The 142,377-nt window shown below is 41.7% G+C and overlaps 5 protein-coding genes and 1 pseudogene across 12 annotated transcripts in view; 3 read left to right on the forward strand and 3 right to left on the reverse strand.

Moving 5' to 3' along the window:
* The first annotated feature begins 14,375 nt into the window (after positions 1–14,375).
* On the forward strand, positions 14,376–102,891 carry AFF4 (ALF transcription elongation factor 4). 3 transcript variants are annotated; one of them, XM_078067520.1, is made up of 22 exons: positions 14,376–14,770; positions 39,493–39,584; positions 40,063–40,189; positions 42,588–43,382; positions 44,905–44,949; positions 48,634–48,720; positions 72,717–72,753; positions 74,351–74,399; positions 76,552–76,606; positions 77,051–77,088; positions 77,516–77,678; positions 78,347–79,264; positions 82,929–83,017; positions 83,626–83,866; positions 88,251–88,345; positions 89,001–89,064; positions 89,181–89,317; positions 89,570–89,641; positions 91,015–91,108; positions 92,116–92,159; positions 93,600–93,820; positions 97,030–102,891. In XM_078067520.1, exons 3-22 carry the CDS (start codon positions 40,067–40,069, stop codon positions 97,155–97,157), a joined length of 3,495 nt encoding a protein of 1,164 aa, XP_077923646.1. In that variant the 5' UTR covers positions 14,376–14,770; positions 39,493–39,584; positions 40,063–40,066; the 3' UTR covers positions 97,158–102,891. The 3 variants fall into 3 exon arrangements, with proteins under 3 accessions (XP_077923646.1, XP_077923645.1, XP_077923647.1); XM_078067519.1 differs by lacking the exon at positions 39,493–39,584; XM_078067521.1 differs by lacking the exons at positions 39,493–39,584; positions 48,634–48,720.
* LOC118544574 (proteasome maturation protein pseudogene) lies at positions 67,474–68,145 on the reverse strand (annotated as a pseudogene).
* A 589-nt stretch (positions 102,892–103,480) lies between the features above and the next one.
* LEAP2 (liver enriched antimicrobial peptide 2) lies at positions 103,481–104,492 on the reverse strand. Its single transcript, XM_036106404.2, has 3 exons — positions 104,374–104,492; positions 104,049–104,188; positions 103,481–103,753 (listed from the first exon to the last, which is right to left on the reverse strand). Exons 1-3 carry the CDS (start codon positions 104,428–104,430, stop codon positions 103,717–103,719), a joined length of 234 nt encoding a protein of 77 aa, XP_035962297.1. The 5' UTR covers positions 104,431–104,492; the 3' UTR covers positions 103,481–103,716.
* Positions 104,493–109,787: 5,295 nt separating this feature from the next.
* UQCRQ (ubiquinol-cytochrome c reductase complex III subunit VII) lies at positions 109,788–111,112 on the reverse strand. Of its 2 annotated transcripts, none has more exons than XM_036106402.2 (3): positions 110,989–111,112; positions 110,646–110,813; positions 109,788–109,995 (listed from the first exon to the last, which is right to left on the reverse strand). In XM_036106402.2, exons 2-3 carry the CDS (start codon positions 110,797–110,799, stop codon positions 109,901–109,903), a joined length of 249 nt encoding a protein of 82 aa, XP_035962295.1. In that variant the 5' UTR covers positions 110,800–110,813; positions 110,989–111,112; the 3' UTR covers positions 109,788–109,900. The 2 variants fall into 2 exon arrangements, with proteins under 2 accessions (XP_035962295.1, XP_035962296.1); XM_036106403.2 differs by having other exon boundaries at positions 110,967–111,065.
* A 71-nt stretch (positions 111,113–111,183) lies between these two features.
* GDF9 (growth differentiation factor 9) lies at positions 111,184–116,077 on the forward strand. 4 transcript variants are annotated; one of them, XM_036106398.2, is made up of 3 exons: positions 111,184–111,940; positions 113,383–113,578; positions 114,727–116,077. In XM_036106398.2, exons 2-3 carry the CDS (start codon positions 113,446–113,448, stop codon positions 115,689–115,691), a joined length of 1,098 nt encoding a protein of 365 aa, XP_035962291.1. In that variant the 5' UTR covers positions 111,184–111,940; positions 113,383–113,445; the 3' UTR covers positions 115,692–116,077. The 4 variants fall into 4 exon arrangements, with proteins under 4 accessions (XP_035962291.1, XP_035962292.1, XP_035962293.1 ...); XM_036106399.2 differs by having other exon boundaries at positions 111,184–111,656; XM_036106400.2 differs by having other exon boundaries at positions 111,184–111,402.
* A 16,777-nt stretch (positions 116,078–132,854) lies between these two features.
* Positions 132,855–142,377, forward strand: part of SHROOM1 (shroom family member 1) — a 12,425-nt gene continuing 2,902 nt past the window's right edge. For both annotated transcript variants that reach the window (XM_036106406.2, XM_078067523.1), the window contains exons 1-9: positions 132,855–133,208; positions 133,612–133,765; positions 137,217–138,187; positions 138,280–138,335; positions 138,572–138,781; positions 138,973–139,545; positions 139,634–139,775; positions 139,884–140,156; positions 140,280–142,377. The exon at positions 140,280–142,377 is cut by the window's right edge and continues 1,314 nt beyond it. In XM_036106406.2, the coding sequence (XP_035962299.2) occupies positions 137,255–138,187; positions 138,280–138,335; positions 138,572–138,781; positions 138,973–139,545; positions 139,634–139,775; positions 139,884–140,156; positions 140,280–140,672 (2,580 nt within the window). In that variant the 5' untranslated portion in view covers positions 132,855–133,208; positions 133,612–133,765; positions 137,217–137,254 and the 3' untranslated portion in view covers positions 140,673–142,377. The remainder of the gene's footprint in view (positions 133,209–133,611; positions 133,766–137,216; positions 138,188–138,279; positions 138,336–138,571; positions 138,782–138,972; positions 139,546–139,633; positions 139,776–139,883; positions 140,157–140,279) is intronic.

Consider the following 142,377-nt stretch of genomic DNA (forward strand, 5'->3'; position numbering starts at 1 on the left):
CAGAGGGGGAATGTGAGGGAGGAGGGGAAAGAAACTCAAGCAGACTCTGGGCTGAGCATGGAACCTGACGCAGGGCTGATCCCACGACCCTGAGATCATGAGTCAGATGCTTAACTGAATGAACCACCCAGGCACCTGTGGCTTGAATCCTTGTACACTTACTGAGACTTGTTTTATGATGTGGAGTATGGACTACCTTGGTAAATATACCTTTGTAGTGCACTTTGAAAAGAATGTATATTCTACCATTGTTGGGTGGAGTATTCTATAAATGTGAATTTACACAGGTTATGCATGTGAATAAAGACTGAAAATGAAATTGAACCAATATAAAAAATTAGATTTTGGTGTTCATTAATGGGTTTTTCACCCATGCAAATTGCTTAAAATCATTACAAACATATGAGAGAAAATTATGGTTTGGATTGGTATAACAAGCCTCTAAGATGGTTCCCAATGATCCACCTTTCCTGTTATTTGTGCCCTGTAGAGTCTCTCCCCACAGTGAATCAGGGCTAATCTAAGTGACCAGTGGAATAATACAAAAGTGACTGTGTGTGACTTCAGAGGCTAGGTCATAAAAGGCATTACAGCTTCTGCCTTGTCTCTTGAAACACTCACTCGGTGGCATGAGGATACACAAGCAGCCTTGTAGAGAGACCCCAGTGGAGAGGAACACAGTCTTCTAATAGACAACCAGCAGCAACCTACTGTCACGTCTGATGCTCCATCCCCAGTTAAGTCTTCAAGTGACTACCACCTCTTCAGAGACCCCTAAGCCAGAGCCGCCTACCAAAGCCACACCTGCATTCCTGACCCACAGAAATTGTGAGAGATAATAAATGGTTACTATTGTTTTAAGCCACTAAGTTTTGAGCCATTTGTTATGCAATAATAGTAATTTAAAAGCCCTAATGCTCATATGTTTTAAAGTAAACATTTATTAAAAGACCACGTTTAAGTTTTTGCTCAATGTTCATCTCCTTCGAGAGTTTTTTCCTGGCCAACCTAGCTAAAATAGTACCTGCACTCATTCTATCCCTTTTCCTTTTTTCCTCTTTGTATTTATACCTGAGAGTTGATCATATATGTGTGTGAATTTGTGTGTCTGTGTCTTCATTAAAATAGAAACTCCATGAGGAGGACTGTTTTGTTCACCTACTGCCTCTATGTCTAGAATGCTTATAATGCTATCTGGTAAATGATAGGCACTCAATAGATGATTGTTAAGAAGATGAATAAATAAATGATAAATAAGATCATTAATATTCTCATTTGCCTTAATCGTTTACTTGGACTTCATTGCTGGGGTGGGGTGGGGGTGATGGGCATATGGAGACTATGAGCCATGAGCAAATTTGTGTTAACTACTCACTATTTGCATTAGAATCATTACAACAAAACATGTTTTATGAAATGAAAAATAATGTTTATACCTGTGTTTTTTGTTGATTCACTTCAAAAGGCATTGTGGTAGGCAGCCTCTAAAATGGCCTCCAATGACTCCTCACTTTTGGTATTCATGTCCTTGTACATCCCTTCCCAGATGGAATAGCGCTGACTTATCCAACTAGTAGAATACTCCAGCCATTGATGTGACTTCTGAGGCTAGAACATAAACGATATTGAAAATTTTAAATGGGCTATCTCATGACAGCTGAATTTCTTCACAAAAAATAAAAAAAGAAAAGGAGACTATAACCAAAGTAAGTTCCTAAGTGAGTCATTTGTCATCCAAGCAAGGAAAGCCATTTACTGATGGCAGGCTCATTAAATCACGTGTGATTGCAGCAGTCAAAGAAATATAGCCAGAGAAAATAAACTTATTTAAGATTATTAGCCTTTCCATTAGAACAGTTGCTCAGAGTAGAAGATATTAAGACCGACATCAATAGTCAATTAAGAAACAAGGTAAGTGATGTCAACTGGTTTTCCTGGACTCTCTTTTTTTTTTTTATAATAGTTCTTGAGATGTAATCATCACACCAAACAATTTACCCATTTAAAGTGTAATTCAGAGTTTTGCAACCATCACCAGAATAAATTTTAGAATATTTTTATCACTCCAAAAAGAAACCCTGTACCTATTAGCAGTTTTTACTCATCTCTCTCCTAACCGCCCAGTCATTGGTAACTGCCAGTCTCTTTCTGTCTTTAGATTTGCCTGTTGTGGACATTTCATATAAATGGAATTATATAATATGTTGTCATTTGTGGTTAAATTCGTTCAATTAGCATAATATTTTCAAAGTTCATTTATCTATAGAATAGCATGCATCAGTATTTCATTTTTTTGTTGCCAAATGATACATATCCTATTGTATAGACATACCACATTGTTTATCCATTCATCCAGTTGGACATTTGTGTTGTTCTCCATCTTTTGGCTATTATGAATAATGTTGCTATGAACATTGTATACAGGTTTCTGTGTAGACATATGTTTTGAATTCTCTTGTGTACATACCAAGGAATGGAATTTCTGGGACATATGGTAACTTTATGTTTAAACTTTTGAGGAAGTGTCAGTTTTCCAAAGCAGCTGTAGCATTTTACAATCCCAACGGCAATTTGCGAGTGTTCCAATATCTCCACATTTTACCAACACTTGTAATTATCTGTCATTTTTATTTTATTTTATTTTTTTTTTTTAATTTATTTATTTGACAGAGAGAGAGAGAGCGAGAGAGGGAACACAAGCCGGGGGAGTGGGAGAGGGAGAAGCAGGCTTCCCGCGGAGCAGGGAGCCCGATGCGGGGCTCGATCCCAGGACCCCGGGATCATGACCTGAGCCGAAGGCAGACGCTTAACGACTGAGCCACCCAGGCGCCCTGTCATTTTTATTATAACCATCCTCATGAGTATGAAGCAGTATCGTGTTGTGGGTTTTTTTTTTTTTAATGTTTAAATTTTTAAATTTTATTTGTTATTTTTAAAATTTTATTTAAATGCAATTTAGTCACATTGTGGTTTTGATTTGCATTTCCCTAATGGCTAATGATGTTGAGCATCTTCTCATGTGCTTATTGTCCATTTACATATCTTCTTTAAAGAAATGTTCATTTAGATCTTCTGCCTACTTTGGAAAAACTGGGTATTTGTCTTTTCACTTTCTTGATGCTGTTCTTTGATGGACAAACGTTTTTAATTTTTATGAAGTCATTTATCTTTTTCCTTTCATTGCTTGTCTTTTTGGTGTCATATTCTTTTAAGTTTCCTAGACCTAATTCCAACAAGGAAGGGGTTCCCCCACACCCAACACCAAACAATTCTTGGACACCTGGTGGATGTCCAAGAATTCAACTCAACTCTGACATTATCTACCCCGAGATAGCATCAGATTCCACACATTAAGGGCTCAGTCCTACAAGATGCCTTCTATCCCCCATTCCGGATGCCAGACACAAGCCCCAGGCTATTACTTGTGCTTCTGACCGACCAGCTACAGATTGTGGAGGTTCTAAATAACCTCCTCCTTCAGTTCTTTTAATAAGCTAGAGCAGCTCATGGAACTCAGGGAAATAGTTATGTTTACCAGTTTATTAAAGGATATGATAAAGGATATGAATCAACATGCAGATGAAGAGATACACAGGTCGAGGTATGGGGTAAGCAAGCAGAGCTGCCACGCCCTCTCCAGGTATGCCATTCTCCCCCAGAAGCTCTCAGAACCAGTACTTTTGGGTTTTTATGGAGGTTTCATTGCATAGTGATGATTGATTAAGTCATTGGCCATTGGCTGATTCATCCTTTCTCCCTTCTGGGAGGTTGGGGAGTAAGGGGTTGGGGGTGGTACTGACAGTTTTACCTTCCAATCACATACTTGGTCCTCCTGGTAATCAGCCTCCATCCTTAGGTGAATCCCAAAAGTCACCTCATTAATAAACAAAAGGCACCTTATCACTCTCAGCACTTAGCGAATCCCAAGGGTTTTGGAAGCTGTGAGCCAGAAACTGCACACACAAGCACCAAATATATAAGAAATACAGCTGGCCATTCATATATAAATATACATTTAAATTATAAGTCACAATATCACACTATCTAATAAACCACTGCCTAATCCAAGTCTTAAAAACTTATGTCCATGTTTTCTTTTAAGAGTTTTACAGTTTTAGCTCTTGCAATTAGATCTTTGATTCATTTTGAGCTAATTTTTGTATATGGTATGAGGTAGGGGTCCAAATTCATTCTTTTGTATGTGGATATACAGTTGTCCCAGGACTCTTTGTTGAAAAGACCATTGTTTGCCTATTGAATTACTTTGGAACCCTTGTTGAAAACCAACTGACGATAAATATTAGGAATTATTTATAATTTCTCAATTCTATTAATCCATGTTGTCTTGACTCTTGATAAGCCCAGGGATGTTACGCCATACTGTCAGTTGTTTCTTCAAGGAATCAGTGTTGAGTTTGAAGTGACTGAAGAATTAGCCTCTAAGAGTAGTCTGAGAATATTTTCTTTTTTTTTTTTCAAGATTTTATTTATTTATTTGTCAGAGAGAGAGAGAGAGAGAGCATAAGCAGGGGGAGCAGCAGAAGGAGAGGGAGAAGCAGGCTCCCTGCTGAGCAAGGGCCCCGATGCGGGGCTCGATCCCAGGACCCTGGGATCAGGACCTGAGCCGAAGGCAGACACTTAACCGACTGAGCCACCCAGGCGCCCTGTGAGAATATTTTCTACATGAGAGAATATTTTCAAAGAAGGTGAGAAAACACTAATTCAGTATAACCTGAAGTTGATTGGATAAGATGTGTTACAATTGATGGTACTAATATGTGAGGAGCAGGATGAACAGATTTACACAGTTTTTGAAAATGTAAGGTGTCTGAAGCCTTGTGGCCAACATTTGAATTTATCATGTGTTATTGAATGAACAGTGTCAACAATGAACTTCATTTGTTCCTCTGGACTTAACCATCATGAGTTCCAGGAATTTCTTTCAGAAATAAACCTGGATATCCTGACTCTGCCACACAGTAGTTTCATGGTTTAGTAGTGATCAAAGTATTGTGATTGTTGGAGCTCAGGACACAGATGGAAATTTTTTTTTAAATGATGGTAAAATAATAAAACGTAAAATTTAACATCCTAACCATTTTCATGCGTCCGTTTCAATGGTGTTATGTGCCCATTGTTGTGCAACCATCACCACCATTGCCAGTATCCATCTGCAAAACTCGTCTCATCTTGCGAAACTGAAACTCTATACCCATTTAAAAAAAAAGTCCCCATTCTCCCCCTCCCCAAACCCCTGGCAATCACCATTCTACTTTCTGTCTTTATGAATTTGACTAGTCTTGGTACTCATAGAAGTGGAGTATTACAGTATTTGGTCTGTGACTGGCTTATTTCACTTAGCATAACGTCCTCAAGTTTCATCCAGGTTACAGCATATGTCAGAGTTTCCTTCCTTTTGAGGTTGAATAATAACCTCTTGTATGAATACACCACATTTTGCTTATCCATTCATTCATCAATGGACGCTTGGGTTGCTTCCACCTTTTGGCGATTGCGAATAATGTGAGATGCAAGTTTTTATGAATGAGAACTGTCCTCCTCCACTGTTGAACACGAAATGGTTTGGAAATTAGCTTTTACTGAAGACTCAAAAATGCTTCTTAATGAGTACAACCTAGAATTAGAAGGCAAACTGTTCATATGTGAAGACTTTTACCGCAGCAAATTATTTAAGCAACAGTAACTTTTTTTGAAGACAAGTGATGTCAAATTGCTTCACATACTTCCTGTGCTGTCAAAAGTTACAAAGAGAGGGGCGCCTGGGTGGCTCAGTCCGTTAAGCGGCTGCCTTCAGCTCAGGTCATGATCCCAGTGTCCTGGGATTGAGTCCCACGTCGGGCTCCCTGCTCAGCATGGAGTCTGCTTCTCCCTCTGCCCCTCACCCCGCTCGTGCTCACTCGCTCTCACTTTCTCTCTCTCTCAAATAAATAAAATCTTTAAAAAAAAAAAGCTTAAAAAAAAGTTACAAAGAGAGGTAAAATGTGCATTACCACCCGTGTTTGCTGCATATATCTTTTCTGAGTTCAGTGCCTACAGAGTTTTCTGGACTTCACTTCAGATGTAAAGGAAATTTTCATATTTCAAAATCCACTTATCTGTACAATTAAGGACCTCCCTTTCAATCTTCAGTTAGAGGTGATTGCCCTTCAAGATAATGATTTGCTCTAAGGCATACATCAAGAGAAGAACTTAGTGAAGTTCTATACATTTTTTCCCTAGAAATGAATATTCCTTTTTTTTTTTAAGATTTTATTTATTAGAAAGAGAGAGTGAGTGTGCACTCTGGAATCAGGACCTGAGCCAAAGGTAGACGCTTAACAGACTGAGCCACCCAGGCGCCCCAAGACATGAATATTCTTAATTAATATCACATGCCAACAGATCTATATCAGTATTTGGTAGTACCTATCTGTGTGAAAAGATGTTTTCCAAAGTGAAATAGAATTTCATTGCAGATCAGCATTAACAGATGAGTATTTGAAAGCACCTTTTTTTTAAATTGTAAGCTCTACACACCCAATGTGGGGCTTGAACTCAAGACCCCAAGATCAAGATTCACATGCTCTCCCCGCTAAGCCAGCCAGGCGCCCCTGAATGCACTTCTGGTGATACGAAACACTAATTTTGAATGTTATCTTCACTCCCTGCCAAAAAAGAAAAATTGTTATCCTCGTTAGTAGACTTGAATTACAAAGCTTACTAAATCACTATATTTTGAATTTTATCAAAAGAATTTATGGAAAATATTAAATCTATTGTTTTATACCTACATAAAATCCCCGATTTTGCCACTTGGCCTGCAAAGCCTAAACCATTTACTATCTTGCCTTTATAGAAAAGGTTTGCCAACTCTGGAGAGAAAGTGAAAGAGCTCAAGACCAAATCTGTATTCAGAAGTCGAGAAAAGGTAAAGGATCTCCTGCAAATGAGCCTGAAAAACAACATCCAGGGGGTTAAGAGGGAAACTCGAGGGTGGGGCATCTCTAAAAAATAGCAGAAGTGTTTCAAACCAGAGAGAATGGTCAGCGTTATTAAATGCCACTAAGGTAAAGACAAAGATTCAACTTTTGAATTTGGCAGCGTGGTCATTGTTGGCGTTCTTGGTGAGTGGTTTCAGTGGCATTGTGGTAGTGGACAAGACAGAGAGGAAAAGGTCGAGAAGATGAAATAATACATAAAAGTATTCAGCACTGGGGAGCCTGGATAGCTCAGTCAGTTGAGCGATTGACTCTTGGTTTCGGCTCAAGTCGTGATCTCATGGGTTGGGAGATGGAGTCCCCCATCAGGCTCTGCACTCAGTGGGGAGTCTCCTTGAAGATTCTCTCCCTCTGCCCTTCCCCCGCACGTGCACGAGCGCACGCACGCACATGCACTCTCTTTCTCTCAAAAAAAGTATTTAGCATCATGCCTACCATAGAGCATATACAGTAACTATCATCGAAGCAGACATTGTTGGTGCCCCATCCGTCTTCCCTTGCCTCTATCATTTCAAAACTGTTCAGATGTTCCTGATTTTGTTTGCTTGAAGACTCTCGTGCTGCTGGAGTCGGCTCTGCTCACATGCAACAGGCTGGAGCTGCTGGTGAATGAACATCCCCAGGAGCGGCCTTCACCAGTGACCTACAGGAGTCGTATAAATACTCCAGCTCTCTCATCCCCCAGAGGGGGAACTCTGAGGGATGTGTTCTCCAGTTTTCTCCCCAGTTCCCTAGTAGTATTAAAAGTGGGAAATCCTGGCACTTACGCAATTTGAAACAACTGCCCCCAGAAATTTGATTTGTCGTTTTGACACTTGAAATAACAGTGAAGATTTGGATTGATCATGGCCCCAGATGTTAATGGTCTCCAGCTCAGGTTGAAGAATAACTATGAAGTGGGACACTGAGAACTGAAACCATCTACATCCACAAGAGTACTGTCAGCGTTAACATAATGTAATTATTTTATTGTCATCTTCAACATAGCTACAATTCCAGGAACATTTTAACCAGGAAGAGAAAAATTGCAAGGAGCTTTCTTGTTCATTTCAGGAACTTCTTAAAATCCCATTTATTTATTTATTTATTTATTTTTAAAATATTTTATTTATTTATTTGACAGACATAGCGAGAGAGGGAACATAAGCAGGGGGAGTGGGAGAGGGAGAAGCAGGCTTCCCGCTGAGCAGGGAGCCCGATGCGGGGCTCGATCCCAGGACCCTGGGATCATGACCTGAGCCGAAGGCAGACGCTTAACGACCAAGCCACACAGGCACCCCTTAAAATCCCATTTAAATGAACATCAGACTGCTCCGCTTTTCAGTAGATGACTTTATTTTTTAACTTTTTTTTTCTCACAGTGCTGAATCTTTTCTATTTTTGCAGTAGATGACTTTAAATGACTGCGTACACTGTGATAAGCAAAATAGCGGCCCCCCAAAGATGTCCATGCACTAATCCCTGGAAACTTCGAACATGCTATGTTACATGACAAAGGGAAATAGGGTGGCAGATAGAATTAAGCTGCTAATTCAGTTGACCTTGAAATAGAGAGATCTTTCTGGGTTATCTGAGTTGGCCCACAGTAATCACCAGGGTTCTCAAAAGCAGAAGAGGGAGGCAGAAGAGAAAGAGTGATGTGATTTAAGAATGTACTCACCCAGCAATTGCTGACTTTGAAGATGAAAGAGGGTACAAGCCGAAGGAGGTGGATAGCCTCTAGAAGCTGGAAAAGGCAAAGAAAGGGACTGTCTCCTAGAGTGTCCGGGAAGAAACAGCCTTGCCAACAACCTGGTCTTAACCCAGCAAGATCTGTGTCAGAGTTCTGACTTATAAAATTGTAAGATGATAAATTCGTGCAATTTTATTTTCATTTATTTATTTATTTATTTATTTTTAAAGATTTTATTTATTTATTTGACAGAGAGAGACACAGCGAGAGAAGGCACACAAGCAGGGGAAGTGGGAGAGGGAGAAGCAGGCTCCCAGCTGAGCAGGGAGCCCGATGCCTATGTGGGACTCAATCCCAGGACCCTGGGATCATGACCTGAGCCAAAGGCAGACGCTTAACGGCTGAGCCACCCAGGTGCCCCAATTCGTGCAATTTTAAGCCCCTAAGTTTGTGGTAGTTTGTTAGAGCAGCGATAATAACGAATACACTCTCCAAGATTCTTAAAAACACTTACTTTGCTGTGTCCACTAATCCTAACCTATTATGTCATGATTGTCACCAAATCCTAATCAAGCCTCCTGATTGAAGAGCCCCCTTAAACCAGACCCCAAAATCTTCCCCCTTGGAAATGTTACTGAGACTGTCAAAATACTGATCTCTGTTACCCGTAAATAGTAAACTCAGTTTTGCCTATCACCATATTGTTTGGGTGGTATTTTTTGGGAGGGGAATTTGACAATTGTTTTATCCATGTGCCTAGAATAGTACCTGCTATATATAGGTGTTTAATAAATGTTTGATATATAATGAATGAGTTATGAGTTTCTAAAATAATATATAATGATATTTATGTAGATGAAGTTGTGACTTGGTATTTCCTAAACCTAGATGTGACTCTCAGAAAATAATTTTAGGGGCAGCTGGCTGGCTTGATCTTGGGGTTGTGAGTTCAAGCCCCACGTTGGGTACAGAGATTACTCAAAAATTAAATCTTTTTTTAAAATTAATTTTAAAAAATCATAAATTTAAAGCCTGAATGAAACTTTGCAATATCAGCTTTATTCATAATCATTAAAAACTGGAAACTCAAATGTCTTTCAACTAATGAATGGATAAACAAGCTATGTTATATCTATATAATAGATTACTGTTCAGCAATAAAAGGGAATAAATTACCGATACATGCAACAACAGTGGATGAATCTCAAAGTCATTGTGCTAAGTGAAATAAGCGAGATTTAAAAGGCTACAAATTGTATGATTCCATTTATGTTATAGTCCGGAAATGGTAAAAATATAGGGAAAGAAAGTATATCAGTGGTTGCCAGGAACCGGGGTTGAGGTGAGGGGTTCACTACAAAGGAGAATGAGGGAATGTTTTGGTGTAATGGAAATGTATGTCCTGATTATGGTGATAGTTACACAACTGTACACATCTGTCAGAACTCATTAAGAAGGATGCATTTTATTGTATGAGAATTGTACCTCAAAAAGTGACTTTAAAAAAACCAGAACTCAGGGTGTCTGGGCGGCTCAGTTGATTAAGTGTCTGACTCTTGATTTTAGCTAAGGTTGTGATCTCAGGGTCGTGAGATGGAGCCCTAAGACGGGCTCCGTGCTGGGAATTGAGCCTGCTTAAGATTTTCTCTCTTCCTCTCCCTCTGCCCCTTCCCCTTCCCTCTGCCCCTCCCCCTTCCCTCTGCCCCCTGCCCCTCCCCCTTCCCTCTCCCTCTGCCCCTCCCCCTCTGAAAAAAATTTTAAAAATAAAAAACTTAAAAACCAGAACTCTACTCAGAATTGCTACTGAACAATACATATTGAATACTTTGTTAAAATCTTTCATGTAAATAAAACAATCATATATTTCTTTGAGGTTTTTTTCTCTTACAGCTATATGGTTGTTATTTTTTACTATTTCTCCATTCTGTGCAGTTGACTTACATTCTAGAATATAAAAATAGAGACAGAAAATTCACTGTTAAATGGATGCATCTGATTAAATAAAATGATAAGAGTTTTAAAATGTTACCTATTGAGAAATAATTCTAGGATTTTTTTCTCTCATTGCTGATAGGGAAGAAAATTCTTATTTGCAGAATAATGCCATAGAAAAGTCTCCATTTTTTAAAAAAGATTTTACTTATTTATTTGAGAGAGAGACTGAGAGAACGAGTGGGAGGAGTGGCAGAGGGAGAAGCAGACTCCCCACTGAGCAGGCAGTCCAATGTGGGACTCCATCCCAGGACCCTGGGATCATGACCTGAGACAAAGGCAGATGCTTAACAGACTGAGCCACCCAGGCGCGGAAGTCTTCATTTTCTACCCTCAATCCCCCTTTTTTGTTTTTTAGGTAAGGTCCTCACTTTATACTGAAAGGTTATCAGGTGCCTGGGTGGCTCAGTCGTTTAGCGTCTGCCTTTGGCTCAGGTCATAATCCCAGGGTCCTGGGATCGAACCCCACATCGGGCTCCTTGCTCAGCAGGGAAGCCTGCTTCTCCCTCTCCCACTCCCCCTGCTTGTGTTCCCTCTCTCGCTGTCTCTCTCTGTCAAAAATAAAGAAAAATCTGGGCGCCTGGGTGGCTCAGTTGGTTGAGCGACTGCCTTCGGCTCAGATCATGATCCTGGAGTCCCGGGATCGAGTCCCACATCAGGCTCCCTGCTCATCAGGGAGTCTGCTTCTCCCTCTGACCCTCACCCCTCTCATGTGCTCTCTCTCTCTCTCATTCTCTCTCTCAAATAAATAAATAAAATCTTTAAAAAAAAAATAAAGAAAAATCTTAAAAAAAAAAAAAGGTTATCATGATCCTTTACAGAACAAAAAGCATATCATCATTTGGTTAGCATTTGTTCCGAGTAACATTTATTCCAATATAAGTAAAGGAACTTTCTTGTAAAGTTTATTTAATATCAATTTGCATCTTAAAACTTCTTTAATTATTGTATAAAATGATAAATAATCTTCCTTTTACCCCTTTTCATCCCCACTCCCTCCCAATATAGCCTTGTAAATCTTCCTAGGCCAAATTTGAAAGAAAGCAAATAAAATTGGCACAACTTCTATGGAGGACAATTTGGCAATATCTATCAAAATTAAAAATACCTTTTGATCTAAAGGTTCCAGTCGAAGGATTTATTGGTATCGTTGCCCTTTGCATGGTGTAATTAGTTATCAGTTGCTGCTTAGTTTGTGATAATATTGGCTTGGCAACAATCTAAATGTCCAGCCATGGGGATTGACTAAATATGATATTTGCATACAATGGAAAATTATACTGCCACTAGGAAGAATGAAGCAGTTCTTTATGTAGTGATATGTGATGATGTGTAGAAGCAGAAAAATGTTCACCTTTAGCCCAGAGAGGTGACCTATAGCCCGCATAGTTTAGATAAGGATCAAACAGGGGCTGACTGCTCCATTTTTAAAGGGTCTCATGACTGCCTGTAAATCTCACTGATAGTTAATATCCAGCCAAATGATAAGCACCAGAGAAATCTTCCAAAACTAGTCTTACTAGCAGAAATTTGAGGAAGACGTTTATGATGTAATACTCCTTGCACGCCCTTGAGCTCTAAGCAGATCACCCCTGGCTTCATACAGCAAAAGTGCAGCTCCTTGCCCACAGCTCCTGTTCTCATGCTATAATAATAAGCACCTTTTTGCACCAAAAACGTCTCAAGAATTCTTGACCATTTGCTTGTGGCCCCACATCAATATGGAAAGATATCCAGGATATTTTAAGTGAAAAAAGGAAAGAACTTAACAGCATATATAGTATATTATCTTTCCTGTAAAAAGAAGTACAACTGTTTTTTTTTTTTAATATTTTATTTATTTATTTGAGAAAGAACATAAGCTAGGGGAGGGAGGAAGAGGCAGGGAGCCCAACGCGGGGCTCAATCCCAGGACCCTGGGATCATGACCTGAGCCGAGGGCAGACTGCCAACCGACTGAGCCACCCAGGCGCCCCTGTATAACTGTATTTTCATGTTTATTGATAACATCTCTTGGGAAGGATACATTAGAACATGCATAAATATATGCTAAATGATTGCCTCCAGAACTATGGTAGCTGAAGGGCAGGGATGGGAGCAGGAATTCTTTTTCACTCTATTTCGTCATAGTGCTTTTTGAATTTTGCATTAGTATACTTCCTCATTTTATAGACATATAAAGATAAAATCTATACAGATATAAACAGTGAAGCTTAAAAAATAATAGGTGGTCAATTCAGAATTTTAAAAAGAAAAAAATTATATTTCTATTGATGTTGGTGAATTACCATTTGTTAGGGCTGATGAAAGCATTTTCTTTTTTTATTTTTATTATTTTTTTTTTTTTTAAAGATTTTATTTATTTATTTGACAGAGAGACACAGCGCGAGAGAGAACACAAGCAGGGGCAGAGGGAGAGGGAGAAGCAGGCTTCCCGCAGAGCAGGGAGCCCGATGTGGGGCTCGATCCCAGGACCCCGGGATCATGACCTGAGCCGAAGGCAGACGCTTAACGACTGAGCCACCCAGGCGCCCCAACATTTTCTTTTTTTAAAAAAAGATTTTATTTATTTGAGAGAGAGCAAGGATGAGAGAGAGAGAGAGAGCGCAGGTGCACAAGCGTGGGGGAGGGGTAGAAGGAGAAGCAGACTCCCTGCTGACCAGGGAGCCAGATGAGGGACTTGATCCCAGGACCCTGGGATCATGACCTGAGCAGAAAGCCGATGCTTGACAGACTGAGCCACCCAGGCACCTGATAAAAACATTTTCATACGCACATTCCTCATAATAGTTTATCACAAAGCTCCTCAAGACCCTTGAACCTTATCAAAAGCAATCTTCAAAATGCTTTTTTCAAAATTAGCATAAAGTAGCAAAACAAAATAAGACAACACAGCTTCCTGAAGCTTCCTCACAGAAAGAAAACAGGTGAGAGGCAGGAGATTATAAAGTGTTTTTCAAATGATGAGCCAGAGGCAGTTTCTCTGAACAATTACCAAACTGGGTTCTATGAGACCCTTTGAAAATCCTGTCTGGTCTGTAACTATTATTTTACTCTCAATTAAATTACAGCTTGCCCTGACGGGCAGGATGTTAAGAGATGAAGGAAAGTGTTGAAAATGATATCCTGAAGAACAGTCTTAGTGGCAGAAAATGTTTCGATGACGAACAAAAAGGGCTGGCGAGGCTTCACGGGAGAAGCTCAAGGGAGGTTCCAAGCATCCTCCTGCAGTGAGTCCCCGGAGACTTCCTTTCTCTGCCGACCTGTTGAGGGCCGCTGGCCTCGGGGCACCGACGTCAGCACCGGGAAGCCGGTCTAGGGGGCTTCGGCTTCGGCCAGACCCCCGCCAGCGGCGGACGGCCTGACCCCCGTCACCTGAGCCCCAGAACCGGTCCATCCGGCTCGGCCCGTCCCCGCCCTTCCGAACCTCGGTAGCGGCTACGTGCACAGGAGGGTGTGATCTGCAGGCCCGGTCCTGCCCGACCGCCCTGCCCTGCGCGGCCGCGGGACGCAGGAGCTCGGGCCTAGGCCACCGGGGCCGGTGCTCCGCCTGTCCGGGGTCGTCCGACCCGACAGCCGCGCACGTCACCGCCCCCGTGTCGCCTCCCGTCACCGCAGGCCCCGCGGCCCCGCAGCCCCCCAGCTTTTCTGGCGGGGCGGGGCGCGGCGTCGCCACGTGACGCCTCGCCCCCGCCCGGCCCTGGTCACATGGGTGGCACGGCCGCTGCGTCAGTCACAGTCCTGGCTGAGGGAGCCGAGTCGCCGTCGCCGCCGCCGCCTCCAGCGGACGGGGCGGGGATCCCGGTGCCAGGTCCTCGTCGGCCCGCCCCTGCCGCCTCAGTCGGCCGTCCCGGGCTGGGCCCGACCGTCATGGAGCGGGGCGGGACCTCCGCCTGTTCCGTGTGAGGCGCGTCGCCGCCGCCCCCGCCTGCGCCTTTCCAGCCCTCCCGAACCCCCGCCGCCGCCCGGAGCCCCTCGCCCTTGGCAGCCTGTCGCCGCCCGCCTCCCCGCGGGCGGGCTCGTATGCGCGTCCGGTGAAGGTGCAGGCCCGGCGCCGCCGCTGCCGCAGCTGGGAGATGGTTCGGGCCTAGCGGAGCAGGGATTGGAGGTGAGACGGGCCGACGGAACTGACTGAGGGCCGGGCCGGGCCTGGCCGCCGGGTGGGGGTGGGGGAGACGGAGCACAGGGTCCGCCTGGGGGCTCGGGGAGACCTTCCAGGCCAGGGCTGTTCGATCCGGCTTCGCCCCTCTTCTCCCCGTTTCACCCCCCGCCCTCGGAAAAAATAAATAAATAAATGAGGCTAACCCATCCTAACAAATATTCCCAGAAATCCATCTTTTCGCCGTTTCTCCTTTCCGCTTTCGTTTCTTAATCCGTTCCTGCCCTCAGAAAATTCCGTCGACTGATTTGTTACTTTTTAATACCCTCTTCAATTGGAAGTTATTTCTAGTTAAAGAGAAAATGGGCCTAGATTCTGGCTATCATTACTCAACTAGTTCTCGCTTTCCCTCTCGCGATCCTGCGCACGTCTCCCCCCCCCACCCCCACCTTCTCTGCAAAAAAAAAAAAAAAAAAAAAAGGAAAAAATTTTCCACCTTCGTCTAGCGAAGGGGATTAACTAAAAATGAGAAGGTGGGGGGTGTAATACTTGAATACCCCCCATAACTTCGCAATCGTTCTGTTATCCCGATAGCTCGTATTTGGATATTGATGTTTAGGCCTTTCCTCCAGCTTGCCTGTGCCCGGGGTTAATCTCGTAATTGACGTCAGTGCTTTGTTCCTTCCACTTTGCTGTTCCTTCCACTCTTTGAGGATGGATCATGGGGTATAGGACTTTGAGGAGTATCCTTATTGCTTTTTCTCTCACAATAGATACCATTTATAGGAAGTTGAAAGTACAGATCTGAAAGGCTCGTGTGTGGAGTTCAAGTAAGACGAAGAGTTCGATTTAGGGTTCTCGTAGTCAGTTGCAATTCAGAATTGTACGATCTCTTTCCTGATGGCCTTATGGAAATTTTAACCTAAGGCCAATCCCTTTTCCAGTGACCGGTATTTGTCTTGACGGAATCTAAGCTGTAGGTGTCTGTGAATAAGATGTTTGTAAATGTGACGTTTTAAAATATGTGTTGATTTTTAGGACTCAGGTGTTAAAAGCTCAAAGCTTTGTTTCCATATTGATTCTGCAAAGCTTTGTAAAGTGCTATTTTAAATTTAACTGTACTTGGACTTATCAAAGTTGAAATATTTATGAGAATTTGCTTAATTTGGCATTTGATAAGGAGCCTTTGTGGCCTGCGAATCTGCTTGGAATCATCTTCGGTCATATGTGCATAAAGAAGTGTTGGCAAGTGGCCACTTGGTTTTTAACAAAGCTGGCTTCTTTAAATTTCTCAGGTTTATTTTCCTTATTCATCACTGCATCTTTCATTCTCCAAACATTTAAAAAAAACCCTCAAGAAGTTATTTTTAATTATCTTTTAGAGTCACTACCTGGACGCAGTATATGTATTTTTTTAATATCACCAGTTTCATTCAGTTTGTGGTGGCTTGCGTGCTGATGACTTCGGTTTTGTTAGCTCTGCAGGAACAGCAGGCAAATTCTACTTTAAATAAAATATTGCGTCAAGTGGGGACAAGATAGCATGTCTGTGAATGACCCAACCTTTACTGTCTGGTAAAAAAAAAAAAAAAATCTTAGCTGTGTTAATTGGAAAGTGCTCTACAGTTTTGGGGTGTAAAGATGATTGTACAGTGCTTTGGTGAAGCTCTGTAATTAAGAATTCCTAAAGATATAATATTTTCATTCAGATTCACTTTCTACTTGTCAGATGACATATATTCTCTGTGTTCTTGAGTTATTGTATGCTGTTTGTAACAGTTGATACATTCTCCTTTTGTATTGTAATTTTCTTATAGGTCTCTTGTAGTGTGTTTAGAACACTAACTATGTATCTCTCCATATCCTCCCCAGTATTTTACACAACTATTAGGTTGAATTTGAATATGATATCCAACCTAAATTTCACAAAAGGGTAATCTAAAGAAAACTATGAGCAAGTGATCAGTATTTGAAGGGGAAAAAGTGACTATCAGCTGCAGAAGATGACAGAAGATGAAGCCTTCTAAAAGTTATTTATTTTACCTGTTTTGAAGAGTTAAGGTAAATGCCATGGCTTTATGTGTACCTGAGAGGAACAAAGAAAACCGGTATTTCTTCTTTTGTGGCCATCTACTGGTTTAGAATGGAGTCCAAAATGTATGAGGCCTTCTCTTCATAGTATTTTTCATAAAGTCTGAGAGGTGTTCTTATAAGTATTGAAGACATACCTGGACAATGATCCAGAAGTGCAGTGTGTACTATAAAAGTTGATGACTTAGGTTTTATTTTTTTATTTTATCTCTATTCTCCGGGTAGCTTACTATTAAAACTTTCCTTGTGTCAACTATACTCAAAAAAATTTTTTTTAACTTTCCTATATAAGGTACAGGGTTCCCAGCTTTTGAACTCCCAATCCTCATTATATTTTACTCATTTCCTTTTTCATTTCCTCTGATAAGTTGGAATGATTATGTTTGATTTCTGGGACGGTGTGTGCCAGTCTTAGTTATTGTGAAATAAGGTGTAGTCAGTGATTAAAGACTGCTTAAAGCTAACCTCACTCTGCTGCTTTTTCCTTTGCTTTAAGAAAAGCACCCCTACTTGAAGTAAGTTTTTATACTCATCTAGGTTGTTTGAAGTGATAACTCTAGTACATGGAAGAGGATGTAATAAACATGACAGTTACTGAGTTTTGGCTGGTCATCTGCATTCCTGTTTGTCTTGATGTTCATTTTCACTAGCATCATATCCTAAGAATTTTAATGGTATTGGCATACAGAAAATATTAGAACCACTGAATTCATTTCCAAAATATTCCCGAAGCATTTTAACATTGGGACTACTTATTAATTCTGTTTTTGAAGGAAAAAATATTAAACTCTACCTTCTTCAAACGGCTAAAATTCAAAACTCAAGAAACAAGTGTTGGTGAGGATGTAGAGAAGGAGGGACCCTTGTGTGCTGTTGGTGGGAATGCAAACTGGTGTGGCCACTGTGGAAGACAGTATTTCCTCAAAAAATTAAAGATAGAACTATCCTACAATCCAGGGATCGCACTACTGGGTATTTACCCAAAGAATTTGAAAACACTAATTCAGAGGGATATATATACCCCTATGTTTATTGCAGATTATTTGCAGTAGCCAAACTATGGAAGCAGCCCACGTATCCATTGATATACATATATATGTATGTGTGTGTATATATATATGCATATGTATATATATCCATTCATATATATGTAGACGCACACATACACAATGGAATATTACTCGGTCATAAAAAGGAATAAAATGTTGCCATTTGCTATTTGCAACAACATGGATGGAGCTAGAGGGGATAATGCTAAGCGAAATAAGTCAGTCAGAGAAAGACAAATACCATCTGATTTCACTTAAGTGGAAATTAAGAAGCAAAACAAATGAACAAAGGAAAGAAAAAAAAAACAAACCAAAAAACAGACTCTTAACTCTAGAGAATAAGCAGATGGTTACCAGAGGGGAGGTGGGTGGCAGGAATGGGTGAAATAGGTGAAGGGGATTAGGAATGCGCTTGTCTTTTTAAAACATTTTTATTTTAATTCCAGTATAGTTAACATATAGTGCACTGTGCAAGAGGAGTGCACTTGTCTTGATGAGCACCTGAGTAATGTATGGAACTGTTGGATCACCATATTGTATACCTGAAACTAATACAGCATTGTGTGTTAACTACAGTAGAATTAAAAAAAAAAAAAAGAATTGGTAGATACAACTAAAAAATAATATCTACCTGCTTCATCAGCTATACTTTATTTAAAAATTTGTAACCTGAGGCATGTTCTGAGGGAAGGCATTTCATGTAACTTTACCTCGGTTGGAGTGCCAAATAAACCATGGTGGTGGCTTTTAGGTGGGTAGACAAAGCTTATTATTGGGTACCATTTTAAACTGATTTTTTTCGATTATTTCCTAGGATGGGTAAAAGAACCTTGTGCATTGTGTTTCTGAAGTTATGTGTGTGTGGTAGGGGAAATCAGGGAATGACATGGATAGATTGCCCTAGAAAGCCAGTTTGGTTTTGCTACCAGTTACTGTCATGACCTATCCTGGGACTGGTTGCCCGGAGCTTAAGGGCTGAATGGCTGTCATGATTTTGTTAAGTTAGAGATGCCTAGTGGGTTATGATTTTTCACTTTGACTTTGCTTTTCTTCTCATCATTATGGTAACACCAGTTTTATGGAGAGGTGAGTATAAGCCAGTGCTCTGCATTGATAGGCCTTCCCACCTCTTTGCAGTTGCTTCCATTTCTTCCATCTGGAATATCACTTTTCCTTTCTTGTTCTCTACCTGTTAAAATTTCACTGTCTTTTAAGGCCCGGTGCAAATACTGTTGCCTTCCTAAAGTTTTGCTTGACTCCCCTCCCTACTCCTTTGGCACCTAGCTCCTTTGAATCCCTGCATCACTCTGTTATCTCTCTTATTTGTTTTGTTAACTATGGGACCATAGCCTGCTGCTGGGTGACATCCAGCACAGTGTATCAGGGAAGACATCTTAGTAAAATAAAGACTGTTTAATACTGTTTCAATATGTATTTCTTAATAAGGATTAAAATAATAATCCAACCTTTCACTGAGGAAATTAATACTAATTCCTTAGTATCATCATGTATCTAGTCAGTGTGCAAATTTCCCTGATTACAGTTTTTGTTTTAATGGTTTGTTTGAATTAGGATCCAAATGAGATTGTATCTTTTTGTTCTTATTCGTGTTTCTATACATTTGTTAAAGAAGCCATGTCTTTGCCCTATGAGAATTCTCACCGTCCAGATTGTGCTGATTACATCCCTGTGGTTTCATGTAATATGTTCCTCAGTCCCTTTTTTTCCTGTATATTAGTAGTTACATCTAGAAGCTTAATCTGATTGAGGCTTGAATTTTTATTTTTAAGTAAACTCTGTGCCCAACATTGAGCTTGACTTCAGGACCTTGAAATCAAGAGTCACATGCTCTACTAACTGAACCAGCCAGGCACCCTGAGGCTTGATTTTTTTCTTTTCTTTTTTTAAGATTCTACTTATTTATTTGACAGAGAGAGACACAGTGAGAGAGGGAACACAAGCAGGGGCAGTGGGAGAGGGAGAAGCAGGCTTCCCGCAGAGCAGAGAACCCGATGCGGGGCTCAATCCCAGGACCCTGGGATCATGACCTGAGCCGAAGGCAGATGCTTAACGACTGAGCCACCCATGTGCCCCTTGAATTTTTTTTTTAAATGGCAAGATTACTTCATGGGTAGTGTTGTGTACTTCCTCTACACTCTTAAACCTTCAGCCTGGCTTCTCATCTTACCAGTGAAGTTGCTATTACCAAGGCCATCTGTGACTTCTGTATTTCCAAATTGCATAGTCATTGCTTACTCCTTTACCTCTTCTCTGCTAGCTTTTGTTTTGTTTTAAAGATTTTATTTATTTATTTGAGAGAGAGAGGAGAGAGCATGATCAGGGGGAGGGGCAGAGAGAGAAGGAGACTCCCCACTGAGCTGGGAGCCCAACATGGGGCCTGATCCCAGAATCCCAGAATTATGATCTGAGCTGAAGGCAGAAGCTTAACTGACTGAGCCACCCAGGCACCCTCTGCTTGCTTTTGTTAACCGTTTTCTCCTTGATACTGTTTTCTTCCTTGACTTTTATGACTCCCTTTTCTGCCTTTCTGCCTACCAGTTGCTTTTTTGCAGACTGTTAATTCTGCTAATCCCTTGATATCGATAGTTCTGGATTTTAGCCTTGGCATTCTTGATTTCACTCTTGTGGGTGATCTCATCCATTTATATTGCTTCAGCTACCATCTTTAAGTGTTTTGTGAGAACCAGAACTCTTTCATTCAACTGAATACCTCCCTTTAGATTGCTCGTAGGGACTTTGTTTTAGTTAGGAGAGTGACATACATAACTTAAGCAAAAAAGAATTTGTTGAGAACATATCAGGTATCCAGTGAATTCTAAGAAAGGCAATCAACCCATAGGAGGACAGCTAGAACTCAGGAACAGGTGGATCCAGGGGCTGCAGATGTGGTTAGGAATATCTCTTTAGGGGCGCCTGGGTGGCTCAGTTGTTAAGCATCTGCCTTCGGCTCAGGTCATGATCCCAGGGTCCTGGGATCAAGCCCCACATTGGGCTCTCTGCTCTGCGGGAAGCCTGCTTCTCCCTCTCCCACTCCCCCTGCTTGTGTTCCCTCTCTCGCTGTGTCTCTCTGTCAAATAAATAAAATCTTTAAAAAAAAAAAGGAATATCTTTATTGCTCAATAGATGCTCTTTGTGTGTTCAGTTAGTTCTCCCTTGTTACAGACCAGCTTTAACACTTATTAATGTCTTTTGAGTTGTAAATTTTACATCTGTTACTATCAGAGACTGTCTTGACTCTCAATCCCAGTTCCAGGAAAAGGACTCATTAGGTTATATGTCCACCTCTGGACCACAGAGGGCTACACTGTAATAACATGCTCTAACTGCAGCATTCCAGAGAAGTGGAATAAAAGGCACTCTAAAACATAGTTGTCCCCCTCATTCATTCCATGGCTATTTAATACACACACAGCCCTACTTTTTCTTATATTTATATATTTAGTATTTTTTGAGCATACTCTAACTATCTGTATATACCAGCAAATACCCTCAACTCTTCAATGGAGACAACCCAAATTCTATCTGGCTAACACGTCCAGAGGTCATTGTTCTCTCAGTCCAGATTCGAAAGGTGATATCCTTCGTTAATTGGGTCTAGATATGCTTCGTCAATGTCTGAAAATTATGGGCTAAATACTAAATTTAATCATCCCTGACATAACTGATACACAGTTGTGGAAGAAAAAAACAACAAAACTAAAACTCTTAGGGAGGGGAGAGGAAGGCATCGTTGTTCCAAAACTAGTACCATATCTTGCTGGGCAGGTACAGTGTAAGGTAAATGTTAAAACCAGCCAGTTACATGGGCCTTCATTAGTTGACCTACTTCCTTGCAAATGGAGTGAGTTCTTTGGTAAGCCAAATGAAGATTTTCAGTTCTGTCAGCTAGGATTATTTTCCTTGTCTATTGTCTTAAGTTAAGGTTAACACTGAGGATATCTGGAAGGAGTTTTATGGGAAGGCAGTTATGTGTTGTGTTATGTATGTGTGTTATGTATCCTTAGCACAAGGATCAGTAAACTATGGTTAATAGGCCCAGTGCTCCCTTTTGTATGGCCTGTGAACTGAAAGTGGTTTTTACATTTTTAAATGGTGAGAAAAAATCATAGTATTTTGTGGCCTGTGAAAATTATAGGAAAGTCAAATTTCAGTGTCCATAAATAAAGTTTTAGTAGAACACAGATAACATACCCATTTGTTTCTGTATTGTTTGTAGCTCCTTTTGCTGCCACCATGACAGAGTGTGGTGACTGTAGGGCCTACAAAGCCTAAAATATTTACAATGTGGCTTTAAAAACGTTTGTCAACTCCTGTCTTAGCAGATCTGTGGTGGGTGCTTGGGTTTGAGGACTGTTTTAGGATTGAACAGTTAGTTACACAGTCCCTATTTACTGTGGTGGTAGTTAGGGTTTTTTGATTGTAGAATGTGTGTGTGTGTGTATGAATAGATATAAATAAATTAAATATATATATATAGGGGCGCCTGGGTGGCTCAGTATGTTAAACATCTAACTCTTGATTTTGGCTCAGGTCGTGATCTCAGGGTTGTGGGATCAGGCCACATCAGGCTCCGCGCTCAGTGGGATGTCTGCTTGGGATTCTCTCTCTCCCTCTCCCTATGCCCCTTCCCCCCACCCCATGCACTCTCTCTCTCTCTCAAATAAATAAATAAATCTTTTTAAAAATACGTATATATGTACGTATAAAGCAGGTGTGGTCTGGGCATTGGCTTAGCTTTAGTTAGGGATTCAGACTTCATTGAACCCTTCAACTGTAACCTGAAGGTAGCGTAAATGGGGGCAAGACTTTCCAGAAAAGCTGGGGGAGAGGTAAGGCTAGAAGCTGATCAGGTAGTTTCTATAAGTGTTCATCATGTACAAATTAACTCTACAAATTAATCCTCTAACCCCCAAGTCTTCCACTTTTCCTGCCTTGGGGAAGGTAGCACTATCATTGCTTTTTCCAGAAACCTGCAACTTGTCCTTGATTCCTCTGTTTTACTTGTCACATCTGGCTGGTTCCAAGATTCTACTTCCTTAACATCTTTGAATTAAACCCTTTCTGTACAATATCTACATTCCTAGTATTACTGCCTTAATCCAGGCTTTCATTTCTCACCAGGATTGATTATTCCAACAGCCTTCTCATTTGCTTCCTTACTTCTAGTAAAATAATCTACTCCACCCTGTATCATAGTAGTTTTTCCCTCTAAAATACAAGTCTGATTTCATCACTTATCTTCTTAAAACTCCTTAGTAGCGTTTGATTTTCTGTAGTATTCTTCTAACAGAGATTCTTCCAACATTAATGAGTTTTATGTTAACTTCTGAAGCACTGCTTTGTAGCCAGCTACTCCCTTAGGAGTTTGTTGCTGTGTTTAGATTTTGTTTATAATTGCGTTTGTGCCAAGTTATAATGCATTGTACTAATGATTTTGCAGTGGCTCAGACAAGGAGAGATGGTAAGTAAAACTGGATCATGTCATGGTAGGTTGTTAATATAGGCAGGCGAAACCCAAAAGAACCCTGGCATTGTACTTAGCCTCATGTTCTCACTGTGAAATGTATCTGCTGGATCCCCTCTATATAATTAATCGATATGAAACAGTTTGTTTGCAGTATCAGTGTTTTGTTCCAAACCTCAGCAGTGATTATATTAAACACACATTTATGTAGATTTCAGTAAGGTACTAAACCACAAATGGACAAGATTGCTGGAGTTAACAAGTGAGGCTTCTTTAAAATTGACATTTAAGGACTGCTAGCTGGTATGGTAGTATGTGGTTGTATTTCCCTAAACTAGGAAATAAACATTTGCAGTTTAAATCCATTTAGTATAACATATTTATAAGCATTTTCTTCATTAGTATTATTGAAGTCATGTTATAGAAGTGGTTTAATAATATAGAACCAGACCTGAGACTGCCTATTTCCAGGATGGAATACATCATTGGTCTAGTTTCTACAAAATAACATAATCTGTTACATTAATGTTATTTTAAATTTGTTTTGTATTTAATTTTTAAAATTTTAGTTTTACAGTTGCATAAGAGCTATAAACATAAAGAGTTCATACCTAATTTTATATTTACTATTGTTAACAGAATAAAGTCCACATTCAAGATCTAGGAGATTTTGTTTTCTTTGAATAGTTTAGATCTGAGAAACAAACCCTATAGGTCTAGTCTGATCCCATATATCTCTCCAGTCTTACCTTTTATTTTGTACTCCCCCAACCCTATTTTCCAGCTACACTTGATCTACCTCTTTTCCCTGTGTGTGCTGTGCTCTCTCTTCTGGTGGTTGCACTAGTTCTCTCTGCTTAGAACCAACCTCCCTCCCTCTCTTCCCTTCTTCCTACCTTACCTTCCTCCTTCCCTCTGGCCATTTTTCTCTAGTCAGACTAGCTGCAACCAAATCTTGGAGATGAGGGTTACTTTAATTTTTTTTTGTTTATATCCTTGGCATTAGCCCAGTGTCTGGCACAGTAAACACATTGGTTAAGTAATTGTTGAATGAACTAGAATGTTAACATGTACTTTATGTATAGTATAGGTCTATACTGAAGAGATAGGTTTTAAAATCGGAGTTGTAAAGCCTTCAGAATTCCTTCCGAATTCTGTTTAAATATGTTACAAGTCTGAATTAGAAAATATTTTGAGGGGTGCCTGGGTGTCACAGTCGGTTAAGCATCTGACTCTTTGTTTTAGTTCAGGTCGTGATCTCAGTGTCGTGAGATCTGAGCCCTGCATTGGGCTCTGTGCTCAGCATGGAGTCTGCTTGGAACTCTGTCTCCTTCCCTTCTGCCCCTCCCCAATGTGCACGTGTGCTCTCTCTCTCTCTCTCTCTCTTAAATAAATAAATCTGTATATCTACTTTTTAATCTCACTCACAATTTGATCTTTCAAAGTAAATTTTCTTTGTGCCATGATAAATAACTCATAATTTATGAGTTTCTGTTCCAATGATTAAAGAGCAATAGCCTTAAATGGCCTTAACCTTCTTAAAGCAATATTCCTGTTTACATTTTAGTAGAACCTTATTAACAGAATATAGGGTAGGGGCGCCTGGGTGGCTCAGTCGTTCAGCGTCTGCCTTCGGCTCAGGTCATTTTCCTGGGGTCCTGGGATGGAGCCCCGCATCAGGCGCCCTGCTCAGCAGGAAGCCTGCTTCTCCCTCTCCCACTCCCCCTGCTTGTGTTCCCTCTCTCGCTGTGTCTCTCTCTGTCAAATAAATAAATAAAATCTTAAAAAAAAAAAAAATTCTAACAGAACATAGGGTAGTTAGGACTGGGGCTGATTTAAATTCATAAGCTTTGAGCATAGGCTTTTATCATTCAGTACATTAGCATTTTCCCTCCCACATTTATTTTTTTATTTTTATTTTTTAAAGATTTTATTTATTTACTTGACAGAGAGAGACACAGCGAGAAAGGGAACACAAGCAGGGGGAGTAGGAGAGGGAGAAGCAGGCTTCCTGCCGAACAGGAAGCCTGATGGCGGGGCTCGATCCCGGGACCCTGGGATCGTGACCTGAGCCGAATAACGACTGAGCCGCCTAGGTGCCCCCCTTCCACATTTTTTATAGTATTCTAAGGAACTAAATATATTTCAGGAAATCCAGGTACTTTGTTACCACCTTTCACATGTGCAGATGATGAAATTATTGAGATAATTCCTTTTTAGTGTAAACTCCAAGGAACCTTTGCTGTATAGTGTTTTTAAACTTTTGTTTAATGTGCTATGTGCATTTTTAAGTAAAAAAATTGCTTTTATTTTGCAGTTTGGACTTGTATTATTTTCTTTTGGCTTCCTCAGGTACTACAAATCTAAGCAGCCTCATAGTGCTCTGTTGAACAGATAATTTCTTTCTGGATGTTGTAGACTGAAACATTCAGTTTTTACACCTCAGTTTGCCAAGTATGATTCTGAGATTTTACAGTCTAGCACTTACATTTGGTGAACATTTGAAAGTACAGGGTTTAAGTAAAAATAGAAATTGATCATTTCTGTACATGTGTTTTTTTTTTATCTTGAACATATGTTGTTTTCCTTTTAGATAAACTCTTGTAGAAAAATTCCTTTAAAAGCAACAGAATTCATTTAGTATCAATATTAATGCTTTTATTGGATTGATAATATATTGAATGCGGTAAAAGGAAGGCCTACTCTTTTCTTGGTACCAGATATAACCAAAAGTCTTAGGAAATGGGAGACTATCTGTGGGTAGAAAACGAGGGATGACATCATCTTCTGAAACCCAACTTTTAGTGGGTATTCCCACTGACTGTTTGACTCTTGGGACAGTAACGCTACAGTTGTGATCTTTATAAAATTCATCACTTGTTTTGAGTATCTGTTGTATGCCTGCCACTCTGTAAAGCACTGGAGGGGAAAGAGGGGTAAGTTCAAAGATATCTATAGTTCTTACTCTCTTAGAGGCTTATAATAAGGAGATGACTAGGGAGGGCAGATAGAATAGCAACAAATAATCCTAATGTAAGGCAAGTGTTAAGTGCCAAATGAGATACAAAGAAATGCTTTGGGAAGTAAGTAATTTTAGTGACGGAGGAACCTTGGAGGGCTTCTTGAAGGAAGTGGGGTATGTGGTAAACTTTGAAATGTATGTATTTAGAAATGGGGAGAAGGAAGGACATTCTAATTAGAAGGACTAGTTTGAGTAAAGATCTGGATCTGAACGTGTGTAGGTTATTTTCAGGCTCAGATAAACCCTGAAGGTTTTATAGAAATGGCTGAGAATTGAACTGTGGGCAGTTTTAAATCCTGGGATGAGAACTTTGGACTTAGATTTTTCATAGAGCTTGGAGTTGTTGATGACTTTTAAGCAGAAGAATGTCTTAAGTAGGTCTGTTTTATGAAGATATAAAAGTAATTATCAATGCATACATTACAGAAGTTTCCAATAAGAGACCTTTGTGGGTTTTAGATATTTGCATGCTTTTAAAGTAAGAAGCTGAGTCAAAAGGTTTTCTTCTTTTTAAAAGGAACTGTAAGCTCTCAATTTTAACTATTCTCTCCGCCCATTTATTCATCTTCCAAGATGAAAATAGACTTCTCAATTTATTTGTCCATATGCTTTGGTAGTAACAATTTTTGAGATAAGTTTAAACTAGTTAAATTTCGTTTACATGTATCTCAAATATTAGTAAAAGCACAAGAAGTATATTTGATTTGGTTTTGATTCTAAAATAGCTACGTGGCGTGTAAAACTGTGCAGGACTACTAGAAGGAGCATGTAGTATTATTATTGAGAGAAACATTATCTAAAGGGAGGCAGCTGCTTCCAAGTAATATGAATAGTCATATGCTTACCCTTAAGTGTGAGCATATTTGTATATGTAATAAACATTTCTTTTCTTGAATTGAGGTTTAAAGTTGTCTAATATTTTTATTTTATTTTATTTTAAGTAGGCGCCACACCCAACATGGGTCTTAAAGCCACAACCCTGAGATTAAGAGTCACGGTCTCTACCAGCTGAGCCAGAGAGGTGCCCCTGACCACTGTCTAGTGTTTTAAAAAGAATAGGTTTATCAGTAATCATTAGTTTGGAAAATACTGTTTCAAATTAGTTACTGCACAATTGAATGTCTGCTTGGTAACGTAACATACATTGATCGTGGTACTGTTTGGCCCCTAAGGTGAGGAAATAAAGTTTTGCTGTATCAGCAAAAGCTTCGAGAGGAAGTGAATTGAGTTATAGTTATAGAATCAGGTTGTATAGCTTGACAGGTGAGTAAAGAAATGTGTTTCAATTCTGGTGGATCTAAAATAATGCAAATGTTAAGTGTCTGCTGAATTAAAATTTGTTGCAGATGGTATCTGATTTTAGTGTAATTATGAGTATTAGTTATTCCAATTTTGAAATATTGGTATTTTGTGGTATCAGGTGAAGACTATCATGATCTTCAGGTATTATTTTGTAGTAAGTGAGATAACTGTCCCTTTCTAACCAGGCCATGAAGTTCATTAGTTTACTTACTCAAGTCATTGTCCACTAGGTTATGTTCTAGGTGTGCATTGCTGCACACAATACACATTCCCTGATCATCATCTAGTGGGAGAGGAAATATTAATGACCATCAAAAGAAGTGTATAGTTAATTGTGATAAAGTACTATGAAGGAAAAGGGAGTTGTCTACATGAATTTCCTGAAGCTGAAAAGAGCACTACAAGTTCAAATAAATAAATAAATAAATACCGACCGACCCTTGGTGGGAACTGGGAAGGGAGGGTAGTAAGATATAAAATAAATCTGATGAGATAGGTGGGAGTCACATCAAGTAGGAAGTCAGATCATTGCTTTGTAGGCCATATCAAGGACTTAAAGTTTATTCTAACGTAAATGGAAAGCTTGTTAAAAATTTTTAAGCAGGGGTTGGGTGACCCAATCTGGTTTGTGTTTTAAAAAGATCACTTTGGCTGCTGTATGAAATAACGAATTAGGTAGAGAACAGGGGAACCAAGAATCCAATTAGAAGGCTGTAGCCTTTGTTCAAGCTGTAAAGTGATGACTTGTTTTGAACAGTGGCTGTGGAGAAAGTAGTAAACAGATAAATTCAAAATATATTTAGGGAGGGGACGCCTGGGTGGCTCAGTTGGTTAATAGGCATCTGTCTTCTGCTCAGGTCATGATCCCAGGGTCCTGGGATCGAGTTCCTACAAAGGGCTCCTTTCTCGGTGGGGAACCTGCTTCTCCCTCTGCCTGCCGCTCCTCCTGCTTGTGCATGCTCTCTCTCTCTCTCTCTCTCTGACAAATAAATAAGTAAAATCTTTAAAAAAAAAAAAAAAGGGCACCTGGGTGGCTCAGTTGCTTCAGCAACTGCCTTCAGCTCAGGTCATGATCCCGGAGTCTGGGATCGAGTCCCGCATCTTCCTGCTCAGTGGGGAGTCTGCTTCTCCCTCTGACCCTCCCCTTCTCATGCTCTCTCTCTCAAATAAGTAAATAAAATCTTTAATATATATGTACTTTGTATATATATTAATATATATATATATATTCAAAGAACATGAGCAAACAGGTTCTTTATCTCAAAAGAGAAAGTGTGATAATAGTGTGTATTTGGGTATTTTTATTGTAGGAATATAGATAGTATTTTTTTTTTAAGATTTATTTATTTGACAGAGAGAGACACAGCGAGAGAGGGAACACAAGCAGGGGGAGTGGGAGAGGGAGAAGCAGGCTTCCCGTCGAGCAGGGAGCCCGATGCGGGACTCGATCCTAGGACTCCAAGATCATGACCTGAGCCAAAGGCAGACTCTCAACGACTGAGCCACCCAGGCGCCCCTATAGATAGTATTTTAAGCCATGAGATTGAAGGGAAAGAATGTAGACTGAATCAGAGTAAGATCCATAGCTGAGCACAGGGAAGTACCGATTTCTAAGAAGTTTGGTAGGTAGAATGGGAGGAGACAGGTGATGGGATAACCTGGAGGGCTGGAGTTACAGAAGCCAGGAGTATATTAAGGAGCGAGCCTGGGTGTTTACTTCCTGCCTTTGATGCTGTGTTGCGGTCCAAGTTGAGTGAGCTTTGGAGGTATCCAGAGGAATTCCAGTGTTTGCTGCAGTAACCTCATCAGCCCGCCAAGAGGGTGAACATTTGACTTCCACTTGAATTAAATCGGATTTAAAAAAAAAAAAATTATTTATTTAATTGAGAAAGAAAGAGCATGAATGGGGGAGGGGGCAGAGTGAGAAGCAGACTCCCCACTGAGCAGGGAAGTAGAGAATCACCAAGAGTCCTTTTGAGAAGCTTGGTCATGAACGAGAACAGAGAAGAGATAGAGTGATATCTGGAGGAGAGATAGAGGGTTGGGGAAGTCTTTTTATTTTTTTAAAGAAGAATATGCTTTTTTTTTTTTTTTGAGAAGAATATGTTTGAATGCTACTGGAAAGGATTCATGAGAGAGGGAGAAGTTGAAGTTGCTAGGGAGAAGTCAGTAATTGTTAAAGGTCTAGGAGAAGATAGCAAAATGGGCATACTTGTTCTTTCACAGGGGAGAGATAAGTTCTGTTTTTTAACCAGAGGAAAGAAGAGAATGGATGCAGATACTGGTAGTTCGAGGAAAGTTGATGATTGATAAGAAGATTTCTCTCTTATCTTTTTTTTTTTTTTGAGAGAGAGGGAGGGGTAAGTGGGGAGGGGCAGATGGAGAGGGAGAGAGAGAATCTCGAGCAGGCTCCACCCTCAGTGCGGAACCTGATCCTGGGCTCCATCCCACAAACCCATACAAACTCATGAGATCATGACCTGAGCCTGACATGAGTCTGACACTTAACCAACTGCGCCACCTAGGCACCCCTCTCTCTCATCTTTAGTATTCTATTTTTAGTCTTTGTCCAGTAAGACAAGGTCATTTGTGGAGTGCAAGTTAGGAGAGAGAGTCCTAGGACTCCATGAAAATATTTGTGAGGAATAGGAAAGAGCATCCATCTGCAAAAGATAGTAAAATTTTGGGAAGCTTTGAGGGCCTAGTTGAGAGTGAGTTATGAAGAATGATTATGAGAAATTCAGATAATATATAAAGATACGATGAAGAAAGCACAAGTAGTATAGAATTATCTTTACTTCCATGTGTTTCATGACAGTATTTTAAACCTAAAGGCTGTGGAAGTCTCATGACTGATGTTGGGGCGGAGGTCTTTCTCTGCAAAATAGTTTTGGGACCTGATGTTTTGTTACTAGTGGCTTTGATCTCCAGGTGTACAATCTTTGTTTCCCCACCTTTTAGGAATTAACCTCTTCAGATTCATTGTGATCTTAGCTGAAGTCTCATTTAGACTTTTGGAGTTTAAATCATTTGATAATCTGGTAGTGGAAGGGCTCTGTTTATCAGCAGTATAGTTGTTCTAAGACAATAATTGAAAAAAACCGTCATAATAGGTTCTGAACACCACTTGTAAGAAGCAAGTTAAAGGTCACATTTTACTTTTTAAACTTTTTAAAATAAAAAAATTTAAAGGGTGCCTGGGTGGCTTAGTTGGTTAAGTGTCCGACTCCTGATCTCAGCTCAGGTCTTAATCTCAGGGTCGTGAGCGTGGAGCCTATTTAAAAAAAAAAAAAATTTAAAATGCTATAAACTAATACATGTGTTTATTAAAAGATTACAGAAGATAAATTTCTGGTTCATTGGGAATGCACATTAAAACTTTACTGTGTGCTTACTGTAACTTTTATTGTAAAAGATGTAACACAAAATTTATTATTTTAATCATTTTAAGTGTATAACTCAATGGCATTAAGTACATTCACAGTGTTGTGCAACCATCAACACTGTCTATTTACAGAATTTTTTTCATCATCCCAAACAGAATCTCTAAGCCCATTAAACCTAATTCCCCATTCCTCCTTATCCCCAGCTCCTGGCAACCACAATTTTACTTTCTCTCTGAATTTGCCTTTTCTTTGAACCTCATGTAAGTGGAATCCTATAGTATTTGTCTTTTTCTGACTGGGTCATTTCACTTTGTGTAATATCCTCAAGGTTCATCCATGTTGTAGCATGTCAGAATGTCCTTTTTAAAGGCTGAATAATGTTCCATTGTATGTATGTGCCACATTTTGTTTATCCATTCATCTTTTGATGGGCACTAGAGTTACTTCTACCTAGTGATTGTTGTGGATAGTGCTGCTGTGAACATGGGTGTACAAATATCTGAGTTCCTGCTTTCAGTTCTTTTGGGTATAGACTTAGGAGTGTAATTGCTGGATCACATGAAATTCTGTGGTATACTTTTTGAGTAACCCCCAGACTCTTTTCCACTGCAGCTGCACCATTTTACATTCCCACCAGCAATGCACAGGGTTCTGATTTATCAACATTCTTACCAACAGTTGTTATTTTTTTAATTTTAATTTTTTGAAAATAGCCAAAAGGTGTGAATATGCAGTTCACAGAAGAAGAACTATAAATGGCTAAGTAACACACAAAATAGGTGCAATCTAACTATCAGGAAATTCAGTAGAATGCAGTTGACTGTGAGGGACTATCTGTGTGTGATTCTTCATTTTATCCCTAGCTCCTAGCACAGTGCCTAGCGATAGTAGATAGGCTCATATATTTGTTGAGTAAATGAAATTGGGTTTTTGCCCTCTTGGATTGGTGGCACAATTTAAAAAGACTCCAAATGCCTAGGATTGAAAATGTCATGATTAAAGTGCACAGTCTTGTATTTTGTTGGTGGGATTGTCCATTGATACAGTCTTTTTGGAAAGCAATCTAGTGATGTACATTAAAAGGGTACAGCATGTACCCTTTGACTCCGCAATTCCACATCTAGAAATTAATCTGAAACTAAAATAGTTTCATATACAAACGTTCTGTAATGTTTGTAATACTAAATTCTGGACATAACCCAGTTATCTACCAGGTGTTTTCTGGTTAAATGAATACTATACAGTCACTAAAAGAATGAAAATTCTATGTCTTAATGTGGAATTAAGTTCATTGTTTATTAAACTTATTCTTAAATAAGAATTATATGTGTAGGGCGCCTGGGTGGCTCAGATGGTTAAGTGTCTGCCTTCGGCTCAGGTCATGATCTCAGGGTCCTGGGATCGAGTCCCGCATCGGGTTCCCTGCTCAGTGCAGAGCCTGCTTCTCCCTCTCCCTCTGCCACTCCCTCTGCTTGTGCTCTTCTATCTCTCTGTCAAATAAATGAATAAAATCTTTAAAAAAAAAAAAAAAAAAGAATTATATGTGTAATAATTTTTGCATGTATATGACTATATATGACTCCTCACACTATTGTTTATTTCAAGGGAGTGAAATTATTGGTGACCTTTAATTTCTACTTTATATTAACCATATTAGAGTTTTTGAGAAAGAGTATTACTTTTATAGTTGGAAAAACAAAACCATTAATGTTTATCTCTTTTGAAAAATGCGTAGGTGGAAGAATACTCCTTATTCACATTTATAGGAACAGCCAAAACATTTACTGAGGGCCAAGAAAGAAGATACAGCTAAATAGGGAGACCTCCTATTTCTTGTGTATGAAAACTGCGTATTCACATTTCAGTTTTCTGGTGTTTAGCTTGTGAGATTGTTAGTTGTCACATTCTGATGTTAGTTGAGTTAGTTGTATCTAATTTTTATCTGTATGCTCAGCACCTAACAATTCTTTTTTTTTTTTTTTTTAAAGATTTTATTTATTTATTTGACAGAGACAGACATAGCAAGAGAGGGAACACAAGCAGGGGGAGTGCAAGAGGGAGAAGCAAGTTCCCCGCCGAGCAGGGAGCCTGATGCAGGGCTCGATCCCAGGACCGTGGGATCATGCATGACCTGAGCTGAAGGCAGACACTCAATGACTGAGCCACCCAGGCGCCCCAGCACCTAACAATTCTACTTCTGAATTTACCCTAAAGAAATAATGAAGTGATCTCAGTCATATTATATATGTTGTGTTGCATCTCCTTATTCTCATATAACAGCAGTTATGGAAATTCTTCCAAGTTCATTGGCAAAGATATACCTCATTTGTTTTAATATACTGTGGTTTGTTTAACTGTTAACTATTTTTCTCTTCTAATTATTTTCAGTTGTTTTACCACTAACAGTGCTTCAGTAAACATCTTTGTAGGTAATGGCAGTATAAGCCATAAGCTTATGAGGCTGCTGGGTTGAAGGGTTTTTATATTTTTTTTTTTTTTTAAGATTTTATTTATTTATTTATTAGAGACAGAGAGAGAGGGAACACAAGCAGGGGGAGTGGGAGAGGGAGAAGCAGGCTGCCCGCTGAGCAGGGAGCCCGATTTGGGGCTCAATCCCAGGACCCTGGGATCATGACCTGAGCTGAAGGCAGACGCCTAACGACTGAGCCACCCAGGTGCCTCCCTTTTTTTTTTTTCCTGAGTTTGAAATATCACTTCACCATTTTAATGAGTATGTCATTTTAGAGATTTTATTTATTTATTTGAGAGAGAGCACGCGAGCACACAAGCAGGGTGAGGGGCAGAGGGAGAAGCAGACTCCTTGCTGGGCATGGATCCCAATGCGGGGCTTGATCCTGGGACTCCAGGATCATGACTTGAGCTGAAGGCAGACGCTTAACCGACTGAGCCACCCAGGCGCCCCAATGACTATGTCATTTTCGAAAAATACTTGGCTCTTACTGTTGTTATTAAATAGAACATTTTATTTGTTTTCAAATTATTTTTATTTTTTTTAAGTAATCTCTGTATCCACTGTGGGGCTCCAACTCAAAACCCTGAGATCGAGAGTTGCATGCTCCACCGACTGAGCCAGCCAGGCACCCCTAGAACATTTTTTAGAAGATTTTATTTATTTATTTGAGAGAGAGAGAGAGATCACAAGCAGGGGGGAGTGGGAGAGGGAGAAGCAGACTCCCCACTGAACAGGGAGCCTGGTGCGGAACTCGATCCCAGAACCCTGGGATCGTGACCTGAGCCGAAGGCAGACACTTAACCAACTGAGCCAGCCAGGTGCCCACCCCTAGAACATTTTAAATAAGACATTCTTTTCTCATTGAATTTGATTTTTTACCTGTTAAAATCCCGTGTATCTTTGAGTTTTTTTCTGGCTTCTATTTTTCAGATCATTTTGTTGATTTCTGTGCACTATCATGCTATTTTGATAATGATGATGATTTTATAGTAAATATTAGTATCTACTAGGACAAATTCTTCTTGTTCTCTCTCCAGTGCTAAGTATATGATAGATGCTTATTGCACATTTATTAAGTTAATAAATAGACTTAATAAATATTAAATCTTGCCTTAGATAAATTTGGCAGGCCTCTTTACTTTAGGGAAACTGAAGCTTGGCATGTTGATGGTGTCCCTTGCTAGCCAAGAATAGTATTACACTTTCTCAAGTGTAATAAACAGTGACGTAGAGGAGGAGTTGAGAATTGGATGATCAGTTTGAACATGGAGATAGGAAGGGGCACATGTTAGACATGAGAGAAATACTTTAAGCCCTGAGAAGAGACAGTTTATCTGATAGTAAATCCCAAGGCTGAAAAATGCTAGAAAGTACCCATAGTGCTCTACTATATAAACTTTCTCACCCTTTCTGTCTTTTATTTAAAAAAATTTCAAACCTATAATATAGTGTATGTCTATATTCCTTTCACCTGGATATACCACTTGTCAATATTTTTATTGTAATTGTTGCTGCTGCTCCATTATTCTTGTCTGTTTGTCCTCTCCCTCCTTCCTGCCCCCCACCCTCCCTGCATGCAAGCACACACACACACTCTTCCTCTCTCTCTTTTTATCACTCACTGTCTGCACATACTAGATCTATATTCAGATGGATGCTGAACCATTTGAGAGTTGCAGATCTGATGATGACATTTCACCCATGTATGTTTTGTACATCCTGAGAACCCAGAACATTCTCTTATATAACCAGATACAATTATCATAGTTCAAAAACTAAGCATTGATATGATTATCTGAAATACCGTTCATATTCAGGTGTCCCAAAATTTCGCTATAATGCCCTTCACAAACAGTTTTTCCTCCTTAGATACAGTATGTGTATCATGCATTGCCTTTAGTTGTTGTCTCTCCTTGAATATATAAGAATATAGAAGAAATCCCTAGCCTCTTTTTTGTTTGTTTTCATGATACAGGCATTTTTGAAGAGTCCAGGCCAATTTTGCAGACTTAAGCTTTGTCTGCTTGTTCCTGATTAGATTCAGGTTAAATTTTTAGTGGAAAGAATACCTAGGTGGTGATACATCTTTAGTGTATCGCATTAGAAGGCACATGATGTCATTTTATCCCATTATTGATAATGTTAAGTCTGATTGCTTGATTAAGGGTATTGTTTACTGTACTTCTCTATTTTAAAGATTTTTTTCTAATAGTCTGTGGGATGATACTGAAGATTCCATTCCCCCCCAACTTTTTGCCCAGTGGTTTTGGCGTTTATTGCTGGTTTTTTTTTTTCCCATTGATGATTCTGGCCTCAATTATTACTTTAATGGTCACAAAAAAAGTGATTTTCTAATTCTTTTATTTCTTCTGCATTTATTAGTTGACATTCTTCTCTAAAGAAGGGCATTTACTCCCTGCTTTATTTCTCTTCATTTTATTTTTTTGCTATTATCACTCTGGACTCAGGGATTTGTGTTTTTTGGGGGGGTTTTTGTTTGTTTTTTAAGATTTTATTTATTTGAGAAGGAGAGAGAGCGTGAGAGAGAGTGCGTGTGCACAAGCCAGAGCACAAGAGCAGGGGAGGGAGAAGCAGACTCCCTGCTGAGCAGGGAGCTCCATGCTGGGCTCAATCCCAGGATGCTAGGATCTTGACCTGACCCGAAGGCAGCTGCTTAACCGACTGAACCACCCAGGCACCCCTGTTTTTTGTTTTTTAACTAGGCTTCATGCCCAGCATGGTGCTTGAAAACTCATGACCCCAATATCAAGAGTAGCACGCTCTACTGACTGAGCTAGCCACACGCCCCCCAGGGATTCTTTTTTTGCTCATTTAGTTATATTCCATTCTTGTCTTTATTTTGATGCTCATGTTTCTAAATCTGACTGGTGAGAGCACCTTCAGGCTGGTTCCCGTGCCCTTTTGATGTCTCCATCTGTTTTTGTGACTTTTCTTGCTGTTGAAACAAGATGTTTTAAGATCTCTTTGGACTTCCTCTGCTGCAGCCTTGGAATGAACTATTTTTTCCAAGAAGTCCTATTCCATTTTAGTAGGAAATGATATTAGAAATCAGAATTTGGGGGGCACCTGGGTGGCTCAGTCATTAAGCGTCTGCCTTCGGCTCAGGTCATGATCCCAGGGACCTGGGATCGAGTCCCGCATCAGGCTCCCAGATCAGTGGGAAGCCTGCTTCTCCCTCTCCCACTCCCCCTGCTTGTGTTCCCTCTCTCTCTGTCTCTCTCTGTCAAATAAATAAATAAAATCTTTTTAAAAAAAAATCAGAATTTGGGTGCTGAGCGTGCTTCTTTTTTCTGGTGTGTTCCTGCTCCTAGACTCTTTCAGTGTACAGAAATGGAGACTGTTTCTCTCGATCGGTAGATTGATAGAGATTTTTTAAAATACAAGCATGTGTTCATAGTACTATTTCTAGCTCCTAATCCCCAAAAGTTATTTTTCTCCCTATTCCTTTGTATATTTGTATCCCTCATCTCTCATAGTAACATGCTTGGATCCTCAAAAATCTCAGTATATTTACTCATTTGCTCCATTTTGTAGCAATGAAATTGCTACACCATTATGCTACACCATAGAATGTTGTTTGTAATAAATGTATCAACTTAATGTAAGTACTTGATGGGCACTTAAAACAATTTACCTTAAGTAGGTGGAGAACTCTCCTTTCTACTTGCTAATATTCTTTTAAAAATTATTTTTCTGGTAGTCCCACAGATTTTGTTTTGTTGTAGCAATTAGCTAATTTTAACCGAATTCTTCTTCAGTATAGTAGTTGCAGATGTCCTGAGGGAAATGCTATGAAATAGGTTTGCCTATACAACAAAGATATACCTCAAACTGACTCATTTAAATTTCATGTTAATTTTAGGGGAGCTCACATTGATTACTGGAATTATTGCTTTGTGGGAAACTTTATCTTAGGCAGATACTAATGTTTAAAGACATGGGAGAAAAATGTGGATCTGATAAATTAGATGTGAAAATAAGGCAGATCAGAAAAAAATTAGAGAATAAGAGCTACAACTGGGATATTGGTTCTTATAAGCAGTCATTTAATTTTGTTCTGCTTCTTGGCAGTCTTGTTAAAAGGAATATTCAGTCAGATGACTTTCATTGTTTAAGAAAAGAGAACACTTTTTTATTGGATTATAGGAGGAATTTTATTGTGGGAATCAGATCTATTTCTACAATAAATGTACAAGTGTTTCTTTTTTTTCTGTAAAGATTTTATTTATTTGACAGAGAAAGGCACAGCGAGAGAGGAAACATAATCAAGGGGAGTGGGAAAGGGAGAAGCAGGCTTCCCACTGAGAAGGGAGCCGGATGCAGGGCTCAATCCCAGGACCCTGGGATCATGATCTGAGCCGAAGGCAGACGCTTAGCGACTGAGCTACCCAGGCGCCCTGTACAAGTGTTTCTTGCATTATTTTAGCACTTTAATTAAATCATAGTTTAAGGAAGGCATTTCTTTTTTTAAGGAATTGAATTTAGGAAATGCAAGGAAATTAGTATTTAATATGCCCCTTAGACTCTTAGGATACAAATAAGTTCATATGCAGTTGCACCATAGTTGCAGAGGTCTATCTGAAACCTGATTGTTAGTGATACACACTTACTAGTTGGTTCAAGTGTACTGGAGGATAATATACGTTCTTTGGTTTCACTCTCTGAATACCAAAGTATAGATATTTTCTAGTATTTATTAAAGAAGGAATCAAAAACTTTTTTTAAAAGATTTATTTATTTATTTTAGTGAGAGAGCGAGCGAGCAAGTGGGGATGGGAATGGGAGGGAGGGGCAGAGAGAGAGTCCCAAGCACAAGTGGGGCCGGATTCATGTACCTGAGCTTGGATGCTCAACCGACTGAGCCACCCAGGCACCCCGAAAGAATCAAATACTTTTTGTGCTTCTGTATGGTGCTAAGTACCAGGGAGACCAAAGAAAGCACATACTATTTCAATACCTCAAAATAGCTTATATTCTTGTCTAAGTTTATTAGAATATTATACAAATAGAAAAAGCTGAATATTCATTTGGAACACTTAGAATATTTTTTAAATATTAATTGCTTTGATAGTACATTTTTACTTTTGAATGTTTACTTGCACTGGTCTAACCACCTAAGAATCCTCAAGAGTATATTGGTTTTGCTGTCCATTCTTTTTTTTTTTTTAAGATTTTATTTATTTAAGAAAGAGAGAGTGCACGAGCAGGGTTGGAGGGGGGAGTGAGGAGGGGCAGAAGGAGAGGGAGAAGCAGACTCCGCACTGAGCAGGGAGCCTTACACAGGCCTCAGTCCCAGGACCCTGAGATCGGGACCTGAGCCGAAGGCAGACGCCTACCTGACTGAGCCAGCCAAGCGCCCCTGCTGTCCATTGTGATTTTACAGTTAAAATTTCTTTCCAATCTTGATTTACTTTAATTTTCCGACTAGATTTGATTTATGAATCATAAGGCTAGAAATGCTCTACAAGTATAACCTGGTTTTTTCCTTCAGTCTCCAACAGGGCTCCCTGCGTCCCTGGCCCCTCTTCCCCCCAGACAAAACCAAGATAGATGGTTTACTCTAACTCCAGGGAAGAATGTTGCAGAGTCCCTGGTAATCCCTTATCCCAGGGTTCGACAACCTTTTTCATTATTATCTATTTAACCATAAGTCCCTGCCGCTATAAACAAACTATCTTCTTTAGTTTGTTCTTAGTGAAAATACCATATGCTGTAATGTTTATAGAAATGACACCCTCATTTTCTCCTCCATTCCAAAAGACTTTCTTTTTCAGTACAGTTTCAACTACTATTACTAACCCAAGTTAATTTTAGATTCTATTACTGAAAGCCTCGGTTTTGCCATTTATTGAGGTATTGATTGAAATATTACTGTATTTAGAGCAGAAATGTCGTTTTTTAGGGAATCTAGAGCAACAGCAAAGCTGAGGTCAAACTGCCATAAGGATGGACACCAAGGAAGCTGTGTTTGGGACAAAAAGAAATCAAGATAAGGTAGATGCAAAGTAGAGAAAAGCGCTGGACCCCGGGGGGAGGGAGTGGTAGGTGGGAGCGGGTTTGTGCGCCACTGAAGGCAAAGAGTAGTTAGATTTCTGAAGAGGGGGCCGCAAAAGGCTTGTAGGAATCGTAAGGATTTGTGCTGAAGTACGACCTTCCATCTGTCTGAATGTTTAAGTTTTAACTGACTTTTAGCTTGCTGAATACTTAAAAATTGATAAGGTTAAGTGTTTCAATGGGGTGGATCCTAATACTCTGGGCTAGTGTTTACTATCTCAGTAGTTGTGCCAGACACTATTGGTATTAGTTGGTAAAACCATTACCAGTACCCAGCTTCAGCACTAATGCCTGCTGCTACTTGGAAATCGAAAGGGAATCTCCGAATGAAGCATTAAACTCACAAAATGAGTACAGAGCATTTTAATTTTGATTTTCCTTTTTGTGATTGATACAAAGATCGTGTTTCTCTTCTTAGCAACATGAACCGTGAAGACCGAAATGTGCTGCGTATGAAAGAACGGGAAAGGCGGAATCAGGAAATTCAGCAGGGCGAAGACGCCTTCCCACCTAGCTCTCCTCTCTTTGCCGAGCCATACAAAGTTGTAAGTAGTCCTGTGGATGGTTTTTTTCCCCCCAACAGTGTGACGTTTTTGCTTTTCAAGTGTTTAAGCTTGAATTTTGATAGTAGAAAAGAGTTACTGTCATATATTCCATTTAACATTTTTCCTTTCCTCTAAATAAGAATGTACATTTTTGGGGTAAACTTGTCATTGGAGTATAACATACATACAGAAAGGTATACAAAACAAGTGTTTTAGCTGAAAGAATTTTCACAACATGAACAACTTTATATAATCAGTACCCAGATCAAGAAACAGTATTATTAGCATCCTAAAGTCATCCTCAAACCCAAATCTCCTCCCTTGCCCCTGTTGCTATCTCATATTCTTGAAAATGTGGTCTGGATTAGCTCAGACATTGATATCTACCATCCCAGGCTCTACCGCTAACCCTGGGCAGGCATTTCACCTTTCTGAATTAAATTAAAATTTTGTAAATGGGTATGGATCGTCTACTGTTTCTTAACGTTCTTTTGGGTATAATATAATGTCAAAGACAACTTTTTCAGAGATGCTTTTGTTTCTCCCTTGTTTCTTGCCATTTGCTTACTTAGTTTACTAAATATTTAGATTACTAAATATCAGTGACTGCTACTGTATTTGAATAAATGTGTCTTCAGTATCAGTCCGGTTCCTTTTTCTGCTTTATACTAAATTATCTGACTTTCTTTTTTATGGGCTTAATGAACAATATCCAATTTAGATTAAAAGCTTGTTCTCAGAGATGTTCAGTAAAGTGGGCCAATTGCTATTTTTGTAACTATCATTGTACTTGATTTGGGATTACATAAAACACTGAATGATGTCACTTCTGATGACTAATGTGGCTGTAGTGGCCACAAATGTCTCTAATGTTTGATTTGGCTTTGGCTCATTTGATCTACTCTTACATTTTAAAGGCTTATACTGTGTATGATGGTATTGCAGCAGTAATGGCCATTGTTGGTTTACGGTGTGAGATTGAGAGTGTGTTAGACTTTTTTCTGATGAAATATAAATATAACAACATATTCTAGGTTTACCCTGGTAACATTTGGTGTTTGTAGAAGCTATGAGATCTATAAAAGCCATTTTTTTAAAAGATTTTATTTATTTATTTGAGAGAGAGAAAGAGAGACAGCACAAGCGGGGTGGAAAGGGAGAGGGAGAAGCAGACTCCTCACCAAGCAGGGAGCCCAGCACGGGGCTCGATCCCGGGACCCAGGGTCAGGACCCGAGCTGAAGGCAGACCCTTAACTGACTGAGCTACCCAGACGCCCCATAAAAGCCACTTTTTACAAGTTCTTAAGGATTTTCATTTAAAGGCAGTTACACTGACATCATTTATATGAGTGTAACATGATAACGCGAAACCTGGGGTTTGGGATTAGGGATTAAAGGCATTTCAAAAAAACTCCAGGAGTTTGGTCCAGAATCTTCAAATCATACAACCATTTATTTTGTAATTACATTGTAATGAGTTGGATTTGATTCCTGAACTTGATGTTGTCTACAAATTGCTATATATTTCCCCCTCTTGTTTAATAGGGGTCAGACTGATTTTCAAATAATCTAAAGTCTTATCAGTTCATGCCAACCTCAGAATAAATAGTGGTTCTGTCTTGATTTCCTGTTTAATGCAATCAGTAAGCTTACACTCTTTCATGTTTGTGAACGTGAAAGAGTACTAAAGCTTGTGGATATTTTGGACTTTCTTATTATCCAAGAATGATTTTTAAAACTTACAGTCTGTACCATTGACTTCAAAACTTGGAGTGTTTCTTGCTCAGAATTAATAGAATTAATATTTGAAACTTTATCAGTAGATTTTCCATTCTTAATTTGTTGTTGACTTTTATTAACTTAATTAGTCACAGTAACAGAAGGAATTAAAATTTTTTAAAAGGTCAGTTGGGTATAACATGTTTCATTAAATTTTTATTTCTCCTTTTAACTATAACATTGAACTCCAGGAATAAAATATTTTCCTACATTGCCAAAATAATGAGTGTTGGCTAATTTGCTCACCTAGAACTTAACTATACATAAAGGCCCGTTACTTTTCCTGCTCTTCAAAAGATTTCTACTACTATTTCAGTATATATATATATTGGTGAAATTTGGATTTTTTTCCCTCCTGGAATCTTTTGTACATACTTCTCAATATCCTATAGAGTATTTGTGTTTTTGCATGAATGTTTTTCACTTTCGATGCATTTTTTCCACTGTAAAAATTATATATCTGGAGTTTGCGTTTGAGATGTTAACCTTAAGGTATGAGATACGAGGCCTCCCTTTGAAAAACCCCTTTGCATTTGAAGTTTGGAAAGTCCATTTATAGAAGCATCTTTTAGTTCCAGTTATACTAATTATATCGTTTTATTTTACAATTTTTTTGTAGACTAGCAAAGAAGATAAGCTATCAAGTCGTATTCAGAGTATGCTTGGAAACTACGATGAAATGAAGGATTTCATAGGAGACAGATCTATACCAAAGCTTGTTGCAATTCCCAAGCCTACAGTACCACCGACAGCAGATGAAAAATCTAACCCAAATTTCTTTGAACAGAGACATGGGACCTCTCATCAGAGTAGCAAATGGACTCCAGTAGGACCTGCACCCAGTACTTCGCAGTCTCAGAAACGGTCCTCAGGCTTGCAGAGTGGACACAGTAGCCAGCGGACCAGTGCAGGTGGCAGTGGGGGCACCAGTAGTAGTGGCCAGAGGCATGACCGTGACTCATACAGCAGTAGTGGAAGCAGTAATCGGAAAAAAAGCCAGCATGGGTCGGAACACTCCAAATCACGCTCTTCCAGCCCTGGAAAACCCCAGGCTGTTTCTTCATTAAGCTCCAGTCATTCCAGGTCTCATGGGAATGATCACCATAGCAAGGACCATCAGCGTTCCAAATCACCTCGGGACCCTGATGCCAACTGGGATTCTCCTTCCCGTGTACCTTTTTCAAGTGGGCAGCATTCAAATCAGTCTTTCCCACCTTCATTGATGTCAAAGTCCAGTTCAATGTTGCAGAAACCCACTGCCTATGTGCGGCCCATGGATGGACAGGAGTCCATGGAACCAAAGCTGTCCTCTGAGCACTACAGCAGCCAATCCCATGGCAACAGCATGACTGAACTGAAGCCCAGTAGCAAAGCACATCTCACCAAGCTGAAAATACCTTCCCAACCATTGGATGTAAGTTACACATTTAGAGCCTTTTTTATTTTTTAATTTATCCATTTATTTTAGACAGAGAGCAGGGGGAGGAGCAGGGGGAAGGAGAGAGAGAACCTCCTGCCACCCCAAGATCTGGACCTGAGCCAAAATCTAGAGTTGGCCACTTAACCGACTGAGCCACCCAGGAGCCCTTTAGAGCTTTTAATATTACGACTCTGTGAAGCAGTTTACTATGAAATTATAATTGAACTTAAATTTTGTCTCAGTTTTAATAAGGCATATATAAGTTTAAAAATAAGACTTGTGATTGACTCCAAAGTGATCAGTAGACCTGTTAGCTTCCCCTGTTGGGCAGTAGAGAAAATGTCATTCACTGTTTTGAAATATTCAGATGACAGTCGTGGAATAAAAGCATGATCTGTGAAATCAGTACCTTAGATTTTATGAAAGAATACGTCTTGTGTTCTTTTGTTTAAAAAAATAACTTGTATTCTCATGGTGATACTCATGAATGCAATGTGGGCTGTGGTTCATTGTAGTGAATGTTGGGATTTTGGGGGGGCGTCCGTCAAGATGGTAATGTTGTATGGTTTGGATGCCATGAGTTTTTTTTCTCTGTTTACACTTAAGGGTTTGAGACAGCTGCTCTAGATTCATAGTGGTGGTTTGAAATTTACAGTATTTATAACTGCATGCCAAAGCATCAGAATAACTAAAGAAATTGAGTATTCGCTGTGAAATAGTTTGTTTTATCTTTTAAAAGAAAAAATTTTAGAAGTAGTCTTTGTACTTTTCGTAGAAGTATGAAAATCATAGTTCATAGCTTAAAACGGTTGTGGAAGGGGTCAAGGGTAGGTGAAATGGTGTTTTAAGAACATTTAGACGTTTTTCCTGTGGCCTTAGGAAACTCATTGTTCATGGCAGTTGTCATCTAATTACTCCTCTGAAGAGAATAGTGAAGTGGTTGTTTGTTCTTTCTTCAAACAACTTGATCCTTGGAGATAGACTTGAGTGCAAACTCTAGCTCTCCAGTTCCTGAGTGTGCTTTAGAATAAACAACTTTGCCATGATTTAAGGAAACTGTGTAAAATGTCCATCATATTCCAGACAAGTATTCTTTCAATAATGCTGGTTTTATTCTGTTTGTTAGTTTATGTGAAGTAATGTATTTCAGTATCATGGTATATTTTGTATATAAATAAACTCAAATTTTTGACAAGCTGCTCCACCTGCAAAATAACATTTAAAAATTTATTTCTAATCTAAGTATAAGAAAGATAAGATTTTTTAAAACTTTTGATAAATACAAAGTTCTTCAAATTGTACAGTTGGTGATTAAAATTTTTTAGAGCTTGAAAAATTTGCATTTAAGGAAATTTGTCAAAAGATTAATTAGTGTTGTGATTTAGAATAGTGGGATCATAAATAGGTCTTTAAATTTAATTTGTTTTCTAATAGTGTTGTTGAATCTGTGCAACAAATAATAAAAATCTAATAATAAATGACCCCAAATCTAATGTGTGTCTCTTTTCCTCTTAAGGCATCTGCTTCTGGTGACGTGAGCTGTGTGGATGAAATTCTTAAAGTAAGTTATTGTTGTTGTTTTAATACTTTCTGTCTTTTTTGTTTATGATCCTCTGCTATCTTCTTGCCCTCTTCCCCCCGATATTTCACAAAGGATCTGGGGCAACAGATTGCTTACATGTGAAACCTCATCATGTCTATAAAAAATAATTGACTCTGTTATGCCTATTTTCATACTTAGTTTCTGAGTCATTTGGTTTGTTTACTACCTGCCCTCGAAGAACTGGTTTTGTTTGTTTTTCATTTTTAAGTAAAACAAATTCCCGTCATAATAGTTTGCCTTGAAAAGAGGAAGAAACCAAATGCAACAGTACTTTCTAAGGCTTATCGGTAATTACCAGTCAAACCGTTTCATTGAAGATAGCTTGCTTTCTAATTCATTTGTACCTACTGGTCAGTTCCTACAATGAAAGACCTCCTCCTAATACAGCTCACTTTGAGTGTTGGATGGAATATGTTTAAAACCGACACATGACCAAAATGTGCATTCCTCTTCTGGGAAAAGAAAAAGTTGTCAGTTGGAAAAAGAGAAGATCTAGTGGATTAATGAGTGACAGTGAGTGCTCTTGGCTTAGTAGAGAAAAACTGTCCGTCACGTCTTACTTGTACTTTCTGCATAAGCTCCTGATTTTTTTGTGTCTGTACCTGCATTTCACCATGAATCCTCCTTCTGAGAGACTACTTGCATTGCTACTCCCACTCTATTCTCTCCTCCTTTCTTCAGCCCAGCACAGTCTCTCATTTATCTCAGTCATGTTGCTGAAGCTGTTTCTCTAAGCTCATGATCTTTCCCTTCACTGGGGGCTTCATTTGAGTTCTCTGCTCTTTCTGCTGTTCTCAAGAATTTTTAGTTTTTCATTCTAGAAACCTCATTCTTCCTTCCTTGACTGTTATTATGCTTCACTGTTTTTATTTCCATCCACCTTTCTTATCTCTCCTTCTCTGCCTTTTGGGAACCTTGGTGTCTTCTCTGTTCAACATGGGTCTTTTTTCTAGCTTCTCCATTTTTTTCTGCTCCATATTGATTTTCCTCCATTGTTATGGCTTCACCTGTTAACTTTTCAGTCTTTCTCTCCTCCTTGGCCTCCTCTGAATTGTGGTTTGTTCTCTTGCTTCATAGCTATGTGTCCATTTGCGTTTCTCCCTGCTTCTTTAGACTGAACATATCTAAAGGCAGATTTATCAGACTTCCTTCTCTTAGTAGTACCACTGTTCTCCTGTGCTTCTAAGTGTAAAATCCTAATTTTCTCTCATGTTCTATTTAATCACAAAACTGCATGTACAGTTTGAATTTTCCTTGAAAATGCCACTCCTTTATTTCCATTTCTGCCACCTTGAGCTTCAAGAATTGCAATCTACCGTCCTCGCTTTGCTCATCTGTCTTCTGTATTGCTACCAGATTCTCTCTTTAATCCATTGTCTTCATAAGTTAATTTCTGTCTTAGACATTTCAGTGGCTCTGTCTCTAATCCCCATAGAAAGAATAGTGTCCAAGTTCAACGTTCTAGACCTTTTTCACAGGCCGGTTCTAACCTCTCTCGCTATTGATTCACTACTTTTGTCAAATTGGTTTCACTAAGCCATACGCTTTCTTGCTCTTTTACCTTTTTAAAGTAAACTTTCGTGAAATATGTTTCTCCTTTGTCTTTAGTCATATACAGATTGTTTTTTCTTAGAATCCCAGTGTAATCCTTCTTTCCCCTGTGTCAGACCATCAGATCACATAACTTTTGAATCTCATATAGCAAAAAAAAGACTCTCCTATAGCATGCATTTTGCAGTTGCCATGTATATGAAAAGTGTAACAGAGCATTTATCTTTTCTCATTGAATCCTCAGAGATGCATGGCATTGTAATGCCTGGTAGAATCTTAGATATTCTCACATTTAATGATCTCTTTGATGATACTGACCATTTAGTCTTCATTTTATATATATAGGGCTTGGCACATGGCCTTGGGTGTAATGGGTGCTCAGTCATTTAATGATGGAGTTAAATAGATTTTCTATAGAAAGTACTTCGGTATTTGAGGTGTAAAATGCCAGCACTGAAAACCTAGAGTGCCCGAGTTTCTGTTTCCTTTCCCTGTATGCAGTGCATAAGGAACTGCAGGTCCAAATTGCCTTCATGTTTTCTTGATCTTTGTAGTCGTACTATTTCTAGGAACTCCATCATAAACTTAAAGAAGAAAATTTTAATCTAAAAATGATAACTGTGTCTTGTAAAAACAAGCAAGATTAATTCATGGTTTACTAATGAAGCACCTGTCATGTATCAAGCTCTTTGGATAACAGTGGTGATAATGATAGTGTTGCACCCTTTGAGCTGACATTCTTGCTGGATATTGGAAATAATCAACTATTCAATATTATTTCAGAAAGTGAAATGCTATTAAAAAATAAAGCATTGTAAGAAGATAAAGAGCAATTAACAGTGCAGGGGGCTGTTTTACAAAGTTCCAGTAGTAGAGACTGTACCAAGTGCCCAGGTCTCTTTCGAAACCCTTCTGTTGTTCTGTTGCCCAAAGGTAGCCAGAGATTTTTTTTTTCATATATATTTTTTCATATACAAACATTTACTAGGACATAGACTATGATTTCTGTTTATCACTTAACAGTACGTTGTGGACAACATTTCATATCAGTAGTTAAATTCCTCATTTACTGTCTGCTTGGTGTTCCATTGTGTGGCTATCTGGTAATTTATTTAATTATTCTGTGCTGTTGGATATTTAGGTTGTTTCCATTTTTGAAGTGTAGGCCCCTTGAATATGTATCTTTACCTAACTGTGTGGGTATAGCTACAGAGTAAATTCCTAAAAGTTAAACCACCCTTACTGTATTTTCTCAGTCTACCTAATGGCTTACTTTGAACTAAATGCCAGAAATAAAACACTCCTTCCTTATTCTAAATCTGATATCTTTCTTTCCCCTGCTCCTGTAACGTACACATTGTGATCTTATCCAAATCTCCACTTGAACATAGTTGGCATGTGATTAAACAGAAGGCATTGAATGAAATCATACTTACGGCCTTGCCTGTCTGTCTTCCTTCTCGTGTGCTTTTGGTATCTCTCTTCTGGTTTCCTCCACCTGACCAAAACTTCCCATCAGCGAATGGGCTCTGCAGCCAGACTTCCTAGGATGAAATTTCGTGTCCATTTGTGTCCACAAATGTGTGGCCTTTAATAAATAACTTCTGTGCTTCAGTTTCATCCTACATAGAGTTAGGATAATAATGGTATCTACCTCCTAATATCATTGTGAGTACTAAATGAGTAACAGACCTGTAAAACAGCACAGTATCTGGCCTATTAAAGGTACACAATAAATGTTAGCTCCTTTTCTTATTATTACCTGCCCCTCCCGCTCTCACAGCATGCTCTTCTTCAGTAGCATTGTACTGTGTACCTTGTATTTGATTACAGGCTTATTTCTGTGATGATTCACAGGTTTCATCATCTTAGCTCCAAGCTCCCTGAAGCCAGGCAGTGGATATTATTTATCTATTTCCTGCCCCATAGTGCCTTGCACACAATTGTGCTTAATTAATATTTATTGATTAAATATGTATACTTTTGGAGGACCTATCATGAAACCAGCATTTATAATACAAATCTGGTTTTTAGCTATGTAATTTTTATCCTTGAACTGGTTGAAAACAAACTGTAATAATTACATTTCAGGAGATGACGCATTCATGGCCTCCCCCTCTAACGGCTATTCATACACCATGCAAAACAGAACCTTCCAAATTTCCTTTTCCAACTAAGGTAAGTAAATAACATGTGTCTTTGATACTGTTAGAAAACTCTAAATGGCTTGACTAAAATCATATGAATTCAAAATTGTCTTGCCATTCTAGTGGGAGACAGACAATAAATATATAAGTTCAAATAGTGATCATTGCTATGAAGAAAATAAAACAAGATAATAGAATCAAGAGCGACTTGGATTAAGAGGTTCTTGAAAAAGCTTTGAAGGCAATCGGGAAGAGAATTAAAAGGAATCAGTGTTTCTTGCAAACTGTTCTAGGCTGCAGGTGGTAAAGGCTTCTCATGCTCTTGCCTGAGGACCCCCCCCTTCCACTGGACATAGCAGCCATACTGATGTGCTGTGGAAAGAGGTTCCTCAGACAACAGTTCCAAGTTCAACTACAATCAGCAGATGTGCTTTTCTTTTTTTTAACATTAATTTATATTTACATGAATAATAGAAGAATATATTCTCCTTGTGGAAGTTTGACCAGGACCTCTAATAATAGCCTTTCTCAGTGTTGCCTCTTCCATCTCACCAGAGCAACTTCCATGCATACCTTTGCAAGTCTTTTCACATGCATTTGCAGACATACATATGTGATCATTATGCGTAAGCACTCTCTCTCTGAATTTATTTCTGCCCAGATTTATTGTTCTGGATTTTTAATCAGCAACAGGCCTTAGAGATCATTCTGTGTTACTAAGTGTCATAGATTACATATACAGGTATTTCATTTCTTATATTTGCATCTATAGTATAAATGTATTTTAGTTGAATTATTTCCCTTTGGTATTTAAGTTGTTGCCAAGTTTTCATTTCCATGAACATTGCTTGTGTGGTATCTTTTTCATGCCTTCTTGTGTGCATATGAGTTTCTTTTGTGTAAAGTAAGAAGTAGAATTGTTGAGTATTGAGACGGTATATTTAATACATATTCTCAAATTCCCTCTGTATCAGTTGTACCAGTCAGTACTCCCACTTATATTCCCTCTGATTCCTCACATGCATGTCACCATTTGTTATTTGAAGCACCAGTCTTTTGAGTGCAGAATGGCATTTCATTTCCTAGATTGCTAGTCAGGTTTGTCGTCTTTACACATTGTCATCCGTGTGATTTCTCTGTAGGTGAATTTACTCTGTAGGTGAATCTCTGCTCTTGGGGTTGCATCTTTCACCTAATGAGTTTCAGGAGGATTTCTTTTTGTGTTGTTTTGTTTGAATTCTGGATTCTAATAATTTCTTCTGTGTGCTACAAATACATTGCCCAGTGAGAGTCCTTTTAAGTATTACGGTCTGGAAGATTTTAATTTTGATGAATAAGTAGATCATTCTCTTCTATGAAGCTTTTACTTTTCAATGTCTTGTTAAAGAAGCATTTTCCTTCCCCAGGATCATAAGCATACCCTCTTATTTTTTACCTTAATGTAATTGCAATTTTGTTTTCTATGCTTATCTTTAGCCCAGTTTATTTTTGTGAATAATGTGAGTTAGGCATGTAACTTTCTGCCTGTATGTGTGCCATCACCCTCTTTTCCTTCAGCCTTAATACACACCTAGTAAATGTACAGTGGAGTTTGGTAGGTGTATGCACCTGTGTAGCCACCAGCCCAGTCAAGAATTAGAATATTTCCGACACCGCCACAGGTCCCCTCATGTTTCTTTGCAGTCTGCCTCACCCCCACCACTGGCCCCTCATAATCACTGATCTGTTTTATGTCACTATAAATAAGTTGTGCTTTTTCTAGAATTTCATGTGAATGGAATCCATACAGTGTATACTCCTTTTGTATATATGTTTACCTTCTTTAGCTCAGCATCTACTTTTGGAATTCTTCCATGTTCATGAATGTATTGGTAATTTGTTCTTTTTTATTCCTGAGTGCCTTTTTATTTGTGTTGTATGAAAATATCAAAATTTGTGTATCCATGTACCTGTTGATTAACATTTGGGTTTTTTCCAGGTTTGGGCTATTAAGAAGAGAGTATCTATAAATATTCACTTATAAGCCTTTGTGTAGACTTAAGTTTTCTTTTTTCAAGGATAAATACTGGGCTATATGGTAAAAAGTAGAATTGCTCAGTCATATGTTGAATTCATGTTAACTTGATACTAAACTAAAACTATTTTCCAGAGCGACTGTGTCATACTCCTACCTCACTCCACTCCATCTGTCAGCAATATATTATAGTTTGATTTGTTCTACATCCTCGTCTACATTTGGTATTGTCAGTCTTATTTAGTTTTAGCCATTTTCCTGGGCACGTAAAGGTTTTATCTCATACTGGCTTCAGTTTGTGATTCCCTGATGACTAATGATGTTGAACCTCTTCTTATGACCTTATTGACCATTCTTCTTTTTTGGATATCAGTTCAAATCTTATGACTCTTGTGTATTATGTGTGTGTGGTGGTGGCAGGACTAGGAGATGTTATTTGTAGTTTTCTCGTCTTTGGTTTTGGTATCAGGGCAGCTCTGGCTCTTTAAAAGGAGCAGGGAAATGTTCTCTTCATTTCTGTTTTCTGAACTCGTTTGTGGAATTTAGTTTTAATTCTTCCTTGAATTTTTCTTTTTTTAAAGATTTTTTTATTTATTTGAGAGAGCAAGAGACAGCAGGACAGAGCATGAGTCGGGGGAGAGGCAGAAAGAGAAGGAGAGGCAGACTCCCTGCTGAACACAGGGCTCCAACCCCGGGACCCTGGGATCATGACCTGAGCCAAAGGCAGACACTTAACCGACTGACCCACCCAGGCACACCTTGAATATTTTAATATACTTCAACAGTGATGCCATTTGGGCCCATACTGTTCTTTATTGGAAGGTATTCAATTATAAATTCAGGGTTTTCATTAGATACAGAGCTATTCAGATTTGCTATTCCTTGTATCAATCTTGTAATTTGTTCATTTCATCTAAGTAGTCAAGTTTATTGGTATAGAGTTATTTATAATATAAATACTTTTAAAGTCTGTAGGATCTCTAGGAAAGTCATTTTTCCCCCTGATATTGGTGATTTGTATTTTCTCTTTTCATTTTCTTTTATTAGTCTAGCTAGAGTTTGGTCGTTTTTTTTTTTTTTTAAGATATTTATTTATTTATTTATTTATTTATTTATTTATTTATTTGACAGAGAGAGAGAGAGAGCGAGAGCAGGAACACAAGCAGGGGGAGCAGGAGAGGGAGAAGCAGGCTTCCTGCCGAGCAGGGAGCCCGATGCGGGGCTCAATCCCAGGACTCTGGGATCATGACCTGAGCCGAAGGCAGATGCTTAACGACTGAGCCACTCAGGAGCCCCGAGTTTTGTCAGTTTTTTTTTTTTTTAAAGATTTTATTTATTTATTTGACAGAGAGAGACACAGCGAGAGAGGGAACATAAGCAGGGGGAGTGGGAGAGGGAGAAGCAGGCTTCCCCCCGAGCAGGGAGCCCGATGTGGGGCTCAATCCCAGGAGCCTGGGATCATGACCTGAGCCGAAGGCAGACGCTTAACGACTGAGCCACCCAGGCGCCCCCCGAGTTTTGTCAGTTTTATTGATCATTTCCAAAAACCATCTTTTAATTTTTTCAGTTTTCTATTTCTTTGGTTTTTCCTTTATTGTGGTTGTTGTCTTCTTTCTACTTACTGTGGATTTCTTTTTTTTTAAAGATTTTTATTTATTTATTTGACAGAGACACAGCGAGAGAGGGAACACAAGCAGGGGGAGTGGGAGAGGGAGAAGCAGGCTTCCCGCAGAGCAGGGAGCCCGATGCGGGGCCCGATCCCAGGACCCTGGGATCATGACCTGAGCCGAAGGCAGACACTTAATGACTGAGCCACCCAGGCGCCCTACTTACTGTGGGTTTCATTTACTTTCTTTTAACTTCAGATGGAGGCTTAGGTCATTAATCGTAGACATTTCTTGTTTTCTGTATTTAAAACTATCAGTTTCCCTCTGAGCCCAGTTTTAGGTATATCTCACAGATTGTGATATGTTGTGATTTTATTACCATTTAGTGTGTGATATTTCCTTATTCCCTGTGTGACTTCTTCCTTGATCCTTGGAAGCATGTGGTTTCATTTTCAAATATTTGAGGATTTTCCACATATCATTTTATTACTGATTCTAATTTATTTATGTTCTTGTTAGAGAATATAAGCTATAATTTGTTTTTAAAAATTTAATGTTTTATGGCCAGTATATGGACTTCCTTGGTGACTGTTTCATGTACACTAGAATATGTTTTTTTTTTTTTTTAAGATTTTTTAAAGATTTTATTTATTGGGGCACTTGGGTGGCTCAGTCATTAAGCATCTGCCTTTAGCTCAGGTCATGATCCCGGGGTCCTGGGATTGAGCCCCTCATTGGGCTCCCTGGTTGGTGGGAAGCCTGCTTCTCCCTCTCCCACTCCCCCTATTTGTGTTCCCTCTCGCTGTCTCTCTTTCTGTCAAATAAATAAATAAAATCTTTAGGGAAAAAAAGATTTTATTTATTTGAGACAGTGAGAGAGAGAGCGAGAGAGTGAGCACAAGAGGGGAGGAGGGCCCGAGGGAGGGGGAGAGGCAGACCCTCTGCTGAGCAGGGAGCCTGACGTGGGGCTCGATCCCAGGACCTCGAGATCATGACCCGAGCTGAAGGCAGATGCTTAACCGACTGAGCCACCAGAAGCCATAGAATATGTTCTGTATATATTAGATCAAGTTGGTCGAGAGTGATTAGTTGTCTACATTTTAACGGACTTTCTGTTTGTTCTATCAGCTAATGAGAGTGTTGACATCTGCACCTCTGTTGGTGGATTTGTCTATTTCCTCTGTCAGTTTTGTCCACTTGGAGTTCAGGTATTTTGAAGTTTTGTTATTAGGTATGTTTAGGATTGCACTATCTTTCTGATAAATTGATCCCTCTTTTTTTATTATGAGATGTCCATCTTTATATGTGGTATTAATGCTTATTCTGAAGTCTACTTTGTCGGATTTTCATGTAGTCACTCCAGCTTTCTTTTAATTTACTATTAACATGATATAACATTTTCTTTTATTTTTAATCTTTTGGTGGCTTTATATTTAAAGTGAGTTTCTTTTAGGCAGCATATAATTTGGTCTTGGTTTTGCAGTTTGCCAATCTCTAGTATTTAATCTTGGGGTGTTTAAACCATTTTCTTTTAATGTAGTAATTGATATTGTAGGATGTTTTTTTTGTTTTTGTGGGTTTGGTTTTTTTTATATTGTAGGGTTTAAATGTACCATTTGTTATTTGTTTTCTATTTGTCCCAACAGTTCTTTCTTTCTTTGTTCCCTTTCTTGAGATTCTTTTGGATTTTAATAGTATACCTCTTTTTTTTTAATTGTAAAATTAAAGCTTGAGTTTATCAGAAGACTATGAGCATAAGCTCATAGTTCTGGCTTATGAATGCAGGTCCATTCATAATTTTTTTTAGGTGACAGTTTTTTTTGAGATATAATATACACACCATACAGTTCCTTCATTTAAAATGTACAATTTACTGGTTTTTAGTATATTCATAGTTGTGTAACCATCACCACAATTATTTTGGAATATTTTATCACCACAAAAAAAAACCCTATACTATGTAGCAGTCACCCTTCTATGTCCTCCAGCCCCCACCCTGGCCCCAAAGCAGTCACTCATCTGTATTATATCTCTATTGATTTGCCTATTCTGGACATTTCATATAAATCAAATCATACAATATGTGGTCTTTTTTGACTGGATCTTTTACATCTAGTATGATGTTTTAAAGGTTCATTCATGTTATGTTGTCAGTATTTTGTTCCATTTTATGGCTAAATATATCACATTTTGTTTATCTGTTTATCAGTTCATTGACATTTGGGTTGTTTTCAGTTTGGGGCTATTAGGAAAATTGCTACTGTCAACATTAGTGTAGAGACATGTTTTCAGTTCTCTTGGTTTGCTGGGTCATTTAGTAACTGTGGTTAATCTTTTGAGGAACTGCCTGATGGTTTTCCAGTGTTTGCTACATTTTATCTTCCCACCAGCAGTGCCTGAGAGTTCTAGTTTCTTCAAATCATGGCCAAGTTGTTACCCTTCCTTGGGAATAAAGCTGTTTCAGAGGGTGTGAAGTGGTTTATCATTGTGGTTTTGATATTAATTTCTCTGATGGCTAATGATGTTAGGAATCTTTTCATGGGCTCAGGAGCCTTTGTATATCTTATTTAGAGAGATATCTATCCAGATATTTTGCTGATTTTTAAATTGGGTTATTTGTCTTTTTATCATTAAGTTATAGTGTTTGTATATCTTATAGTCCCTTATCAGATGAATGATTTGCAAAAATTTTCTCCCATACTGTGAGTTGTCTTTTTTGCTTTTTTTTTTTTTTTTTTAAGGTGCACGAGGGGGGAGAGGGGCAGAGAGAGAGGGAGAAGCATGCTCCCCGCTGAGCAGGAAGCCCTGACGCGGGGCTTGATCCCAGGACCCTGGGATCCTGACCTGAGTCAAAGGCAGGTGCTTAACTGACTAAGCCACCACTGCCCCTCTTTTTGCTTTCTTGATAGTGTTTTTTAAGGTACACAAATCTTTAATTTTAATGAAGTCCAGTTTATTTTTTGTTGTTGTTTGTGCTTTTGGTGTCATTTCTAAGAAACCATTGCACAATCCAAGGTAATGAGGATTTACATCTATATTTTCTTCATTGAGTTTTATAGTTTTAATTTTTACATTTAGGTCTTTGATCATTTTGAGTTAATTTTTGTATTTGCTGTGAGATAGGAGTCCCAACTTCATTCTTGTGCATGTGCATACCCAGTTGTCCCTGGCACCATTTGTTGAAAAGACTCTTCTTTTCCCACTGAATCTACTTCGTACCCTTGTTGAAATAAATTGACCATAAATGTGAGGGGTTTTTTGTATATTTGAGAATATACAAATTCTTGTTTACTGATCTGTCTATCCTATGGCAGTGTCACATTGTCATGAGTACTATATAGTTTTGTAGTAAATGTTGAAATCGGGAAGTGTGTGTGTGTGTGTGTGTGTGTGTGTGTGTGTGTGTGGTTGCTCTAGGGTTTACAACATCACGTACCACAATTACTTTCAAGCAGTACATCATTTCATGTATAGGTTAATTGCCTTGCAACGGTTTAACTTCACTTCCGTCTTTTTGTTCTTTCTGCTTTTATCATACATGTTTCTTATCTATATGTTATAAACCTCACAATACATTATTATTTCTTACATTTTAAACAGTCAAGTATGTTATTTTAAGTAACTTTATTGAGGATTAATTATATTCAATAAACAGAACATATTTTAAGTTTAAATTTTATTTTTTGACTTATGTGTAAACCTGTGAAACTCATCATGACAGTCGGTACACTTAACATATCAATTACTCCCAAATGTTTCTCTTAAAACATTTTTTTTTTCAGGGTGGGTGCCTGGGTGGCTCAGTCGGTTAAGCATCTGACTTCAGCTCAGGTCATGATCCCAGGGTCCTGGGATAGAGCCCTGTGTGGGGCTCCATGCTCAGCGGGGAGTCTGCTTGTCCCTCTGCCCCTACCCTCACTTGTGCTTTTTTTTCTCTCTCTTTCTCTCAATAAATAATATCTTAAATTTAAAAAAAAAATTCCAGTGTAATTAACATAGCACGCCATACTAGTTTCAGGTGTACAATATAGGGATTCACCAATTCTGTACATTACTCAGTGCTCGTCATGGTAAGTGTACATACTCAAACCCTTCCACCTATTTCACCCATCCCCCCCACCCACCTCTCCTCTGGTAACCATCTGTTCTCTTTATTTCAGAGTCTCGGGTTTTTTTGTTTATCCCTTTCTTTCTTTGTTCATTTGTTTTCTTAAATTCTGCATATGAATGAAATCATACGGTACTTTGTTTTTCTCAGACTGACTTACTTCATTTAGCATTATACTCTCTAGGTCCATCCGTGTTGTTGCAAATGGCAAGATTTTATTCTTTTTTATGGCTGAGTAATATTCCATTGTGTGTGTGTTTGTGTATATATATACATACACACCACATCTTCTTCTTCCATTCATCTATTGATAGACACTTGGGTTGCTTCCATAATTTGGCTACGGCAGATAATGCTGTAGTACACATAGGGGTGCTTGTATCTTTTTGAACTAGTATTTTTGTATTCTTTGGGTGAATACCCAGTAGTGCAATTACCAGAACATAGGGTAGTTCTATTTTTAATTTTTTGAGGAAACTCCATACTGTTTTCCACAGTTGTTGCATCAGCTTGTGTTCCCACCAACAGTGAATGAGGGTTTTTTCCCTCCATATCCTTGCCAGCACTTGTTGTTTCTTGTGTTTTTGATTTTAGCCATTCTGACAGGTGTGAGGTGAGATCTCATTGTGGTTTTGATTTGCATTTCCTTGATGATGAGTAATGTTGAGCATCTTTTCATGTGTCTGAGGGCCAACTGTATGTCGTCTTTGAAGAAATGTATGTTCTTGTCTTTTGTCCACTTTTTAATTAGATTATTTGCTTTTTGGTGTTATGTTGTATAAGTTCTTTATATATTTTAGATACTAACCCTTATTGGATATATCATTTGTACATATCTTCTCACATTCATTAGGTTGTCTTTTTGTTTTATTGATTGTTTTCTTTGCTGTGCAGGAGCTTTTTATTTTGATATAGTCCCAACAGCTTATTTTTCCTTTGTTTTCCTTGCCTTAAGAGACATATTTAGAAAAATTTTGCTATAGCAAGTGTCAGAGAAATTACTGCCTGTGCTCTCTTCTGGGAGTTTTATGGTTCCAGGTCTCACATTTAGGGCTTTAATCCAATTTGAAGTTATTTTTGTGTATAAAATAAATACGGTGTGAAAGTGGTCTAGTTTCATTCTTTTGCATTGGTTTTCCCAACACCATTTCTTGACGAGCTTTTTCCCATTGCCTATTCTTCTTTTTTTTTTTTTTTAAGATTTACTTACTTATTCTAGAGAGAAAGAAAGAATGTGTGTGCAAGTGGGGGGAGGGGCAGAGGGAAAGAATCTCAAGCAGACTCCCTGCTGAGTGCAGCGCCTGATGTGGGGCACAACCCCACAACCCATGAGATCATGATCTGGACTGAAACCAAGAGAGTCGGACACCCAACTGACTGAGCCACCCAGGCGCCCCCCCTTTGCATATTCTTGCACCCTTTGCTATAGATTAATTGACCATATAATCATGGGTTTGTTTCTGGGTTCTGTTTTTTCTTCCATTGATCTGTGTGTCTTCTTTTGTGCCAGTGCCATACTGTTTTGATTACTACAGCTTTGTGTAGCATATCTTGAAATCTGGGATTTTGATACCTCCAGTTTTGTTCTTTTTTAAGATTGCTATTTGGGGTCTTTTGTAGTTCCATATAAATTTTAGAGTATTTGTTCTAGTTATGTGAAAAATGCTATTGGTATTTTGATAGGGATTGCATTAAATCTGTACATTGCTTTCCATAGTATGGACATTTTAACAATATTTGTTCTCCTAATTCCATGAGCATGGAGTTTCTTTCCATTTGTTGGTGTTGTCTTCAGTTTCTTTCATCAGCATTTTGTAGTTTCAGAGTACAGATCTTTTACCTCCTTGGTTAAATATATTCCCAGGTATTTTATTATTTTTGGTGCAATTGTAAATGGGGTTGTTTTCTTTATTTTTTTCCTGCTATTTCATTACTAGTGTATAGAAATGCAACAGGTTTCTGTATCTTGCTTTTATATCCTGCGATCTTATTGAATTCATTTATTTGTCCTAGCTTTTTGGTGGAATCTTTTACAATTTTCTATATATGGTATGTCATCTGCAAATAGTGAAAGTTTGAGTTCTTCCTTACCAATTTGGGTATCTTTTATTTCTTTTTTCTTGTCTGATCGCTGTGGCTAGGACTTGCAGTATACTGTGTTGAATAGAAGTGGTAAGAGTAGACATCCTTGTCTTGTTCATGATCTTAGGGGGAAAGCTTTCAGTTTTTCCCATTGAGGATGATGTTCACTGTGGGTTTTTCATATATGGCCTTTATTATGTTGAGGTATGTTCCCCCTAAACCTGGATGTTGTAATTTGTCAGATGCTTTTTCTGCATCTTTTGAAATGTTCATATGGTTTTTGTCCTTTCTCTTGTTGATGTACCCCAGATGTTTCCTTATGATCCTTTATAATGTCTTCCTGTAGTCTCTGCCCTTCCCATCCCTAGGCAACTACTAATCTGATTTCTGTCACTATACATTAGTTTGCATTTTTGAGAATCATGTGTAAATGGAATGATAATACATGTATTCTTTTTGGTCTGGTTTCTTTAACTCAGCACAATTACTATTTTGTTTTAAGATTTTATTTATTTGAGAGAGAGAGCATGAGCTATGAAGGGAGAGGGGAAGCAGACTCTCCTCCTCCCACCACCCCAAGCAGGGAGCCCCATGTGGGGCTAGATCCCTGGACCCTGAGGTCATGATCTGAACTCAACCAACTGAGCTCAGCAGTTATTTTGAGATTCATCCATATTGTCGAATGTATAAATCATTCTTTCTTATTGCTAAGTAGTACTCAATTTCATAGTTATACCACAGTTTACCCATTCACCTACTGATGGACATTTGAGCTCTTTCTGGTTTTTAGTTGTTAAAAATAAAGCTGCTGTGAATATTTGTGTACAAGTCTTTGTATGGGCACATGCTTTTATTTCTCATAAGTAAATACCTTCAAGTATAGGGCAGATGTACATTTAACTTTTAGGAAAATCTCATACTGTTTTCTAAAATGATTGAACCATTTTATATTCCTACTAGCGATAGGTGAGAGTTTCAGTTGCTCCACATACTTACCAGTGTTTGGTATGGTCAGTCTTTTTAAATTTTAGGCCTTTTAGCAGCTGCGTAGGGGTGCTTCATTTTGGTTTTAATTGACATTTTTCTATGACAGATGATGTTGAGCACCTTTTCATGTATTTATTTGTCATTTGTGTGTCTTCTTTGGTGCACTATTTAAATCTTTTGCCTATCTCTTACTGGATTGTTGTCCTCTTCATTTTTTTTTTAAAGATTTTATTTATTTATTTGAGAGAGAGTGTGTGTGAGAGTACAAGCAGGGGGAGAAGCAGGCTCCCCACTGAGCAGTGAGCCCGACATGGGGCTCAATCCCAGGACCCCAAGATCATGACCGGAGCTGAGGGCAGATGCTCACCCAACTGAGCCACCTAGGCGCCCCTGTTGTCCTCTTCTTAACTGAGTTTTTGAGAGCTTATATGTTCAGGATGCAGGTCTATTACCAGATACAAGATTTATACATTTTCCCCCCAGTAAGTAGCTTCCCATTTCATTATCTTAACTATCTTTTGAAGATGAGAAGTTGTTAATATTTTTTTTTTTTTAAAGATTTTGTTTATTTATTTATTTGACAGAGAGAGAGAAACAGCATGAGAGGGGATAGGGTCAGAGGGAGAAGCAGGCTCCCCGCTGAGCCGGGAGCCCGATGTGGGACTCGATCCCAGGACTCCGGGATCATGACCTGAGCCGAAGGCAGTCGCTTAACCAACTGAGCCACCCAGGCGCCCCGAGAAGTTGTTAATATTGATGAAGTCTAATTAATCAGTTTTTTTGTTTACAGATCATGTTTTTGGTGTCTAAGAAATTTTGCCCTACCCACATTCTCCTTTTTTTTTTTTTTTTTAGACGTTTTATAGTTTTAGGCTTTACATGTAGGTCTGTGATCCATTTTAAGGTAATTTTTGTATATGGTGATAAGATATAGATCACAGTTTATTTTTTTTGTGTACAGATACCCATTTCCATCATCATTTGTTTAAAAAGCTTGTCTCTGGGGGCTCCTGGGTGGCCCACTCAGTTAAGTGTCAGACTCTTGATTTTAGCCCAGGTCATGAACTCAGGGTCTTGAGATCAACTCCCCACCCCCCCACCACCGCTGGGCTCCGTGCTGGGTGTGGAGTCTGCTTGAGATTTTCTCCCTCTTCTTTTGTCCCCCTCCCCCACCTCTTAAAAAAAGAAGCAGCTTGTCTCTGCATGGAATTGCCTTAGCAATTGCAATTGTTCACATATGTGGTACCTTTCTTTTCTTTCTGTCTTTCTGTCTTTCTTTCTTTTTCTTTTTTTTAAGATTTATTTATTTATTTTTAGAGAGTGAGTGGGGAAGGGGTAGAGGGAGAGAATCTCAAGCAGACTCCCCCACTGAGCACAGAGCCCAACATGGGGCTTGATCCCATGACCTGAGCCAAAATCAGGAGTTGGACACAACCAGCTGAACCACCCAGGTGCCCCTTGAGGTTTTCCAGTTTTATTGATCTTCTAAAAAACTGCTTTTTCTACTTCATTGTTTTTGAGCTTTGTTGCATTGATTTCCATTGTCTTGTTTATTACTTTCTTATCCTGCTTTCATTTGGTTTAATTTATATTTCTTTTGAAAAAACATTGTATTTTTTTAATTCTGTTTTTTTGTTTTAATTTACACTTCTTTTTTAAAAAATTCTGTTTTTTTTTTTAAAGATTTTATTTGAGAGAGAGCCAGAGAGAGAGCACAAGTGGAGGAGAGGGGAGAGGAGGGGAGGGGAGGGGCAGAGGGAGAAGCCGACTCCTCCTCACTGAGCAGAGAGCTGGATGTGGGACTCCATCCCAGGACCCTGGGATCATGACCTGAGCTGAAGGCAGACGCTTAACCAATTGAGCCACCCAGGCGCCCTTAAAAAAATTCTTAAAGAGGAAGCTAAGGTCATTGATTTGAGATCTTTCTTACTTTCTCGTACAGGCTGTTAGTGCTATAAATTTTCCTCTAAGTAATGTTTTATTTGCAGACCACAAATTCTGAAATGTGTTTTCATTTTTATTCGGTTCAGAATATCTTCTGATTTCTTTTTTGATTTCTTCTTTATTCTGCGGATTATTTTGAAGTGTCATTTAGTTTTCAGGATATTTGGAGGTTTTCCACCTATTTTCTGTTACCTTATATATTTTCTCTTACTTGTGGCTTAATTTCGTTGTGGTCAGAGAATGTACTTTGGGTGACTTGAATTCTTTTACATTTATTACAACTTATTTCATGGCCCAGAATATTGTTTTCTATGGTAAAAGTTTTGTGTACACTTGAATATGTATTTTGCTGTTGTTAAGTGGAGTGTTTTATAAATGTTGATTAGATCAACTTGGTTTATAGCATTAGTCAAGTTTTCTATATTCTTACTCATTTTAATTTAACTTGTTCTATCAGTTATTGAGAGTTATAGTTAATCTCCCAATTATTTTGAATTTGTCATTGTTCACTTCTTCATACTTTTAGGAGTTCATGTTTTAGGTGCATAAACATTTGGGATTGCTATTAGTTCTAGATGAGTTGATGCGTTTATTGTTATGAAATGACCCCTTTTAATCCTGATGATAATCTTTGCTATAAAATTTACTTTGTCCAATATTAATATAACTATCCTAGCTTTCTTTTGATTAGTGTACGTATTGTATTCCTTTTTCCATTCTTTATTTTTAACTTATTTGTGTTCATTTATTTAAAATGCACTTCTTGTAAGAAGCATATAATTTTGTCTTGCCTTTTTTAAAAATCCAGTCTGATACTCTGCTCTTTTATTGGGGTATTTATTTATTTTGGGGGTGTACTTAGACCATTTATATTTAATGTGGTTGTTGATATGCCATCTTGCCTTTTGATATCTACTTGTCCCATCTGCCCTCCCCCTTTTTAGCCTTCTTTTGGATTGAGTATTTTTTATGCTTGCATTGTAGTTTTGGCTTATTAACTTTAACTGTTTTATTTTATGTGTGCTCCAGGGTTTATAGAATATGTCTTTGTCAAAGTCTTATCTTCAAGTAATATACCATTCTTTTCTGTTATATAAGAACCTTTCAACATTATGCTTTTTTCTCCCTTCCCAGTATCTGTTCTATTGTTGCATACATTTTACTTAACATTTAAGTTATAAACCCCACAATATTTTTATTTTTCATTTAGACAGTCTCTTATCTTTTGAAGACATTTAAATAATAGAGGCAAAAGGACTTTTGTTTTTCTTTATATAGTTACCATTTCTTTTGCTCTTTATTCCTTTGTGTTCATCCAGATTTCTGATTGGCATTTTCCTTCTACCTGGAGGACTGACTTTTAACATTTCATTTAATGCTTGTCTGCTTGTGATGAATGCTTCCTGCTTTTGGGTGTCTGAAATTTTTATTTTACCTTTTTTCTTAAGGTATTTTTGCTGGAAATAGAATTCTAGGTTAAAGATGTTGTCCACTGTCTTCTGGCTCGCGTTGTGTCTGGTATATAGTTTATTTTTAATTTTTTCCGTCTTTGTATATAATTTGTCTTTTTTCTTTCTGGTTGCTTTTAAGATTCTTTTTGTCTCTATCACTGATTTTAAGCTGTTCAGGTTTGATGTGTCTTGGTGTGGTTCTTTTCATCTTTTTTGTGCTTGGGGTTATTTTTAGCTTCTTGGAACTTTGGTTTATAGTTATCACATTTAGAAAAAAGTTTGCTGTTATTTTCTCAAGATATTTTTCTGTACTCCCTTTTCCCCTTTTCTCCTTTATTTGAAGGGCTCCAATTACATGTATATTAGGCCTCTTGAAATCGTTCCATAACTCAATAATGCACTATTCATTTTTTTTTTTTCAGTCTTTTTTGTTGTTTCATTTAGGAGTAGTTTCTATTGTTATATCTTCTGTTTCAATAATCTTTGGTTCTGCAGTGTCTAATCTGCTGTTAATCTCATTTAGCATATTCTTGATCTCAGTCATTATGGCTTTCATCTGTATAAATTTGATGGTTATTTGTCAAAACATTTACTTACGAAGTTCTTACTGTGTTCCAGGTATCATATTTAACAATGTATTCTTTATTGATGATGCATTTTAGTTAGAAAGCTGAGGGCAAAAGAATGATTACAGAGGCACAAATTATACTGGAGCCAGTGAGCTTCTTTTGAGGCATTGTCTGTAAAAGGGAACAGAGAAATGTGATCCTGCCAAGAAGGGTATAGTGATGTTGTCAGGTGAGTATTTTTATAAGATGAGAATGTTTTATCTTATATATATATGCTGATCATAATGTTTTAGTAAGAAGGAAAAGCATATGATACATGAAAGATAGAGGGTACCCTTAGGAAATCTCCACAAGAGAGGTTGAGATTCAGTGCTCAAGTACAGGATATTGACTTCAGAATAGTGCACAGTTAGCTCATTCTTTGTCATTGGAGGGAAAGCAAATGAGGTGGGTATCGTTGGAGATAGGTTAGTAGATTTTTCAGTGATAGTTTGAAGCGTACTGAAGCTTTTGACTGCCCTTGCACGTATTCAGTGTATGTTTGAAACAACTCCTGGCAGTGTTCTAGGTGCTTCGGAGGTATAACATTGAATCATTTGGATGTTACCCTGTTCTAAGATTGGTATTTAAAAAAGCAATTAGAATAGTATGTGCCAATGCCTAGAATAGTTCCTGGCACCTGTGGCTGTTCAGTAAATGTTTGTTTACTGAATTTGTGTATAAATACTCAGGTAATGCGTTTAGATTTTTGGTTTTTCTGAAATACTTCAGTTAGGTACTTAGTGATCATTGCTTCAGTTGGGTTGCTTTTACAAGTTGGGTTTTGGTTTTTTTATAGCTCATCTCATTCTCTGACTTTTCAGTGAATACACCTTCATGTGTATTTTAGTTTAAAACTTTATACAAAGCTTTACTAGGTATTTATTCTCTGTGTCTGCTGACCATATGAACTGGGTCCACTGAGAGGCCAGAGAAGGGAGAAAATTTTGATAGGGAATTTGGAGATGACATCCTAAAGATGATGACAGTAACTGGGCTTAGAAGGAGAAGTATAGGAATGCCAGAAGCACATGGGAAGGTAAGGAGTACAATAAGGATTTCACACTCATTAGCAGGTCTGAAAGAGCAGTTCACATGTGGCTTGTGGTGGATGAGAAGTTGAGTTTAGGAATATGTTTGGAGAGCTGGTTTAGTGAATCCATTGTCATTTACTTAAACATCCTTGATCTGTCCTATTTAAAAACAACACAATACATACATACATACAACAAAACAAATAAATCCCTCTATTCCGTGTGATTCTCCAGCTAGTCGTCCTCCTTAGAGTTAAACTTCCTGAAAGAGTGGTTAATACTTAATGTCTGTTCTTTCCTCAGGCACTCCTCAGTCTAGTCTGATTGATCTTGCTTTTACACATGATACCTCACCAAAACCATTTTCATTATGACCACTAGTGGCCCATTTTGTCAATTCAATCATTGTTTTTCATTTTTTATCTTCATATGGCTTCTCATGAGCATTAAATACTGTTTTAACCTATTTCTTGTCTCCCACTATATGTTGCTCATCTAGAGTTACCTTACTTCTCTGACTTGTCCTTTTTCTCCTCTATCTTTGCCTCTACCAATAAATACAAGTTTTCCAGGCACTGTGCTCGGTGCTATAAAAGAATACAAATGAAGAAATGTGTTTTGCCTCAGTCTGCCCAATATTTCGTTGTGGAAATAAAATAATACAAAAGAATGAAAAAAATTACATATTAGTGTTTGTGTGGATGCATAGTTATACACACCATGCTTAGACCTAGAATTGTCTTCTCTTTATATCCTATTCCCTTTACTTAGATGTTCTACAAATTTTTATCTTAACAAAATTTTTTATCTTAATTCAGATATATACATCCAGCTGCATAGTTGACACTTCTTAGATGTTGAGTTTTAAGTGCCTTTGAGACATCTTCCAGGGAGAACTAGTGATTCTCCCTGCTAGTTCCCAACCAAAAAGCAAGAGAAAACAAGCATGATCCTCTTTGACTGTTTCCTGTCTTAGTGAAGCTAGAAAAACCTTTTTGGAATTATCTTTGGCACTTCCCTCTCTGTCATACCCAATAAACTGTCACCAAGTCCTAATGCTTTTACCTCCTTTAATGTGTTTTAATTCCATTCATTTTTCTCTGTCTTTATTCTTACCACTATGGTAAGTCAGTGGTCTCCAAAGTGGAAAGCATTTATATACTCCAGTGTTACGTGTATTGGAGATTGGGGGCAGGGATGGAAACGGGATGAAAACTTTATTCTTATTTTTTAGTTCGAAAAATTCTCTATTTTTAAGTCTAAGAAAACAAAATCAAAGTAGTATTGTTTCTCTTGATCTGAATGGCAAGTGGTCACATTTTATTTCCAAGGTATTCCAAGAGAAGTTTAGGTCTTTTCATTATGGAAAAGTTGGTAGAATTGCTTTCATTCATTTGCTCTTACTGGCTCTAGCATATTACAGTTTTAAATTGGATCAGTTAAGATGATTTACAGATCTTCACTGATGGACAAGCGGCTTAAAAGATATACCTGCAATGAAGCTACTGAGTGAAATAACACTAAAATGCATTTCTGAGCAAACAAGAAAATGACAGAGCTGAGTTTTTTCTTCTCCTCGTATGAGCTCTTAATCTGTCACTGTACAAAGTAGAAACAAGGATGCCCTAAGCTGAAAAAAGAAGAAAACATCCAGATTATCAACAGTAGTTTGAATATGCATTTATGTCATTAACCTTGCTTTTAGTGTGTAATGTATCTTGGGATACTAACTAATGAAACTATGAAAGCGTCATGATTCATACTCTCTGGTATTTCGAGTTGTGTGATAATTCAATTCAGTCCTTAAACATCCAAGTTTAGTAAATTGTATTAAAAACCTGTTTTGAGAGTTCTCCCAGTATTCTATACCTTTGTCTAAAAACTTGGTCTTTCTGCTCTACTGAAAAATGAGTAAAATCCAGTAAAGAGAGAATATACTAAAATGCATTTCTTTGTCAGGAAACACTTTTGAGGTAGGCTTAGAAAACGTAGCTGAAGATTCAAGAAACAAATATTAGAATAAAAATCATTCATTGTACAAAGTTAGCTATAATGAGGTGGATGAAAATACAGGTGCTTCTAGCAATCTCAATTTATGATTTTTTTAAAAGATTTATTTATTTATTTTAGGGGGGTGCATGGTAGGAGGGGCAGAGAGAGAGGGAGAGAGAATTTCAAGCAGACTCCACATTGAGAGCGTGGAGCCCGAAGTGGGGCTCGATCCCAGGATCCTGAGATCATGACCTGAGCTAAAGGCAGAGGCTTAACCAACTGAGCCACCCAGGTGCCCTCAATTTATGATTTTTGTTAGATTCTTTTCCAGTTAAAAAACACTTGAAGAGCTACTTCTTTGTGCATCACTCGAAGAAAAAGATAACAGAGACAATATAATCCCTCAAGTATAATGTAAATAATTTAACCTCCTTCCTCCTTCTTTCATGGATAACCTATATAGTACTTCCAAATCTTTTTACACTAACACAGAAGTTCATATCTTTTATTTTTAATTAGCATATGCTGGTTGCTTTATTTAATTTTGCACTTTACAAAGAAGACCAAAGTCAAAACCTTTGAACTTATTGTACTTAACCAACCTGAATCAAAGAATAGCTACAATTCTAAAATAACATCAATAAATCCAATATTATTCTTATGAGCTTCAGTAGGCTATACTGAAACAAGGTAAAATATAAATATCTTACTCCGTACTTAATTTGAAGTGTTGCCACTGAAATCAATTACAGATGTTTATTCTGCAAGATGCTACTATGAAGGTTACAGACTCAAATGCTGATAGTGGTTGTTCAAAATTAAATTTATGGAATATCCAGAAAATAGGCTGAATTAGAAACTCTAGACAGTTTTAAAATACTCATGATCAACAGATTTTTAAAGACATAGAAAGCTATTGTTTTCATATAAATTGGAAGTTTTAAAATCATTTCCCTTTAGTGCTTTCAATTGTCACTTGGCCATAAACCAAAGACCCAAATAATTTCAAATGATCACAGATACTGTTTAGGCAAAAATTCTCATGTGTCAGTACTTTTAAGGTTGTGTACATCAAGTTATAGTAAAAAGAGGACTATAAACAACACGCAACCCCTCTATTTTCATGAACAGACAGCAAAATAGATTACAGTAAACCGAGTCTATATGCCACCATCAAGTGTGGTTCTTTCATTAGTTCACTTTGTGATGGGTCATTAAGAATATCTTCAAATCCAATAGTCCCATCATTGCCCCTCAAAATATCCAGTGAAAGGTTTGAGCTTTGAAGAAATGGAAGACGCTGAACCTGCTGCACTGCCTTCATTTCCCTTTGTAATTTTAGTGGAGCAAACAGACCCTGGATGCTTCTCAGTGTGGCAAAATTCATTTTATCTTGGTTGAGCTGGAAATTTTTTCTTGATAATTCAAGAGGATGACTGGGCAAAAGTTCATTTTTCACACAAGGAAGACCTTTTCGAAGAAGATCATGACTTTCAAAAGGTCCCCTTGCTGAAAGTTCAGTAACTAGAATACTGTCCTTTAGCTGAGATCCAAGTCCTTTGGCATTCATTTTCACTTGCTCTGTGAACAGCTTCTCAGCCCCGTTACTGTCAGCCCGCCCTGCTGCTCACTTCCCCGTATCTTTTTTTTTTTTAAGATTTTATTTATTTATTAGAGAGAGAGAGAGCGCGTGTGCGCTTGCATGAGCAGGAGTGAGGGAGGGGTAGAGGGGGAGGGAGAGGAAGAGGAAAAAATCTCAAGCAGGGCTCCATCCCAGGACTCTCCGATCCTAACCTGAGCTGAAAGCAAGAGTCAGATGCTCAACTGACTGAGGAACCCAGACACCCCAGAAGTTCAGATCTTATACATTAACTTCACTGGTTGTTTTGTGACATGAGTTATCTCATGTAAAAATGAGTTATACCTCCCCCGCAACCCCCCTTCCTCTCTGTCCGTCCCGCAAGACTCAAATTTTACTAAACAGATATGGTTATATATATATTATATGTTTTTTAAATATAATCTATAAAGTCTGCATGCTTTATGATCTAGCTTTTCAGGTCTTGAGTCTCCTTTCTCACCACCCTTCCTTCTGTACCTTTTGCTCCCATGGACTGCCTTTAAGTCCTCCTGTCTTTTCTGACTTTATACATGCTGTTCTCTGTACACTGAACACTTACCTTTCCCAGTTTACTTCCTACCTATATTTCAGGTCTTAACCTGAACGGTACTTGTTGTTGTTGTTGTTGTTTTTTTAAAGATTTTATTTATTTATTTGACAGAGAGAGACACAGCAAGAGAGGGAACACAAGCAGGGGGAGTGTGAGAGGGAGAAGCAGGCTTACCGCGGAGCAGGGAGCCCAATGCGGAGCTCGATCCCAGGACCCTGGGATCATGACCTGAGCCGAAGGCCGACGCTTAACGACTGAGCCACCCAGGCGCCCCTTTGTTCAGGGAAATCTTTGCTCATTTTCCTGGCTAGATCTGTCTGTCTCTCTTCGTCTCTCCCCCTCTCTCTCCCTCTTTCTCACTCACACATTCACTCACATGCTCACGCACACACAATTGTAAGCTCTTGCCTTTTGTTGTACCTGCCACAGTTACCATTTTACCTTTATGTGCATGAATAGTTGCGGAGATAGTCATTGACATTATACAGATGAGTGTTAAGCTCCATGATTATAAAGTCCTTGTTTTTGCTTATCATTCTGTTTTTCCAGTACTTAGATATATGAATGGATATCATGTCAAAGAGTTTGGGTTTCATTCCTAGGAAAAACAAAGAGTCTTAATTGAAGGCTCTATAAAAAAGAGTAGTGATGACTCATACTAGGATTTGGGCTTGAGGAAGATTAACTAGAGACTATAGTTGAGTGAAGGAGAGAAAGATTAGAGCCAGAAAGATCCATTAGATGGCCTTTATAGATTAAAAAATGTAAGGGGCGCCTGGGTGGCTCAGTCTGTTAAGCATCTGCCTTCGGCTCAGGTCGTGATCCCAGGGTGCTGGGATTGAGTCCCACATTGGGCTCCCTGCTCAGCGGGGAACCTGCTTCTCCCTCTCCCTCTGCTGCTCCCTTTTCTTGTGCCCTCTCTCTGGCTCGCGCTCTCTCAAATTAAAAAAAAAAAAAAAGAGGACCTGAAGTCTTGCAGTGTAGATGGAGAGAAGAGGAGATTTTGTTGCATTCAGTATATGTTTTGGAATCCACTAGCATTTGGAGACCAGCAGACTATTGTCAGAGGTGTGAGGAAAAGGAGAGATGACTTGAAAGTTCAGGCTATTAACTTTTAGGCCATTTACCAGGTAAATGAGTATAAGATAATTGGCAATTCAAGGGGGTGGAGGATTATTTGCATCTTTAATACAGTTCACAGGCATGACCTTGGCCACTGCTCTATTTATATTTTTTTAAATAGCTTTATTGAAATACAATCCACATACCATGCCTTCCACCCATTTAAAGTGTACAATTATATGGTTTTGAGTATATTTATAGACATGTGCAACCATCACAACAGTGAATTTTAGAGTGTTTTCATCACCTCAAAGAGAAACTCCCTCTTCTTCATCTATTACCCACTTTCCCTTTGTCTTCCTCCCAGCTCTATGGAACCACTCATCTTTTCTTTGTCTCTGTAGATTTCGTTTTCTGGACATCGTATGTAAATTGAATCTTACCATATGTGGTCTTTTGCAACTGGATTCTTTCACTTAGCATAATGTTTTCAAGGTTATTCCAAGTGTAGCATGTTCGTCAGCTGATGGATGTTCAAGTTGTTTTGAGCTTTGGGCTATTGTGAAATAATGCTGCTATAAACATTTGTGTACAAGTTTTTGTGTGGACATAATGTTTTCATTTCACTTGGTTATATACCTAGGAGTAGAATTGCAAGGTCATACAGTAACTATGTCTTTAACCATTTGAGGAACTTCCAGAATGTTTTCCAAAGCTAGTTGCACCACTTTACATCCCCACTGGGCTTTCATTTTCTCTGCATCCTTGTCAACACTTGTTGTTATCTGTGTTTTTTATCCTAGTCATCCTAGTAGGTGTGAAGTGGTGTCTCATTGTGGGTTTGATTTGCATTTTCCCCATGACAGATGATGTCAGACAACATCATTATTGACCATTGTTTATCTTCCTTATAGAAATGTCTGTTCAGATCCTTTGCTCATTTTTTCATTGGGTTGTCTTTTTATCATTGAGTTGTAAGAGCTCTTTCTATATTGTAGGTAGCCGTCTCTTAACAGATATATGATTTGCAGATATTTTCTCCCATTCTTTGGGTCGTCTTTTCAATTTCTTGATGGTATCCTTTGAAGCACGGAAGTTCTTAATTTTGCTCAAGTCCATTTTATCTATTTGTTTCTTTTGTGTCTTATTCTTTTGGTGTCATATGTAAGAGTTCTTTGCCAAATCCAAGGTCATTAAGGTTGGACTCTAAGTTTTCTTCTAAGAGTTTTGTAGTTTTAGCTCTTACATTTAGGTCTTTGATCCATTTTGAGTTATTTTTTTAATACCATCTGAGGTAAGCATCCAAATTCATTCTTTTGCATATGGTTGTTCAGTTGTCCCAACACCATTTGTTAAGAAGACTATTCTTTCCCTGTTGGATGCTCTTGGCACACTTGTTGAAAATCAGTTGACCACATATGTAGGTTTACAGTGCTGTTTATTGTTTTGGTTTTTTTTTTACAGTGCAACTATATTTTTTAAAATTCATATTATGTGGATTTCTTCTTCACAGATGGTTCTGTCATTAAAGTAAGATTGTGCTTATTTTTAAGAAGGCTTTTAGGGATGTTTGTATAATTTTAATACTACATTGTGTACTACAGACTTAACCTAGAAAAATGCACAATTTGCACATGTGAAACAGGTGTTGTGATCATGAAAGTTGGGTTTGGAAAGCCGTGTTTCTTTCACGGACAGTGACATTTGGGCTTCCTTTTTTACTGGTACTTCCTGAGTGCCAGACACTGCACTAGTAGTACGCAGCTTACAAAGACTACAGGACAGGCTTTTCCTCAAGTTGCTAATTGTCTGTAAGATATTGGGAGCAGGAAAAGGAAGGTAGTAAAATGATGTGCGAATACTATGTGAGGTTTTTAGTTCATAAAGGTGGTGTCTTTTGAGTCTATATAGGTTGTACAGCTATTTTCACTCTAGTGTAGGTTTTTAGTTTGTTTATTTATTTTAGAGAGAGAGCACATGCCCGTGAGCAGGGGGCAGGGGCGGCTCCCAAGGAGAGGGAGAGAATCTTTTTTTTTTTTTTAAGATTTTATTTATTTATTTGACAGAGACAGCGAGAGAGGGAACACAAGCAAGGGGAGTGTGAGAGGGAGAAGCAGGCTTCCCGCCGAGCAGGGAGCCCGATGCGGAGCTCGATCCCAGGACCCTGGGACCATGACCTGAGTCGAAGGCAGATGCTCAATGACTGAGCCACCCAGGCGTCCTGAGAGGGAGAGAACCTTAAACAGGCTCCACATCCAGTGCAGAGCCTGACACAGGGCTAGATCTCACGACCCTGAGATCATGACCTGAGCTGAAACCAAGAGTCAGACACTTAACAACTGAGCCACCCAGGTGCCCCTAGTATTATTATTATTAAATTTTTTTTAAACATTTTCTTTCTTTTTTTTTTTTAAAGATTTTATTTATTTTTTTGGCAGATAGAGACACAGCGAGAGAGGGAACATAAGCAGGGGCAGAGGGAGAGGGAGAAGCAGGCTTCCCGCTGAGCAGGGAGCCCGATGCGGGGCTCGATCCTAGGACCCTGGGATCATGACCTGAGCCGAAGGCAGACGCTGAACGACGGAGCCACTCAGGCGCCCCTAGTTAAACATTTTCTTAAGACCAAGAATCTTAAATTGAAATCATTTGCTTTCCCAGGGCTCTAAATTAGGATATGAGTACCATGGATGCTGCTGAAAAGAAATGAATAATAAAGAGGAGCTATTAGGTAGCTTGATGCTTTTTGTAGTGAGCTTTGGGAAAGTTCATTATTGTGACCATATGATTACTGAGGCTGATCATATGTGATTGTTAAATTCTTTAAGTGTGTTTTCTTTTATGCATTCTTAGGAACTCAGCAGGATCTTTCATTGAATTAGCTGGAATTGAATAGTTGAATTTGAAACATTTGTCACTACCAACCATTCTCTTAATGCCACTATATAATTTTATGTTCCTTTTTCTTAGGAATCTCAGCAGTCCAGTTTTGGCCCTGGAGAACAAAGTGAGTATTTCTTTTCCTCTTGGTTTTCAAGTTAAGCTTTTTATTGAGCATTCATTTCTCATGGTCAGATCATACATTGCTTTTACGATTCCTTCACATGCCTTATCCCAGTTTTTATTATCTGTTGATTAGTAATGAGTTAAACCAAGTCTTGGTTTAAATTAAATTAAATTAAAAAATGAAGAATTATAGATTGATGGTGATTAAAATTAACTATTTTTATTAAATATTTTAAGTAGTAGTTCAGAGTTCATGAATTCAGTTTGATGGGCACCTGATAAACCCAAGAGCCATTCTTCTGTCTTCTTTTCTCCTTTGTGAAGATAATTGGTTCTGCGAGAGTTAAATTATAAGCAAGAAGGGTTGTAGCTTACCATAGCTCTTCTCTTCCTGTGTCTGTTTATTTATTCTTGCCAGGTCTTTAGGTCTGGGAAGAAAGTCGGCTGTTGCAGAACCCACTTTCACCTACTGTCTTTTGGTTTCTGAGAACTTGAAGGAACAATAGCCTTAGGGAATTTTTTTTTTTTTAAGATTTTATTTATTTGACAGAGAGAGCACAAGCAGGGGGAGGAGCGGGCAAAGGGAGAGGGAGAAGCAGGCTCCCCGTGGAGCAGGGAGCTGGAGGCGGGGCTCAATCCCAGGACCCTGGGATCATGACCTGAGCTGAAGGCAGATGCCTAACCGACTGAGCCACCCAGGTACCCCAGCCTTAGGGAATTTAAGTCTGGTCCCAAGAGATGATGGCTGTATGAATTGATAGTGGTACGGTCAGGAACCTTGGAAATGTCTAGGCTTCCCCATATAGCTCTATAACAACATAAATGGTCTTTTTGCCAAGAGCAGTAACTTCTTTAATAAGTAGATTTACACTGGTTCTGCCTTAAAGCTATAGTTGTAGGAAAAAGGGACCCGCCATTATTGATATGTAGAAAGCAGCTATAGGCCAGAAAGGTTACATTTTCTATCTTAAAATCTTTTAAGGATGTCGCATCTTCAGTTCTCTCCTCCTCCCGCCATAACTGACTATTGGCAAATGGGATCATAAGCTGCTCCTACTCTTTATTACCTGTGTTTTTCACTTAATTTATTTTAGAGCTGTGTCTGTATCAGTATAAAAACTCTAGCTCATTCTTTTTAACATGAAAATTGGTTTACATTGTATGAACGTACCATAATTTATTTAACTAGTCCCCTCTTGATAGACATTTGTTTCTAGTTTTTGCTGTTACAAATCATACTACCATAAACATCTGGTGTGTGTTTATGTATTTTTCCAGATATACTTGTAAGGTAAATTTTTTTTCATCATAATTGCTATGTCAGTGGATATGTGCATTTATAGTATCAGTAAGATAATATTACCAGATTGCCTGCCAAAAAGATTGTACGAGTTTATAGTCCTACAGACAGCTTCTGAGCATGCCTGTTTCCACCAGTATCTCGTATTTATTGGACTTTAAAATGTTGCCAGTTTGTTGGAGGGAGGAACTCTATCTCATGGTGTTGATTTACATTTCTTTGCGGGTATACTGATACATATTTTACAATCTAAATAGCCGTACTGTAGTTGTTAATTTCTGCATTCTTTTTGTTCTAGAAAGATACAATCCTTCTTCTAAAACTTCAAATGGACACCAATCTAAATCGTAAGTGTATTGCTTAATAAGTTTGTCTGTTTTGCTAAAAGTCTGTCTGTAGTGTGTATATACTAGCACAATGCTTAAATATGTGTACTTAATCTTTTAAGGAAGGGGTAGGCAAGCTTATGTAAAAGGCCAGATAGTGAAATAGTTTAAGCTTTAGGGGCTTTAGATAGTTTTTGTCTCAATTAGCTCTGCCATTGTAATATGAAAGCAAATACAGACCATGGGTGTGGTTGTGTTCCAATAAAACTTTTTTACAAAACAGGTATTAGTCTATATTTAACTTGTGGTCCATAGTTTGCCTACACCTCCTCTGAGATTACAGTTTTTTCTCATCTCTTAGAGATGTGTGTATTTGTGTTTGTGGGTAGGTTGATAGTTTGTTTTTAATAAAGAAGACTGAACAATACAGGATTCTTAGTAAGCCCTCCATTTAACTGCTTTGTGTAGAATATTAAGTCAGCATAGTTTGTACTGTCTTTAAGTTTTCCTCCTTCTATAGGTAGAACCAGGAATATATGTCAAAATGTAATTAGGCTAATATATTGGATGATAATAAATTCCAGCTTAAGAAGGAACTGAATTCCTGAGACCACAGGTTAACTCACTGATTAAAACAAAATTCTGAAGCAGCTGTGGCCACAGTGCTAGCCTTCTAAGCTATAACCTGTAATCTGTACTGATAACCTCAGCCTCTTATGCTGAACAAAGGAAGAACTGAGAATGAACTTACACGAATGCAAGAAATCCCCCTCACTGCTTAAAGAATTGAAATTATATTCATATTTATCATATTTATTCATATGCAAAGAACTGGTAAAAGCCTACCATATATGTGCGAATCAGTTTGGTTGCTGAGGGAACAAAAGCATGCAGGACCTTGAGCAGTCTGGTAAAAGCTTTGACATATCCACGTGTGTGAACAGGTTCATTGAGCTGCCATTATTAAATCATAAGGGCTGAGAGAATTCAGAGTAAGTACATTTCCTTACAGGATATCAGTCATAGAGATGCACTAAGCCCTTGTCCAAAAGAAAGCTCTTTTTTTCTGTCCCGCTTAACTGGGCCAGCCTTAAAACATTTTTCATAATTCTGTAATCATCTGGTTACTTTGTTTCAAGGTGATCTTTTAGGGGATAATCTGAATTTGGGGTCAGATATAGAAACTCAGGTTAAGCTTTGAGGGGAAAGTATTAGTAGTTACTGGAGTGAAAGAAGATTTCCTTTCCACTGATTGGAGACTGTCATGAAATTTTAAGAAAGGTAATGGAACTACTAGTAATGAGAAATTAAACATTTTTCTAGTGGTTTTCCCTAAGCTTTGTATTAATTTTTGCTCTATTGTAAAAAGGCAAGGAATATTTTATGGGTCATTACTCGGATTCTTTATTTTAATGTTGATTTTATGGCCTTAAGGAAAATTTAAATCTGTAATCTTACTTTGAAAAATGAATTTCAGAAACTATAGTTCACGGAATGTGTGTGTTTTTTTAATTGATTTGAACTTTAATCAAGGAAGATTTAGAACCTGGAGTTTATTTTTACTTCATACACGGTCATTTCTGTTTTATAGCTAAGGTTCTTACCCCAAATTGTTACTCCTCCAGAGGGCAGTCATCTTTCATAGCAAGGCGTTTATGAACTAGCGCTTTGATTTTGTGTTCTGGTTTTCACAATTATGAAGTTGTATGAATCTCTTCGTGGAATATGAGGGACAATGAAAGAGAATTGCTGATACTTCCATTTTATCTTCCTTCTTTTTAGGAGTTTTATCTCTCTAGTGGACTGTTGGGTATGAGTATGGTAATTTGTTTTAATATGAATGAGTGGGTATGGATGCAATTAGAGAAAAATAGAGATAACAACTGAGTATAAGAGTTTGTAGAAGGTGGCTTATTTTATTAGAAAAGAAGGTTACATGTTTTACTTATGGAAAAGTGAGAGCTTTTGAAATGTTCACTTCCTCCTTTCTCAGTTTTTACTCCGGATGTGAAGCACACCAGAGTAAGACTTACTGGTTCTTTTCTTTGTTTTTTAATTAAATCTATGGCTACCACCATGATTATTTCTAGAATGATTCATAGATATTTAATACTCTGGTGTGCCATGATACACTGTTACAGAATTACTAATTCTTTCTGCCTTTTCCCTCTAGTATGTTAAAAGATGACTTAAAACTAAGCAGCAGTGAAGACAGCGATGGGGAGCAGGTGTGTCTACTGCTTTATGAATTTGCCAGTATCATACAGTATTGGTTTGCATTGTATTTTATAAGAATTAGAATTGAATGATACATATATGATTCATTTATTTAAAATAAGTTCTTTACTGCTTTTTAACAGTGGAATGTTGTCATGTTCTGCTCTGTGTTTAAAACTCCTTCTTTTTAAAAATTGGCTTTTCCTTACTACTTTTCATGGATCAGAGTGTACTCATGAAACGTGAGATTGTTGACAAGAAAAACTTTTTAACAAAGCTTTTCGTCTTAGCCTGGCAGTTATTCTTTAGGTAACAACAGTGTGTCCTAAGTGTTAGGTGAACATTGATGCATACATTAGAGCTGCTAGTGTTCTGTGAAGAATTCAAATATTGTTCACATTAAGCAGATAGAGTGCTATTTATTCATTCACATTTCCTCTCATGTTTTACTTTAGGATTGTGATAAGACAATGCCAAGGAGTACACCAGGAAGGTACGCATCCTTTTATTTTTTGTTTTATTTGGAGGGGTGGGGGTCACTTGATAGCATTGTAGTAATATAATAATCGACCTTATAAAGTAAATATTATTGTAATGGCGATTGTACAACCTTGTAAATTAACTAAAAATCATTGAATTGTACACTTAACATGGGTGAATTCTGTGGTATGTAAATTATACCTCAGTAGAACTGTTTTTAAAAGGTAAGTGCTAATGGCTGAGGAGCATATTAGAAACTTTTTTTTTTTTAAGGAAGTATTTCAGTTATAAATGACGTTCTGGATTCATAGAACTATAACAGCATAACAAACAGTAAACATTTTAAATAAAGTTGGTTGTCAGATTTGGGTGTTTTCCTGCTGTCACTGTAAAAAACAAAAAAACATTTTCGGTCATTTATATGTTTTATCTCTTTTTAGTAACTCTGAACCTTCACACCATAATAGCGAAGGAGCTGATAACTCCAGGGACGATTCTAGCAGCCACAGTGGATCTGAAAGCAGCTCTGGATCTGACTCAGAGAGTGAAAGTAGCTCCAGTGACAGCGAGGCAAATGAGCCGTCCCAGAGTGCATCTCCTGAGGTGAGACGGAGGCAGGGGTATCTTCCGTAGGCCTCGCACGGCCCCTGGTGATGGCCAGTTAAGACCTGTTTCCAGTATAAAAGGCGAAGGGAAAGAAGGTTAAGAAATTGAACTGTGTATCTTGGAGGAAACTTAGATACTTGAGTTTCCTTGTTATTTGAACAAACATTCAGTCTAGATTAGGAATTACTTGAGGTCATATTTCAGGTCCCTAAAATACTGGATTGGTTTAGTTTGGGCTTTCTTTTTATATCTCAGCATGGTAATTCATGTTATATAGTTACTGTGACTAAAAGGATTCCTATATTATATAATTTTTACTGTAGGTTGATAAAATATGGTTGAAAATCTCTATCAGTACCTACATCACTTGTTTACTTTTTGGAATTAAGCATAGCCATGGTCATTTGTAATTTTACCTTTGAAGTTGGGTTCCTGACAGGAATCTTTAATGTTTAAAGGCCGTTGTAACATCAGGCTTATCTTCTCATTCAAGGGATGAGAGCTCTGAGAGCCAATAGTCAGCCCTTTGCTTAGTTCAGTCAGAACTCTGAACAGCAAATGCCTTTGTGGTCTTAGACGTTGTGCTTTTTCCTCTTCCTTGAGATTGTTAAGGAGGGAGAAAGCTTCAGGATTGACAAAAGCATATTTATTTCTCCGTTTTTCAGCCTGAACCACCACCAACAAACAAATGGCAACTTGATAATTGGTTGAATAAAGTGAACCCACATAAAGTGTCACCAGCTTCTTCTGTGGACAGTAACATCCCATCATCTCAAGGCTATAAAAAGGAAGGCCGAGAACAGGGCACCGGGAATAGCTACCCTGATCCAGGCGGACCTAAAGAAACGAGTTCTGCTACTCCTGGACGAGACTCCAAAACTGTCCAAAAGGGATCAGAAAGTGGGCGAGGGAGGCAGAAGTCCCCTGCACAGAGTGACAGCACAACACAGAGGAGAACTGTAGGCAAAAAACAACCCAAAAAGGCTGAGAAGGCAGCCGCTGAAGAGCCCCGGGGAGGCCTGAAGATAGAAAGCGAAACCCCTGTGGACATGGCTACCAGCATGCCCTCCAGCAGACATAAAGCAGCCACCAAAGGCTCCAGGAAACCCAATATTAAAAAGGAGTCCAAATCTTCCCCTCGACCTTCTGCAGAGAAAAAGAAATATAAGTCAACGAGTAAATCTTCCCAGAAATCAAGGGAAATCATAGAAACAGATACCTCATCCTCAGATTCGGATGAAAGCGAGAGCCTTCCTCCTTCCTCACAAACTCCTAAGTACCCTGAGAGTAACAGGACTCCCGTGAAGCCCTCCTCAGTGGAGGAAGAAGATAGCTTTTTTCGGCAACGAATGTTCTCTCCTATGGAAGAGAAGGAACTTCTTTCACCCCTCAGTGAGCCTGATGACAGGTATCCACTTATTGTGAAGATTGACCTGAATCTCTTGACCAGAATACCAGGAAAGCCTTACAAAGAAACAGAGCCACCCAAGGGGGAAAAGAAAAATGTGCCAGAAAAGCACACAAGAGAGGCTCAGAAACAAGCCTCAGAAAAAGTTTCCAACAAAGGCAAAAGGAAACATAAGGTTTGTAAAGAGTTTTTGTTGTTTTGTTTTTAAACATCAGAACCTGAAATGCCGTGGATATCTCAGTAAGCCAGAAAATACCTGGTTGAGTCACAGCTATGAGAGAACATAGAGGTTGAGCCCAAGACCCAGGGGAGGCTACAGACCAGTCTCTTGAGGACCACTGAGCCTCTGCCTGTCTCCTTTAGTTTCTGATCCAGTAAGAAATGAGCCAGTGCTTCTGCTCATCCCAGGACCCCGGGATCATGACCTGAGCCGAAGGCAGACGCTTAACCATCTGAGCCTCCCAGGTGCCCCTGACTCACCAGTTTTGACACATCCTTAGGAACATCACCAGTCCTCTGTACATATCTGTGCCTCAGCTTTTTTCCCTTTTCAAACACCCATGTCTGCAAGTTCAGGACTAAACACATCTGCTCACACATGGCCAGCTCTTGTCTTTAAATTCATCTGGGATAATTTTTTTTTTTTAAGATTTTATTTATTTATTTGACAGAGAGAGAGAGACAGCGGGAGAGGGAACACAAGCAGGGGGAGTGGGAGAGGGAGAAGCAGGCCTCCTGCTGTGCGGGGAGCCCGACGCGGGGCTCGATCCCAGAACCCTGGGATCATGACCCGAGCCGAAGGCAGACACTTAACAACTGAGCCACCCAGGCACCCCTCATCTGGGATAATTTGAATTTAGAGGTGAAGCTTGGTATATATTCAAGGTCAGCCTTTTTAGACCCAGGAGATGTGAAAACCCACAGATATCTATGATTGGAGGATAATGGACATATCTAATGAAAAGAGCTGAACAACTGACATGTATAGACAGAGATTCTTTGGGAAAAAGAGCTTGATCTTTCAGCTCTAGTGAAAAATTTGTAGAGGAAAGTAAATTTTAATGATTTGTATTGAAGAATAATATGCTTTCTCCTGATACCTATGTGTGAATATGATTGTATAACACCAAAGAGGTGAGCAGGTGGACAGATAGGTACCAGAATAGTTGTACCAGGTAGAGTCAGAGCAAAACCCCAATCCCAGCTGACCTTGAGAATCGCACATCAGAGGATAGGAAGAATAAAACATTTCTTAAAATGAAGTGAGCTGGGGGCGCCTGGGTGGCTCAGTCATTAAGCGTCTGCCTTCAGCTCAGGTCATGGTCCCAGGGTCCTGGGATCGAGCCCCACATCAGGCTCTCTGCTCGGCGGGAAGCCTGCTTCTCTCTCTCCCACTCCCCCTGCTTATGTTCCCTCTCTCGCTGTGTCTCTCTCTGTCAAATAAATAAAATCTTTAAAAAAAAAAAAAATGAAGTGAGCTAGAGGTCTTTCCTCTTTTTCTTAAGGCCACAGTACAATGTGCAGATGATGATGTGTATTTGAACAAACTAGAATAAACCCCCCCCCTTTTTTTGACTCTTCAAAAACTGAAGATATTTAGAAATTTGAATTTACAGAAAACTGAAGCTTACTACTTTCAGTGTTATAGCTAGTGAGTTTCCATTATTGTAGTATAGGGAAGTTTTTTCGACTGCTAAGTTTAGGGCTACTGGCCCCTATAGAGCTACCATCTCAGATTGCTGGACTTTGTTACAGGATTTAATTCATAGAATTACATGAAGTAAGAGCTTATATATGATGGACTCTGCTCTTTAGAAAAACTAAGGTGCTTATGGAATTAAGAATTGGTCCTTTTGTGCTTGAAAAGTATTACATATTCTTTATAAGATTTTGTATAATATGGAAATACAATATAGAATGCCCTTTTTACTCTTTTGTTTAAAAATTGTACAATATATATAACTTAAAATAGAAAATCCCCTTCTTCTAAAAGAATTGCACCTTACTTCTCCCCTTCTCCACATTTCACTGGCATGTTTTATTCCTCCTGAGTTTTTTTATGTCAACACGTGAAAGTCAGATTTTGATTTTATAAAATCAGAATCAAGTCCGGAAACTTGGAATGATTTTTGAGATTCATGGCTTTGGTAAAATTGTCAGGGACAGTTCTTGAAGATGAAGCAGATGGTACTGAGAGGAGTCTCAACCAAGGGTAATGAAGGATGTAGATTCTTTTGTCTCATGTTTTTATGTGTCCACTTTCAATCATTTGTGTAGGGAACAGATTCTTTTGTTATGGCAGAATGTTTTGGATTCTTGGGCCCCAATATTTAAAGCAATAGGAAAACTTAGAATCAGTCAGGAAGGTAGCTTTGGCAATTACAGACAGGCTCATAGCTTTTGTTTCAGCAAAACATTTTTCACAATCATTAGGCTTGGCTATAATAAAAAATATGGACAGTAACAAGCAAAGATGGAGGAGTTAGAATTTTCATACAGTGCTGGTGGGAATATAAAATGATAGGTAGCTGCTTTGGAACGCAGTTTTGGCAGTTCTTCAAAAAGTTAAACACAGTGTTACTGTGTGACCCAGCAATTCCTCTCCATTCCACTTAGGTATATACCCTAGAGAAATGAAAATATGTTTACACAAAGACTTAGACTTGAATGTCCACAGCAGTATTATTTATATTAGCCGAAAAGTGGAGACAACCCATATGGTCATTAACTGATGAATGGATAAATAAAATGTGGTATATGCATACAATGGAATACATTCAGCTATAACCACGAATGAAATCCTGATACATGCTACAGCGTCAGTGAACCTGAAAAATATTATACTAAGTGAAGGGAACCAGACACAAAAGGCCGCAAATGTGATTCCATTTATATGAACTGTCTAGAATAGGCAGATCCATAAAGACAAAATATATAGATTAGTGATTACTAGAGTCTGGAGTGGAGGGAATGGGGGGAATGCCTGCTGAAGGGTCCAGGGTGTCTTTGAGATGATGAGAATGTTCTAGAATTGTTTGTGGTAATGGTTGTACACCTCTGTGAATATACTAAAAGTCATTGAATTGTGAACTTTTAGAGTGGATTTTATCGTATATGAATTATATCTTTTTTTTTTAAGATTTTATTTATTTATTTGACCGAGAGAGACACAGTGAGGGAGGGAACACAACGCAGGGAGAGTGGGAGAGGGAGAAGCAGCTCTCCGCAGAGCAGGGAGCTCGATGTGGGGCTCAGTCCCAGGGCCCTGGGATCATGACCTGAGCCGACGGCAGATGTCTAACGACTGAGCCACCCAGGCGCCCCTATATGAATTATATCTTAATTTTAATTTCACAGCCCCCCCAAAGTCATTAGGATGAAAAGATGTCACCTAAAAGACTGTAGGAAATGTGCTTCAGTGTTTGGGCTCTGTTTATCTAAAATAGGAGACTTCTGGGGCGCCTGGGTGGCTCAGTCATTAAGCGTCTGCCTTCGGCTCAGGTCATGATCCCAGGGTCCTGGGATCGAGCCCCACATCAAGCTCCCTGCTCCGCGGAAAGCCTGCTTCTCCCTCTCCCACTCCCCCTGCTTGTGTTCCCTCTCTCGCTGTGTCTCTGTCAAATAAATAAATAAAATCTTTAAAATAAAATAAAATAGACTTCTTCTCAGCCTTGAAACTCCGTTCACTGAACATTGTTTAAATGAATTATTTCACTTCACATTTATTTTCTTTCTGAAACTAATCAGGGATGAATTAGTAAGGGTGACTCCTGCTGGAAACTGAAATAAGATGAATAAAAATCAAACGTAGTAGTTGCTTTTTTCTATTTTTCATCCAGAACGAAGATGATACCCGAGCCAATGACAGCAAGAAACCCAAAACGGAGGACAAGAATTCAGCAGGTCACAAGCCATCCAGCAACAGAGAGTACGTCCCCAAAACATGTTACATGTGTGTTAATATGTGTATGTCATTTGCCATTGGGTACTTTCTAATGTGCTCTTAGATTGTTCCTTTCAGTGAACATATGTCATATCCATGTATATGTGTACATATACCAACTAGTAGAGGAGGGAGCTTTTGCTGTTAGCTAATTGCAATGGAAAGTTTTAAGATTCAGTCTCTTCTTCCCTTCTTCTTTCTGTAGTAGAGTAGGGTTGAGTACAGGATAAGAATTAAAGTTTTACCATTTTCTGGCTAGATGACAAGCTTATCTGTATCTGGCAAGAGACCGGTTTCTAACTTAGGAACTTCATATCTTCATCATTCATCTTCTCATTTATGTAACCAGTATTTATTGAATACTTGTGTGGCAGGCCAACATTTAGGCACTGGGTATACATACAGCCAGAGGGTGGAAAACAGGTAAGAGGCCTGTCCTTATGAAATGTACACTCTTGTAGAAATCATGTGTCCTGATACTTAAATAGGGAGAAACAAATTTGTCTTGAAAGCAGGCAGAAAGAAATAGAAAAAAATCCATCACCACCATATGACTGTGTTGGAGAAATGAAGGCATTTGTTTGATTTGGCAGGTCATCTAAGCAAAGTGCTGCAAAAGAAAAGGATTTGTTGCCTTCTCCCGCGGGGCCCGTTCCTTCAAAAGATCCAAAAACAGAGCATGGCTCTCGGAAGAGGACTATTAGTCAGTCGTCTTCTTTAAAGTCAAGTAATAATAGCAACAAGGAGAATGGTGGCAGCAGCAAAAACAGTTCCTCCACATCAAAGCAGAAGAAGACTGAAGGGAAGACTTCCAGTAGCTCTAAGGAGGTCAAGGTAAGGCGTTGGGGGTCTGAGCCTTTTGAAAAGCAATCTCATTGCCATAGGAATTCTCTAAGGTGACATTGTGCTTTGACGATCTTGTAAATCTCTCATTAAATTTATAGGCCTGTGCATTTTTACTCTCAGAATGTCATAATCTTGATAATAAACATAGGCAGTTGATCTGAGACCATGAAAGCAGTACTTCACCTGGCCACGTGCATATTAATTAAGACAGAAACCCATAATTGGGAAAGTTGGTTTTGGAAGAAAGTAGTCGATTATGATCTAATTATACATCACTCCAGTTCTTATGATTGAGTTGTCTGTGGTTTGAAATTGGCTTTGGATTTTTTAGAATTAGATTTTACAAGCAAGTATATTACATAAAGTGATAAAGCAACCAATCTGGCTTTGATTCATGAAGAAGGGAAAATTCTTTAGCTGAGCTAGTACTGGAACTATTCCTGGAGCATGATCATAATGTAGGGGACTATTCTTCATGTTCATGGGTGGAGAAATGGATCATAGAAGCTTTTTCAAGGCTGCACTTTATTAGACTTTGACCCTCACTTTATTTACCAGGTTATTTGCATTACTTTCTAAACTGTTTTGATCAACGAGCAAACTGACAAAATTAAGAAAATACCTAGATTTTTAAGAATATAATTCACTGGGTTGTTATTTGTGACTTGAGTAAGTGAAGGTTTGAGAGTTGAAAAAATTGACCATTAAAGGTAGTTACTCATGCCTATTAAATGTGGCAATTTAATTAAGTCTTTAAAATTGAGGTGATTTTAATTGTGAACAACGGCTCAAATTGAGATACACAGATGGCTTTTTCTCCAGGTGGACACCCTTCCGTAATAGTTTAGAGAGTTAGTTCTAGTGTTCTTAAGGAACCTGACTGTCCTCTTGGCCTCCTTCACCGTCCAGTTTTGTGTCTACCTGCTAACTGGCTCTTTCTCCATTTTCCATACTTCACCCGTAGGATTTGAGGCCTGAATGCTTATTTCTTGAAACCTCATACCATTCTCCCTTTTCTTAAGATTGATTTATTTGTGGGCACCTGGGTGACTCAGTTGGTTAAGCGTCTGCCTTCAGCTCAGGTCATGATCCCAGGGTCCTGGGATCAAGCCCCATATCAGGCTCCTTGCTCAGCTGGGAGCCTGCTTCTCCTTCTCCCTCTCCCTCTGCCTGCCATTCCCCATGCTTGCGCGCCCGCTCGCTCTCTCTTTCTGTCAAATAAATAAATAAAATCTTTTTAAAAATGTATTTGAGAGAGAGAGAGTGTCTGCCTGAGTTGGGGCAGGGGGAGAATTTCAAGCAAACTCCCTGCTGAGCGCAGAGTACAATTCCGGGCTTGATCCCACGACCCCAAGATCATGACCCGAGCCGAAATCAAGAGTCAGAGGCCTAACTGAGCCACCCAGGCGCCGACCCCCCGCCCCGCCCCACCGCCTTTTTAAATGTAGTCTTTAAGTGAGGTCACCTGTTCATTTGGTTGTGTGATCTCATAGGTAAAACTATGTGGCTCTTCTTTATTGGTTTGTCAGATCCTTGAAAGCAGGGATTTGTATCTTGTTTTTTCTCCATTGTTTAGCTTACTGGGTAATCAGGAAATATTTGTTGGATCAAATGTAGTTATTTGGTACTCTGTTGTTATTGACAGAATATAAAATATAGGCCCTGGCCACTTTGATTTCAAGATCTTAGGGCTTTTAACAGTTGTTAAAATCATTAATGTTAGTCTTGGCAGTTTTCAGTTTAAGCAATTACATACGGGTTGATTAAAGAAGAATCTGTAATTTAGTTGGAAAATACGCTTTTTCTTATTTTAGCTAAAGGAAAATTAGATAATATGGAAAACCAAAATTACATATAATTTCTATTTTATGTTTTTTTACATATTCACTTATATTATCAAATATTTGAAATATGTTGGCATAAAGTTCAGTCTCTTAATATGCTTTTGATATATGTGACATCTCTACTTATGTTTCCCTTTTGTTCTTTATTTTTTTAAAGATTTTATTTATATGAGAGAGAGAGCACATGAGGGAGGGAGGGTCAGAGGGAGAAGCAGACTCCCCACTGAGCAGGGAACCCGATGCAGGACTTGATCCTGGGACTCTAGGATCGTGACCTGAGCCGAAGGCAGTTGCTTAACCAACTGAGCCACCCAGGCGCCCTCCCATTTGTTCTTAATATTAGTTCTCTGTGCCATTTCTCTTTTTCCTTGATCAGTCTCATCAGAGGCTTATTTGTTTTACTTGTCTTTTCAGAAACTAGCCTTTTTGTTGATTCTTTGTGGTTTATTTTTGTTTTCTATTTCATTAATTTATAGTCTTTATGATTTCCTTTCTTATTCTTTATTTTTGCTTTGTTCTGTTTACTGACTTTTAAAAATGGATACTTAGCTCATTAATTTTTAAATTAGTTTTAAGCCTTTTTTTCTTTCTTTTTTTTTTAAGATTTTATTTATTTATTTGACAGGGAACACAAGCAGGGGGAGTGGGAGAGGGAGAAGCAGGCTTCCCGCTGAGCAGGGAGCCCAATGCGGGGCTCGATCCCAGGACCCTGAGATCATGACCTGAGCCGAAGGCAGACGCTTAACGACTGAGCCACGCAGGCGCCCCTTCTTTCCCTGATATAAGCAGTTAAGCTGTATAATTTCCTCTAAATACTGCTTACGTGCATCCTAGAAGATTTGGTGTGTTTTTATAACTCCGTTTAAAATATTTTCTAATTTCCAGGGTGATTTTATCTTTGACCCAAGAGTTACTTAAAAGCATGTTAGTCAATTTCCAAACATACTGAGATTTGCTAGTTGTCTTCTGATTAGTGTTTCTACCTTAATTGCATTGGGGCTGGAAAGTAATCTGCATGGTAGCAGTCTTTTGAAATTTGTTAAGATTTACTTTATGAGAGTATAGTATATGGTAGATTTTGTAATGTTGTGTATTTGCTAGAAAAGAATGTGTATTCTGCATATATTTAGACGGAATCCATGTAATTCAATTAGATTAATCGTGTTTTCAAATCTTTATGCTGATATTTTTGGTCACTTTGTCCTCTTGTTCATTTTTCCACAAACATACAAGATTTGTCTATTTCTTCTTTTAGTTCTGCCGTTCTTTTTTAATTGAGATATACTTGATATATAACATATTAGTTTCAGGTGCACACCATGATTAAATATATGTATATATTGTGAAATGACCACTACAGTAATTTTAGTTCACCTCCTTCACCACGCAATGATTTTACATATCCCATGCATATAATCTTTATGTAAGAAAATGTGTTAAAATACGTAGAAAGTTTTTGAATGTATTTTTAGTAATTTCAATTTTCCTTCAGTAAATCTAAACTTAGGCAATTGTGGAATTATTTAACAAAACATAGAGGGAAAGCTGACCTAGTAATGTTACATTCCATCATAATAGGCAGGAAGCCATTTCAGAAACATGTGAACTTTACCATGAAGAGTGTAGTCTTTTCTCAAATCCCAGGGCCTTTATTTTCATTCCTTGAGATAAGCTGTATTGGGTAGAACTGAAAAGCTGTTACCATTTGAGAAAAATGGTTTATGGTTCCTTTTCAGTAGATTTTTAAACACAAGCAGTAAAATTATATATTAATTGGGTTTTTTAATGTTGAAACATCATTTCGTAGGATAAATTCTGCTTACTTACGGTGTTTTATTGTGGGGAAAATGTGTATAGGGAAGCAGTTGGGAAGATAGGCTCACAGTCCCCGCATAAAGGGCTATGTTGAGAGGAGGTAGAATTAAGTTTAAGAAAGTGGCTAGCCTTTTAAAATATGGCAGATCTGGATTTAAAATCCAAATTCCAGGAATGCCACTTGAAAGTTGTTTGAACTTGGGTGAGTTACCCTCCTTGACATTGCTTTTTATTCTGTCCCAAAAGCTGTATACTTCCATAAAGTTGTGGAAGGATTAAGTACCTAGTTAACTTAGTGCCTGGTAAGTAGTAAGCACGTAGTAAGTGTTAGATCTTATTATTGCTGTTTTCATTGACCAGTAATTATCAGTAAATTTTGTCTTAAGCAGTATTCCTATTCTCAGAGTAGATGGTATCTTCCTTATGTTTTAACTAGTGTCTAGTTCAGTGCCTGGTACATAGTAGACCTCTGCTATTAGAATGAATATTTTTGGTTATATAAAATGGACCTGTTCTGCAAAAAAGGCTTTTACATTCTGAAATTTAAAAATTTTGTAACAAGGAAATTAATTACTGAAGGCAGCGGAATTTTGTTTCCTTTCTACTAGTGGCTCAGAAGATACTTTCAGTTTAATTTTAATCACCTCAGAATTTTCAACATATATACTTTTTCAGCATTATATATTTTCAACATTATATATTTTTCTGGTCAGGAAAAGGCTCCAAATAGCTCCTCTAGCTGTCCTTCATCTACACCAACTCCTGATGCTTCTAAGCCTCGGAGAACAAAGCTTGCCTTTGACGACAGGTGAGAGAAATGGTTTTTTATGCATTGGAGAAATCATTCCAGTCAGCATATAAGAAACTCATTTAGATTCCCATCAGTGATCAGAAGAATTCCTACTTGTGTTGTGCTCCATAGAACATTCAGATTTTAATTTGAAAGGCACCCTCCTAGTCCAAGTATTGTTCCTTTTACCTGACCTCCATGACTCCTGGGGCATGTGAGTGACAGACCTTCAAGTAGAAGCTGACCTGACCTCCATGACTCCTGGGGCATGTGAGTGACGGACCTTCAAGTAGAAGCTGACTGCTGCCGGTACCACTGTTTAACATGGGCGCTTTCTCAAATAAGTGAGAGCAAGTGTTGGCGTGTGTCCTGCATTTTGTTAAAAGGCTATTTCTCTTACCCACATTCCATTTATTCCAAATCTTTCAAACAACTTGGGAAAATAAGCATTTAATACTAGGGAGCTTGATTTCTATTTTCCTAAGTAGAAAATTTGTCATGAGTTGGCCAACACAGTTTATGCTCTTAACCCAATAAAAACATTTGTCAGAAAAACTGGAACTGGATGTTTAGTAATGGGTCATTTTCTGAGGGATGCTAGAGACTAAAATGAACAAGTAATATCTTATGAAAATATTTACTATTTTATTTACTATAAAAATTTACATTGCAGAAATTATTCAGCAGACCATTATTTACAAGAAGCAAAAAAACTAAAGCACAATGCCGATGCATTGGTATGTAAACATTCTCACATTTGTTTATGTAATCAAATTAACTTAAATTTTCATTTATTGTTTGTTCCCATAGTACCTCAGTGTATCTCTCATTACCTTTATTCTCCTTTCTTCAGTCTGATAGGTTTGAGAAAGCTGTATACTATCTTGATGCTGTGGTATCTTTCATTGAATGTGGGAATGCATTAGAGAAAAATGCTCAGGAATCCAAATCCCCATTCCCTATGTATTCAGAGACAGTGGAGCTCATCAAGTAAGTGGGAAAACTTGGCTGCCATGTCATTGGCACTATTACTTCCTTGGTTCATCTAGGAAGGGGCTGATACAGCTGTGTACAGTAAAACTGAAGGATCCTAATCCTTTATTGTCCTGGGTTAAGGAGAACTGGATACTTCCGTGGGTATTTTTGCCTTTGTTTAGGTTGGGTTCTAATGTTCTGAGGACTAAAGTCCTAAGATCAAGATGAAGTACTGTGTTTTGTGTCATTTGTTGCTTTAACTCACAGATACACTATGAAGCTAAAGAATTACTTGGCCCCTGACGCTACAGCTGCAGATAAAAGGCTCACGGTACTTTGGTAAGTGTTGTGTTATAGCCTCTGCTAGATGACAGGCTGTTCCCTAAGAAATTATGCTGTTTATGCCCTTCTGAAAGCTATCCTTGAATCGACTTTTCATAACCCAGGCATAAATCTATTTTTGATGGGTAAAGTAGAAAATAAGTCAAAATTCCTACTGAAAGATTTTTAGTTGTTGTCAGTCTCTGATCCATGGTGCTCATGGCAAAAGCCTTGGTAGAGTAGGACTGACCGTAGAACTCCCCATGTCTCACATGGTCCCTTTACCAGGCTCTTCTTTCGGTATCCTCTCTCCTTATTCACATAACCTATACCTTCCCTTAGGGAGCAAATGTTTAGCTTATTCGGAATAAAGAATGTGGCTTGTTGGCTTGGTCCCAGGGAGATATTATCAGATTGTTAAAAATACTTACTTTACCTGGCACTGGCTTTAACAACTAGGAATGTAGCTGTGGATAAACTGACACAGTCTTTTTTGTCGTGGAGTCTAGTATCTAGTGTGAGGAGACACAGATTAATCAAATCGCCACACACGTATATGAATTCAGTACTTTGTGGGTTTTTTTGTTGTTTTTTTTAAAGTTTTTTTTTTTTATTTATTCATTCGAGACACAGAGATAGAGAGAACATGAGCAGGGGGAGAAGCAGGCCCCCCGCCGAGCAGGGAGCCCGATGTAGGGCTCGATCCCAGGACCCTGGGATCACGACCCGAGCCGAAGGCAGATGCTTAACCATCTGAGCCACCCAGGCACCCTGAATTCAGTACTTTGAAAGAAAAGTATAATAACTCTAAGAGAGTAGAGTGTAGAGACACCCAGTCTTCAGGTAGAGGGAATATGTGCAAGGGCTAGATGGTGGCAAGAAACTGGGAGCTGTCAAGGAACTAACTAAAGCAACTCCTCCAGAGACTGGGGAGAAGTGAAAGTGACTGGGAAGGTAAGCAGTGGCAAGGCTTTTGCGAGCCATAGTATGGCTCCCGTGTGTGGCCTCAGAGTTGTCCTGTGCATAGTTGAGTTTCCTAGTTTTTGTTCTTGAATTTAAGATATTTATAATTTGATCTAGGGATTCTGTTCCTCAGTGATTTCTTTGAATGCATATGTTATAATGACATGTTGGTGTCTTGTGGGTGAGGTTTTGATTCTTGGATGGTCAACAAATAGGAGACTAGTCCTAAGTGTCTTCCCCTCCTTTGGGTGTGTACCATAATCAGAACACATCTTCCAGTTTTGCCTGGGGGTTAGCGTCGTTGACCTTATGCCACAGTCTGTTCACATGAGCCGGTCCTGTACTCTTGCACAATACAAAAGTTGTCTGTGCAGATGCGGCCGGAGTCTGCTGTGCTGCTAAATAAGCTGCCCTTTTCTGTTGGCTAGCCTGCGATGCCAGTCTTTGCTGTACCTGAGGCTGTTCAAACTGAAGAAAGAAAATGCTCTCAAGTACTCAAAGACACTGACGGAGCACCTGAAGGTAAGTGTGGAAGGGGGGAAGGTCCCTGTCCTAGGAGACAAGGTTTGTCATCTCCTGTCGCAGCCCCACAAGTGCCTCTTCCTGTTTGGCCTGCCACAGCAAGCGAGGAGCTACTGTTGGTGAACTTTCAAATAGAAAGTTTGAAATTTCTTGGAAAGTTTTTTTTTTTAAAGATTTTATTTATTTGCGAGAGAGAGAATGAGAGACAGAGAGCATGAGAGGGAGGAGGGTCAGAGGGAGAAGCAGAGCCCCTGCTGAGCAGGGAGCCCAATGCGGGACTCGATCCCGGGACTCCAGGATCATGACCTGAGCCGAAGGCAGTCGCTTAACCAACTGAGCCACCCAGGCGCCCCGGAAAGTTTTTAAATGTACATATATCTGATTGTAGAATCTATGTAGTCATATGCAGTAGCTCTTACTAATATTTTAGTTGATGTAGCCTCTTTCTATCATGAGACCTAGTTTGTACTTCGCAAATGGCCTTCTGTTTTCACTACCACCCTTCCTTAGACTGTTAAATTAGTTTCCTAAAATGTCTGTGTTTTTTCACCACACCACCACATAAATCTTAAAATCCTGCCCTGGTTCTGAGTTCGAACCCTTCAGTAGCTTGCTGTTGCTTGCCAGGTCAGGTCTAAGCTTCTTACCCTGACCTCAAGTCGAGGTCTCTCTCTTGTTCCTTACCTAAACCTCTGCTCCAGGGAAACTGTATGGGTCACATCTCTTCACAGCCTTTGCACGTAGTATGACACACCTCCTGTCTGTCTGAGTGTTATTCATTCTTTGTCCTTCCATTTAAGTCTTCCAGAACCCCCAGCTCTCACCTAAATAGGGTCTTTCTGTTGCACATTTACACACACACATATTCTCTCGCTCTCATGCTTGTATTTTGGGTTCTTAAATTTGTAAAGCTTCTTAAGGAGCAGTTCTGGCCCAGTATGCTTTTGAATGTTTAGTACTTCAGAAGTAGTGTTTTTTAAATTACGTACGTTTTATTTTTTCCACAGAATTCTTATAATAATTCTCAAGCACCATCACCTGGCTTGGGAAGGTAGGTAAATTTTACTCTATAAAATATTTTTTGTGACAAAATGATTTATTTTTGTGTAAAATCAGAATGGGTAGGGTCCAGTTCCAGAAATGGAAAGATGACAAAAAAAAAAAAAAATTAAAACCATCTCTAATAAAGTATTTTTTAAAGTTTTCATTTTTTCTCTTTATTTTTTACTAAGTTGAAAATATAATGAACACAGTCTTAGGAGGAGTAGACAGAGGACATTTCACCTGTAGAAATCTGAGTTTTTTGACAGCACCCCAGTCCTTCTCAGAGTTTAATAGTTAGTTGGGTTGTTTTTTTTTTTAAAGATTTTTTTATTTATTTTTCAACAGAGAAGGAGAGACAGCGAGAGAGGGAACACAAGCAGGGGGAGTGGGAGAGGGAGAAGCGGGCTTCCCACTGAGCAGGGAGCCCGATGTGGGACTCGATCCCAGGACCCTGGGATCATGACCTGAGCCGAAGGCAGACGCTTAACGACTGAGCCACCCAGGCACCCCAGTTAGTTGGGTTTTTATCATTGAGTTTATCTTTATTTTACTCAAGTCTTGACACTGACAGAAATTAATAACAATGGCGTGATTGGGGTTTCTCCTCCATCCCACATCACCCCCAGAAGGAGGACAATTACCCTGACAGCTTCTGTTTTGTAATTTTTTTCTGCTCAGGTATTATTTTTATGTTAACTGACTTTCTGTCTTTGCTCTTGTGTATTTTCTGAACCAAATTTATAGTGCTAAAAGTGAAGATAAAAAAATATTCATAACAAATCGCTTTTGTCCCCCCAACTTTTATTTCATATTCCTTTTTTTTTATGGTGTTGGGCACTTCCACAAATTTTAGTACTGCTGAAATGAACCTCTCAGATTTCAACATGTGTTTCCTAAGAAATATTTAATTGACAGGAAGTTTGAGATAATTGCAGTTGATTGAAAAAGCTGTACCTCTTTGTCAGCTTTGAATAACTTGGTTAAACTAGGAAAGTACCAGAAATAATGGCGTTCAAAATAAAACGATCCTATCTACTACCACAGTCTTCTTGTGTTAAGTTGCAAATTCCTCCCAACTTTCTACAAAACAACTTGAAAAGTACCTAATTACCTGCCAGAATAGATGGAAAGTGTGTGGAGCTGGGAGTGAGGTGATCCAGCTTCTAAGCCTTTGAACTGCTGCTTTCCAGGTGTGTGACTTCCTCAGTTCTTTGCCGTCTTTTGTTCTGTTACCATTCATTAAAACAAAGAGTCCAGATATGATTCGCCATGGGCTTTCGTGAGCTAAGTACTTACTTAGAAGAAATTGTACTTCTCTGGGAACTCTTCCAGTTTAAAAAAAATCTTTAAATTTTAAGAGCCTTCACAGATGAAGAGCCAGTAGAACATTGGTTTCATCACGTTCACCATATTCACATGAATAAGCTTTCTGTTTCCCTCTGTGTAGCAAAGCTGTTGGGATGCCTTCCCCTGTTTCTCCAAAGCTGTCGCCAGGCAATTCCGGAAATTACTCTTCTGGGGCCAGTAGTGCTACAGCAAGTGGTTCTTCAGTGACCATTCCACAGAGGATCCACCAGATGGCAGCAAGCTATGTTCAAGTTACGTCCAACTTCCTCTATGCCACGGAAATTTGGGACCAAGCTGAGCAGCTTTCCAAAGAGCAAAAAGGTAGGAGGGTCTCTGGAGAAACTTGGAAGGACGAAATTGTTAAAAGAGCTTTTATGATCTAGTTAAATAATGTCTGATCTGCATTTAGTTTATTCTGTAGTCTAGAGTGGCCAGTAAAGTTTCCTAATCACCACTGCTTATCAGTCATACTGAATGTACTGAGTTTGGTCAAAAATACCTCTCACTGTACCCGTGACACACACAAAACTAAAAACAGCTTTTGCTCTAGGACATAGGTGCTTTTATTCAGGCACAGTAAGTGCAGCTCCAGTTATGGAAGTAATAAAATACCTGTTCTATTTTAGGATGGTTCACAGTAAATTTGGCTTAGGCATAGGATTACATGCAGACATCTTGTACATACGAGATTTAATATATAAGAAATCACATTCAGGGGCACCTGGCTGGCTCAGAGGAGCGTGTGACTCTTGATCTTGGGGTCATGAGTTCGAGCCCCATGCTGGGTATAGAGATTACTAAAATAAATAAATAAATAAATAAATCTTAAAAAAAAAAAAACAACATTCATACTGGATTTTTAGGTGAATTGGAAAACTTGTGTGATAAAGGAGACCACAAAATAAATTAGTTTCTAGCATTCTTCAGTATTAGGTTATTTGAAGCTTTGTACCTTAAGTTTGTTATTGCCCAAACTAAGAACATTGATAATTACAAAGTATTTAAAGATCCTAGGGAAGAATCCCTATATTGTACACCTGAAATAAATATAACACTATATGTTAACTATACTGGGTTTTATTTTATTTATTTTTTTAAAGAGCGTGCACGCACACAGCGTGGCACAGGTAAGGGAGAGGGGCAGAGGGATAGGGAGAGAGAGAATCCCAAGCAGGCTCCACGCCCAGTGCAGAGCCCAAAGTGGGGCTCGAACTCATGACCGTGAGATCATGACCTGAGCCAAAATCAATAGTCAGACGCTTAACTGACTGAGCCACCTGGGCATCCCAACTATACTGGATTTTAAATTAAAAAATAAGTAAATAAAGGATCCTAGGGAAAAGTACTATATAAACACCATCTTATTTTTGTAGTTGTTATTAGCAAATGTGTGTGGACGGCAGCTATTCAGGTAGACCCTTTGTAGAGAAATACTACACTAGTCAATCAAGTATCCTTTTTTCAGAGTGTTTTTAAATGTTTGTAGTATAAACAGGTAATCAGATGAAGATGAAAGATTACTATCCCTAAAGAAGGATAATGGTGGGAGAAAGCAGAAGAGGAACCCCAGCATCTAACATAGATTTGTGTCTCTGAAAACCTAAATCTTTCCTAAAATTTTAAATATTGTCACTATTGCTCAGGAAAGGTTACAAAGCAGAAATTCTTATTAAATCACTCCTGCTTTACTTTCCATTTTTCTTCCTGATGCCACTTTTCTAGCCTTGTTTTTCCTTTTTAAAATTTTCTTTCTCCTTTCATTTTTACTTTTTTGTGTGGTACTTTTCCAATGTTGACTAAAGAAAAGATAATGGCATAATGATCCCTGTGCACCTTTCATTCAACTAGCGACACAACATTTTCCTAATCTTGTTTCACCTCGCTCTCTCTCTGAATCATACTTTTTTTCCCCCTCTGGAGTATTTAAAGCATTTCCCCTGAACATACTTAGGTGTATGCATCCTTGGGTGATAAGGATTTTTCAAGAACATGATCGTCATGCCGTTAACACAACCACCAAAATTAACAGTAATTCCTGTCAGGTCTGTCATCCAATTTTACTGTTGTTGCAAATGTGCCTTTTTTTTTTCTTTACTGTTTGTTTTTAACAGGACCCAAACATTCCTTCATCTGTGTTCGAAGTCTGTCTCCTTCCAGTTTTTCGTGTTTTGGAGGGTGGGGCACTGTGCCATTTATGTTGAGGATGAAATGAGTCCTATTATGGATTTGACTGATTCCTTCCTCTTGGTATCATTTAGCTTGCTCCCCTGTCCCCCTTATTTCCTTCATACTCACAGTTAACATTTTGAGACTTGATTAGATTCAAGTTCATTATTTTAAATAACATTTCATAGGTGGTGCTCTAGGTTTCCTATTATATGATATTATTGAGGCATTTAATTAATGGCTATCTCTTGTTTAGTGATATTTGGATTTGACCATTGATACAATTTGGGTGGTTTCAGCCTGACTCAGTTTGATGTAAGATTCCCTGTTAAACTTTAACTTAGGTTTTAGCACCCATTGATGGTCATTACTTACATCCATTATTCCACTAGGAAATAGGAATTTTCAGGGCACCTGGGTGTCTCAGTAGGTTAAGCGTCTGGCTCTCGATCTCAGCTCAGGTCATGATCTCAGGGTCATGAGTCCAAGTCCCACATTGGAGCCTACTTTAAAAAAGGGCAGGGGGACAGGAATTTTCTATTCTGATATTGCACCTGCATTTATTATCTGGAATTCTATACAGAAGAACCTTTTCTCCTCTTCTCTTTGATTGCTTCTTGAATTATTTGAGTAGGCCGAGGTGTTTATCATGAGAATGACCCCGTTTTCTCTTCATGTATAAAAACTCCCCTTTCTGTCTGAGACCTACATCCCTCTCTCTCTCCCAAATTGCATCGGGATCAAATGTTAGGACACGGTCGTTCCTTCCTCCTCTCTGCACCCACCTCACGTGCAGATCAGCTTTTATTTGTTCACATAGGAAGAATCCTTTCATTTCCATCCTTTGCACTTTTAAGCTATACTGTCTAAAACATGGGATAATTTATCAGTGTTGCATGGCATATGATTACAGCAGGAAGTTTGTCATAAATGTCTAACCTCACAGGAGCTCTTACGGGGAACAGTGCAAGGAACTTTTTTGTATCACTTGCTTCTTACACAGACAGTACAGAGAGACTGTTTTGAGTAATAGTAGAATGTAGTACATCGTCTCCATCTTAGTCGTGTGTACTGCATACTAGTCATTGATAATGTCCTTCAGTGGAATTCTGCTTGTATGTATAACACTAATTCCTAACCATACAGTCTGTTTGAAGCGTTTCATGACTTAGGGAAAATAATAGAACTTGAAAGACAGACTATGGGATGGTTTGTTCTAAAACATGGATGCTCATCATTGTAGTGCAGGAGGGAGTGTTTTTTTGACTTCATTTGACTACTGTTTTATAATATGGCTTAAAACTTTTAAAGCAGTGTTTCGGGAGAATGTGTACATCATTTAATGACTGTTTTTGGTTTCCTAGAATTCTTTGCTGAACTGGATAAGGTGATGGGCCCTCTCATCTTTAACGCGAGCATCATGACAGACCTAGTTCGATACACCCGGCAGGGACTGCACTGGCTTCGCCAGGACGCCAAGCTGGTATCTTGAACTGAACACATCCTCGTTGCCTCTGATTTTCTCCACAACACTGTGTCACATCACGAAGGAAAACTGCCATAACATGCCACCTAGTCGACACTAAGAATGAGGAATGGTTTTCTCCTCCCTGGTTCATGTGTTGTTGTTATTTATAACCCAAAGCCATGATGTCAGTTGACCCCTTTAATATTCCCAATATGAAAAGTTATTTAAGTGTTTTTAAGTCTGCAGCACATTGATAAGACGGTTTCAGTGATCTGTAATAAGATTGAAATTCCAATTGCAATTCATAACTAATCAATTGAAATTCTATTTATTTTAATTTTTTTAAGTTCCCAGATTGGGGCTAGTTTAAAACTTAGTTATTTCTGCCTATAAATTTACTCTGTTGAACATTTAGCGTAAATTTAAGGTAGGCATTTTTATTTATATACTTGGGGAGCTTTGTTACCTAATGTCTTTTTGTGGTAGCTCTTCTAAGAGTAAGAGTTGGTTCATCTAGATTATGGACATGTTCTTTCTGTACCTGCTACCTGATATTATTTTAAATCTTTAACTACAATTTTATTGCAGAATTTATGCTTAGTATTAAGGATATTCTTCTACACATGAAAAATCATTTAAATATGAGAAGATGGCATTCTACAGATAGAAGATAAAATGTGTCTGATTTGGTATGCATTATTTCAAGAACTGTGAATGTGTGTTAATAACACTATAGCAATCACAAGGTGACTATAGCTTGCATTTAATGCATTACAAAAGAGGGCAGGCAAACTTTCTAGGAGAAGGGTATCATGTGAAGGGTTTCGTAAAAGGACAATCTTGAACTTCATGGATTTGATTAAAACCATGTGTTCTTTTTTGTTGCTAATAATTTGACGATTAATTGAAACAGTTAAGTTACTGTGGAACAAAGGGTGATCCACCTCCTGAGGGTTGCTGCCTATATCTCTTTCAGTGATGATGTTTGAAGGGTTAAATCTCTCTTCAGAATTCTTATTTGTAAAATGTTTTTGCCACACTAGATTGTGATGCTCTCCTGGGAGCATGCAGTGACTAATGCGGGAATGGGCTGGAGCTTTGCTGTGGGTGCTTTTGCTATACAATTTAAGGTTATAATGCCTGAGGTAGAGATGAAGTTCTCCTTTTAAACTTGTCTTGTACTGACTCCCTTTGTATTAGGAAGGCCCTCACCAATGATTTATGTTTCTGATGGGATCAGAAAATTCACACTAGAAAAGTACCTAATTTGGTTCAATGTCAGCCCCCATGGGAAGGGAAGGGGAGCAAGGGTAGAGCTTAAGCCAGCTCTGTAAGAGTTGTATATCAAAGTACCTTTCCCTGTAAGGTGCATATCGGAGTCAAAGGTGAGAAATGTACCCTCTGTCATGCCCCTATCATGTGCCCCTATCATGTCTGGTGTGCCTTAAATCTTACCTTTGAATGAAAACTATGGATTGTTTACAGATGAAGTTTTACACTAGGACCAGATCACCCAGTATGGCTGGTCTTTGGCAGTAGTCATGTTAAATTCTCTTTCTTTTTTAATCTTCCTTTAGGGTCACATAAAGATGAATTTATTTCAGAAAAGCTAACACTTTGGTACATGACTTAGTCTAACTGGGTAATGGCTGCTCCAAAAAAATTGTTTGTCATTCTCCCCATTCCAAAAATGAATTCATCCAATCAGAAAAAAGGATTGCCCTGCTATTTATAGATGATTGCTAAGGTTTGAAGTGGGAAAGAAAGGATAGAAAATCTCCCAAGCCCAGTGGTGCAGTGAATCCTCTGTATTTGAGCCTTTTTTACGCTTACTTCTGAAGCTAGTGAACCTTCGTTGCCCTGTGGCTTCATATTTACAGAGCTTTTGAACTGTTCTGTACCTCAGGGTGTTTTTGCATGTCGCTGGGGATTGGAATCTAGAAATTATGCTGAATTTAATCTTTTTCTCTTGGAGAAATTGCCTCTGAAATCTTTCTAACTTAATCTTATTCATATGTTATCCTATGTTTTAGGAACAGTTTTCCTTTCGAGGACAACTTCTCAGTGATTAGGGTAGTTATTCGGTAAGAAACTTGTCCCTGTTAATTGAGTAGAGGTATGTCCTGTCCTCTGATTGCTCTTACTCTGATTCCTTACTTGGCAGTGAAGTCCTAGAAGTGGATAAAGCTTTCAGCAACGGCAGCCCGTGGGGCACCTCTGAGTTCCAGTGCATTCTGATCTCTTGTGTGTCCTGAAAGGCAGCAGGAGTGTTTCTGGGGTCACACTGATACTTTGTTAAAACATAGTTTCCTGCATGTTTTATGGTGCTGTTCTAAGTTAATTCTCTCTCTGAAACTGTGTTAATTCTTTGGAAATGAATTTTTCAAGCTTTTCAGTGTGGGCAGGGATTTTCCCACTGGGTGGTAATGGGCAATGGATCAAAATCCTGTCCTAAATAATTGAATTTTCAGTGTCATAGTCTGTGGAAACACACACTCCCTTTCCTCTGTGTCCATCTCCTCAAAAGTCGTCTGTGTCTTCATCTGCTCCAGCACATACTTCGGACTCCCTTTATAGGCCACCATTCCTCCTTCCTCAGTAGGTGTCTTCAGTGTTCTCTAACCATTTAAAACTGAATTTGACAAGTGGCTAAAAACTGACTTCGTCTGAGACTTGTATTTAATATATAGTTAATTATAGAAATAGCAACTCTTTAAAAAAATCACTCTGTCGACTGCTTCTTAAGACCACATTGTATGCCAGGAGGCAGCAGCCTACCCCGCCGGCCTCTTCACAGGCGGCCGGTGAGCAGTGGATGCCGTGGTCACGTGCTGGTTTTGCCCGGCCTGGGCTGGGCCGTGGGGAGCTCTTGCCTCCAGGTGATTCACCCGCCGCAGTCCAGCCCGGGTCCGGTCTACCGGCTGGGGAGCATTCAGCCCGTTTCTTGCCTCAGTGCCACCTTTTCCTGAGCAAGTAGCCAAGAACTAACTTTGTAAGCAGTGAGTACTCCAGAGAGATCTTCAGCCGTAGTTGCTGAGGAGTGGAGAAGGTTGACCATCACGATGTAATTCTCCAGAGCACAGGCAGTTAGGGTAATGTGTGCGTGTGCGCACACCTGCCTGTGCTCTGGCCGGCTCCCCCGCTGCCGGGTCCCTAGGCGTCTGGGCCGCACTTTGCATTCACTTGTGGCTTTATTAGATTCACTGTTGTTGTTGTTTTTAATTGTTGTTTGTTTCTTTTTATTAAAGAAAGGTTTAATCAGCTATATCAGACAAGCATCATTTTGTATTTAATGACAGAAACTTCGGGAACTTCTCTTCATTGAGCGAGCTTGCGTTGTGAAGCGAGTACCTGCAGAAAGCACCTGCCCTCAGTGGAAGGTCTGGTCCTGGAGGCCGGCAGCGCTCTGCAGTCTAAGGGCAGCCAGTGGGCGCTCCAGTCAGTGATGCCTGGTTGTGTAGAGGGGAGGTACACTGTGCACTCTTCTAGGTGTGAGGGTATGCAGCTTTGGATTTTAAAATTATGTACACATACACACTTTATATATATGTATGTATGTATGAAAACATGAAATTAGTTTGTCAAAAATGTGTGTGTTTAGTATTTTAGCTTAGTGCAACTATTTCCACATTATTTATTAAATTGATCTAAGACACTTTCTTGTTGACACCTTGAATATTAATGTTCAGGGGTGCAATGTGTATTCCTTTTAGATTGTTAAAGCTTAATTACTATGATTTGTAGTAAATTAACTTTTAAAATATATTTGAGCCCTTCTGTAGTATAATAGGGCTCTTACAGGGTGGGAAGGATTTTAATTTTCCAGTTGCTAATTGAATAAAATGGCCTCATTATGTATTTTGAATTATAGGAGTTTGCCTCTGGGTCCCAGGAACATCTAATGGGAATGACTGTTTTAGGCAGATTGTGACGATCTTTTTTTTTTTTTTTTTTAAGCTAATTAAATTGGGAAGCAAAGCATTTCACATCCATGTAGACTCCTATCACCCATATTCCCTAATTATGTGGAGCACAGATTTCATTTTGATTTCATGTATTAACGTGTTGGAGAGGCAGACTTTTTTCCAGTAATAAATAACACTGCACATCTAAGGTTGCTATTGTGTAAAATAAAGAGAAGAGAGAGAAGTATCAAATGATTTCGAATATGTAGAGGAAGAGGCCAAGTTGGTCATGTTCTTTGCGTGCTTCTCTTTCACATACTCCATAATGGAGAGATTCAGTTTAGACTTCTAGACCTTAGAACCAAGCTGACAAGTGATAGGAAGTAAGTTACTACTAATAGGTAAAGCACATGCTGATTCTCTTCATTGGAACCTCATGGTTCATTAAAAAGAAGTCACTGTCTCTAGAAAAGCAGTGGAAAAATACTTAATCTCTTCCTTTTGATGGGATCTGGTCACAGAATAAGGCATTACAGTTAAGTATGAACCGAGTGTTCTAGATGTTCAAGTATCCTGAAATAGCAGCCCAAGGTAATCATTATGGAATGAAGTTGACTTTAGGAATGTCAGCATTGACCTCTCCGTGCCACCATTGCTCAGCTAAGCATAAATTGCCATTCTTAAAAAAGAAACCAAAAAAGCTCTTCTAAATGAGCATGGGGAAGAAAAGCTCCCACCCAGAAATTCTAGTAATCTGTAGTTTTTGACCTGTTACCGCTTCCACGTGGGGTTTCTTTTCAGCTTTTAACCACTGCAATTTTCTACCTGCTATTGTTCCTCTCTGGAAAATATCTGTTTGGAAATGCTGCCTTTCAAATTTCTGCCATGGTTATCCATACTGTTGAGTTTGTTGTTGCTGTTCAAGAAGTGTCCCCATTTTATAACTTTATGCACACACCTGGCAAATCATTGACATGAGCATTCAACAGTACTGGGGGTGGGGTGGAGCGGGCAGGCTCACCACCAGAGCTGGCCCCATTGGCAATGCCTGAAAAGGCACTCCTTGGGAGGACCAGGTGTGAGGTTGGTTAGCATGGTTATGAAAATTTCTGTCTAGCCTCCGTTTTGAATGGTTTTAAGAAATTTTGTATATGGAGGATGGAAATGCTTATATATTTATTGAATCCTTTTATCTTATTTGAAATTAAAACTATTTGGTGAATAACCGTTTGATATTGGGAGGGTTTTGGAGGGGAAGTAATGCCGCTGATAAATTAAAAGCCTTGTTGATTTTGCAGAAAGGTACTGTTAGTGTCTGATAGGATGCCTTTGTTTTTGTACATGATCCAGATCTTTGTTTTACATTTCTTTTATCCAAAATATTGAGGCATCTGACATTTTCAACCAAAATTTCAATTATATACTGTGATTTTTATTTGTTGCAATACATTAAAATTTCAGAGGTACTTTGGGGCTCAAAAGCTAGGATTTCTAAGTATGTGCATTTCACATAATAAAGCTGTTAATGGTGAGCAAAGTATTATATACTAACTAGATTTTTCCACATCTGTATAGTATATTATATGTATTTTGTGGTATTGAGATTATAGAAAGTTTAGAGTGTCAAACATGCGTTTAATGTGTATTTTTAAACAAATTTATGGCAATTAAAATATTTGGAGACAAGGGTATCACATTTCAATTTGTAAAGATCTTTTTAACTCTACTGTGTCATTAAGATGCTTTGTATAATGCCAAACCATAGCTGGAGAAACTAAGTTTAATAAATATCAAATAGATTTTCTGTATTAAAGTTTATAAACACTGTGCTCTTTAAACTTCTTCAACTCTTACTTTGCCTTTTCAGTGTAATTTCTGCTTTACCTTAGTGCCCACTGCTACTCTACCTGAAGAGTCTGGACCCGCAGTCCAGCTCTCATTTCCTGATTACAGAAATTCTGAACTTGCTGGCCATGCGTCCTTTTGCATAGATCACAGTTCTCCCTGCTCCAGCAGAAATCTCAAAAGAAGTCTTTTCTGCTGTTCTTGGGGGCTTGGGCTTTTACTGTTTTATTAAACTAGATTGTTCTTCCAATTCTGCCTTCTGTTCAGTCCTAGACAGACTTGGGCACATCATCAGGTCGCAAGTGCCAGCACTGCCCATCTCTCACACCTCACTGGAGAGTCCTGACATGGAGCGAAGGGCCAGGATCCAGGGCCACGGCTCGTGAACTTGCCAAGGCTGACCGTGTGGCTGTTAGGAAACTTCCGTCTTTCAGCCTCTCATCGTGTTCTTTGTTTCTTAAGTGTTCACTTTCACTGCACTTTGCAGGTTGAGAAGTCTGCTATTGGGCAATGCTGGGATTTTTTCTGTAGCATACAAAATGAATCCTTTTCAAACCCTCAAAAGCTTGAATTCCAGACTATGAAAATTTTGAGACATTTAATAATATACATAGAAAAATAAACTCTATAAACTGACAAGTTTAGTAATGCTTATCTACATAACATTCTAAGAAGAAACGGAGACCAGTTTAAAGCATACATCTGTCTTTAAATATTAAAAATACAAGACTGCTTCACTTAAGTGTCTCCAGCCAAAATGCAGTTAATCAATATTCCATAGAACGGAGCATTGTTGTAGGTGAGCGCTGTCCTCTTTTCCCCTGATTTGTACATCATTCCTGGGCCACACTTAGGGAACAGCGTCTTTTTCTAAAGGAAAAGAAAAGGTGGTTTTTACGACAAAGATCTAGCAGTGCCCAGGGCCAGCCACCTCTTCCGCATTTCCTTCCTCTGCTTGTTCTATCCAACCTCAGGGTAAACTGCAGAAAGCAAAGGCACCACTCTTTCGTGGTACCTGTGTGGAGCTGTTCTTGGTTCTTGAATCCTGAGGGATTCTCCAGGGAGCTCCAGGCTACAGCCCAGGCAATCGCCTATTCCACTTTTATTCTTAGGTAAGTGTGTGTGCTGATCTTTCCTCGGCCCTGCTCTCAAGTTTGTGGAATACCTGCACAACATCGTGATACACTCGGAATCGTCCCGGCAAGAGGATCCAATGGGCCTGAGGGAGACCCCTCTCCAAAACGGGGTCATTCTCCGTAGCCTTCTCTTTGTTGAACTCAGTTCCAATATGGGGGAGCCATCTACCTGTAGGGCAGAGACAACCTCAGGTATCGAAGCGTTGATCCCCTTCTGCACACCTTGGGAGAATGATCACCCCCAGGACGCTGTAGACTTGAGGGCAGAGGGACCCTTCCTCAGGGCTGAGTCCCGTTCTCAGGTTCTGCTTATGATTTTCCCACCAGCACAATCCCCGCACATCCACTTCCTACCTGGTTCAACAGCAGCAAGCAGATCATGAGCACTGCAAAGAGTTTGAAGTGCCGCATCTTGCCGGAGGGAGGTTGTTGGAGCCTGGGATCCAGCAACAGTTCCCACTTGCTTTTATAGACTGAAATTCACCTCTTTTATGGTTGCCAGGTGAGATGGGGCAAAGTTTGTATTTGCAGTCAGGGTCGATTTAATAAGTTAATGTCTACCAGAAGAATGTACTCAAGGCCTGCCTTTCAGGCACGTTGTATTTACTGATCCCTCACCTGGACTTTATGTTGCTGGCTTGGACCCTTTTACCAAAAGTCAGCACCACCCTCTCCTTCCCTTTGAAAGCCACGTGAAGCCACTGAGGGAAACCAGGCACCTAGCCACATTTTGATTCCAAAATAGCTCAGTGAGATCACTGTAATCAATAGAAGTCTCATAATGAGGTCTTCGCGTTGACCCCTCTCAGCCTTGTCTGGGAAAGAGGCACCAATCTATTGTATTACAGGCAACTAGATAAGGCCCTCACCTCCCTTCTGTGGGAGGTTCTTCAGCAGGTGTGATCTAACAGTGCCCCAGATCCCCCTTTTGTATAGATGGCCTGCCCTCCTAGTTACCTGCTCCAGATCATCTCCCTAGAAGAATGGACCCAGCTGTGGCAAGTTCAAAGTCTGGCCTACCTGCCTTCTCCCAGAGGAAAGGCAATCAAGACTGATGTGGGACTTACCTGAACTGTGGGTGAATTGAATGAATGAGTATAGGTTTTTTTGTTTTGTTTTTAAAAAATGTGAATGAGGAGTTAGCAGGGGCTCCTAAATCAGTGGGATTGCTTGACGATGGTGACAAATCACACTGCAATCCTTGAATTCTGGGCTTTCCTCGCGGTAGTTGACTGGGTACCTCTGCGGGGCAGAGCCTTCCAGCAGCCTCAGGGGAGCAGGCCTAGGGCTGTGATATCGCTAAAGCCCATAACATCCATCAACTTAAGCAGAACTGCTGCAAATTGCTAGAACAAGAAAGGGCATGTACCTAAGTCGTGAGGTGTGGCTACTCATTAAATGATTTGGGGGAAAGGTGTAACTTTTGAGTAAGATTTATAGGACTTCAGATCTTCCTATGACTGGGAAGGGTGAGCCAACAAGACAAAGGAAACAAGATTATTTCTCTGACTGGTGTCTCCGTAAAAACGTGGCTGATACCCCTTCCCAAGGCCCTTACCATCGTCGGAGGTCGGATATTTGGTTTGAACCTGTCTTCTGCAAGGTAAAGCGGAGGAGATGAGGCACAGCTGAAGGTGGAACAGGACGGTTGCCAGTCCTCTCGTCAGGGGAGAAGACGGTGGTGAGGTGGGCCTAGGAACTGGGACAGGGGAAGAGGGGGGTGTGACTCCACAGATCTGTCTGTCCTGGTTCCGGGCCATTAAGGACCATGGAGCTGAGCCCAGAGGGAGACACGGCTGCTTGCATGTTAGGAACATGGAGAAGCAGACTAGTCAGCTGCTCCTTCCCTTTACCCCTGAGCTGGGATATTGAATCACCCCCACGTAGGGGCTCAACTAGGAACCTTTGTGGGGTGGGGAAGAAACTATGTGATGACCTAGTGAACATTGGGTAAGAACACAAACCCGATTAGATAAGCTAGAGACTGAACAACGTGATGTACTAGAGACAGTTGGGTCTGGTGTGCTCTCAATGCCAGCCTGCTCTTAAGAGAGGGATATGCCAAATGGGGTTTGGAAACTTCTAGTTCCAAACATGGGTACTTTCTCCTAATCCTCCATATCTGCCTTCCTGTGCTCCAAGCAAAATCAAATTAGCCTTTTGTGTTAATTTAATATATAGCCAGTACTCCAGCCAAGGAAAGGGCCTGAGGTTCCAGTGTGCCTAGGGGAAAATGTACCATTCGTCATCATGAATGGGACAACACTACAGAAGCCTTTGGGGTTTGAGCCTCTATCTTGTGTGCCACCCTCCTCCCAGAAGGAAAAACCTGTTAGTTACTGCCCATGGAAGGAACTACTGTTAGGAAAAATATTTCTTTTGTTGTTGTTGCTGTTGTTAGAGGCAGAGGGAGAAGCAGGCTCTCCGCCAAGCAGGGAGCCCGATGTGGGGCTCGATCCCAGGACCCCGGGATCATGACCTGAGCCAAAGGCAGACGCTTAACCGACTGAGCCACCCATCCAGGCATCTCAGGGAAAGTATTTCAACATACGTCTACGTTACCTTCGTCATTGTTTTAAATCAACCATGGAGCAAAAGTCAGGTTTGTTTTTAATTTTTAAGATTTTATTTATTTGCGAGAGAGAGAATGAGAGACAGCATGACGGGGGGAGGGTCAGAGGGAGAAGCAGACTCCCCGCTGAGCAGGGAGCCTGATGGGGGACTCGATCCCGGGACTCCAGGATCATGACCTGAGCCGAAGGCAGTCGCTCAACCAACTGAGCCACCCAGGCGCCCAAAAGTCAGTTTTAAAAGCGAAGTGGCATGCAGATGGCATCAGCTGAGGGGACAACAGTCGTCCACAGCCATCCCACGGCCCTCGAATAGTTGTGAAATCCTATTCCTGAAATTAATAAATGTAAAAAATTCGTGAGTTCTCTACAGCCAAGTATTTTGCTGAATGAGTAAACACACAACTACAGTGCCTTCCTCCAGCAGAAAGGTCTGAGCAGCCTTTACTCAGTTCCGCCATAAAGAGAACGCCTGGCCGGGAGGCAGGAGCAGGGGTCTAGGGTAGCTGACCACAGGCCGGCCCCTTCCCTGGGAGCCTTAGTCTCTTGTTCTCCCAATGAGATGGGAGTAGATCTGAGGCCTCTCAGCCGCTGACATTTGGGGCTTCAAATGATTAATTTACAGGAAGAAAATGAGCAGCTTGAGAGCTTCTAGCTTGGTAACTCTACGACAAGTCCCGGGGACTTTCTGCCGCTGAGCTGAGTGCACAGGATGCAATGGGAGAACGAGGGTGTATGTAGCCACACGAGCAGCTGGAAACACATTCCAGGGGGAGAGGAGACCATGAAGGCTCGGAAGTAACTGGACACTTTTTTGCTGGCCCGGAGCAGGATGTGCCTAATAAAAAATGAAAGACTCTGAAATGGAACAACTTCCAGGTAAAACTTCAAGGGTCAAAGTGCATCTGCTTTTCTGCCGGCTGTACCTGGCACCAGACAGGCCTGCGTCTCCGGGACTCGGTTGGCAAACCGGAGTTCACTTTGCCACATCGTACAGCGCAGAGATCAAAGCCCTGGTCGGGGCAGGGCCCTGCTGAGGAGAAGGGCCAAGGGAGTGAGTGGCTGTGCCCCGGAAGCAGATGAAGGCGCCACACCCAGGGCTGGAGGCTCCACGTGGATGGTTACAGGCGGCGGGGCCCGCAGCAGTGGTCCCTTTCTTCCTTGAGAGACTTCACCCCAGTTTTTCTTTTCTTTGTGGACTTCGGCAGATAGAACGGTCCCTAAAACCATCCCAGATCCCCTATCACTTACAGGAGCACTGAGCTATACAGCTCACCACGTCCCAGCCCCCCACCTACCTCAGCGCCCTGCTACACAGGGCTCCGTGCCCCCCAGCTGAGAGGTCAGCCCTTTGGTGGGAGACAGCCTGACGGCAGACTTTCGTAATTTTCTTCAAAGGCAGAAGCTCAGCAGGTAGAGGGGCTTGCTTACAGCGGGGTCTTCTCAGGGCACTCCTGGGAGAAAAAGGATGCAGACCAGACGCGGTGCCTGGTCGGAGCTGAGAAAGGGTACATTTGCTTTTGAGCTCTTATCTCCAAGGAAGTCAAGGAACCAGGAAGAAATAAAGTCTTGGGGTGAAATGAAGCCAAGAAGATGGGAGAGGGTAGCCATCTCCCCGAAGCTCGGGGCTAGTCAGAGGGAGAGACTGATGAATGGCCTGTCGAGGCAGTGGTTCTGCCCTGGTGCCCGAACCTGTTGAAACTATGCAGTCAATTAAGCATCTGCCTTCGGCTCAGGTCACGATCCCGGAGTCCCAGGATCGAGCCCCACATCGGGGCTCCCTGCTCAGCGGGGAGTCTGCTTCTTCCTCTGGCCCTCCCCACCCCCTCAAGCTCTCAAATAAAATCTTAAAAAAAGGAAAACCTAATGTGGCGTGAAGTATGGGTGGTGCATTCCCATCTTCAGGTCCACAGCTTCATCAAATTCTCAACAGTCTATGCCCCAAACATGCAGCAAACCCTCGGAACAAATACAGACGAAGAGCCCAGGAAAACCGGGCCCCACCATGTTGGGTGAGGCAGGAGTTTCCATTGTACAGGTGTCCTTTGTTAAGCTTGCCAGGCTCCTGCAGATCACTCATTCCACCATTACCACAACCCTGTGGTTTTGTATTAACACGTCATCTTACCGACAAAGAGGTCAAAGCTCAGGAACGCAGGTTTCTTTCTTGTATCATACAGCGAAGCAGCACAGGTTAAAGAGTATGGGGCCTAAGTTCACCAGACTCAGAGGTTCTTTATCCTGCCTCCCAATCAATACAATTTATATTACCATTTTGTTTGTTTGTTTTGAAGTATTTTAACTTCAGTTCCTAACAGACAAGAATAATCATTAGAATAAGAAAAAAAAAAAATACAACCAGAAACTGAACTACACTGTGAAAGTTGCTGCTCTAAACAAGCAGCAAGTGTCCTTAGAAGTGAGGAAGTTTCTGGAAATGGAGCAGGGAACCAGAAGCATAACACTACCAACACCTACCTCTACCATCTCCTGGTGAAGGAAAAAGGGTACCTTTCTACTAAAAAAGGTAATTCAAAGGCTCTAAAACAGGGGTAAACTTTTCAATAAAGGGCCAGAGAGTAAATATTTTAAGCATTATGGGCCATATGTGATTAAAGCCCACCATTGGCAACCTGGTACAGACACAGGCAGTTTAGCTCTGGAGGCCAAGGGGTGACCTCACCCCCTCCTTTTATAGCTGACTTCCTTCCCCTCAGGCTAAGGAAGGCCTGTCTTAGCGGGGAAAGGCAGTCTAGGAAAGCTTTAGGAGCAAAAACTTTAGTGCCAGACTCCACCATTCATTAGCTGTGTCATTTTGGTCAACTTACTCTCACTGTGCTCCTGGGTCCTCATCTGCAAAATGAATGCAATAATACTTAATTCAAAGGTAGTTCTGCAGTTTACAAGTACTGATTTGTGTAAAGGGCTAAATACCTGACACACAGTAATTATAATATAGTTACCAGATCTTATGGGAGGAACCAAGCCCACAGTTCATGCCACCCACCACTCATCAGCTGCAGGAGTAACTGCCCCTAATTTCTTGTAGGTTAGAGAACAAGCACTGAGCCCAGATCCTTCACCAAACTCGCAGACTAGCCAAACTGTTCAGGACTCATGCTAGGAAGGGGAGTTCATGAACCTGAGTATCAGCAGTCACACCAAGGACTTGCTCACAAAAATGCAAAATCACAACAGTGCAATCCATAAGAAGTTTATTACGTCTTCAAGTCTTCAGGACGCTACAGTGTAGACTCCTCTCCCAGAGAAGGATCCTTCAGACACTGGGAACCACTATCCAGATGAATGGCTCATTTGTCATTTTCATAGGCAGCTGGATTCTTCCTCTTGGATTTCTCAAATTCCTGGGTCCCCCATGTGTAGACAAGGTAAAATCCTACAAATGCTTTAAAAATCAAAAGTGAGAGTAAGCATTGAGCCCACGGAAGACCCCAGGGTCCCAGGCTTCTTTTCTGACTCACTGCAGGCTCTGCCCTACTGTCTCTAGTTTCCAAGAAGCCACTTTTAAACCAGACGATCAAGGAAGGTTACATCATACACCCATTTTGCAGGTGACCAAAAGAAAGGGCCATCCCAGGAAAATCTGTCACCAAACCTTCCCTCTCTCTTCCCAGTTGCACATTTTTTTTAAATGTTAGAGATAAGTGAGACATAATTCAGTAACATATACTTCACCATTTAACACGCCAGTGCACACTTCTGTGGGTTTTTTTGTTTGTTTTTTTGCCAATTCACAATGCCGTGCTGCTATCATCACTATCTGGGGCATATCTCACACGTAACAGTTCATCGCTACGAAGTGGGTAAAGATGACCTCGGAGGGAGACGCTGGAATCACACAGTGACCTTGGGCCGGTCGTTTGTGACTCAGTTTGCTCCCCTGTAAGATGGGGAAGATACACTAGCGCAAGGGCTTTCACGAACACTGAAGCACGAGAAACCGTGCGTGTGGCGGGGAGAGGGAGCTCCCTGAGGGGCCCGCTGCCACTCAGCGTCTCACGGAGTCCGGCCCCCCAACCGGGCCACGGCACTCACGCGGCACGACGCGAAGGACGCACGCCCGCGCGCGGCGCAGCACGTTGGGGATGCCCTTGCTGAAGTAGTGCGGGAAGGCGCGCTGCTCGAAGGGCGACAAGCTGTAGGTGATCACATGCCGCATCCGGGTCAGATGCCCAAACTCGCGGCCCATGGTGGCGGCGGCGCCTGCAAGACCGAGGGCGGAGGTGGACGGGCGCTTGCCTCAGTCCCGGGACGCGCCGCCCCCGACCCGAGACGCCCTCCCCGGAGCTCCTCATCCTTCCCGGCCCAGGCGGCGCCCCCACCCTCCCGGGGACCCCCACGACCGCGCGACCGCACCTCACTCCCGCGCGGGGCCCACCTCGCCCTCCACAGTCGCGGGAACCAGCGGCCTCCGCCCGTCACTTCCGGTAGGTTTGGACGCCGGTCCGGGAGGCCGTGAAGTCACTTCCGGGGAATACCATTTTCCGGCCGTCTCCAGGGGGAGGCGCCGTTGCTCCCCCTTCTGCGGGGAAGTGCCCTGGCCGGGGGCGGGGCCAAGCGCGGGACTCCCCGCCGGAACGGGCTTTGCGGCCGGGGGGCGCCCCGCGAGGCCTTTACGCCACCCCTCAGCCTCCTGTCACCGCGGGGAGCGGCCGGCGCCGAGGGGCGCAGAGAGGTGTAGGGGAGGGCCGGCCGGCGTCGAGGGCCTGTGGAGGGCGCCCCGCATGCGGCCTTCGACGCTCCGGTCCGGGCGCTCAAGGGGTCGGTTCTTTTCAGAACATCAGCGACCCCGGTACCAGGATCAGAGACGTGCATCGGGGCTTCTCTCGGCCGCCGCGGTCCGAGAGTCCACGGCCGGGGCTTAGACTGTCCCCGGGGAGAATAAAAACGTTTCCTCAAGTTGCGCCCCAGGAGGAGTCCCCAGGGAACGGGCAAACAGTTGCTATCCGGCCGGGGGTGGCGGTAGGAGGGACGAGGCCACCTCCGCAGCCGGGGCTTGCCACCACCTGCCCCCCAGGTCTGGCCGGGGGCGCGCTGCGCAGCCGGGTAGGTCCCGCCGCCCTCGCTTCCCCACTGCCCCGCGGGCGTTCTCGGCGTTTCCGAAAGCACTTTCTGCGGAAGGCTGCTGCGGGCCTGGCCTTTCTGCCTGAAGCAGAGCGTCTGTAAATGTTTTGATCGTGGAATTGCCGGCCATATGGGATGCCGGAGTAAGCTGTCGTTCAACAGTTGGCGTGTGTTTTATGGAACCCTGCCTCCTAGCCAGGGGCCAGGGAGTCTTGGCAGGCAATGAACTTGAAATTTGCAAGCATACCTCGGTTTCATCAACCTAGGTACTGCACCGACTGCTTTCGAATCTCGTACCATGAGTGGGGGTTGACTTCCTTCCAGCGTGGTCTGTTCGCGGGTGCGCTGGAGATGCCCTCATTTCAGGCTTTCGTGGCGCACCTTTGTCTCGTTTTCCTAAAACATCATCTCTAGCCTTGTCTCAGCTCCAAGAACTTAAGTCCTTATACCAAAAACAAAAACACCCTAGCAAATTAAAAATTAAAATTAAAAAAAAAAACCTGCAAACATCTCCAAACCTTTCAACCAAAATATATATAGATGAATGTGCAGACCAAAGGATCAAGATATTATATTTAAAAATGAGTAAGAGCGCCTGGGTGGGTCAGTCGTTAGGCGTCTGCCTTCAGGTCGGGTGGGGATCCCAGGGTCCTGGGATTGAGCCCCGCATCAGGCTCCCTGCTCTGCAGGAAGCTTGCTTCTCCCTCTCCCACTCCCCCTGCTTGTGTTCCCTCTCTCGCTGTGTCTCTGTCAAATAAATAAATAAAATCTTTAAAAATAAATAAAAATGAGTCAAGGTTAAAGGTGATGTCCTTTTTAAAGCATATTTCAGTATTCCAAGTACATATTCCATAGGAAGCTCCCTGAGAACTGGGCAACCGAACAGTTCTCTGCTCTCTGGAATTTCAATGCCAATTGTGACTTTTTCTCACTCCCAAATCAACATGCAGTAAGTAATTATTCTAAGCACCTGGAAGTGGGAGCGGTGACGAGGATGGAGAGGAAGAGTGAATCCAATACACTGCATATCAACAGATCTTCTTATCATCATGAATAGCTTTCCCACTTGCTTTGGAAGTTTCAGCAAGCACCTAAGGAACGTTTTAAGAATCCTAATCTCAAAAAAATGGGTGGTTTTAAGATCATTTTTCAATTCTCTTGGCCTTTCAGCTTGCATAACTAGTCCATTGGCCTAACAATAACCTAAGAGGTTTTAAATAAATGCCTCTTCAAAAGGGAGAGGGGGAAAAGGGGGAGAGGAAAGCTAAATAACCAGATGCATCTGTATCTAATGAGGACAAATTGGATAAATAGGACGTTATCAGTGGTTTGATGCACAGCTGATAAAAATTATCTTCAGCTAGGCATCCTTGAGGTCTGATTACAGAAGTGACGCTAGCCTACCCACACACCTAAAATTTATTTAAAAGATTGACCTAGGCTCTTCCTGGCTTTTAGCAAGAAGACTGGTAGGGAGGAATGTATCCCTTGCTAGTTCTTTCAGGCCATGGCGCTTCTCAGCAACTTCTTCCTTTGGTTTTTCTGCTTTTCCTGGCTGTGTTTCCCTATTAGCCTTGGTTCTCAGGCTTCTAGAGGAGAACCTCAAATTGCAGCTGGTGCTGAGTTGGAATCTGAGGCTGAGCCTTGGTCTTTGCTGCGGCCTCTAGATGGAAGAGACAGATCTGGCTTCCTTTCTCCTCTTTTCAAGGTTCTGTATGATGGGCAAGGTGGTACTCCTAGGCTGCAGCCAGACTCCAGAGCTTTGCGCTACATGAAGAGGCTTTATAAGGCGTATGCTACCAAGGAGGGGATCCCTAAATCCAACAGAAGTCCTCTCTACAACACTGTTCGGCTCTTCACATCCTGTGCCCGGCACAAGCAGGCTCCTGGGGACCAGGCAACAGGTGTGTAGGAGCAGATTGGTTAATGGGTGGTGGGAAGCTGATAGACCTGTCTGTGTTTCAGTTACAGAATGGAGCTGGGCCTTGCTCTTTGAATTACTCTTTATTTTGCATGATACTCAGTATCCACATTGAAACAAATCTGGTACTTGACCTTACTGTTTCTTTCTAATGCACTCATGGATTAACGTGGGCTCAGGGTGAAACTTCAGAGCTACAAGAGACTTAATGGCTCTAAAAACTGAGCAGAGTGTTGCTGGAGGTCAGCATCTTGTCCAAAGTCACAAAATCAAGACTGGAAACCTGGTATTTTGACCTCTGTTTGCTTATTATTCCCATTCTATTCGTGCTGACCTGGAAATGTGTCTGAAACGCCTCCTAGCTACTGGTGTATTGTGTTAAATAGGATGTGTTCCCCTTGTTTGTTGCTTTCTGTGAGAGGCCGACTGAAGACAGCATTTGGAACAGTAGGTCCTCCCAACAACAAAGTGTTAGTCATCAATCTGACCCAGCACCTTGGAGTCCTATGTGTGTGAGAGAAAGGAGCGGTGCTTTAAAAAAAAAAAAAAACCTAGCTCATGACCAAAACCATTCTAACCCAACGGGTCAGCTGTGGCTGTTTAAAACCTTTCCTTCTTCCTTGAGGTCTTATTTTATGAGATTGGTTTTAAAGCTTCCATTTGTCATCAATCTCAAGTGTTCCAAATTAGACCATTAAGTTCTTTATTGACTCTGTTCATTAGGGCTTAGAAAGTGTTTTTAACAAGGCTGGTAAGCGTATTTATTACAGTTATCTCTCCAGAGACTGTCCAAGAGGAAAAATAGTATTTACTAGCTTCTTCTATGTTTGGAGTCATTTACTGAGATTGGGAAATTAGAGGTTGGGAAATGTAATGATTCTCCGTTGTTTTTATTCACCACCAAAGCTGTTCAGAATTTCTGGTGATAAAATAGCCAGTTGTACTCACTGGCAGTTAATTATGGTATCTATCCCCAGTATTTTCTCTAAAACCACCCCCCACCCTTTTTAAGGCTGGAGGAAGTGGGGAAAGAGAAGGGAGAAAACGCATTATGAAGGATAAATGCCTTGATTTGACTTGCTATTATGTTTTTGTATTAAAGCACTACTGATGGGTTGTTTTTCTTCTCAGGATCCGTTCCATCAGTGGACCTGCTGTTTAACCTGGATCGTGTTACTGCCGTTGAAAACTTATTGAAGTCAGTCTTGCTATACACTTTCAGCAACTCCATTTCTTTTCCCTCTGCTGTTAAATGTGTGTGCAACCTGGTGATCAAAGAGCCCGAGTCTTCTAGCAGGACCCCCCATAGAGCTCCGTCCTCATTTACCTTTAACTTACAGTTTGAATTGAAAAAGAAATACACATGGTTTGAAGTTGATGTGACCACTCTTCTTCAGCCTCTAGTGGCCTCCAACAAGAAAAGTATTCACATGTCTGTAAATTTTACCTGCGCGAGAGACCAGGGGCAGGATCCTTCAGCTCAGGACAGGCCATTTAACGTGACCCTCCAGGTGCCCCCCTCACTGCTTTTATATCTGAATGACACAAGCACTCAGGCTTATCATGGGTGGTGTTCCCTTCACTATAAACGGAGGCCTTCACCGAGTGCCAACCAGAACAGGGGTCTGTCCGTCTGCCCCCAGGGAGAAGGGTCGGCTGAGGGTGTAAGATCTCCTCGTCACCGGAGAGGTCAGGAAACCATCAGCTTGCCATTGAACAAGCCTCTGGCTCCAGCTTCTTTGAATCTGAGTGAATACTTCAAACAGTTTCTTTTTCCCCAACATGAGTGTGAACTCCATGACTTCAGGCTGAGCTTCAGCCAGCTGAAGTGGGACAACTGGATCGTGGCCCCGCCCAGATACAACCCTCGATACTGTAAAGGGGATTGTCCAAGGGCAGTTGGACATCGGTATGGCTCGCCAGTTCATACCATGGTGCAGAACATCATCCACGAGAAGCTCGACTCCTCGGTGCCCAGACCATCGTGTGTGCCTGCTAAATACAGCCCTCTCAGTGTTTTGAGCATTGAGCCAGATGGCTCAATTGCTTACAAAGAATATGAAGACATGATAGCCACTAAGTGCACCTGTCGTTAATGTCGGCTTCTCTAAACTAAAACCTTGAGCCCCTTCAGCAAGGGAAATACAGTGTGCCTCTCTGTGCCTTCAAGGGAGCGCTCGGTGTCAAATGGCTATAATGGGCTATGTGTTGTGTACGGAGGTGCCTGTGTAGATTCTGTGATATCCGTCAGTGTAAAGTGGTAACAGCTGCCTTTATTTTCCAATGTAAATGAAATTATTTTGGAGGGCTTCAAACTTTTTTCCCTGAACGATTTTATTTTTCTTTTCGTTGGGAGTCTGGTTTTTCATGTAAGAAAAAAATCTTAACATAAATCTTGGATGGAATTGCAGCTCTAAATACAGTTCAGAGTGCTATAGTTTTATTTAATGGAAGAATAAATCCCTCTAGTGGCATAAATTTACCATGTGTGTTTTTTTTTTTTTTAAAGGATTGCTCTTAAATGGTCTTTGGGGAGAGAGAAGTATTATAATCTATAAGCTAGTCTTGGCTTAACTTTTTAGTTAAGAGAAGTTAGCTTTTCTACCTAAAGCCTGGTGAAGGACATTTACTGGGACTGGAAGCACGTGACCTGTTGTATTAGTGTGATGGGTGCACCGTATGCTAATTCAGCTCTTCGGGTGGCATGGATAAATAGGGTGACTCACATCAAACAGTATAACATTTGTCCCATTTATCTAACGGAAATTGCCTTGCAGATTTTTACAAGAAAATGCGATGTTCAAGATTTTTAGAATATTTTCTCCTCTATGTATTTAAAACCTCTGACCTTATGGAAGGAAGTCAGGGAACATTTTTTCCTCTTTTCATTTTTGTTTGTTTTTGCAGATTTCCCTCAGCTCCCATCACTCCGCCCCCACAAATTTTTTCCAGGTGGATTTGGGAGTGTTGCCATCAAATGAACCTGGCAGTGATTAGGTTACATTACAGAACAGGCCTGGTTTGGGTATCAGGGCTTATATATGAGTTTTCAATATAATCCTACCTTGGGAGAGCCGTAGAGGTACAGGGTTAGGACTAATGTAGGGATGCCTGTTTCAACGTTTCTAACACCCTAATCTACAAATCAAAGTAACTCCTAAATGTGAGATGTACTTTTCATTTTTTTCTCTTAGTTTTATTTACTTGAGTAAACTCTTCACCCAACATGGGGCTTGAACTCAGAACTGCGAGATGTAGAGTCTCTTGCTCTTCGAAATGAGCCAGCCAGGCACCCCGTACTCCTCATTCTTTTTTTTTTTTTTTTCTTTTAAAGATTTTACTTATTTGACACAGAGAGAGAGCACAAGCAGGGGGAGTGGCAGGGAGAGGGAGAAAGAGATGCGGGGCTAGATCCCAAGACCCTGGGATCATGACCTGAGCAGAAGGCAGACACTTAACGACTGAGCTACCCAGGTGCCCCTCATTTTTGTAAATCATCTTTTCTTAATGGTTAGTGCTTAGTATCTAAGGAAGCCAGCTGGGATTTTGATCGGGATTGTTTTGAATCTGTAGATCAGTTTGGGGAGTATTGGCATTTTAGCAATGTTAAATCTTGTAATCCATGAGCATGGGAAGTTTTTCCTTAGATTGAGGTCTTCTTTCATTGCTCCCAATAATGTCCTGTACTTTTCGAGTATAAGTTTTGCACTTTTTATTAAATTCTAAGTATTTTATTCTTGATGTGACTGAGAATAGAATTCTTTAAGATTTTATTTGAGAGAGAGAATGAGACAGAGAGCATGAGAGGGGGGAGGATCAGAGGGAGAAGCAGACTCCCTGCTGAGCAGGGAGCCCGATGTGGGACTCGATCCCGGGACTCCAGGATCATGACCTGAGCCGAAGGCAGTCGCTTAACCGACTGAGCCACCCAGGCGCCCCAGAGAATAGAATTCTTAATTTCCTTTTCAGTTGTGTGATGCTATCTTGCATACAGATCACAAGCCTGCACATACTGACAGAAATGCTCTTCTAGCCGCTCCAAAAACATTTTTAAGAAAAATGAGCCTGGAGGTATCTGGGTGGCTCAGTTGTTAAGCATCTGCCTTCGGCTCAGGTCGGGATCCCAGGGTCCTGGGTTCGAGTTCCATGTCGGGTTTCCTGCTCAGCAGGAAGCCTGCTTCTCCCTCTCCCTCTGCTGCTCCCCCTGCTTATGCTCTCTCTCTCTCCCTGTCTTTCTCTCTGTCAAATAAAATCTTAAAAAAAAAAAAATGAAACGTAACAAAGGGAGAAGTTTTAGGTGGCCCAGTTTCCAAGTAACTTTGCCATCTTGTTGTCTAACCTGAAGGAGGCCTTATTCTGTTGTAAATGAGGCTGCCAGTCTAAGAGATGGTGTTTCAAGGGTTTTGTCTTGTCTTCTGTCATTCTTCAGGGTAAAAAAATAACTGGCCTGGAAAGGGCATGAATAACCATGGTGATGTGCAATTGAACTTACTTGAAGGTAAGTCTCTCTTAAAGACAGCTGTTTTCAAATGGACCACATGAAATACGTATCAAGTTAATGTACTCCTCGAAATTCCAACTAAACTGAAATTTTCTTCCCCAAAACAGGAATTTGCTTTACTTTTTTCATGACCTAGTTCTGTGGTTGAGTATGGATATGGTCTGCAATCTGAAGGTTTAGGAAAAAAGAAAAGGAGTTGTTCTGATGGAAGTTAAGTATTAGGGTCAATGCCAAAATTAGGGGTAGAAAAAGAGTTCATCTTTACAGGTAACTTCTAAAGTTGACTTGTGTATAGTATTTAGATCCTACAATTGTGTAGTGATAGCACGAAGAACTGTAAGTTTGGCTTCCCTGTTATTTTGGGTTTTTTAAGCTTTACTTGTTAATCTAGTTTCTTCATTCATAGGACAGTGTTAATATTAAGGATGATAAATCTTCTAAATTTAAGCTTCAAAGACTCTTCTGCACGACAGAGGAGGATATACTAGTCTCCCAACTGCGTCCTCCAAATGAAACCTGTTTTTCTTTGGTTACTCTTAGAAAAGCTGCCACTTCAGAAAAGAAATGAGAAAGGACAACGGTGATTGAAATCTGGAAATTCAAGGATGAGGCTACATGTGCCTTAAAGAGATGCATTCAGCTTTGGTATTTAGTTCAGATGAGATAGGAGGTCACCTAATGGGATGGGTGCTTTAGTATGCTAAGGAACAATGGGGCATGTCAAGAGCTGGTTTTACCTTCAGCTGTGAGTTTCCTGCTCGTTATCTGTTTAAATCAACTCCTGTGTTAAATTGAATACTTGGTGTATTGAACTAACCAGGTTCAAGGGCAGAAGCCACTGGACTTGGTTTAGAGCTCAGTTTAGACGGTCTGTGGGGAAATGTGGGGTAAAGGAGGAAGTGTTCATGGTTACATATTGATAAAAGAAAAATGCTCAGAACTTGATATCAAAATTTTAAGTAACCAATTTTAATTTGTAACTTTAGGATTGTAAGTTATAAAATGATAAGTGAAATTAAAATACTTATTCTGTTAGAGGATGTTAGTCCCTAAAACATTTCTTAATATCTCATTGGCTGAAGGGATTGATAAAATAGAAAAGCATTCTGTTTTATCCATTAACTGTTCTCTAAATAGAAATACAAGGAAAAAATCAACACAACCAGGAGATTCAGACACTTCATCCTTTTTTTTTTTTTTTTTTTTTTAAGATTTTATTTATTTGACAGAGACACAGAGAGGGAACACAAGCAGAGGGAGTGGGAGAGGGAGAAGCAGGCTTCCTGAGGAGCAGGGAGCCCGGTGCGGGGTCGATCCCAGGACCCTGAGATCATGACCTGAGCCAAAGGCAGACGCTTAACGACTGAGCTACCCAGGTGCCCCCGGATGCTTCATCCTTGACGAAAATTGATAAGTAGGTACTCTTCGTGTATACAATTACTTACTGATGCAGTTGTCCTTCCCAAAGCACAAATTTACTAGTTAATGTTTGGAAAGGGCCCTAATAGGTTAGACCAAGGCTATTTCAGTAATTAAAGAATAGGATTTTTTAAGTGGTCTGATAGTATTTCTTTGTCCTACTTCAGTGTGTAATGCAATTTCTAGGGAACAACGCGTAATATATGTGGTTAAGAGTCAACTGCATTTTGGGCATTTTATTGCTTAAGACTAAGGGCTGTGTGAACAGTTTAGAGTCGGTGTCTCTCCCTGTTGGAACGCTGTGACACGCAGTGGTAGAGGGTCACAGCCGGTGCCTCTGTCATTTTGGCTTTCTCAGAAATAATTAGCTCACTGAATAAATATTTATTGAACACCAACTATGGGCCAGGTGCTGCGTGTGGTTAAGAACGGAGTCTGATGTTCTCGGCTGCAGGAAAAATATATCATGTACCGGAAACAGAGACTTCCTTTATTTCTCTAAATTCCAAGAGAGCTTTTGTCACCACAGAATATTCATTGGAAGAATACATTTTGGGGTGGTACTATAGAAGCAGGCTGAATAGTATCTGTAGATTAGAATTTTTTAAAATAAACTTTATTTTAAGGTAATTGTAGATTAACATGCAATAGTAAGAAATACCAGAGAGATCATGTTTATCTTCTTGTTGCAAGGATACTGTCTTGCAAAACTGTGGCATACTATCGCAATTAGGATATTGTCATTGATAGAAGAGATTTTTTTTTTTTTTTACATTGAAAACTACTTGGTCAAGGGAAATGTTCATCCTAATGTCAAAGTTTTGCTAGATCCTGGTATTTTGTGAAGTTAATATTTTGATATTATTTAATGGTTTAATATTTTATCTGCCATTTCACCCCTACCCTTAAAACTTTGAGCCCTTTATTTTTTTTTTTAAAGATTTTATTTATTTATTTGAGAGAGAGAGAGAATGAGAGACAGAGAGCATGAGAGGGAGGAGGGTCAGAGGGAGAAGCAGACTCCCTGCCGAGCAGGGAGCCCGATGCGGGACTCGATCCTGGGACTCCAGGATCATGACCTGAGCCGAAGGCAGTCGCTTAACCAACTGAGCCACCCAGGCGCCCACTTTGAGCCCTTTAAACTGTAGTTTTATTAATTCAATAAGTACCTATTGGGTGTACACCACACATTAGATACTCTTCTAAGTGGTGTCATAGTGGTAAATAAGATAAACATGGTACTTGTTCTCATGGAACTTTATATCCGTGTGGCGAGACAGACAATATACAAATACCATGAGCAGCCATATCCAGGAGCTTCTAGGCAGAACAGAGGTGAGAATGAACTTGTGTTCTAAGAACAGAAAGAACTGGGTGTGACTGGCAAGTAGGAGAGGAGGAGGAGGAGGAGGGGGTGGAGTGTCAAGTGGAGTAGGGGGACATGAGATGGAAGAAGCAGACAGACCATATAGATGATAAAATACCTTGTTAGGCCAGCACAAGGGGATTGGCTAAGAGGCCGTGGAGAATGTTAAATCAGGGACTGGAAATGGTCGGATTCATTTTTTTTTTTTTCTTAAATATTACTCTATTACATGTAGAGTTGTTTAGTAGAAACTAGTCTTAGGGGCACCTGGGTGGCTCAGTTGGTTAAGCATCTGCCTTCTGCTCAAGTCATGATCTCCAGGATTGAGCCCTGCATCGGACTGCCTGCTCAGCAGGGAGTCTGCTCCTCTCTTTCTCTCTCTCTCTCTCTCTCCCCCCCATCCCTTCCTACTGCTCGTTCTCTCTCTCTCAAATAAAATCTTAAAAAAAAAAAATGGTCTGAAGCCTGAAGGCCCTCTGGGCATTAGGGGGCTGTTGTCAGGGTCCAAGGGAGAGATGATGACTTGGATAATGGCAGTGGAGAGGGGCATGCAGAGAGGTGAAGAACCTGGCATGTATTTCGTGTGTTCTTGCTTTTGTTACTTGGCAAATCTCTCTGTGGTTGTAGGATGGCAACCTTTTAGAGAAGAAACTCTGGTCCCTGCAGTGAAATGAAAGGATAAGACTCTCCCATTCCCTGGCTTCATATTCCCATCCACATGAACTGCATCTGAATTACAATTTTTCTTTGTTCTGTTTGCTTTCTTCTTGCAAATTTCTTAGGAGTTTAATTAGTGTGGGGGCACCTGGGTGGTTCAGTTGGTTAAATATCTGCCTTCGGCTCAGGTCATGATCTTGGGGACTTGGCATGGAGCTCCAGCCCTGCTCAGCGGGGAGTCTACAGTCCCTCTCCCTCTTCCCCCCTACTCGTGGGTATGTGCGCTCTCTCTCTTAAATAAAATCTTTAAAAAGAAAGTATTTTTTAAAAAGTTTTGTTTTGGTCTTTGCCTTTCATGTTAGAGGCTTTTCTAAAAAATCTTACATGGCGCATCTATAAGTATATGGCCCTAGAAAGCTGTGGGAATGTCTGCGTGAGGGGGCCGGAGGTGTTAATTAATACGCTCTTGGGTTTGCAGCTCCCAAGAGCTTCTATAGGTTTCTGCACAAAAGAACTACTGTATCTTTTGATGGGAGGAAGAGGGGACAAAATACAGACTTAGCGGCTGGTGGTTTTAGGTAGCAGCAATGCAAGGGGCTATGAGCTTTTGCCTAATCTTGTTATCCCAATCTGGGGACTTTTCCCCCCTATCTCTACCACACCTGGAGTTGACTGCTCTAGAGCCTCTTTGATTCCATACTTCTACAGAATTAACCCTCCTTCTCCTCAGCTGGGGCAGAGTTGGTCACCTAGCTGCTTGGGGTGGGGGGAGTGTACGTTGGGGTCTAATTTTGTATCTACAGACTCTGTCGATACCCACTTAGAGTCCTAGCTGGCACCGGGGGCTTCCATGGTACGTGGCATCTTCATTTCCTGAGATGTCCCCGGCTTCTGTGTGCTCCTCTGGTAGTTTCTTGTTGATATCCCACCCATAGCAGGTTTAGGTTTCCTTTTCCTTTTCTTTTTCTTTTCTTTTTTTTAAGATTTTATTTATTTATTTGACAGAGAGAGAGACACAGCGAGAGAGGGAACACAAGCAGGGGGAGTGGGAGAGGGAGAAGCAGGCTTCCCACCGAGCAGGGAGCCCGATGCGGGGCTCGAACCCAGGACCCTGGGATCATGACCTGAGCTGAAGGCAGATGCTTAACGACTGAGCCACCCAGGTGCCCCTAGGTTTCCTTTTCCATGAGCTCTGCTCACACTTGAGGCCAATTTCCACCTCCCCAAAATTTGTTCACACTCATCCGCTAAACTCTCCTCACCTGATCTTTGCCTTTAGGGGTATGTTTGATAATCACTTGTTCTAATGGCAGTGGAGGGGGTAGCAAAAGATGAAGGCATGTGAGCAGTGCTCCATCTCAAGAGGTACTTCTTCAAGGCCCGTGTGCAGTTCAAACATCTGCTTAGAGAAAATGGATTAGAAAAGTCGAAGGGGAGCTTGGGTGGCTCTGTTGGTTAAGCATTTGCGTTTGGCTCAGGTCATGACCTTGGGGTCCTGAGATGGGGTTCCACATCGGGCTCCCCACTTAGCGGGAAGTCTGCTTCTCCCTCTCCCTCTGCCCCTCCCCCCTGCTCATGCTCTCTCTCTCTCCCTCAAATAAATAAAATCTTTAAAAAAAAAAAGAGGAAACTGTAATCCCTTTGTAATCTGCAAATGTGTTCTCTGATGGCTTGCTTAAACTTTACCTTATCCTTGAGGTGACCGTCAGGTTAGTTTTAGGTAAGGAAAGTAGACATACTTCTAAGGCAGGAGAACATCCAATATTTGGACTGCATGCCATATTTAAGATTAAAAAAAAAACCTCATTAGATAGTATTAAATAGTAAGACCAGCCTACTTGCCAATAAGCAATTGGAAGTTTTGCCTCAATGTAGAAAAGTAGAGTTCAGTTGTACCTTTAAAAAGGGGAAAACAGGGGCGCCTGGGTGGCTCAGTCGTTAAGCGTCTGACTTCAGCTCAGGTCATGATCCCAGGGTCCTGGGATGGAGCCCCGCATCAGGCTCCCTTCTCCATGGGAAGCCTGCTTCTCCCTCTCCCACTCCCCCTCCTTGTGTTCCCTCTCTCACTGTTTGTCTCTCTCTGTCAAATAAAATCTTTAAAATAAAAAAAGGAAGGAAAACAATTTAAGTCAAAGGTTAATGTGCCCAACTTCCATTGCATCATTTGCCAGGAAAATTTGTGCTGTAAACTTAGTAAATCATTGCATGGTTAGAGAAGAAAATGATCAGGATCACAGGTTGTCATTGTGTCCGTGCCTTGACCATTGTCACTTTCTGAAATACTTACTGATGCACACAGGGAGCTTTCCCTGGAAATGAGGGGTTCACACCTTCGTCTTTTTCAGCTCTTTCTCCAACAGCACTACCGGCAAATGGGGGCAAAAAAGATCCCCAGCAGAGCAGCACTCCGTTTATTACCACTCTTCGAGATCCTGCTCGAGAGAGAGACTTGGTAGGCCCAGGGAAGAGAGGAATGAAAACCATGAGCCCTGGAACCACCCTGGCTATACCTTGGGGCCACTGAGCTAACGTCTCTGAACCCACTTTCCTCATCAGTAAAATGGAGATAGTGTTGTTGGGAGGATTCAATGAGTTAATAGGTGTAAAGAGCTGAGAACAGTGTCCAGCAAATAGATTCTCAGTGCGTGCTGCTTTTAGTAGTACCGTAACTACGATGCTCCAAAGTTGCACTCTCCTAGTCATTAGCCACACGTGACTACTGAGCATCTAAGATAGGGCTAATCAAAATGCAAACGAGCTGTGAAGGTAACATACACAACAGCTCTGAAAAGACTCGGTATGACAAAATGTAACAGAACATTTAGATATCTTACATGTTGAAGTGATAACTTTTTGACATATTGGATCTACTTGGATATATTAAGTATGTATATGCATTATAAAAATTCATCTTCAAAATTTTTTAAATGAGGCTATTAGATAATTTAAAACTACATGTGTGGCTCATATTCTCTTCCTCATAGGATTTCACTGTGAACCCCATACTGACATTGTCTCCCAAGGTAGAGCTCATGACACTTCTAAAGTACCCCCATTGTATATTTATTACTTCATCTGATACATTTCCCTCCTATTATGCAGTAGCTTTCTCTTGACTAATTATACTCAAGTGTACTTCTTTTCCACTCTTGAACGGCCCAAGCATGGTGGAATCGCTGATCGTAAGAGAGGGATCCCAGCTCTCGCTGGTAAAAACAGTTTGAGGAGAGAAGCACAGATTGAGATACATGTGAAACCTGCTTTAATTTTCCGCAGCTACCTTTGGAGTACAGTCCTTGTCCTGACTGTCTGCCCCACCCGAGTCAAAGGAATTGATGTACCATAGAAGTCTGCCTACCAGGAGCCTACTCTGCCAGAGTTCTTTTTCTTTCATGAAGCTCCACTCCTGAAGTGGAGAACCACCATGTAGACACACAGGTGCTGTCAGGATGGGATGTGCTGTGACTTGATAGGTCCTGAGAATAACTTAGATATTTTAATGATTTCATCAAGTCAGATCGGAATTGGTTAACGGGGAGCATCAAGCTATACATTTGTGAGCAGGCTCCTTTGGTATTACAGCTAAAGATTCTTTGTAAAATAATTAGATTTTAATTGACCCTCAATAGGAATTTTTAAAAGTCATGTGACCTCCATGCATATGAATGTCAGAACATGTAGCTCTGGGTTCTGATCACCTGGGTTGCAAGATGCTTTTAGGTCTCTGGGCAGATCTTTGTTCTGAACTAGTGGATAAAAGAGTCTAAGAATATGTGAACTTTCTTTCTGCTTTCATTTTTTTTTTAAAAAGATTTTATTAGAGTGTGCGCACGCCAGAGAGCATGTGTGAGTGCGCGCAGGAGCAGGGGGGAGGGGCAGAGGGAGAGGGAGAAGCAGGCTCCCCACTGAACAGGGAGCCTGGCGTGGGGCTGGATCCCAGGACCCTGGGATCATGACCTGAGCCCAAGGCAGATGCTTAACCAACCCAGCCACTCTGGCATCCATCTTTTTGCTTTTAGACGTTAACACTTAAAATACCAGCGTGGTTAGAATGCTTGGAGGTTATCTCTTGTTCTGTATATGAAGATCTTGAGCAAGAATTGGCCAGTGTCAGCAACAACTGTTAACTCTATGTGTATATATGCGTATATCCATACATACACATACAGAGGGAAAAGTTCACATGCTATAAAATTCAGCATTATAAGCTATATATTTAGTGATTTTTAGTCTACTCACAACTATTATGCAACTATCACCTCTATCTAATTCCGTAACATTTCCATCATTTCCCCCAAAAACTTCGTACCAATTAATACTCACTTCCCATCCCCCCTCCTCCCAGCCTCTAGCAACCTACCGATCTGCTTTCTGTCTCTGCCGATTTGACTGTTCTGGACATTTCCTATAAAATAGAATCACAATATGTGGTCTTTTTGTCTGGCTTTTTCCATTTGGCATAATCTTTTCAAGGTTCATTCATGTTGTAACATGTATCAGTCCTTAATTTCTTTTTATGGCTGAATAATACTCCATAATATGGAAATACAACATTGTTTATACATCTGTTGAAGGCCATTTGGGTTCTTTGTACTTTTTGGCTATTATGAATAATGCTGTTATAAACATGTACAAGGGGGCACCTGGGTGGCTCAGTCATTAAGCATCTGCCTTTGGCTCAAGTCATGATCTCAGGGTCCTGGGATCGAGCCCTGCATCGGGCTCCCTGCTCAGCGGGAAGCCTGCTTCTCCCTCTCCCACTCCCCCTGCTTGTGTTCCTGCTCTCACTGTGTCTCTCTCTGTCAAATAAATAAATAAAATCTTTTAAAAAAAAGGAATAAACATGTACAAGTTTTTGTACGAACATGTTTTCAGTTCTATTGGTTATATACCTAAGAGTAGAATTGCCGAGTCATAGGGTAACTGTTTAATTGTTTGATAAACTGACAAACTGTTTCCAAAGCAGCTGCACCATTTTACATTCCCACCAGCAGTGCATGAAGATTCCGATTTCTTTATGTTCTTGCCAACATTTAATGAACCTCTTTTTGATTCTTGTCATTTTAGTGGGTGCTAAGTGGTATCTCATTGTGGTTTTGATTTGCATTTGATATTGAGCATCTTTTCATGTGCTTATTGGCCATTTGTATATCTTCTTGGGAGAAATATCTATGCAAATCTTTTGCCCATTAACAAAAAAGCTGGATTATCTGTCTTATTGTTGGCTTGTAAGCCATTAAGGGTATTATGGTAAACGTAATTTAGATAAAGCACTCACTGCTCCAGGAAGACCAGATGGCTGCAGTTTGGCTTTATTTTTAATTCTTTGCAGGCATGTGTTAAGTTTTTGAAAACAACCATTGTTTTTTTTCTTCCTTTTTTTTTTTTTTAAGATTTTTATTTGTTTATTTGAGAAAGAGCACGGGGAGGGGGGAGGGGACGGGGAGGGAGAAGCAAACTCCCTGCTGAGCTCAGAGCCCAACGCAGGGATGGATCCCAGGACCCTGAGATCATGACCTGAGCTGAAGTCAGATGATTAACCAACTGAGCCACCTAGACACCCGAAACAACCATTGTTTAGAGACTATCTATGAAATAGTGCCGACTCCCATCACTAATAAAGATTATTAATTTAATCCTAAGAATCAATGCAAAGGCTTTGGAAACGCTATTGAACACTCTTGGAAATCCTTGATTCCATCCTTGACAGCAACTCCCCAGACTTCTTTTTGTTGTGGCCAAGCAAGAAACTGAAGCAGCTACTCTGAAAAGACAGTAGCCCCTTCTAGTATAGTAAGTCACATCTTTTTGTTAAAACTATCAAAAGGAGAAAGTGAAGCAATAATGGTAGAGACCTGAAGGAAATGACCAGTCCAGGATTGAATGTTGCTTTAAAGCTTGTTCCCCCAGTGAGGAGATGAGGTGGAAGAAGCAGACAGATGACACAGGACCTTGTTGGCTAGCCCGAGGGGAATGGCTAGGAGTCCAGCCCTCACTGGACACTCCCTCACGCCTCCCCCAAAGCGCATGCGCCCGTGTGCATGCACACACACGTGCGCTCACACATACACACGTGTACACATACACATATTCATGACTGCATCCCGGAGGCCAAGGCCATCCATGGCATGTTGCTACCAGCTGTGAACTCCCAGAATGGAGGAATGACACAGCTGTTCACCCAGGATCAGGTCTCCCAGATGCATTCGTTCAATAAGCACTGATCATAGTTCGGAATCTGGTACACCAGGCACCCTTTCTTTCAAGAGCTCAAAATCTGTCTAATGGGGCAGACAGATACATGACTATTCTACAATGTAGCATTAGATGCGGCAGGGAACAATGAACTCTGCCTAGAGATATCAGAGAAGCTTCACCAGGAGGGGATGCTTGGCTCAGCCGTTGTGTAACTCAGTGTCAAGATGGGTCCTTACTGGGGACGTTTGCTAGTGGGGGACAGACAAAAAGAAGAAACTTCAGCATATGCCCAGCCCTCCATAGGAGGTAACTATGGGATGGGAGCCTATGCTTCTGGGTCGTAAGACACCTTGGCCTGACATCAGCTTCACCTTTGGCCCATGCTGGTGTGAAGAAACAGGTAGAATCCAGGTCAACCCTCCTTAGTGCAGGAATAGGAAAAAGAAACTGATTGCGATTTTCCTGTCTTTGATTTTATGTTTGTTAAGGGAAATCTTGTTTGCATTTTTATGGCAAATGTTTGTGACTTTGAACCAGGAACTGGCCTGCCTTGTGTTTCTCCTGCGCTGCTTTATCTTGTTTCCTGAGTTGGTAGTTTTGAGCTTGTGTAAGACCTGCTCAAGGGTCTCCAGCCACATCAAAGGGCTGGGATGGCAGCCCCTTAGCTCCAGGGCATCTGTGCGAGATCTCCCTTGCTCTTGTGCCTGGTAGTTACTTCTTCCCGGGAAAAAGTAGCTTGCAATACCCAAGTCTGGCTAGATTTCTTCCTGCCTGACCCTGGAATCCCAGTGTTGAAAGAGGTCTTGGCTCTGTATCAGAAACTTGTTAGTTTCAAGCAGCAGCAACCAGTGTTTCCTGACTCACTCAACAAAAGGAATGTATTGGAAGGAAGTGTGGTAGTTCATAGAATTGACTAGAAAGCAGGAGGACCAGGCTACAAAAATAGACAGGAACCAGAAGATACTGGGCAACAAGAGCAGGAGACAGGTGGTCCTGACCTCCACTGTCACCGTACCCCCAGACTTTTGGTAGTTTCTCACCTGTCCTTGTGTCTTTATGTCACTCACATGAGACTCCTGGCAGGGGCATCAGATGGGTCAAGCCTGGGTCGGAGGCCTAATCTGTGGCTGGCGGGCTTTCAGAGTGGGGGGAGGGGCCCTGTCTCTCCAACACAACATGGGATTCCCCCCAAGAGGGAAGTGTTTGGATGTCCACTGCAGCACTGTTTGGGGGAGTAGTAAGCAAAGTTGAGTAGTAAGCTACCAACAGCGTGACCAACACCCATGGGAAACCTCTGGTGTATAAATCAACCCTCAGAGATGAAATTGAGGCTGGGAGGGGCGCCTGGGCGGCTCAGTCAGTTAAGCGTCTGCTTTTGGCTCAGGTCATGATCCCAGAGTCCTGGGATGGAGCCCTGCATCGGGCTCCCTGCTCAGTGGGGAGCCTGCTTCTCCCTCTGCCTGTTGCTCTCCCTGCCTGTGCTCTTTCTCTGGCAAATAAATAAATCAAATCTTTAAAAAAAATTGAGGCTGGGATTTAGGGGAGGTTGTACTCCCCACAGGGGAGGCTGAAGTGAGGAATAATAGCTGATGTCATTTACTGATGGCCTCCTACAAGCCTGCCACCAAATATATGTGATGAAATCTCATTTAATCTTTCCCTGGCAAATCTGTAGACCTCTCCCTGTTTTACAAATGAGGAAATGGAGGTCCAGGAAGGTTGGGGTTTCTCCGGGGTCCTACAGTGACTGGCATTGACGCGTATTCTTCCAGGCTGTGAACGCACACTCTTCTTCCCACTACGCTGCTTTTCCTATACCTGGGACACATGAATTGGAGAACACATCCCTGTTCTGTGGTGCGAAGTCATAGGGTGGCCAATAAGCCTGTCTCTGAATCCAGATCTGCTTCCTCCAGGCAATTACTGTTAGTTGCTATTGAACGCCAGAATTTCTTTGGCATCACCCAATAAATAGGTATCTTCCCCCTTGATCTTGTTAGCTAATTGGCTAGGAAAGTCAAAAGTAACTTAATAACCTTGGTTTTTCTTTTCTTTTCTCTTTTTTTTTCCTAACTTGATCCTTCTCTTGAAGTACAAAGAGTGGGCTAGAGAGGGTGTGTCACATTCACCCCTGGCAGGGTCCTGAAAATGCAGGGACCGTGATGGACGCTGGACATAGGCACCCCCAGGTTTTAGGGCGAAGTCTCCTTTGTGTGAGTAACTGATCAGATACATCAGTTAAAATCAATATTTCTTACCTGCATGTCAAATATCTGCACGATCTGCTTCCAGAGCCAACCCCGACCACAATTCATCCCACATGCACGTGGCATGCTCTGACCCAGCCCTGCCCCCAGGCCAGCACGCGGCTTTTGTGTGCAGCTCTGGGCCCAGAGCTCTAGAATTGGATTGCCTTCCCCTTAAAAATGCTGACCAGGTGACTTCTTGGCAAGCAGAGTGCACTTTTAGGAGAGGGCCTTTTAGAGAGTATCTCATTACTCTGTTAGGGCCCGAGCCCAGAAGAGGCAGTTTGGCCATTCCTGGGCTTGAGCCAGCTGTTGTCCTTTCTGGGCAATGCCTTTGGGGGTCTTGTTCAGAGTCTGACTTTATATTCTCGAAAACATGAAGCTTAGCTGACACTTTTCATCTGGGTCCCAGGAGACCAGAAGAGCAAAATAGAAATTCTCACTTGACCACCACTTACCTGTCTTGGGTCCACTGGGGCAGGAAAAGAAGAGAGGTTTCTGTCCATCTGTCTCATTTAACCTCTCTTGTCCAAGGGCATGTAGGTAACATGTGAACGAAGGTAGACCAGGAAGATGGAATGGTCCCAGGCCTGAGGCTTGGGGCCAGGCTAGAGGAGAAAAGCCGAATTATTATGGTTATAGCAAACAGAGGTTGAGATATCATCCACTGGCTGTAGGGAAAAGGTGATATATGTGTACTCGATAGGAATGTGACAGCCCAACGTTCCTTCCCAAGGACTGCTGATCTGAAAGGGAACTTTTGTTTAATCCCATGACAGCCAGTCCCTACCCACTCTTGCCCAGAGGCCTTACCTGTCAGAAGCCCCCACAGGAGAGAGTGAGCTCCATTCTCTATGTACTTGATTCTAGTGGCTGTCTTCCTGTGAAGTCGTATCTTTAAACAAGTATGGTGAGTTCAGTGCAGAATTAGAAAGCAAACAAACTTGCTGTAAAGGAACATTTACAACTTAAGTAGAGATTTGTGTATAAGCAATGATTCATGCTTTGTTGGATTTCTAAAAATAGACAACATGATTTTGTTGAAAGCTTTCTAGCCTCTACTGTATTTTAACCGATACATGACTATCTCTGAATTATTATGACAGCCATGTAGCTGCTGTCTAAAAGAAAGATAACTCTGTTGATTCAGCCAGGGACTATAGATTTATTGCCACCACAAAGTCAAAAGACACAACCTTGGGAAAATATTTGCCACACATAAGGAAAAAAAAGTTAATTACCTTAATATATAAAGAGATCTTACAAATCAATAAGAAAAGACCAATAATCAAATAGAAAAATGGGCAAAGGGAATCGACAGATTGCCAAAGCGAATACAAATGGCTTTTAAATAGACAAAACAATGTGCAATTTCATTTATTAAAAATGTAAATTAAAGCAGTGAGCTACTATTTTTGCCTTTCAGATTGCAGGCATCAACTTTTGATAATACTTTGTATTAGTGAGGATGTAGGAAAATGGTCACTCTCCTACATTGATAGAAATGTAAATTGGTACAACCTCTTTGTAAGAAATTTAACAATATCAACCAAAATTGAAAACGTACATAGCTTGTTACATTTATCTATTACTGTGTAACAAACTACTCCAAAACAGAATGACTACATTAATAATTATTTTGCTTGTGATTTTTAGGGTCAGAAATTGAGGAAAGGCTAGGTTGGGTAGTTCCTCTCTGATCCATATGGGGTCAGCTGGGGTGGCCGGGAGGATCCACTTCCAATTCATCTTTTAGGAATTTACCCTACAAACATACGTAAGCAAAGATATACGTCCAGGGGTATTCATTACAAAATCACTAACAATAAAGTACAGGGTTAACCTAAACGTCCATCAATAACCCAATTTATTTATGCCCATGTAATGGATAACTATGCACCTACTGCAAAGAATGATACAGCTCTATGTACAGATAGTGAAAGAGCTCCAAAATATAACTTCAAAATAAAAAATCAAGTTGCAGGGGTGCCGGGGTGTATCAGTAGGTTAAGCGTCAGACTCTTGATTTTAGGTCAGGTCCTGATCTCAGGGTTGTGAGATCGAGCACCCTGTTGGGCTCCATTCTAGGTGTGGAGCCTGGTTAAGATTCTTTCTCTCCTCCCCCCCACTGCCACCCTTCTCTCTCTCTTAAAAAAATTTTTTTATGCCCACACCAGGAGCAGAGGAACTGGAGAACTGAAAGGGCTCTGCAGAGGGCCCCATAGTCCCTTCTGGGGATGGAGCATTTCTTGGTGGAGCCAGTATTGGGAGGATAGAGGTTTGGGAAGTGGGGGCAGGGAAGGCTGAGGACATGGCAGGGAGGAAAGCACAGTGGCAGATGAATTTAGAGCACTCTCTGAAGTCTGGAGAACCCCGAAGGCAAAGACCTTGAGAGCCAGACTCCCAGGCTGGAGTGAATCCTATCCAAGCCATAGGGGATGTGCAGACGTGCAGCACCTAACGGACCCACTGAAGGCAGCAGGAGTGGATACACAATGCGCCCGCTGTGGTTCAGGTGGCTGGCCAGAAGGGCCTAGACGATGCGGGATAGTGGCAGAAATGGAGAAAAGGAGGGTGGGGTGGGCAAAAATGGGAGATAAGAGCCCACAGTGGGAGTTAAAGAGCTGGAAGAGTTTTGGAAATGGAGGATCTGGAGAGGGAGTTGGTCAAGGAGTGACTTAATCTGAACTGTACTCAAGAGGGACGGGAACAGGCACGAGCCCCAGGCGCCTCCGTTTACTCGGCCACACTTGAAAGGAATTGTGGCCGTCTGGAGCCCTTGGGGCCGGGCCAGGGCTTCCCCACCGAGGGCGCTGTCGGGACCCCCGGGGCCCCGAGCTCGCGCAGCGCGGCAGCTGAAGACACGCCCGGTCAGGCGGCGCTGGAGGCGGGCGGGCGAGCGCCGTGGTCGCCCTTCCTCCTCCTCCTCTCCCGCTTCTCCCGCCCCGAGCGGGAGGCCCGCGTCCGGCGGGAGAACGAGTGTCCACCTCCTGGGCCCGGGGCTAAGGCGGGAGAGCGGCCACCACGGGGTGGGGGTGGGGGGCGGCGAGGCGCGGGCGATCCCCGGGGCAGCGCCGCCACTCCGCGCTCCCGCCCCCCGTGGCCGGACGTGGCACCTCCCCCGCGGCGGCCGGAGCCCGGAGGTGGGGTCGGGAGCCGGAGCCCCGGGGCTGATGTCACCGCGCGGCCGCCGGCGCCCAGAAGCGCGTCTCGGGCTGGAGTTCAGGTATGCTGCGGGGCCGGGCGGCGGCGCGGGTGGCGGGGCTGGTGGCGGGATCGCCCTTCCCGGAGGGCGGCCGGGAGGGGTAGGGGTGGGGGGTGGGGCGCCGCGGAGCGGCCGGCGCGTGGTTCCTCCGGGTGTTCGGCCCCGCGCCCCCGTCCCTGTTCTGGCGGGCGCGGGTCGAGTCGGGCCCTTGCGTGAGGGAACTCTTCGCCGAGCGGCGGGGGCTGTCGGGGGAGCGCGCCGTGTGGCCAGCGCACGCGGTGGGGTCTCTCTCCGCGACACCCCGCTCCCACCCCGCTCCCGCCCGGCGCCCGCCGAGCCGCCGGAGAACGCGGGGCCCCGCGCCCGAGCTCGCGCTGTCCCCGCACGCGTCTGAGTCCTCCTTCCCCGACGGTGAACCCAACAGGAAAGGCCCCGAAATGCGCCGGCCAGCGGCCATCCGCTCCCCCGGCGTCCCCGGACTCCCGCTGTCGCGCCACACCGCGTGACTCTGCCGCCCCCTGCGGTCGCCAGGCTAGTGCCTGTCTCCTGCCTCGACCTACAAGAGCCTGAAGCCCCAGGTATGTGGTCCGCCCACGGCCGCGGCCTCCTGTCCCCGGGTGCAGCCCGCACCCCGCCTTTTCTGCGCGCCCGGCGCGCCACCGAGCTCCCGTCTCTGGGGACTACGGCGGGGCTAGAGCGACGCAGAGCGGAGGCTGCGGGGGCTGCAGCGTCCGTGTGGACTGACCCGGACAAAGGGCCCGCAGGGGACTGGGAGGGCCGCGCAACCTCCCCACATGCCGCCTGGCCGGACTAGGCTGGGGTGCTGGCACTGAAGACGCGGCCCAGGACCCCGAAGCTCGAGTGGCAGGGACACTGCCGTGCAGGCAGCGCCCCCACAGTGAGCACGCTACTGAGGGAAGACCGTCGGAGAGGGGCGGCCTGGACAACCTCTCCACAGAGGCGTCAGATGTGAGGTGGCCTTTCAGAGAGTAGGCTTTAATTCCTGATCTTTGCTGAGCATTCGAGGTTGTCTGCCTTTCTGGTCACCTCACCTGGATCTGCTCCTGCTGTCTTGGTGTGGTTTTACCAGCCGGAAGCTGTCTTCATCCATTTCCCCAACAACCTCTAACTAAAAACCTGAGTCAGCCTGCTTGCCTGGACTGCTCTGCTGAGGTCTAGACCCATAACCCAACTTCCCAGCTTCCCAGACTTGCCACAAACCCTGCAAAGCCTACAGGCCCCAGACTGAATGAGCACTGGACCCTGGGCCAGTCCCCATCTCAGCTTCCTCCTTCCTGGGGCTGCCACCTCCACCTCCCAGGCCTCCAGCTCTGAACACTGCAGTCATCTTTGTCTCCTTTTCCTCTCTTGCTCTTTCATTCAGGTGACAAGTATACGTGAGCCCCCCCCCGTCCTACTGCCCAACCCCAATCTGGCCGTTTTCCGGCAGGGATTCCATGCTGCTCCCCCTGCTCCGGCAGGGCTTGGCCAAAGGCCTGAGGAGCTCCTTAAGCTCTAGCCTCTGGACCTCAGTTCTGTGTAGGCACTGCTCTGCGGCCCCGCCCGCTGCTGACAGCAATGCTGAGGCCAGGGCTCCGGGGATGTCACCACCCACGGCCACAGTGGCTCGCCGGGCGGCAAGAGGCTCCCTGCAGCCAGACAAGTGCGCTAACTCCTTGCTCTTTGTGTTGACGCCCCAACACATGCTAAAGGAGCTGCACCCACCTAGGGTAGCAGGTTCTGCAAAAGGCACAGTGTGAGCATCTGCATGGTTATCTGCCTACTGAGCCCCCACTGCAAAAGTATCCTTAAGTTAGGGGCAAACAGCAAACATATGTACACACAGTTTTATTATCCATTAAGCTGTTTTTATTTGGTGAATCAGAATCCTTTGTGAACACACTAACTCACAAGATAAAATTTCCGAGGAAACGTCTTTGTATGTGAACAGTCGCGGGTATCTGTAGATGCTGGAAGGCAACACTGGGCAGGCATAGGTGGCATGCATGAGGGAAAACAAAGCTCCCAAGGTGGGCTCAGACTAGGAAGAGAGAGGGTTAGTGCCTGGGTGCGTAGGGCGGGTTTCCTAGAGGAGGTGACTGTCCTCCCAGGAGCTGCTACTCAGAATTGCTTCTTGTTGTCTTCAAGTCCAGAGAGTAGGAACACTGGGTGGAAGAGGTCCTCAGACCTGGGTGTGAGGACCAACGTGCAGGGCTGGTGTCAGTGGGCATAAAGATGGCTCCACTAGGCACTGCCTAGATGGTCTGGTTCCAGATCAGCTGAGAGCCCCTCCTGAGAATCCGGCAGATACTGCCTCTCCCTTTTAGGAAACACCACATCCTCACACCACTAACCTCCCCTCCCTCCCCTGACCTGCAATCTGGAGCAGCTGCAGCCTTGGGGAAGGGGGTGGAGGGTGACTCTGAGTTCCAAATAGTATTTAGGAGGCTTAAATGAACCTGCTTTTCAGTTCCCACCCCAGCTGCCGGTCACCCTCCTCTGCATCCCTCCCCATGCCAGCTCAGAGAAAGCAAGCCCTCCCACCTCCCCAATGTCCCCATCGCCCATTAGGAGCCCCAGCTTCCTAAGACTCACAGCTGCTCTTGTCCTTGACCCATGAATACCCACCCAGCTCCTCCCCTCACTCACCTTGCTCCCCTCTTGGCTCTGGGGAGGTACTGATTTCTGGCCTGTTCTGCTCCACCTGTGCTTGCCTGCTCTTTTGGTTCCTAATAATGCATGAGTAACCTGGACAGTGTCCACCGTGTCACCTGCCTCCTTCATTCTGTCCCCTTCACCAGAAAAGACGAAGAGGGAGAGAAGAGGGGCAGAAGCAAAGGAGCCCTCTTTCTTCTCCACCAAAGCCAACCCCCCTATCCACTCATTGCAAGTTTACCCCTTTCCTTGCCATTCCACAAATATTTTTTTAACATCGACTACGTGCCAGGCACTGAGGGTACAGAGATCAGTAAGTACAGGGCCTGTTCTCAGGAAGTTCGGGGTGGGAATGGGAAGAGGGAATCACAGGCAAGCCAACAATTACACTGCAGGGTGACTGAGTACTGTGTTTGTTGGGGAAGCTCAGGACACTGTAGGGGTTTCCAAAAGGTCAGGAGACCTCTAAGCTGGGCCCAGTAGGAGGAGCAAGAGTAGCAGGACAAAGGTGGGGGTGTGAGCCTGCAAAGCAGAGACCATGTTGTTGCGGTATCTGCTAGTATTCTGAGAGCAGGTGGGGGTAACTTTCCCACAGTGGAGTTTAGGCTTTGCTGGAGACTTCTGGCAGTTTTGGGGGGCGGGGGGTGATGGAGGTAAACTGGTTTTCAGCAGGGTTTGCTTCTAGGAAATTGATTCTGCCTGCAGTAAGCTTGGAGGCAGGCACAGATTCCAGACAGGGTTCTGCTGCTTACCAGCTGTGTGCCCCTGGGCGAATCATTTCCCCCTTAAAACCCCAGTGTCCTCATCTGTAAAATGCAGATAGCAGTTGTGAGGATCAAGATAAATATTCATATAAAGCACCTGGAACCTAACTGACACAGGGGAAAGGGGGCTTAAGGCTGTGAGGCTGCCCCTGCCCCCTGACCTGGGTCTTGCCCCCTCCTTTCTCGGCTCCCCTGTGATCTCAGAACGTTTTGGACCATTGTTTATTAGGGAACGATCACATGGAGAAGCTAACAAAGCCGCCAGGAAGCCGCCAGGGTGGGACTGGGGTGGGGAGGGAAGGAGTATGGGTACAATCCCAGCGCTCCAGGAGGTGCCAGGGCAGAGGCGGGGGGCTGCCAGCCTGGAGAGCGTCAGGAGGGAGTGGGCTGGTCGCCAGCTCCTTCCCCTGAGCTACGGGGAATAGCTGACGCCCTCCAACTCCAGAGTTGCTCCCAGGGGCTGGCCCTACCTCTGTCGTCCCCGACCCGGGAGGTGGCAGCGCTAAAGATCGTGTGACCAGGGAGGGGATGTGTCAGCCCCTGGCCGTCCGTGTTGGAGGGGCCAGCCTGACCCGCGGCTCCCCGCCCCCCGCCGTCTGTGCTCTTCCAGGCCCCGCGGAGCTGGCCTCAGCACTCAACTGCGCAGCCATGGAGGCCCGGGCGCCTGGGGGCGAGCGCGCCTCCCCAGCCTCGTCCACTCGCAGCCTGGACCTGCGGCGGCTGTCCGCGCGCGCCGACTCGGCCTACAGCTCTTTCTCCGCGGCCTCCGGCGCTCCCGAGCCGGCCACGCCGTCGCCTGGGACCGACCTTCTCCCTTACCTGGACTGGGACTACGTGCGCGTGGTGTGGGGTGGCCCGGCCCCCGCCAGCGGCCTTCGCACGTCCCCGCAGCCCCGCAGTGGGCAGCGGCCGCCGGAGGTCCGGGGGACGCCGGGGCCGCTCAGCAGGCAGGCCACCCCGCTGCTGTTCGCGCTGGCGGCCGAGGCGGAGGCGGCGGCGCGGGCCGTCGAGCCGCCCAGCCCGCCGGCCTCGCGGGCCGCCTACCGCCAGCGGCTGCAGGGCGCCCAGCGGCGAGTGCTCCGGGAGACGTCCTTCCAGCGCAAGGAGCTCCGCATGAGCCTGCCCGCCCGCCTGCGGCCCCCCGCCGCGCACCCGCGCTCCGCCTCGCTCAGCCACCCGGGCGGCGGCGGGGAAGTGGAGCCGGCGCGCTCCGGGGCTCCCTCGAGGGGAACCGTTGGCCGGGGGCGCCTAGCCACCCAGCAGCGGAAGTGGTGCTTCTCGGAGCCAGGGAAGCTAGACTGCGTGGGTCGGGGCGGTGGATCCGCCGGGGAATGCTCGAGTGAGGCCGGCTCCAGTTCTGGCATCGCCAGGCCCGAGCCCCAGGAGCGTAGGGTGCTGGCAGAATTCGAAGGTCACCGGAACGGATGGCCACCTGAAACCCAGCCCCGAGGCATAGAGGACCCAGAACCTCGGTCCCTGAAGCTCGGTGACGCCTATAGACCTTCTAGTCGGAGTCGGAGCGCTTCAGGGGAAGTCTTGGCTCCCTGGGGAGGTCCAGGAGGGGTCATGCCCCTTGTCCAGGTGCGGAAGAGAGGGGCTGCAGGCTTGGGGTGGGGGACATCTGGGAGACTGCAAACTTGAGCTACATTTCAAGCAACTGTTTGCCTTTCCAGGCTGTTCCTCAAGGAGCAGAAACCCCCAGACCATTGTTTCAGACCAAACTTGCCAGGTGAGAGACATGGACCACTGGGGGACTGCAAGTTGGAGAAAAGCAGTTTTCATAGCTCTTACCCAAGAAAGAGGGGGCCCCTCCCCTCCCCTCAGTTTGAGCTTTCTGATTCTGTCTTTTGCAAACTACATTCCCTATGGTCCCCCCCACACCCACCCCACCCCATTGTGTCTCTGGTGCAGCACCAAGAGCTTCCTTCCTGGTCACTGTGGTCAGTGTGGGGTGCCTTCCTCCAGGTTCCTGACTCAAAAGGAAGCCGCAGTGGTGTGTCCTGCAGAGTATCCCCAGAGCAGTCCCACTGGCTGGGAACAGAGGGTCTCAGAGACATGCATGGGGTCTGCTGGGCTCCCATCCCTTCCAGATGATGAGGTTTTCCTGGAAGAAGTCCCCCTGGACAGAAGGAGATCACCTCCAGACACCCATGCCCCCCCAGGAAACCCACCCAGGTGAGTTGCCTCTTGCTTCCAAGCAGAGTGAGACATCCCTTTCCCACACATATCAACAAAATGCTAGAGGGACAGGGAGCCTGCTGGAGCCTGGGAGCCTGGCTGGTGGGGACGGGGACAAGTGGCCCTTGGAGGCCACTGCTTGTCTTTGGACAGAGCTTTTTCTGATTCAGTGTCTCTCCCACTTCCAGTGTCCATGTCTCTGACCAGCAGTATGGAACTGGCTCGGGCCAGAGGGCTGACCAGGCTACAGTCTCCCTGGAGCACCCCCTCCATGAGCACCCAGAGACTGCAGGGGCAGATGACTGCTGGCAGAGGATAAATGGTTCTATGGGTGTCTCTAAGACCATAAACTATAGCCCCCCCAGGACTGCAAATGGTGACATCGCAACCTTTGACCCCAATGGACGGCTGACCGTTGACTCACTTGCAGCTGTAGAGAGTGACTCTCTCAAACCTCTCCCAGCTGATGCCCTGGGACCTCCAAGCAACAATACCCCAGGTGCTCCTGGCCATACCGCCCTGGCTTGGGGCACTGGCCAGCCTGGTTCCAGGCCAACATGGCCCAGTCCTTGCCTTGAGGAGCTGGTTCAGGAGCTGGCCAGACTGGATCCCTCTATGAGTGACACTTTCACTTCCTGTCCCAGCCCAGAGCCACCCCTGGACCTGCTTGATGGGCTGATTCCTTTAGCAGAGGTCTGGGCTGCAATGAGGCCAGCCTGTGAGGAGGCTGGAAAGGAGGCTGGTGGTAGTCCTGAGCCAGGGTGAGTGAGGGGCACCAGGGACTCAGGGGATTCTAAGTCCCTGCAGTCTGGGGCAGGACCACCCAGGGAGCTCTGGCTTTGTCCCCAGGTTCTATCTATTTAGCTCCAGCCAGTTCCTGCCAACTTGTCAGGAGGAGACAAGGTTTGGAAACCATACCACCCACCTTGTGCCTGACCAGGCCTGTGGCCAGGGTCTCCCTGATCCAAATAACAGCATCCAAGCCAAGAAAGTGAGTGCGGAGGGGCTGGTGGAGATGGGGTGTGTGGCAAGAGCCCAGAGTATGGGCGGAGGAGTCGGGGTCTGGCCTCACCCTTAAGTACCCACGCCTTCCCTGCAGATGGAGCTAGCCGACCTCCTCCAAAAGATGCTGCGGAACCTTCAGGCCGAGCAGGAGCAGCTGCACCGGGCGGCCCAGGCTTGGGCCAGGCGCGGGGCCGCTCTGGAGGCCGCGGTGGGCCAGGCCTGTGCTCCCCGCGACCGAGAGCGGTTCAGCAGGTTCATGGCCGATCTAGAGCGCGTGCTTGGCCTGCTGCTGCTGCTGGGCAGTCGCCTGGCCCGCGTGCGGCGCGCCCTGGCCCGGGCGGGCGCAGACAGCGACCCGGACGAGCAGGTGACCGGGGGTCGGGGCTGGGGAGGGCGGGGGCGCCGAGGGGCCTGCGGGCTCGGGCTGGGACGGTCCCGGGATCGGCGGCCCCCTCGCCCTGCTCACGGCGCGCTGTCCCCGCCGCTGCAGGCCTCTCTGCTGCGGCGACTCGGGCTCCTGCAGCGACAGCAGGAGGACGCCAAGGAGCTGAAGGAGCACGTGGCGCGGCGCGAGCGGGCCCTGCGCGAGGTGCTGGTGCGGGCCCTGCCCGCCGAGCAGCTGAGCGCCTATCGCGCCCTGCTGGCCGGCAAGGCGGCCGTCCTGGCCCAGCGGCGCAGCCTGGACGAGCGGGTCCGGCTCCTTCAGGACCAGCTGGACGCTGTCAGGAGCGACCTGGGCCCTCGCCCCCTGCCCCCCAGGCTGGCCTGGCCCTCAGAGACCGGTCTTCCAGATAAACCGCCCTTCCTTCCGCCCCCCCCTCTAATTACAGGCGGTGGGGGTGGGGAGCACGGCCTCTGCCCCTCCCCCACATCACTGGGGTGACGCTGGTTGACTCGGTGCTCTTCCCTGGCCGGGAGCATACTTCTGAGTGTTTTCATGTAGCCTTACCCAAGTCGTGTGGATTATTTGGTAATTAATTTATGGATTTTAAAAACTGCAGTATTCCCCCCTTTTTGTGAGGAGAGAGGCTCTGTCTGTGTTGGTGGGAGGGAGAGGAGACAAATCAGAGGAGCATTTCAACTTAATATGAAATATGGTCTTTTTTTCTTTTCTTTTTTAATCATAATTGATGTGAGGAGTGTGTGTGTCACCTGGAGCCTAGCTTGGGGGACGGATTTTGTTGACAGACAGTGGACGCCAGCCTTGCCTGACTAGAGCAGAGGAGGGATTTGCTGGAGGACCTCAGGTCAACTCTGGGAATCCCTAGGAAGACTGGGATACAGGCTTGAAGCCAGGAGGGACCAAGGGGATGCCAGGCCTTCCGACTCCACTGGCACCAGTAATCCCTACAGTTCCGGTGACTCCATCAACACCACAAAAGCCTAGGCCTGACTGGCCGGCCCCAGGTCTCCTTTGCTGGTTTTTACCCAAGCCTCCAACCTCAAAAGTGGAAGTGGGGGTAACTGCTTCCCTTCAAGACTCAAGGGATAAGGAATTTCCCCATACACAAAATAGGTTCAGTTGCTTTGCTGCCTAAAAACCTTGATGAATGCAGGGACATTTATTCCAAGACTCAGAAAGAACTATATTATCAAAAGTGAGTTTATCCAGCTCTCCTTGGACGCCCCACTGGATCTGCCAGGCTTGAGGAGGGTGTTGGGCATGGGAGCTGAAGGTGAGGCACGGGAGACCTGGAGACTGAGAATAGGGGGGTTGAGGACCTGGAGAGGCAGCTCTGCTTGTGTGCTAGAGAGACTAAGCTGGAGGTGAGCTGGGGTTGGGAGTGGGGAGTTAGGTGCTGGTGTGGAATGAAACGGAGGACACACACTCCCCTCTGTGCATCAGCCCTGTGTGCACAGTCAATGTTAAGTTCTCAAATATACATGTGAAAATGTGCTTTAGTATTTGCAGCTGCACACGCCAGGGCCAAGAACATTGTTCATGCAAATGTTGAGTGTATTTTTGGAAGTTGGGCACATTAAAAGGCATGTGTATGTGTATGTAAAGCCAACTGACCCCAAAGTGAGAAATCTCTGCTTCTGGGCTTGTTTTCTGATGCGTATTGTCACTAAGTGCAACTGGTTGGGAATTTTAAATGGTCGTATTCATACCAAAAGCATTAGTTATAACAGTTGGACTATTGAGCACAGAACAATGCTAACATTGTGCCTCTTTATAAAAAACATATGGGGCTCCTGCTGAAACACTTGTGGGTTCTAACATTATGCTTTGCTTCTCTCCTTTGAACGCCCTGGGTGGGGCCTCCGCTCCAAAGTCCTCAGCCTAGCAGGGCAGCTCGCTTTGAGATAGTCTGGATGCAATAAATTTATTTCTGCCTTTTGCCCTGTACAGCACCCTCTGCATCCTCCCAATGTGATATTCTTAAGAAAACACTTCACAGTCATCAGTTGGGCCAATGGAAATTGTGTACTATTTTTTTTTTTTTAAAGATTTATTTATTTATTTATTTATTTGAGAGAGAGAGAATGAGAGAGAGCAAGCACATGAGAGGGGGGAGGGTCAGAGGGAGAAGCAGACTCCCTGCTGAGCAGGGAGCCCGATGCGGGACTCGATCCAGGGACTCCAG

The sequence above is a fragment of the Halichoerus grypus genome, chromosome 2 (assembly GCF_964656455.1).
Source record: "Halichoerus grypus chromosome 2, mHalGry1.hap1.1, whole genome shotgun sequence".
In the NCBI taxonomy this organism is placed as follows: domain Eukaryota; kingdom Metazoa; phylum Chordata; class Mammalia; order Carnivora; family Phocidae; genus Halichoerus; species Halichoerus grypus.

Excerpts from the sequence above, each read along its gene's own strand:
- AFF4 (XM_078067520.1), top strand. The coding sequence starts at position 40,067 with ATGAACCGTGAAGACCGAAATGTGCTGCGTATGAAAGAACGGGAAAGG. Across the intron at positions 44,950-48,633 it reads GTGTGGATGAAATTCTTAAA|GAGATGACGCATTCATGGCC; the intron begins GTAAGTTATTGT and ends ATTACATTTCAG. Across the intron at positions 89,065-89,180 it reads AGCACAATGCCGATGCATTG|TCTGATAGGTTTGAGAAAGC; the intron begins GTATGTAAACAT and ends TCCTTTCTTCAG.
- LEAP2 (XM_036106404.2), bottom strand. The coding sequence starts at position 104,430 with ATGCGGCACTTCAAACTCTTTGCAGTGCTCATGATCTGCTTGCTGCTG. Across the intron at positions 104,189-104,373 it reads GCTTGCTGCTGTTGAACCAG|GTAGATGGCTCCCCCATATT; the intron begins GTAGGAAGTGGA and ends TCTGCCCTACAG. Across the intron at positions 103,754-104,048 it reads TGTATCACGATGTTGTGCAG|AAAAAGACGCTGTTCCCTAA; the intron begins GTATTCCACAAA and ends CTTTTCCTTTAG.
- UQCRQ (XM_036106402.2), bottom strand. The coding sequence starts at position 110,799 with ATGGGCCGCGAGTTTGGGCATCTGACCCGGATGCGGCATGTGATCACC. Across the intron at positions 109,996-110,645 it reads CGTCCTTCGCGTCGTGCCGC|CATTTGTAGGATTTTACCTT; the intron begins GTGAGTGCCGTG and ends TGATTTTTAAAG.
- GDF9 (XM_036106397.2), top strand. The coding sequence starts at position 113,182 with ATGGCGCTTCTCAGCAACTTCTTCCTTTGGTTTTTCTGCTTTTCCTGG. Across the intron at positions 113,579-114,726 it reads TCCTGGGGACCAGGCAACAG|GATCCGTTCCATCAGTGGAC; the intron begins GTGTGTAGGAGC and ends TTTTCTTCTCAG.